Source organism: Scyliorhinus canicula, chromosome 5, assembly GCF_902713615.1.
Source record: "Scyliorhinus canicula chromosome 5, sScyCan1.1, whole genome shotgun sequence".
Lineage (NCBI taxonomy): Eukaryota > Metazoa > Chordata > Chondrichthyes > Carcharhiniformes > Scyliorhinidae > Scyliorhinus > Scyliorhinus canicula.
This window is the reverse complement of record NC_052150.1, coordinates 17,342,915-17,487,093: the sequence shown is the minus strand read 5'-3', so window position 1 is coordinate 17,487,093 and position 144,179 is coordinate 17,342,915. Positions and strand designations below refer to the sequence as shown.

At 47.1% G+C, this 144,179-nt stretch overlaps 2 protein-coding genes across 2 annotated transcripts in view; one reads left to right on the top strand and one right to left on the bottom strand.

The window, feature by feature from the left end:
- Nucleotides 1–17,876, top strand: part of psmg4 (proteasome (prosome, macropain) assembly chaperone 4) — a 19,797-nt gene extending 1,921 nt beyond the window's left edge. The window contains exons 2-3 of the mRNA XM_038796660.1: nt 15,812–15,887; nt 17,682–17,876. Coding sequence (XP_038652588.1) covers nt 15,812–15,887; nt 17,682–17,803 — 198 coding nt within the window. The 3' untranslated portion in view covers nt 17,804–17,876. The remainder of the gene's footprint in view (nt 1–15,811; nt 15,888–17,681) is intronic.
- A 15,078-nt stretch (nt 17,877–32,954) lies between these two features.
- LOC119965805 (solute carrier family 22 member 23-like) lies at nt 32,955–133,330 on the bottom strand. Its single transcript, XM_038796657.1, has 9 exons — nt 132,419–133,330; nt 114,188–114,291; nt 113,517–113,671; nt 79,357–79,525; nt 69,644–69,771; nt 69,368–69,470; nt 59,883–60,109; nt 50,226–50,349; nt 32,955–34,514 (listed from the first exon to the last, which is right to left on the bottom strand). The coding sequence occupies exons 1-9, from the start codon at nt 132,866–132,868 to the stop codon at nt 34,160–34,162; spliced, it is 1,815 nt and encodes a 604-aa protein (XP_038652585.1). The 5' UTR covers nt 132,869–133,330; the 3' UTR covers nt 32,955–34,159.
- Between the last annotated feature and the right edge of the window lie 10,849 nt (nt 133,331–144,179).

Sequence of the window (144,179 nt, the reverse complement as noted above, 5' to 3'; positions counted from 1 at the left end):
CAGATTGATTCCAGGGATGAAGGGGTTGATGTCTGAGGAGAGATGAACCAGTTTGGGCTTATACTCGCTGGAGGTTAGAAGGATGAGAGGAGATCTGATCGAGATATCTAAAGTACTAAAAGGGATTGATAAACTAAACGTAGACCAAATGTTCCCCCTTGTGGGGCAATCTAGACCAAGGCGTCACAGATACAGATTGAGAGATGGTAGATTTAAAACTGAGCTGAGGAGGAATTACTTCTCGCAGAAGGTGGTGAATTTGTGGAACTCGTTGTCCCATAATGTGCTGGAATCTGAGTCATTAAATGGTTTTAAGAAGGAGATAGATATAGTTCTGCTTTTAAAAATACGTGTTAAAGGGATATGGGGAACAGGTAGTGAAGGGGCTTTGAGACCAGGAAGAGATCAGCCATGATCTGATTGAATGGCGGAGCAGGCTCGAAGTGCTGAATTGCCTGCTTCTGCTCCTAATTTCTATGTTCCCATGAATTCCCGATTGGGTTAGAGAATTGGCTTCCATGCTTTTGGAGGCTGGTTGCATCAGATTTGATGGAGCACAACATATCCTGTCTGAGAGGCCAGGGATAGGGCCCACCAGTCACTGGTCCTGTATCATTCTATTCTTGATGCTCGTCATGAGGGGTTTGAGGTGGCCAAGCGGGTTGAGTCATTCCACGTGGCCGAGGCTGTGGACCGCCTCGGTGTCGGAGAGGCGGCAAGGTGGAGCTGATGGTGTCCAGTGCTTCGATTTGATAGAATCCTGGAGAGTGCTGGTTGAGGGGGCAAAACCCATTCGTAAAGGGTAGTATACAGACCACCCAACAGCAGTGGTAATGTTGTGTATAGCTATAGACAGGAAATCAGAGATGCATGTGGATAAAGGAACATAAAGGTGATTATGGGTGACTTTAATCTGTACATAGATTGGGTGAGTCAAATTAGTTCCAGTACAATAGAGGAGGAATTTCTGAAATGTGTACGGGATGGATTTCTGGACCAGTATGTTGAGGAATGAACAAGGGAATGGGCCATCTTGAGTTGAGTGCAATGAAAAAGAATTTGTTGGCAATCTAGGTGTGAGAGAACCCTTGAGGATCAGTGACCATAATATGATAGAATCCTTTATCAAGGTGGATAGTGAGTTAGTTAATTCTGAGATTAGGGTCCTGAACCTCAATAAAGGTAACTGTGATATGAGGCTTGAGCTGGCTATGACGGACTGGGAAACGTTACTGAAAGGAAGGACAGTGGACAGGCAATGGGGAACAAATAGGTGAACTACAATAGTTATTTATTCCTCTTTGGCACAAGAGTAGAAAGGGAACTGTGGCCAATCCATGGCTTGCAAGGGAAATTAGAGAGTATTAGATTCAAAGAAGAGGCATACAAATTAGCAATAAAAAGCAATAGACGCGAGGATTAGTAACAGTTTAAAATTCAGCAAAGGCGGACAAAGGGATTGATTAAGAAGGGGAAAATACAATTTGAAAGTAAGATAGCAGAGAACATAAAAACTGACTGTAAAAGTTTTGAGGTATGTAAAGAGAAAAAGATTGATGAAAACTAATGTAGGCCCCTTACAGTCAGCAATGGGGAACAAAGTAATGGCTGAGAAACTAAATTTATACTTCGCTTCTGTCTTCACAAAGGAAGGCATGAATAATGTACAGGAAGTTCTGAGAAACACAAGTTTAAGTGAGAAGGTGAAGGAAATTAGTATTAGTAAAGAAATGGTTTTGGGGAAATTAATGGGTTTGAAGGCAGACAAATCTCCAGAGCCTGATAATCTTCATCCCAGAGTACTTTAAGACAGTGGCCCTAGAAATAGTAGATCCATTGGTTGTCATTTTCCAAAATTCTTTGGACTCTAGAATGGTTCCTAGAGGTTGAAGGGTAGCTAATATAATCCCGCTATTCAAAAAGGGAGGTAGAGAGAAAACAGGAGCCTATAGACCAGCGAGCCTAACGTTGGTCGTGGGCAAATTGCGAGAGTCCATTATCAAGGATATCTTAGCAGAGCATTTGGAACGCATTGGTGAAATCAGACAAAGTCAGCATGGATTTACGAAAGGCAAATCATGCTTGTCAAATCTACTAGAATTCTTTGAAGATGTAACTAGTAGAGTTGACCAGGGAGAACAAGTGGATGGGGCTTACTTAGACTTTCAGAAGGCTTTCGACAAGGTCTCACATAGCACATTACGATGTAAAGTTAAAGCGCATGGGATTACAGGTCGTGGCTTGAGATGGATAGAAAGCTGGTTAGCAAACAGGAAGTAAAAAGTTGGGATAAATGTATATTTTTATGATTGGCAGGCAGTGACTATTGGTTTACCGCAGGGATTTATGCTCGGACCCCAACTGTTCGCATTATATGTTAATGATTTGGCTGAGGGAACTAAATGTATTATCTCCAAATTTGCAGTTGGTACTAAGTTGGGTGGGAGGGTGAGCTGTGAGGAGGATGCAGAGATGCTTCAGTGGGATTTGGACAGGCTGAGTGAGTGGGCACATGCATGGCAGTGAGATGATTTGCTTTGGTAGCAACAATAGGAAGATAGATTATCAGTGGGTGTAAATTGAGAGAGGTGGATACTCAGTGAGACCTTGGTGTCCTCGTGCATCAGTCGCTGAAAGTAAGCGCACAGGTACAGCAGGCAAAGGGCATGTTGGCCCGAAAGAATTTAAGTATAGGAATAGAGATATTTTACTGCAATTGTACAGGGCATTGGTGAGGCCACGCCTGGAGTATTGTGGGCAGTTTTGATGTCCTTATCTGAGGAAGGCTGTTCTTGCTATGGAGAGAGTGCAGCGAAGGTTTACCAGGCTGATTCCTGGGATGGCGGGACTAAATTGGTTAGGATTATATTCATTGGCGTTTGGAAGAGTGAGAGGGGATCTCATAGAAACTGACAAAATTCTAACAGGATTAGACAGGGTAGATTCAGAAAGAATGTTCCTGATGGTGGGGGGAGTCCAGAATTAGGGGTCATAGTTTGAGGATAAGGGTTAAATCTTTTAGGACTGAGGTATAGAGATTCACCCAGAGAGTGGTGAATCTGTGGAATTCACTACCACAGAGAGTAGTTGAGGCCAAAATGTTGTGTAATTCAAGAAGGCATTAGATATAGCACTTGGGGCTAACGGGATCAAGGAATATGGGGAAAGTGGGATCAGGATATTGAACTTGGGACGAAGGCGGTGCTACATGCAAAACGGATCAGGTTCGGAATGCTGCAGCCAGCGCGCTTGTGGGTCACCTACAAGAACCAACACCACTATTTTGAGTCCCCAGAGGAGGTGTGGGCCTTTGTACAGGAAGAGAAACTGGACTCGAATTAGACCCAGGGGATACTTGGCGGCCGTAGCCGCTCGGGTACTTTCAGCTGAACAAGCGGTTTTTTTTTCGGCTGGGTCGGAACTGGGCAACTCTTATTGGAACGGTTTCCTTTTTTTTCTTCTTTCTTTGTTTGGATCCTGAACTCTTGCTTTGGGTTTTTCTTCTGATGTTTTTTCCCCCCTTTGCCAACTTCCCTTAGTTATTGTTATTGTGGTTATTCATGGTTATTTATATTGTTTGGTAGAGGGCGACTGTTAAGTACATTGTTATTTGTTATCTATCTGTTATTTATAATGTTAAGTTGGGGAGGCGGGACGGGGGGGAGAGCAGATCGGGGATATGGGCTCCTAGGGGGGGTTCTTTACAGGCATAGAACATAGAACATAGAACAGTACAGCACAGAACAGGCCCTTCGGCCCTCAATGTTGTGCCGAGCCATGATCACCCTACTCAAACCCACGTATCCACCTGATACCCATAACCCAACAACCCCCCACCCCCCCCCCCCCCCCCCTTAACCTTACTTTTATTAGGACACTACGGGCAAATTAGCATGGCCAATCCACCTAACCCGCACATCTTTGGACTGTGGAAGGAAACCGGAGCACCCGGAGGAAACCCACGCACACAGGGGGAGGACGTGCAGACTCCACACAGACAGTGACCCAGCCGGGAATCGAACCTGGGACCCTGGAGCTGTGAAGCATTTATGCTAACCACCATGCTACCCTGCTGCCCCTACTACCCTGCTGCATGGACGGGGACGGGGGTGGAACTGAAGATGGCGGGGTGGGGTGTGGCAGGGCGAAAGCGCGGGCTTTCCTCTGTTTTCCCGCGCGTGGGGCAGAGGAGGGGGGAGGGGAGGAGTGCGGGGCGTGGCTAGCAATGGCGACCTTTCCCGCGCTGGAGCGGGGCCAGGGAGGAGTGGCAAGGGGGGGGAGGCCCCCCCCCCCCCCCCCGAGCCGGGAGGAGTCGGAGTGTGGCAGGAGCAGCCGGGTCAGCGTAAACCAGCTGACTTACGGGAGTACGATGGAGGGTACATCGCGGCTAGGAGGGGTCCTAGCCTGGGGGGGGGGGGGGGGGGGGGGGGGTTAGGGAGGGACACCGGGTTGCTGCTGGAAAGACCAGGAACGGGAAGTGGAGGACTGGAGGGGTGGGGGGAGGGGGCCATCGCCATGGGGAGCGGGTCAGAAGGGGAGGGTCGACCCGGGGCGAGCAGGGAACAGGACATGGCTAATCGGCAGGGGAAGGGGGCGGGTCGTCCCGCGACCCGGCTGATCACTTGGAACGTGAGGGGGCTGAATGGGCCGGTCAAGAGATCAAGGGTATTCTCACACCTGAAGGGACTGAAGGCTGATGTAGCAATGTTACAGGAGACCCATTTGAAGGTAGTGGACCAGGTTCGCCTGAGAAGGGGGTGGGTGGGACAGGTGTTCCACTCTGGATTGGACGCAAAGAACCGGGGGGTGGCGATTCTGGTGGGAAAGAGGGTGTCGTTCGTGGCGGAGGAGGTGGTGGCGGATAAGGAGGGTAGGTATGTGATGGTGAAGGGTAAGCTGCAGGGGGAGAAAGTGGTGATGGTCAACGTATATGCCCCGAACTGGGATGACGCGGGTTTTATGAGGCGTCTATTGGGCCTCATTCCGGGACTGGAGGCAGGGGGCTTGATCATGGGGGGGGACTTTAACACAGTGCTGGACCCCGGGCTAGACAGATCGAGCTCAAGGACCAATAGGAGGCCGGCAGCGGCAGAAGTGCTGAGGGGGTACATGGAGCAGATGGGAGGAGTAGACCCATGGAGGTTTGGTAGGCCGAGGGCGAGGGAGTATTCCTTTTTCTCCCACGTCCATAGAGTGTACTCCAGAATCGATTTCTTCGTGTTGAGCAGGGGGCTGATCCCGAGGGTACGGGAAGCTGAGTACTCGGCCATTGCGATCTCTGATCATGCACCACATTGGGTGGATGTGGAAATGGGGGAGGCGCGGGACCAGCGCCCACTGTGGCGGCTGGATGTGGGGCTGTTAGCGGACGACGAGGTGTGTAAAAGGGTCCGGAAGAGCATTGAGAGCTATCTGGACTTGAATGACACGGGTGAGGTGCAGGTGGGGATGGTCTGGGAGGCCCTGAAGGCAGTGATCAGGGGAGAGCTGATCTCCATAAGGGCACACAGAGAAAGAAAGGAGAGGCAGGAGAGGGAGAGGCTGGTGGGGGAGCTATTGGAAGTGGATAGGAGATATGCGGAGGCACCAGAGGAGGGGCTGCTGGGAGAACGGCGCAGCCTGCAGGTCAAGTTCGACCTGCTGACCACCAGGAAGGCAGAGACGCAGTGGAGAAGGGCGCAGGGCGCCGGAAAAGGCGAGCAGGATGCTGGCACACCAGCTTCGCAAACGAGATGCGGCTAGGGAGATTGGGGGAGGGAAGGAGAGGGGCGGGAAGGTAGTGCAGAAGGGGCAAGAAGTGAACGGGGTCTTCAGGGATTTTTACAAGGAGTTGTATCGGTCTGAGCCGCCGACGAGGAGAGGGGGAATGGAGGACTTCCTAAACAAATTGAGGTTCCCAAGGGTCCAGGAGGGGCAGGTAGAAGGGCTGGGGGCGCCAATAGGGCTAGAGGAGCTAGTCAAGGGAATAGGTCAGATGCAAGCGGGGAAGGCGCCGGGGCCAGATGGGTTCCCGGTGGAATTCTATAAGAAAAATGTGGACTTGGTGGGACCGGTACTGGTACGAGCCTTTAATGAGGCGCGAGAGGGGGGGGTTCTGCCCCCGACAATGTCGCAGGCTCTGATCTCCCTGATATTGAAGCGGGATAAAGACCCCGTGCAGTGCGGGTCCTACAGGCCTATCTCGCTTCTGAACGTGGATGCCAAGTTGCTGGCAAAGATCCTGGCAGCTAGAATAGAGGATTGTGTGCCAGGGGTAATCCATGAGGACCAGACGGGGTTCGTGAAGGGGCGGCAGCTCAACACGAACGTGCGGAGATTGCTGAATGTAATTATGATGCCGGCAGTGGAGGGGGAGGCTGAGATAGTGGTAGCGCTGGACGCGGAGAAGGCATTCGATAGGGTGGAGTGGGAGTACCTGTGGGAGACGTTGGAACGGTTTGGGTTTGGGGAAGGGTTTATTAAGTGGGTGAAGTTGCTCTACTCGGCCCCGACGGCGAGTGTAGTGACAAACGGGAGGAGGTCGGAGTATTTCGGGCTCCACCGAGGGACCAGGAAGGGATGTCCCCTATCCCCCTTACTTTTCGCACTGGCGATTGAACCGTTGGCGATGGCACTGAGGGGTTCAGGGGGGTGGAGAGGACTGACTAGGGGAGGGGAGGAACATCGGGTATCGCTGTATGCGGATGATCTACTGCTGTACGTGGCAGACCCAGAAGGGGGAATGCCGGAGATAATGGAACTATTAGCAGAGTTTGGGGACTTTTCGGGGTACAAACTAAATTTGGGCAAAAGTGAGGTTTTTGTGATACACCCGGGGGACCAGGGAGAGGGAATTGGGGGACTCCCCTTCAAGCGAGCAGGAAAGAGCTTTAGGTACTTAGGGGTGCAGGTGGCAAGGAACTGGGGGACCCTCCACAAGTTGAACTTTTCCAGGCTGGTGGAACAGATGGAGGAGGAATTTAAGAGGTGGGACATGGTACCGCTGTCGCTGGCGGGGAGGGTGCAGTCAATCAAAATGACGGTCCTCCCAAGGTTCTTGTTTTTATTTCAGTGCTTGCCCATCTTCCTCCCTAGGGCCTTCTTCAAAAAGGTGACGAGTAGCATCATGAGCTACGTGTGGGCGCGCGGCACCCCAAGGGTGAGGAGGGTCTTTTTGGAGCGGAGTAGGGGCAGTGGAGGGCTGGCACTACCCAATCTTTCGGGGTATTACTGGGCGGCAAATGTGTCGATGGTGCGCAAGTGGATGATGGAAGGGGAGGGGGCAGCTTGGAAACGAATGGAGAGGGCGTCCTGTGGCAACACAAGCCTGGGGGCCCTAGTAACGGCACCATGGCCGCTCCCCCCCACGAGGTACACCACGAGCCCGGTGGTGGCGGCCACCCTCAAGATATGGGGGCAGTGGAGGCGACACAGGGGGGAAAAGGGAGGTCTGTTGGCGGCGCCAATAAGAGGGAACCATAGATTCATCCCGGGGAACATCGACGGGGGATTTCAGAGCTGGTACAGGGTGGGCATACGGCAGCTGAAGGACCTGTTTATAGAGGGGAGGTTTGCGAGCCTGGGAGGGCTGGAGGAGAAGTTTGAGCTCCCCCTGGGAAACATGTTCAGATATTTACAAGTGAAGGCATTTGCTAGGCGGCAGGTGGAGGGGTTCCCCCTGCTCCCCAGTAAGGGGGCGAGTGATAGGGTGCTCTCGGGGGTCTGGGTCGGAGGGGGGAGGATATCGGACATCTACAAGATAATGCAGGAGGCGGAGGAAGCATCGGGGGAGGAGCTGAAAGCCAAGTGGGAAGGGGAGCTGGGAGAGCAGATAGAAGACGGGACGTGGGCGGATGCACTGGAGAAGGTCAATTCTTGGAGAAGGGGGGGGGGGGGGGGCAGCAATGGTCGTGGGGGGACATGCACGACTGTAACGCGGGCAAGTCTGCTCGCTGCTCATGTCTGAAACTGTAGGCTGCCTTGTTTGTTAAGTTGTTGCTTGGGGGGGGGGGGGGGAGGACTGGTGCGCGCGAAAGGGCGGGCGAGGGAGGGATATTTGCCTAGAGGGATTGTGTTGTAAATAATTTAAAAATTAGTAGGGGTAAATGTCTGTATGGAAAAACTCTTTCAATAAAAATTATTTTTTTTAAAAAGGATATTGAACTTGATGACCAGCCATGATCATAATGAATGGCGGAGCAGGCTTGAAGGGCTGAATGGCCTCCCCCTGCTTCTATTTTCTATATATGTTGCTATGTATGATTCTGCCGTATCCTTTGCTTTGCCGTACGTCATGGAAGATCGTCATTATCCTAAAATCCGCCCTGCGGTTCTTCGAGAGTCCTGATTGTAACTCCCTGTTGATCATGTCATTGACTTTTTAAATTGTTGTCTTTCTTCCTGAAAGGGCGTGTGAAATGTGATTGTGATGGCCTGTGCTGTAGATTATCCTTATCCTGTGTTAGTGAGATCATTGGAGTCAATTATGAGAAGTGTGATTTGTGCACAGTGTTACTCCTTCTGGTATGAAGAAGACCAGTGGAGTTGGGGCGGGGGTGGTAGGGTTAGTTCAGTCCTCATAAAGATTGAGAATAGCCCCTCCCCCAGTTAGAGATAATCTGTTTCGGGCTTTCCGTTACGATTTGTAAGTTCTTTGAATTAAGAATTTTTTTCTTCATCCTTCTTTGGCCTGGGCAAAGTTTGTAACCCGGAGAGGACTTGGGTTCCTTCTCTTCTCTTCTGGAGGCTGCGTCTTCCCCCTTCTAGAACATAGAACACAGAACAGTACAGCACAGAACAGGCCCTTCGGCCCTCGATGTTGTGCCGAGCAATGATCACCCTACTCAAACCCACGTATCCACCCTGTACCCGTAACCCAACAACCCCCCCCCCTTAACCTTACTTTTTAGGACACTACGGGCAATTTAGCATGGCCAATCCACCTAACCCGCACATCTTTGGACTGTGGGTGGAAACCGGAGCACCCGGAGGAAACCCACGCACACACGGGGAGGACGTGCAGACTCCGCACAGACAGTGACCCAAGCCAGAATCGAACCTGGGACCCTGGAGCTGTGAAGCATTTATGCTAACCACCATGCTACCGTGCTGCCCCTTCTGTTTGGGTCTCTTTTTGCGTTTCCCGTTTCTGGGCGGCTGTGGTGGTCGGGCGCTGGAGGTGGGAGCTTGCTCTGGGTGCATTTTCTACGATGGAGGTCGCTTTTGGGTTGGGGGTCCCCTCCTTGGGGGTTTCCTTCTCCTCCTCTTGTCATCTCTTCATTCAGGTGAGCAAGGTGTTGATTTTTTAACCTGATCTGGCCCAGTGGTTGGGGGGCTGCGAGGTGTTTGTGCCAGTGTTTGGGGTTCTGTTGCGTTATGCAGTGTGTCTGTAATTCCTCGACAATCTGGGGGTTCTGTTACATTTACTATTCTTTTTGCAAGGGTGGGTATGATGAATCCATTCCTTACTCCTATTCGGGGGTAGGTGCTCTGGAATAGAAGGATGCGATGGATCGTTGAATGATGGTATTAAGCCAATTATAAGTCCGTTCCAAACTGCTCATGTGGGTGAAGTGTCTCCTGTGCCCTTCCTCGCTTTGGGTGCTGTATTATTTTGTAACTTTGTGGCATTATGAATGGCACGGTGGTTAGCACTGCTGCCTCACAGCGCTGAGGACCCGAGTTTTATCCCGGCCCTGGGTTACTGTCAGTGTGGAGTTTGCACATTCTCCCTGTGTCTGCGTGGGTCTCACCCCCACAACCCAAAAAGATGTGCAGGGTAGGTGAATTGGCAACGCTAAACTGCTTCTTAATCAAAAAAAAAGCTTTGTGGCATTATTTTGTTAAAAAATGTAAAATCACAAAATATAACCTTTTAAAAACAACTTGCATTCACATAGCGACTTAAACTAGTAAAACAAGCTAAGGTGCTTCACAGGCAGGGCCACAAAAGACAGTTTGGCACCTTGACTGCCACATAAGGAATCTTAGCGCCCAAAACGCGAGTGGACAACAACATTTTAAGAACTACTTAAAGGAGAAGAGGGAGGTGGATAGGTTACGGGCCAGAATTCCAGGGCTGCTTCCAGAATTCTTCCAGCATTCCAGGGCGGATGGCCTCTTTCTGTGCTGTAACGTTTCTACTTTCGAGCTTAGGGCCCTGGCGGCTGAGGTCAGACGGTCGGTGAAGGCTCGGGCGAGGGAAAATCGGGGAGCGTGCAAGAGGCTGGAAATGGAGGGGCACAGATCACGGAAGGACCGCAGGACTGGGATTGGAGGAAGTTGGAGACCAGGAGACCAGGGAGGAGGAGAGACACTGGACAGGGAATCCTGCAGGGATTTGACAACGAGGATGAACATTAAAAAAATTATCAGAGGAAATACTTGAAATCAAAGTCCTCATTCCCCCCTTGCGTACAATTTGAAAATGATTTATTCATAGGGTGATTGCTAAGCAACGGTTTTATTCAAGGATTTGGATGGCATAATAAACTCCATGTATACCTTGAGGATAAACTCGGAATAGTTATAATGCACTCTGTGCAATGGGTTCTGCTGCTTTTTTTGTGGAGGTGGGTGTCAAACAAGATGTGCTATGATTGCTGAGAGATCAACTATTGTGCTGTAATTTAATATAATTTCATTGGGTTCTATTCAGTTGATGGTTACAAGGAATTGGACTGGGGCGAGAGTGAATTATAAGTGCACAGGTCATTCAGTTGCAAAGATCAGGCGAACACAGCAAAGGTGTGAAACAAAACATTAAATTGTCAAATCTCTTCCTTTTTGTGCAGTTATCAGGCCAAACTGAACCTGGGGTTTCAAACTGAACTATTTTCCATATATTCGGTTGAAAGGTGCAAAGTGAGAGGACAACATCTTTTTGTGACGGAGGGAGAAGGGGGAAAATGAACCCGAGGAATTTTTGTAGTTCAAGTCCTCTGTCTGTAAAAGCATGTTTGTTTTGAAAGAAAAAACATCCCCTCCATTCTACTCATCAGTGTTTGTGATTAAGAATGGAAGGTTCAAGGTCAGCACGGTGGCGCAGTGGTTAACCCTGCTGCCTCACGGCGCCGAGGACCCGGGTTCGATCCTGGTTCTGGGTCACTGTCCGTGTGGAGTTTGCACATTCTCCCCGTGCCTGCGTGGGTTTCACCCCCACAACCCAAAGATGTGCAGGGTAGGTGGATTGGCCACGCTAAATTGCCCCTTAATTGGAAAAAATGAATTGGGCACTCAAAATTTATTTTTTTTAAAGAAAAATAAGAATGGAAGGCTCATTCATCACAGATTTTCAGTTTTGATCAACAGGGTAATTATGTCTTGTTGGGGAGACATTGACTGAGTTTCGTTATTGTCGCATGACACTGATTCTTGCCAAACATCGATCTGTTCAGAACCCTAATGGTGTTCGGGTTTGATCAAAGATATTGTCATAACGTAGTCGGCAGTCTTCCCTAACTGTTCAGTGGGTAAATCGCCTTATGGGATTGATTCTTCGAGCATGTATTCCTCCAGCTTAATCTTTAGCCTGTGTTGTGTTAACTGACTCTAGCTGGGTAATGGTAAGAATGCTATAGTTGGTTCAGAAGTCATTCTATTGAGTGAGAAGGGTAATATGGAAGGTAATGTGTATTTAATCTTGTGGTCTGTGTCGAAGATGTGCAGGAACAATTGAGTCAGCAGACTTCACTGTAGTGGGTGACGGAGCCTCCCTTGGATTAGATTCGTGGAACGAATGCAAAACAATTTGAAGAATGTTATGTCAGCTGCTTTTCATGCCGACTCCAAAGGGATAATTTCCTTGAACATTAACCCGCTAATATTGTTGCAGTGGCTTTGAGCGAGGATCAAGGACGGGAACTGTGTGTTTGCAGCCGGCGGGAATGATAGAACTCTTCTGTTATTTAACCCTTCTCTCGACAGACGAAAGGATTCTGCACACTACCGCGCTGCGTTGCCCCAATATTCTTCGGTATTGTAGTTGGTTCAAATGTATGAAGAGAATGAGCTAGAGATTGTTAGAAATTTCATTGAATATGGAATCGTTTATTAGAACAGTACACCCTGGAGCCAACCAGAGAGCAGGCTATATCAGACCTGACATTGTGCAATGGAATAGGATTCATTAGTGACCCCATAGTGAAGGCAGCAGCTATGATAATATGATTGAATTTTATATTTGGTTTATGGGAAGAAGAGTGGGTTCATGACTAGTATTTTAGAGGGCACGGTGGAACAGTGGTTAACACTACTGCCTCACGGTGCCGAGGACTCAAAGGTAGTACAGTGGTTAGCTCCAGGGTCCCAGGTTCGATTCCCGGCTTGAATCACTGTCTGGGCGGAGTCTGCACGTTCTCCCCGTGTCTGTGTGAGTTTCCTCCAGGTGCTCCGGTTTCCTCCCACAGTCCAAAGACGTGCAGGTTAGGTGGATTGGCCATGATAAATTGCCCTTACTGTCCAAAAAAGGGTTAGGTGGGGTTACTGAATTACAGGGATAGGTTGGAGGTGTGGGTTGCTTAAGTGTGGTGCTCTTTTCAAAGGCTGGTGCAGACTTGATGGGCTGAATGGCCACCTTCTGCACTGTGAATTCTATGACCCTTGTTCGATCCCGGTCCCATGCCACTGTCCATGTGGACATTCGCCCCGTGTCTGTGTGCGTCTCACCCCCACAACCCAAAGGTGTGCAGGTTAGGTGGATTGGCCACGCCAAAATTGCTCCTTTCTTTAAAAAAAGACTAGTATTTTAAACTTAAATGAGGGCCATTATGAGGATGTGAAGGTTCTGTGAATTGACAAATTAGGTTAAGGGATAGATCAATAGAGATGCAGCCACTGACACCTAAAGGGATATTTCAGAATACACAGGACAGATACAGTCCAATGAGAAAGAACATTTCCAAAGTTAACTAAGAATTTTAAGATGAGTGGCAGGTCAGAAGATTGGACAGAGTATTTAAAAAAAACTGCAAAGAATGACTAAAAGATTGATAAGGAGGGAAGAGTTAGAGTATGTGAGAAAGTGAGTCTGGGGAATTGATAATGGGGTAGAAGAGAATGGTAGATGAATTCAACAAGTTTTTTGGAGTTGGTCTTCACCATCAAGGATACAAGTAGCGTTTCCGAGGTAGCTGTGAATCAGGGAATGGAAGGCTGGGAGGAGCTCCAGAAAGTTACAGTCACCAGGGAAGTGGTATGGACCAAATTGTTGGAGCCGCGCGCTGACAGGTCCCCCAGTCCTGATGGACCTCACCTTCTGGTCTTAAAAGAAGTGAGATCGTTGATACAATGGTTTTAATTTTCTAAAATATGAGTGAGTGAATTTAAAGCACTTTTGTTGTTGGTGATTTTAAATGATTTCTGGCTCTGGGAGGTTTAGACCACGGCCTGTATTAGAACGCGGAGTGACGTACCTCACGTTCAAGGTCTCCACACTAATCTGCTCAAGCCTAATGTCCTGTAGCTGCGGTTATTTTCCAAGGTATAACGGCAGTGACACCTCTCCTCCCTTCCCACGCTCCCCCAACTCCTGCAAATCTGGCCCATTATGAAAAAGACACGATGCAGTATAGGAATGGTTATGGTTTGGAACAAGTTGAAGCCCAGTTTCTGTCACGTGTTATTTGTCGCCTGTGTTATTCAGTAGTACATAAACATATGGCTCTTCTCATGTTCTCATGCATACGCACAAACATTGTTCCATATAATGGAATCTGTCCTGTATTAGGCAAATAATTCTGTATAAAATATTCACTGCTAACTTCTGTTGTCATAGAGGGAGTCTTGGCCAATATTTGCTGCATCCAAGATCAAGGACACGACGGCACAGTGGCTGGCACTGCTGCCTCACAGAGGCAGGGCCCTGGGTTCAATTCCGGCCTTGGATGACTGACTTCCTTCCCGCGTCTGCGTGGGTTTCCTCCGGGTGCTCCGGTTTCCTCCCACTGTCCAAAGATGTGCAGGTTAAGGGATTGGCCATGATCAATGCGCGGGGGTTACAGAGATGGGATGGAGGGAGTGGGCCTGGGTAGAATTGCTCTTTCGGAGGGTTGGTGCAACCTCGATGGACTGAATAATAATTTTTCACAGTAACTTCTTTGCTGTGCTAACGTAAGCCTACTTGTGATACTAATAAAGATCATAATAATAAGTGATTATTATTATTTTTATTAGTGTCACAAGTATCCTTAAATGAACACTGCAATGAAGTTACTGTGAAAATTCCCTAGTCGCCACAACGCCTGTTCAGGTACACTGAGAATTCAGAATGACCAATCACCTAATAAGCACATCTTTCGGGACTTGTGGGAGGAAACCGGAGCACCCTCCACCCTATCCTCATAACCCAGTAACCCCACACAACACTAAGGGCAATTTTGATCACTACTGGCAATTTAACATGACCAATCCACCTAACCTGGAGCTGTGAAGCAACTGTGCTAACTACCATGCTACCGTGCTGCCCCGTGTGTCATGCCACTTTAGAGTTGGCCCTTTGTGCTGCCGTCACTTCCAGCTAATCCCGATTGGCTGAATCTGCAATTTGTCTGATTGGCTGTTGGCTTGCAGTATTAAATATTAAATCAAATATTAGTGAAAGCCAGAATAAAGTATTGGAGCATTCGGGGGATTGAGGCTTAGTGGCGATGTTTCTTCATTAGCAATTCGGAGGCCCAGACAAGCGTGGCACAGTGGCTCGCACTGCTACTTCTCAGCACCAGGACCCCAGTTCGATTCCAGCCTTGGGTGACTGTGTGGAGTTTGCACGTGCTCTCAGTGTCTGTGTGGGTTTCCTCCGGGTGCGCCTGTTTCCTTACACAGTCCAAAGATGTGCATGTTCGGTGGATTGGCCGTGATCACTGCGCAGGCTGACGGGAATAGAGCAGGGGAGTGGGCCTAAGTAGGTTGCTCTCTCGGAGGTTCAATGCAAGCTCGAATGGCTTCCTTCCACACTAGGCATTCAATGGAGACGCGAGTTCAAATCCCAAAAGCTAATTGATCTAGAATAAAATGCTCGTCCCATTAATATTGGTAATTAAACTACCGGATTGTTGTAAAAAGCCACCTGGTTCAATAATGTTCTTCGGGGAAGGGAATCTGCCGTCTTTACCTGGTCTGGCCTGAAAGTGATTGCAGACCCACAGCAGTATGGTTGGCTCTTAACTGCCCTCTGAAATGGCCACTGGTTTGTATAAAACACAGTTCAGAGAAAATCAGTGTGGGTATACCTACATCACATGGACTGCAGTGAATCAGTCACCTTCCAGGGCAATTAGGGGTGGGCAATAAATGTTGGCCAAAACAGCGACACCTACATCCCAAGGACAATATTAAGAAGGTGGCTATTAAGTATTTCATAGATTTCATAGAATTTACAGTGCAGAAGGAGGCCATTCGGCCCATCGAGTCTGCACCGGCTCTTGGAAAGAGCACCCTACCCAAGGTCAAAACCTCCACCCTATCCCCATAACCCAGTAACCCCACCCAACACAAGGGCAATTTTGGACACTAACGGGCAATTTATCATGGCCAATCCACCTAACCTGCACATCTTTGGACTGTGGGAGGAAACCGGAGCAGCCGGAGGAAACCCACGCACACACGGGGAGGATGTGCAGACTCCGCACAGTGACCCAAGCCGGAATCGAACTTGGGACCCTGGAGCTGTGAAGCAATTGTGATATCCACAATGCTACCGTGCTGCCCCAAATTTGAAATGTTAAATGCAATATCGAAATATGTGATCAGATTAGATTAATTTGATGTGTTGGAAATTATGATGGAGTCCAGTAATCTTTGGGTTAAATATAACTTGCTACATACTGATTTACAGGACCCAATGCCAGTGTCTACATTAGTCCTTGGAGATGCCTCTGACACCACACCCAACTCTGTCGCCCAAAGACTCGGTAAGACTTCAGTTTTACATAAAAAAACATATTTGCATCGTTTCAATTTAAAAACAAACTTGTTCCCGTTATGTAATCACCATTCCAGTTCTGCCACAACTATCTCAGCGCCCACTCTCCAAAACATAAAGCCCATGGCAGGATGAATGGATGTCAGATTGCAGTCTTCACAACTTTAGGTTTTGTTGTCTAGTTAAAAATAATCCTCTGGATGCATTAAACTCATTACATTAGTGCTATACATTTTAGAGTGTTCCTTTGTAATACTCCTGAACAGGACAGAATTAAAGATTGACATTTAAAAGATTACTTCATGCCTTTAGCTTGCAATCTCAGTCTCTGTTAGTCCTTGCCTGTCCTTCTCTGCTATGGCAATGCTATCAAAGTCGATACTCCTCAGAATATTCCGTTTCCTTCCAAGGTTCAGTTATGCTTTTGTCTGTTGTCTTGGCCTTCCCTATTATCCTCACAATGTTGCAACTAGAGTTTATGGGATTGTCTCCTATTCTAGTTCAAAACTGTGCGACTAATCTCTGCGAAGTTTCCTTCCCCCTTTCAAGTTTGAAGTCGCCCTAAACTTTGGCTCTTCGCCTATATCTCTCCGTAAAAAAGAACACGTTTATTCTCTGGGCTGGATTCTCTGGTCCCCCAGCTGTGTGCTTCTTGGTGGCAGCATTCTCTATTCCCACCGCTTGTCAATGGGATTTCCCATTGAAGCCGCTGGGAAACCTGTGGGCGGGGTGCCCTGCTGGTGGGAACAGAGACTCCTAATGGTCGGGGAATTCCAGCCTCTGTCTTTCTCCCACCCTCCTTGTATCCCAAAACAAAAGGGTTATTCTATGATGACAGAGAGGGAGATAATACCATTCCTTTGGTTGGGAAAATTAGAGGGTAAATTTACCTGCTGCTTTGCTTATTTTTCAGTCCAGGGAATTGTGGAACTAGGGATGCTAGGTGAAGTAGGGCGATAATGATAGCAACCCATCAGTATGGTGGAATTTTAATCCTTTGGTTTCTTTTAAATTTTTGTTTATTTATTAAAAACCTTAGTTATAGCTGTTATCAATCCCTGTATTATTACAGCTAGCTCGATGTGGGTTTCCTTCCACAAATCCCGAAAGACGTGCCGGTAGGTAATTTGGACATTCTGAATTCTCCCCCAGTGTACCTGAACAGATGCCGGTGTGTGGCGACTAGGGGCTTTTCAGAGTAACTTCATTGCCGTGTAAATGTAACCTTACTTGTGACAATAAAGATCATTATTATTATAAGATATTCCCTTCATGAAAAACTGTTGCATTGAGGAGAGACCGATGATGTCGAAATTGAAGAGCAGTATCACAGGATCTGTAGCACAATGAAGATGATTTAGATGCAAATTAAACAATAAATCTGCATACAAAAGGATGAGACTTTTGCACAGAAGTAATATTGTGGAAAAGAGCAGAAAGTTCATCTTGATTAATTCCAAGATCATGGGGAGGTGCTGGCGTAGTGGCATTATTGTTGGAATAGTAACCCAGAGACCCAGGGTAATGATCTGGGAACCTGGGTTCAAATCCTTGCCTGGTCTGGTCGACTGGCAGACCCACAGCTGGGTAAATACACTGTGTATTTCTGAAATACACTCAATAAAGGAGGGACAATAAATGCTGGCCCAGCCAGCAATCCCCCGAACAATGTTTTTCAAAATATCGTCTCTGGAAAAGAAACAAGAATCCCAGCTACATATAAATACCAAATGGAAATATTCCAAAGTATGTTTTAATTTAACTCTCATTTGTTCCTTTAAAGCGAAGAAGACAGGGAAACAAGTTTTCATCAGTTATAACCTGCCCAGCACCAACACCAATCTATCACTGCAGGTGGAAAACCGAATCAAACAAGAAATGGTCACTCATCCAGACAAGTTTTAATTGTAATTTTCTGTTTTAAAATATTTTTTAAAGACGTTATGTTGACTTGTTTAATAAAATGTTCCAAAAGTTGTTGCCTTTTCCTTGTTGTGCATTTTTCAAATTAGGCGGTCAAATACTGAAGTGGGCATTGTTGTGTGGGAGTTTAGTGATTCCAGCGAGCTCGGCAACGGGCTTGGTCTTCATGTTTGCATTTTCTGTGAAGTGCGTGTGAGCTGGTTGTCATTGAGGTAGCGTCCCACTGCCGCGCCCAGCTGAAATGGGCTAACTCAACTTGGGCTGTAGAACAAAGCCGGGGTTTTCCATGTCTACACGGTCCCCAGTACTAATTGTCCTATTAGAAGGCTGAAAGATGGGTTAGCCCTGTAGCTCCAAGCAAAGGTGGGTGCTTGACTTAAACACAAGAACTAGGAGCAGGAATAGGTGATTTAGTCCCTCGAACCTGCTCCGCCATTCAATACGATCATGGCTGATCTCGTCTTGACCTTCCTTCCCGTTCCCCATAACAACCTGCTTCTAATTAAAAGCCTATCGATCTCCTTAAATTTGTTTTAATGTTTTGGCATTCAATGCACTCCGAAGTAGAAAGTTCCACATTCTTGACATTGAGTGAATTAATTCCTCCTCATTTCTGTTTTAAATCTGCCACCCCTGAGCCTAAAACTCTAATTCTAGAATGCCCAACAAGGAGAAATATCCGCTCTATGTCTCCAGCAATCCCCTTTCGCATCTAATCTACCTCAATAACATCTCTCATTCTTCTAAACTCTAGTATAGGTCTAAACTACTCAATCTCACTACACCAGACAAGCCCTCCATCCCTGGAATCAATTGAGTGAACCTTCTCTGAGACGCCTTCAATGCATTTACATCCTAGAGCACGAGGACCAAAACTATGAGCATTACTCCAGGTACAGTCTCACCAATGACATAGTTTCAACAGGACTGCCCTACTTTTATATTCTATTCCATTGCCACTACCTGCTGCACCTGCATACTAACCTGCGATTCATGCACGAGGACACCCAGATCCCTCTGCACTGAAGCATTTTGAAGTTTCTCTCTACTTCGATAATAAGTTGCCGTCTTATTCCTCTGACCAAAATGGATGATCTCACACTTATCCACGTTAAATTCCATCCGCCAGATTTTGGCCAACACGCCTAACCTAACCTACAGCAGCACGGTAGCATTGTGGATAGCACAATCGCTTCACAGCTCCAGGGTCCCAGGTTCAATTCCGGCTTGGGTCACTGTCTGTGCGGAGTCTGCACATCCTCCCCGTGTGTGCGTGGGTTTCCACCGCGTGCTCCGGTTTCCTCCCACAGTCCAAAGATGTGCAGGTTAGGTGGATTGGCCAATGAAAAATTGCCCTTAGTGTCCAAAATTACCCTTAAGTGTTGGGTGGGGTTACTGGGTTATGGGGTTACTGGGTTATGGGGATAGAGTGGAGTTGTTGACCTTGGGTAGGGAGCTCTTTCCAAGAGCCGGAGCAGACTCGATGGGCTGAATGGCCTCCTTCTGCACTGTAAATTCTATGAAATCTATTAAATGTATTTTTTCATCATTGCAACTTACAATCCAATCTATTTTAGTGTCATCTGCAAATTTGGCTCCAGTACATTCTATGCCTGAATCTAAGTCATTAATAAACATTGTAAATAGTTGGGCCCCAATGACTGAATCCTGTGGCAACTCACTAGTTACAGCTTGCCAACCGGAATAAAAAGACCATTTATCCCCACTCTCTGCTTTCTGTTGGTTTGCCAATCCTCTATCCAAGCTAATTAATCATCCCCAACCCCATAGATCTTACCTTGTGTATTAACCTTTTTGTGGGACCTAATCAAATGCCTTCTGCCAAACAACACAAGTTCCTGCATTTTTTTTGAAACAAAATCAAGACCTGGAGACTGTATAAATTGATGTTAGAACATAGAACATACAGTGCAGAAGAAGGCCATTCGGCCCATCGAGTCTGCACCGACCCACTTAAGCCCTCTCTTCCACCCTATTCCCCATAACCCCTTCTAACCTTTTTGGACATTAAGGGCACTTTAGCATAGCCAATCCACCTAACCTGCATGTCTTTGGACTGTGGGAGGAAACTGGAGCACCCGGAGGAAACCCACGCAGACGCGGGGAGAATGTGCAGACTCCGCACAGACAGCGACCCAACGGGGAATTGAACCTGGGACCCTGGTGCTGTGAAGCCACAGTGCTAGCCACTTGTCCTAACCTGCTGCCCATGTTGTACTCCAGCTAAAGTGGATGGGCAGATAATTAATCCCAGAAAGTTTGGTTTTTAAAGCCACTGCTCGTTAGCATCATGGGTTTTGACAACTGCAATTTAATCTGGTTATTTGGATGCTGCTGGTCGATGCAAGCCCTGTCGCCTAAATGTGCGGGTTCTATACAGAGAACCTCATCTCACTCTCTACACCCAATCTTCGTGCCCCCCCCGCCCCCCAAAATCTAATCTAAATGAGGCTTAGGGGTTTTGTTTATTTTTTTGGAAAACTTTTCATTCTGGTTGTCTTGAAGATGATATTGGTTGACCACATGTGTAGCGTTGCACATAGGGAATCAGGACCTAGCATGACAGAGGTCAAGAAGATCAGAAGGCAGGGCATAAACAGAGTGAAGTGAGAGAAGGCAGGGTCGAGAAAAGGGAGGGAGAGAAATGGAGACAAGGGAGAGGGTGCTGAGGGTCGCGGACTAAAATTGCTCGAGTTTATTGGGGTCACAGGTGGTGGTGGGGGACAGTAAAGACTATTTGGCCTGATGATATGGGCCAGCTTCACATTCAGCCCTCAAATCCACACAAAGCTTCCAGAAGCTGGTATATATCTAGTTCCTTTGGTTAGGCAGCAACCTGGAGGATCGTACATTAGGCTACTTGTCCACACCTACAACTGTAAAACTGTAACCATATAAATCCAATTGAACCAAATGTCAACCTTCACTCTGCCTGCTACATAACTCGTGATTAGGAAGGGATGGCAAAAGGATAGACAGCGGAGTTGGGATAAATGGATGGGTGAGAACGCTGGCATCTCAATTTTTCTATTCTATATTGTAAGGGTCCTTCTCGTTTATTCCCTTATTACCCCTTTCTTTTATTTCGCCGTTATTATCTTTGATCCATGGATGATAAATGGACATGTATCTTTAAGTCAAGCAGCAGAATTCAGAAGTTACAGGAGAGAATACTAGTTTCTGCTGGTTTCGTAACAACATGAATGATTTGGCCGTATTTATCTTGTGCTTGACCTCTGAACATACCGAAATGAGGAACATGTCAAGGAAATTGGAGAAACATGGACTGACCACAGATGGTTACTGATGCAGAAAATAATGAAATAGTACATTTTAGGGGAAAAAGAAGAGTTAAAAGAGTGGAGCAACAGATTTGTAAAGATTGGCACCCAGCTAGAAAGGGGAGTATGTTGGTGTTTTATATATGGTGGCGTTGAGTATAAATTTAAGGAACTGATATTGAATTGCGATAAGATATGAGCAAGGCTACAGCTGAAGCACGAGTGCAGTTCAGGAAACTCCACTAGTGGAAAGATACTTTAGCCGTGGATTGGGTCCTCCAAAATGTCACCCAAATGACAGGAAGGAGACATTCAAAGTTGTCAGGCTAGGCTTTAATAATAATAATCATTTTTATTAGTGTCACAAGTAGGCTTACATTAACACTGCAATGAGGTTATTGTGAAAAGCCCCTAGTCGCCATATTCTGGCTCCTGTTCTGGTACGAGGAGGGAGAATTCAGAATGTCCAATTCACCTAAACTGCACATCTTTCGGGACTTGTGGGAGGAAACCGGAGCATCCGAGGAAACCCACGCACACACGGGGAGAACGTGCAGACTCTGCACAGACAGTGACCCAAGCCGGGAATCGAACCTGGGACCCGAGTGCTGTGAAGCAACTGTGCTAACCACTGTGCTACCCATAAAATTTGCACCCTTTTCCCTGACATGGAGGCAATTAAGAGACGGCTATTAGAGGTTTTCAAAATGATAGGTTGTGCGTGTCAGCAGCGAAAGACAAGTTGGCGAGTAATAGCAGGTGGGGAAATGCATTGGAAGAAGTAACCCCAGCTGAGGGGCCAAATTGCCTCCTGAACTATAATTCCTATAATCCGACTGTAAATCCAAGGTGGAGCTTGAAGGGCACGTGCCCTGGCAGAGGCTTGCACATGGCTCATGGACACTTGACCTGTTAACTTTTATTCTCTGACATTAAACAGACAGAAAACCATGAATATTATATTACACCTGGGATTTTCTGATGAACCTCCCACTGTGTGAGAGACCTCACTCGTGGCAAAGGGCCTCAAGTTGTGCCACCCGGGGTGCCTGAGTAGAACCGCATTTACCCAAGTCCTGAATTGTTTTAGAAATGAATATTTGTTGCAAGTCCAGCAGATGGACTGGAGGGAAAGAAAGCACACCTGTTCTTATTCCAAACACACTTAAATATGATTCCTCTTGAGACCCTAGTTTGCAATATTAGCAAACATGTTTCAGCTCCTAAAGGAAGTGTTGACTTGTTTAAAATTAAGAGGTTACGGTTTCTTGTGAAGTAACAGAAAACTGTGAATATATCAGCACACTGATCAGTAATATTAATTATAGCCCAGAGTTAATTCCTGCTGATCGAATTAATTATCATTGTTGAACTTGTAAACCTGACAACTGCCCTGCAGTCTGCGGCATAAAAATATAATTGGAGGGATTAGCCGATACCTGAATTTACGTACTGAACCCTCAAGGTTGTCTGCTCAATGTGGAATTCAACAGGAAATGCATCAATAACAAAAATAGTCACCAGGGGAGTCACGGTGGATAGAGCTGTTTTCGACGTGTGGAAAGTATCGGGTGCAAATATTTTGGGCACCCAAGGGTGGGGAGATAGCTCCCACTGGAGAGTGGGTGACGGACTGTTTATTTCCCGCCCCCCCCCACCCCACAACGAGCAGCCCACCTGCTGCCTGATATTCCCCTTATTCTCACCAGAGACTTCCACCAGGATTGACTTCCACCAGGATTGGGCAGGATGCCAGAGTTAAAGTCTCACGGCCAGGGCTCAGGAACATTTTCTGTCCCTGCTCTTTTTTTATTAGAAAATATTTTATTGAAGCATTTGTAATTTTCACAGTTTTCAGTTTAACACTTTAACACTCCTTAAACAACCACGCGGGCCAACACATGCAAAAAACCTAAAAACAACATCCTCTACTACCCCAGCCCTATTTCCTAATTACCTGTGTACTAAGTTCCCTGTCCTTGTCTTACACTGCCCCCCACCTCCCTTACTGCTGATGTTCAATTTTCTTTGAAGAAGTCGATGAACGGCTGCCACCTCCGGCTGAATCCCTGAATTGATCCTCTCAAGGCGAACTTAACCTTTTCCAGTGTGAGAAACCCTGCCATGTCGCTGACCCACGCTCCTGCCTTCGGAGGCTCAGAGTCTCTCCATCCCAGCAAAATCCGTCTCCGGGCCACCAGGGAGGCAAAGGCCAGAACATCTGCCCCCCCCCCCCCCCCCCCCCCCCCGGGCCCCCGGATCTTCCGATACCCCAAATATTGCCAATTCCACACTCGGAGTCACCCTCCCTTCCAGGACCTCTGACATAGCGTCTGCAAATCCCTGCCTGAATCCCCTCTGCTTCGGACACGCCCAGAACATATGTACATGATTCGCTGGGCTTCCCCCACACCGTCCGCTCCTATCCTCCACTTCCTCAAAAAGCTACTCATCCAGGCTACCGTCATGTGGGCCCTATGGATCACCTTGAACTGGAGCACAAGCCTGGCACACGACGAGGATGAATTAACTCTCTTCACAGCCTTTTCCCATAGTCCGACTTCCAGCTCCCCTCCCAACTCTTCCTCCCACTTCCTCTTCACCTCCCCGATAGGGTCTCCTTCCCATTCCTTATACATCTCCCAGACCCTCCCCTACCCAACCCCCGTTTTTGACATCACCTTGTCCTGTAGTCCCCTCAGGGGGAGGCGAGGAAAACCTGGAACCTGCATCCGGACAAAGTCCCGTACCTATAGGTACCGAAACCCATTCCCACCCAGCAACTCAAAACTCCTCCTCTAATGCCTCCAGGCTCGGGAATCCCCCCTGAATGAAGAGATCCCCAAATCTCTCACTCCCTGCCCGCTGCCACCTCTTAAAGCCCCCACCCCCCCAGGAACAAAACGGTGATTGTCACAGATCGGTGACCACACTGACGCCCCTCCAGTCTCGCGTGCTGCCTCCATTGCCCCCACACCCTCAGCGTTGCCACTACCACTGGGCTTGTGGAGTACGGAGCCGGCGAGAACAGCAGGGGCGCCGTCAGTAAAGCCTCCAGACTTGTACCCTTACAGGATGCCACCTCTACTCCCTCCCAAACCGTCCCCTCCCCCACTATCCACTTCCTGACCATCGATATGTTGGCCGCCCAGTAATAATTAATAAAACTCGGGGAGGGCCTTCTTCACCCTCGGGGGTTTTTTACCAGCCCACACAAAACCCGCGATCGCCTCATTCATTTTCCTTAAAAAAAGGCCTTCGGGACAACAATCAGGAGACAAACCAGCAGTCTCGGGAGGACTGTTATCTTCGCAGTCTACACCCGCCCCGCCAGTGTCAGCGGGAGGCATATCCCACCTGCGGAAATCCCCTTTCATCTGATTGATCGCTTTACCCAGATTTAACTTGTGGAGCTGTCCCCGATCCTTAGCCACCTGGATTTCCAGATACCTCTTCCCCACCACCTTAAAAGGTAACTCCCTTGGTCTCCTTTCCTGCCCCTGTGCCTGAATCGTAAACACCTCGCCCTTTCCCACGTTTAACTTGTAGCCTGGAAACTGCCCAAATTCTTCCAGCGTCTCCATAATTCCAGCCATTCCCCCCAACGGATCTGTGATATAAAGCAGTAAATCATCCACGTAGAGAGAGACCCTGTGCTCCACCCCCCCCCCCCCCCCCCCCCCCCCCCAAATCACTATCCTCTGCTAAACATTCGATGACCTAAGGGCCATTGCCAAGCTCTATGGCCAGGGCAAACACTAGTGGGGAGGTCCCTGCTCTTTTGATTCGCACCCCTATTATCATAGATCACAAAATCCCTAGTGCAGAAGAAGGCCATTCGGCCCATCAAATCTGCACCGGCCCTTGGAAAAGAGCGTCCGACTTAAGCCCACGCCTCCACCTTAACCCTGTACCATCACCCAACCTTTTGGACACTAAGGGGCAATTTTACCATGGCCAATCCACCTAACCTGCACATCTTTGGACTGTGGGAGGAAACCGGAGCATCCAGAGGAAACCCACGCAGACACGAGGAGAACGTGCAAACTTCACAGAGACAGTCACCCAAGGTTGGAATCGAAATCGGGTCCCTGGCGCTGTGAGGGAGCAGTGCTAACCACTGTGCCACTCTGAATTTGGCTTTCAGACTTGTTTTTACCCAGTGTCCTATCTTTCAGGATTCAATGATCATTTTTACCCTAGAGTAGATTGTCACTGTGTACAACCTAGCTAATAAAAACAAAAACACATTGACATGGGAAAAGTAGTGGGGAAAGGAACTTCCGATAATAACTGTCACACAATTGAGTGGTTCTATCCTATTTTGATTATATAGTTGCCCCGTGTGCACTGATCTATACTGGCTTCCTGTCAATAATAATAATCTTTTAGTGTCACAGGTAGGCTTACATTAACACTGCAATGAAGTTACTGTGAAAATCCCCTAGTCGCCACACTCTGGTGCCTGTTCGGGTACACGGAGGGAGAATTCAGAATGTCCAATTCACCTAACAAGCACGTCTTTCGGGACTTTAGGGAGGAAACCGGAGCACCCGGAGGAAACCCACGCAGAGAACGTGCAGACTCCACACAGACAGTGACCCAATTCAAGAATCGAACCCGGGTTCCTGCTGCTGTGAAGCAACAGTGCTAACCACTATGCTACCGTGCCTCCCGACGAAACAATGTCTTTAAAATTCCCATTCCTTGTTTGCAAATGGTTCCATCGTCTCACCCCTTCCCATCTATTTCTCCAGCCCCACATCCCTCCAGGATATCGGCACCCCTTTCATTCTGGCCTCTTTTGGATTCCCAGTTATAATTGCTCCACCATCGGTGGTCCTGCCTTTAGTTGCCTCAGCACCCAAGCTTTGGAACCCCCACCGCAGGCCCCATGTCTCTCCGGCCCTCTATCCCCGCGTCCCTCTCCCCTCTATCCCTGCTCCCCTCTATCTCGCTTCCCTCCTTTAAGACATGCCTTAAAACATACCTCTTTAACCAAGCTGTTGCTCTTCTGGCCCAATATCTCCTTACCTGACCCCGGAGTCATTCTTCTTTTATACTGCTGCCCCCCCGCCCCCATCCACAGCACTGCAGGTCTTTCCTTTTTCACAAATAATATCCAAATCCCTTGTGAAAGCTGGTGTTGAATCTGCTTCCACCATCCTTTCAGACAGACCATCTCAGATCGCCACATCACCTCTCTGGTTCTTTGCTATTTACATCAACTCTGTTCCTTTGATTCCACTCGCTGGTCAGTGGGAATTGTTGCTTCTTACCTACTCCAACAAACCTTTCAGAACATCTCGATTAACTCGCCACTTCACCCGCCCCACACTGGGGAACAATCGCAGCTTCTCCAGTCTCCACACATAAAATTAGATCCTTTTCTCCCTGGTATTATTTTGGTAAATCTCCAAGGCTTTGCCACCCTTCCTAAAGTGTGACGCCTAGAACTGAACACACAACTCCAGCCAGGGACCTAACTAAGCCTTTGGTTGTTTCTCAAAACCCTTTATGAGACAGGCGCATCTCTTTGTCATTGAAGAAAGATTTGTATCTGTGAATCCCCAAATCACACTGTCCTTGTATCCCCTATAAAATTGTACCTTTAAGTTTACTTTGCCCTCTTCAATCATCCCACCAAAATGCCTCCATTCACACTTGGTCACATTACATTTCGATCTCTAAAATGGTAGTATAAATACCCCATGATCAAACTAAATCTTACCTGGTGCCAGCATTGCAGGTAGTCAACATCGGAGACATTCTGCTAACTTTGAAACTCAGTTGATTAAGCTATTTCTCTTTCTGATTTTTTAAAACCATCGCAGCAGGCGCCACCACATTGCAATCTTCTCGCTTTGAACAATTTTTTCTTCAACTCTGCTCACTTTCCTCCAAATAAAGGGTGTTGTTACAGGAACCCATATGGTTCGGAATTTTGCCAGCTTTGGTGTGAATTATGTGGAACATTCCTGGGTCTTCATCCTACTTAGGCCCCCTTCTCTCACCTCTTTCTGTGGCCCACTGATTACTGCATTGATGAGTTCCATGCGGAGTTATAACAATTTCTACCAACTCTAGCGTGAAGCTGCTTCCAAGCACATCTTTCCCTTCCAGCATTCCAAATGTACCAGTGCCCCCGTGACACCATAGCCTACTCCTCAATCGCCCCCCCCCCTCCCTTTTCCACGTCACCATCCAAGCAAACATAGGAGATGCAAGACCTGCCCTTTTATCCCCTCAGCTAATTTAGCAACTGTAACTTTGGCCCCTTAATCCAAGTATTTTTATATAAATTGCAGAAAGTGGAGGCCCCACCGCTGACCCCGGTGGCACACCATTTGTTACATCTTGCCAACCAGAAAATAACCCATTTGTGTCCACTCTGTTTTGTTAGCCAGCCAATCTTTTATCCATGCCAATGTTACCCCACCAGAGCTTTTATTTTCCACAATAGCCTTTGATGTGACACCTTATCAAATGCCTTCTGAAAATCTAAATACAGCACATCCACCGGCTCCCTTTTATCCACAGCATGCTACTTCCTCACAGAACACCAGGAGGTTGGTTAAACATGATTTCCCCTCTCACAAAAACCTCGACTCTGATTACCCTGAATTTATCCAAATCGGCAGCTTTAATGTCTTTAAATAATAGCTTAACATGTGTCATAGGGAAAACTAGCCTGTAATTTCCTGTTTTATGTCTCTCTCTCCATTTCTGAATAAAAGATAATTAAAACCAACGCATCTCATATCTCATAGGAACAGGAGTAGGCCATGATGTGGAGATGCCGGCGTTGGACTGGGGTGAGCACAGTAAGAAGTCTTACAACACCAGGTTAAAGTCCAACAGGTTTGTTTGATATCACTAGCTTTCGGAGCACTGCTCCTTCCTCACTTTTTGGAATGTGTATGCTGAAGTACCCCTTTAAATGTCTGCCATCGCATCTCTATTGACTCAAGCTATTTGCCCATTCACTTATGCCAGCTCTGCGGTCATATCCTCATAATTGCCTTTATTTAAGTTTAAAACACTAGTTTTGGATCCACACTTCTCTCCCTCAAACAGAAATGTAATCAGATTATGATTGCTGCTACGTAGGATTAATTAATGACCTCGCAATGAAGGCGTCCCCGTCTCATTTCACAATACCAGGTCTGGTATTGACCGAACCACAACCGATACTCGATTCAGCATCTTCTCAGACCACCAGCATTTGGGATGAAGCTAATTCTGCTCAGGCAGGAACATTGCTTAAAGGTCAATAGATTTTTGAAAGATGGGGAAAAATAATTACAGGGCGGGCAATGAGAGTTGACACTGGCAATCCGGAGGACAGAAGTGGAAACACAAATGCAGGCCGTCAGTTTCTGGATTTAGAAGGCATATTGACCCAAGTCTACAAAAGGTACCTGTTTTTTTTTCCTCCAAGTAATAAGTTGAAGTTAAGAAATGGAATTTGCTTTGATGACTACCCCACATGTTCACTTTGCCAAGATGTGGCTCTTTGGGTGATTGGGGACACACAAGGCATGTTACTATTGACTTTGGATCACAAGGCAGTCCTTTGATAGGACCCAGGGTTATACTACCGGATAATTAAATATTGGGCAGTAAAGGCACACCTCTAAATTTAAGAGACTTAGATGGTCCCTCCTGCATTACAATACTGGTCATTCACACTCCGTCTAAAACGTGTAACACTGTTCCCTTATCTATGGCCTCAAATTCTACATTTTTAAGAAAAAGTCAAGGATACAAAGCAAAGGTAGCCAACATTTAGCAGATTAGTTAGAAGCACTGCAGGATGATGGGATTTGTTAGCAGCGCTGGGAGTGAGCCCTGGGATTTGGTATTACTCCGAGAAAGGGTTCCTGCAGTTTTGTAGTACTGTGCGATACATTCTCCCTCATTGACCTCTCTGTGGTCGGCCTTTGACAGGGAATACCAATGCCTCATCCGCTGTCCAGTTTAGTAGGACTACTCTTGCCCTCTTCCATTTTTACCTATCCAATCACACGTCATCAAATCTCCAAAAACGGTTTATCTTCCTGCTACTCTTCTCCCCCCCACCCCACCCCACCCCACCCCCACAATGTCCCCAAACCCAGCCGCGCCATTACAACAAACTGCATTTATTTAAACACATTAAACATCCCAGTGAGCTTCACAGAAGCATAATCAGACACACAAAAAGGCAGAAGGTATTAAGGAGGAAGTGAAGAGGTAGATGATGTGAGGAAAGCAGAGGTGGAGAGGGGGAATTGCAGAGTTCACAGCCTGGTGAATTTCATTCTAACATTCACCCTGCCTTTAGTCACACAGGCCTGTCTATTCCAATGTTCTCCCAATCTGAAAATTCCCGACGCTCAGTAAACTTCAACTCTTCCAAACGTCATAGCCTCGTCCACGTCATGCCCCCCCCCCCATAGCCACTACCTGAGCTCAGTGACCAACATCAGCTCCCAGTCCTCCCCCTAGGCCCCATAACAGTTCCAAGTCCCCCTACGCCCAATAACAGCCCCCACCCAGTCCCCTTACACCCCATAATAGCTCCCAGTCCCCCTATGCCCCATAATAGGTCCCAGTCCCCGTACGCCCCATAATAGCTCCCAGTCCACCTATGCCCCATAATAGCTCCCAGTCCGCCTATGCCCCATAATAGCTCCCAGTCCGCCTATGCCCCATAATAGCTCCCAGTCCGCCTATGCCCCATAATAGCTCTCAATCCCACTATGATCAATAGTAGCTCCCAGTCCCCCAATGCCTGAACATTCACATTTTCAGCAATGGTCTCCCCATCTTTGTGACCTTCTCCAACTTGCTCAGGACTTCACATTCGATTCTAAAATAAAAACAGATCCCTGGAGATTTTGGAATTGGAAAAAACAACAGTAAATGCTGGACCATCCGAGCAGGACTGACAGCATCCGTGGAGCAAGAGATTGGAGCCAACGTTTCGAGCCTTTGTCAAAGCTTCATTCTTTTCTACCTTGGCCTCTCATGCATTGCCCCTTCTCGTTGCCCCACTTTGTAGCTGTGCCTTCTGCCAACTATATCCCAGCCTCTGGCGTTCAGTGGTTAGACCCCTTGGTCTCCCGTTCTCCCTTCAAGTACCTCCTTAGTTCCCAACTTTTTCAACAAGATTTTGGTCGCTCCTGCTGATTTGGTTCGGCATCCATTTTTAACCGGTTTAAAACTCTGAAAATCTTTAGGATGGTTTTCTGCAGTAAAGCACTGTGCAGGTTGCTGTTGCAAAATGTCGCTAATTGAAAGTTGCAAGAAAAAGTTATTTTTTTTAACCCTACTTGATGCAATATTGCTAAGAAGGTACATTATAAAACTAGAGCATCAAATGAATTAATCTGTCCTATGATGGATGTTGAAGATTGTGCAATTAGCTATTAATTGCCAACAATGTTACGTTAACCAAGTTTTATGCTCGTCAATTCTGTAACCAGATGCCAACTTCTGTAAGTGGGAAAAGTTGATCGAGTCATCGCTGTGTAGATTCTATAAGCAGATTGCAAAGCAACTTGGGGGATAAAGATTGTAGCCAGTTATATGCTGCAGGAATGGGGTACGGTCAAAATTCAAACAAAACCTGGTCAAGGCCAGACAATTTACAGGCTAATGAAAAAAAGGTGTTTGTATTTATATAACCCAATAAAACACCAGGGCCCAGAGGAACGTTACAAAGCAAAAAGACAACATTCCACACAGCCATAACCATATCCCCGATTTAAGGTTCTTTGACCATTTGGTGTGTTGTTGCGCAGATTAGTGCAAAGAGAACCCTATCCCAACGTAAACTCGTTACTGAAAGAGAAAAATTAATGGTGGAGAAAATAATATACTTTTGGATGGGAGTTTTGAGCAGTGACATGCTTGTGTAGCACTAAATGGAACATGCTCTTGTTACTTTCCCCCCCCCCCCCCGAATTAAGCACTTAGGTTACATAATGCATCTACAATGCTGCAGTACCATTTCCGTACTTAAGAGGGCATCATCTCTCCAAGTGCAGCAAATGGTTTGCAGGTTACAAAGCTCTTCGAACGTGGAAACAGACCATTCAGCAAGAAAAAAAAAGTTCAAAGCCAAGTCGGAAAATGAGGAATACTGAAATTCCTTTTCAAGTTATAAAAGACCAGGACAGCGGTTTTACTGATGCGCTTCATTTCCCAACTTTACTGTTTTTCCCCTTTTGTCAGTTTGTTCCAGTGTAGGTCCACCCACACGGGTTGTAATCAAACACCACAAACCCAACTTATTCCCATACCTCTTTATTCATCGCACTGTCACCACCTTTTTAAACCCATTCTTAAATACGGATGTGGTTTCTGCTTCAGTCACCAACTCCAGCACTGCATTGCACAAGACTCTTCGGGAAATAAAGGATCTTCTCCTCAGTTCTAAATTTCTCAGACCTAATCCCCCCCTTTCATTCACTTTGTTCTACACTGTTCACCCACTGCAAAGGGTCCATTTCTATCCATCCCACCTCTTTGTTTCAAAGATCTCCAACTAAAATCGCCCCACCATCTCCCTCCCATCCAATCTAAGCTGCTACAAATTTTCAAAGCTTTGCTCGGGCAGCACGGTGAAGCAGTGGCTAGCACTGCTACCTCACGGTGCCAAGGACCCGGGTTCGATCCCGGCCCTGGGTCACGGTTCGTGTGGAGTTTGCACATTCTCCCCGTGTCTGCGTGGGTCTCACCCCCCGCAATACAAAGATGTGCAGGTTAGGTGGATTGGCCACGCTAAATTTCCCCTAAATTGGGGAAAAAGCAACTTTGTAAATCCTCGTACCAGGCAACACTGCAGAGGAGACAGAGTCAGAGTAGGAGCCTCAGAATGATATATACAGTGCAATGGTCCCAGAATAGAACCCTATGGGGCAACCACTACCCACTTCCAGCCATGAAGAGACTGCTCTCAACTCCTTCTGGAAATATAGAACCTTCATTCTAACCAGTTTTTAAAAACAAAAGTTCCCCCCACCACCCGCATTCCCACATCTTCTGGAATAACCTCCTGTATGGTTGGAATAACCTGTATGGCTGGGATAACCTCCTGTAAGGATGATTGTCAAAGGCTTTCTGAAAGTCCATGTCCACCCGTCCCGTCCACGTCATGGGTTGGCTCCACAAAGAATCCAACAGGTTAGACAAGTCCCATCTTCCTTACCGCAATCCAGTTTGCCTCTTCGGCTAATTTTCTCGCCATCTCTGTAGTAACTTGCTTTCTTTTTTTTAAAATCAGAGATTGAAAATACTGCAGGTGCTGGCAATGTGGAACAAAAGGCTGGAGGGCAAGAAAAGGAGGGAGGGAGGGCGAGAGGCAGAGAGAGACACACACAGAGGCAAAGAGGGAGAGGCAAAGAGGGAGAGGCAAAGAGGGAGAGGCAAAGAGGGAGAGGCAAAGAGGGAGAGGCAAAGAGGGAGAGGCAAAGAGGGAGAGGCAAAGAGGGAGAGGCAAAGAGGGAGAGGCAAAGAGGGAGAGGCAAAGAGGGAGAGGCAAAGAGGGAGAGGCAAAGAGGGAGAGGCAAAGAGGGAGAGGCAAAGAGGGAGAGGCAAAGAGGGGAGAGAGAGAGCAAGAGCGAGAAAGAGACAGAGCAGGATTGCATAGAGATGTAATAGTTTTCAGGCAAGGAATGGTAAAATAGGACCCTGTAAGAACACGTTCATCAAGGAGAGGTAACGAGGAAGGTAGACAAAGGAGAACCAGTGGATGTTATCTATTTGGATTTCCAGAGTCTCAACAAGTCTGAGATACCCGTACATGCCCTTCCTCTATCGAAGTAGGGATACAAAACATAAAAGTGGACAATGAAAATGACTTTATTTCCATTTTAAAATATTCACCGGGTAGATGTAATATGCAACGCTCCGGCACTTTGGGGGGGAAAGTGTGTAGGGTTCAGACATGACGTTCATTGGCTCATAAAATGCAACAGTAGTCAACGTCACAGCTGGCAGGAAAACCTGGGTGCTTTGGCGTTTAACCGTGATCTAAAAGTGAACAGAATCTAGTGGGAAATATGTGGGGGTCACCCTGGCAATTTATGGTAGTGAAAAATTATATCGATAGGTGTAACTAGTGCCACTTTAAGCCACTAGCAAATAAAATACAGAGTGTGTGTGTGTGTGTGGGGTGGGGGGGGGGGGTCTTTAAAAATTCAATTCATGCTTTCCACACATATATAAATTACACCTGTACATTATTTTTAAAAATATGATTAATAGCATACCACAGCCTAGAAATTACAAAACAGAACACCACTATAATTTACAATTAAAGTCCTGATAAAAGTGGGAGAGAATGGTGAGGGGAAATACTGGCATTAAAATCACAAATATTAGCACAGTTCCTGAATCAGATTAACAGCTGGGCAGAAGCCGTTAACACGGGGTTTGCACATCGCTTGGTTTGATTTTTGAGAAAACATTTGCCTTGGGTTAGTGTGCCACACAGGAAGTGATTTTGAACCCTACATTTAAAATAAAGCACAATGGATGATTCACTCTGTCAATAGGGGAGAGTGGGGTGGGGTGTGGGGAAAGAGGAGGATATTAAAAAAAAAGGGGGGGGGGGAATAGGGGAGGAACCCCAAGCAGTCAGTCGAGCTGCGGTTCATCTTTATGTCCCACTCAGCATGTTGAACACCAACCTCGGCCCTTCCCTCAGTGGCTTAGCAGCTCAGTTCCTTTTGACATTTGAGTTTCCCCTCCAGCGTGGCGAGTGCATTATCTTCCGTCGCCGATGACCCAGTGTGCTCCAGGCGACCGAAAAGTGCTCAAGTGGCTCCCAAGCTTCTCTTCACATTGTTTGACAAATTGTTAAAGGCGCTGTCCCACTGGCGTCGGGGAGAGCGGTAGTCTTATTTTTTAATAAAAAGGTGCCCCGTCCGTAACTAAAAGATCTCTGCAAAAAGCAGCCACTCCATTAATTATCCTTTCACAAAAGAAAACCTGTCGGATGATACTTGTGCAAAAAAAACACTTGACTGTAAACAATAAAATCAAATCATTTCGGCCTAGTGCCATTGGCGGTGGTGCTCGCTGCTGTCAGCTCGGAGTTTGGATTTTCGTTGAGGCCAGAGTAATCCTTGAGCTCAGTGGTGTTTGAGAGCAGCGGCTGCTCGACCTTTTTGGGGGGGATGAACGGCTGCCTGGTGTAGTGATCGCCATCGTCTATGCTTTCAGGCAGGCCTTGTCCTTTGCTTTCAGGCAGGAGCAGAATACAAATGATGCAGATCACCGTGCAGCAGGCAAAGATCACATGATGCAAGAAGTACCCTTGCTGGTTGTGAAGCTCCATGATTGGTGCGGTCAGCTGACCAAATCCGGCACTGGCCAAAACCAAGCCCAATCCCCCGCCCCTGGGAGAAAAAAAGAAAAGAAAAGTTAGATTAACACCAGGGTGCGCTGTAAACTCATTCATCTCCCGCAGCTTTCCTGCTCAATCTGACGATTCCCAAAACAGCTCAAACCAAGTCAGATATTGAATTTAGGACACAGCAACCTAACAAAAAAAAACCCAACTCCGCAAGCTATTAGTTATGTACTCAATAACCACCTTTACACCTCTTAAAACAGAATAAATCACCCAATAAATCACGAATGGGACAATGCTATCTGCACAGTTCTCATTTCGTCGGGATGGTGTTTAGCCAGAAACGATTTCACTGTTCAGGACTAGAACACACTGTAACTAACTGACCTGCCCTGCCCCAGTTTGGTATTGCTAGTATCGAACTGTTCTCGTTGCTGACCTGGCACTCCATTTCAATCCACAGCAGCAATACCCTGTTTGCCAACTGCAGAAGACTGGATACATGGGACACTTCCCTGGCTTCACCTTTTGAACTGATCCACCAATGTTCTTAGGTAATGAAGAAAATAATGGCACTAAAAAGGGTGAAAAGTTCCCAGGACCAAACGCTTTCCACCCCAAGGCTTTAGGAAAAGCCAATGAGAGCCCTGGAAAATTATGGTTCGGGCGTCTGCAAAGCTCTCTCGATGCGGGAAACATTCCTTTAGATTAGAAAATGATGTGCCTCCCTCCGCTATTTAAGGAAGGTGACAGAGGAAACCAAGGAATGAGTTTGCCTCACATTGGTCATCAGGAAACTGCTGGAACCTCAAGAATAGGGTCACTGAATTCTGTAAAATTCCTGAGCTCATCAGCAAACATCCGTATGGATTTGTGAAGGGAGGGTCGTTTTGTTTTTGAAGAGGTGACTAAAGTGATGGACTGAGTGGTATATTCCAGACAGCCAGAAGGTGGGCAGAAGAACTGGAGCCATCAATCTTTTACATACTTTTATGAGCATTTATTTACAGAGATTCACATCACAAACATGCACCTCCTAACCCCCAGTTTGTCTGTTCCTTTTTAAAAGGGGAAAAAGTGATTGCCCAGTTAAAGCCTACGGCCTGCATATATTTGAACACAATTAATATATAATTGGGAATTGGACAGTACGTTCATAACCAACAGAAAGCCATTGATAAAGTCTCTAAGAGACTGTTAGCAAAATTGAAGTTCATGGAATTGAAGGTAAATTATTGACCTCATTAGGAAATTGGCTGTGAAGAGAATAATGGACAGGTGCTCTAATTGGCGGAATGTGACGTGGTGTCCCGCAAAGATCTGTGCTGGGGCCTCAACTATTCCACCGGAATTATTAATGACTTAGCTGTCGGGATAGAAAGCTCAGTAAGAAGTCTTACAACACCAGGTTAAAGTCCAACAGGTTTGTTTCAAACACTAGCTTTCGGAGCACTGCTCCTTCCTCAGGTGAATCAGATGAAGGAGCAGTGCTCCGAAAGCTCGTGTTTGAAACAAACCTGTTGAGACTTTAATCTGGTGTTGTAAGACTTCTTACTGTGCTCACCCCAGTCCAACGCCGGCATCTCCACATCAGGAATAGAAAGCTGTTTGCTGATGGCAGAAACATAGGTGGCACCGTGAGCATTGCAGATCGATGCGCTAAGTGAAGTGGCAAGACCATGTCAAATGGAGGCGAATGGAAGGTCATCCAATTTGGACATCCAAAAAAAAGGATAGAACAGGGTCATTTCTGAATGGTGAAAAGCTAGAAACAATGGAGCTCCAACAAGATTTCAGGGTTCAGGTCCATAGATCATAAAAATGTCATGCATCAATCAAAAAGATTAATAGACGGAGGGTGAAAATAAGGAGACAGAAGTCCTGCCTCAGCTGGGATACTGAGCAATTTTGGGCAGCACATTTCAGTAAGAATATACTGGTCTTGGAAAGGAGTGAAGTGGAAATTTACAAGAATGATACCTGGACATTAAAGAGTTAAATTACAGGGGGTGGGGAGATAATTGCACAAAGCAGGGTTATATTCCCTGAAATTTAAAAAGGTTAAGTTATTTAATCAAAATTTAAGGTATAAAGGGGAACAGGCAGGGCAGTTGGACTGAAATTATTTCTGCTGATTGGAGAGTCTGGAATCAAGCCTCATAGCCCAATAATTAGAGCCAGATCATTCGCGATTGAAATTAGGAAACGCTACATCATACACGAGGGTAGAAGTTTAGAACACTCATCCGCCAGGGATGTCCTCGAATATTGCCACTGAGGACCATGTGGCACAGGTTTTGCCAGCATGGGATCCTCCTGGGTCCATGCCTACTCTCGTTTCCTGGATACAGGCAGGGTATCCAGGTGCTTTAGTGCGATTGTAACTTTTTCCATTACTGACGGAGGGACAGCAGTAGGTAACTCAGGGCATCAGCATTGGCGATGTGCACACCAGGGCAGTACTCAAAGGAGTACTCATAGGCCAACAACAGTGCCCAATGGTGGATCAGAGCCCAGGAACAAACGTCTTGACCAGACAGCCTCCCAAACAAAGCACACGCCGAGCACCATGCAAGCTTCAACGTTCTGTGCAAGCCCAAAACCCGTGCACAAAGCTCCCCAGATTACCTGCATTTAAACAGAGGCAGCAAAATAAACGTGTGGCAGAGCTGGGAGGCCACTGGACTTGCTGACGATGGTTTCACGTGAGGAGAGGAATCACAGGACAGGGGCAGTGAATCATTGTGGCATGCACAGTCAACACAGTTATCAAGGTGTTACAAGCGAAGTGATTGGTCACACTGTTGGAGGCAGTGAAAACAGATTTGTCTCTCTCCCACTAGGCCTGGCTGAGACTAATCCATTCAAATTTACACAGAACAAAGTACATGCTGATGAAATATAACCAATGTACATATTGGGCTCTTTAACATTAATAAACGCGACCTAATAAAACAGCATCAACTAAACTGGATAAGTCACACCAGCACAGATTAGTCGGCTATTAAGTAACGTGCACTATATCAACTCAGCCTTCGGGGGATTTAAACTGAATACTAAAGGCAAATAAGAGTTTACTGGATTAATGCTAATGGGACCCAGTCAGCTGTCCGTTTTCATCTAAACAGGATTGTTTGCCATTGTATGTCAGTGGAAATGCTTCACACAACAACCTAGAAAGTTCAGAGATTCAGAGAGGCTACAGATAGAGCTTTTTTTAAAAAAAAGGCTGACTGCTCACAAAAAAAAACCCATAACTCAGGGTGAAAATAAAAACAGCCCTGTGCACCGTTTTGAAGCAGCTGTACCATTAGAACACTTCATAATTTTAACCAGCGTCGGAATTAGACGAGATGACAGAATTATTGAGGGGAGGGAAGGCCTGGTTTGAGTGGTTTCCACTTTCTGGAAAGGCCAATGTTGAGAGGTGATGGAAATGTTAGTCTTGAGGATGCCTAGAGGACTGGATAACGTGGACCATGACCAGCTATTTTGCCTTGTCCGAAAGGCCAGAAAAAGGGGACACAATTAAACATAATTTGTGAAAGCACGGCCCTCGATTTCAATCCCGCCCCCACTCCTCCCACCCAAGGCAGGGAAGGGTTGGGCATGGGTTAGGATTACAATTCCACAAATCCCGGTGACAACACGCATCAACGGCATAGGCCTTCCAGGAGGTTCCTGCTAAAAGCAGGTGGGATTCCATTTAAGAGTCGACGTCACAGCACGATGATGTAATTGGGCCAATGCAAAGTGTCATAGTCGCCAAGTAGCTCACTGTCTGCTTCCAGGCAGTAACGTGGCAGGAGGAAATGAATGGCCTAACAAGGCCTAGAGAAGTTTTTAAACCTTCCCTGCTCTTAACTCCTTATTAGCCAGAAGGGGGAAGTATATTCCCCGGGCTTCTCTCCCGCAACAAATCAGTGAGCCATCCAACCTCTGAATTTCCTGGATATCCACATGACCCCGAAGAGGGAATAACCCCAGCTCTCCTAGGCTTAGACCTAGTCAAATAATTCGCCAGACGATTCCCATGGGTCTCCGATTGCTGAGGCCGCTGCCGCTCGACGGTCAGATAGTGAACCTGGTCTGCTGAGGAGTAGTTTTATTCAAACAAAGCCCGACCATTATGATTGGTCCACCATATTCTACCTGGCACATCTTCTGACTCCCAGGTAGAAACCGAGGCTATTTCATGGAGTGAGTGATTGGTTTTTGAAATAGGCTTCATCGGGAAACGGTAGGAAAAGATAGTATTGATTCATTCAGATGCAAATTCGACACAGTTTGTGAACAGTCCCAAGTAATTCGATACATGATGCGCGTGGCATTCTTCAAATGAAACCTCAAGGGCTATGGCTTTACCTGCCCCCCCCCCCCCCCCCCCGGGGCTGTGGCACTACCTGCCCCCCAAGGATTCAATGCAAAGTCTGTTAGCACCTCGGAAAGCAGCCTTACGCAAACAAATTTCTCCCACCCAGAACTTACTGATGCCAGGAGTGAGCAGCATCCAAGGTACACAATGTACTTTCGGACATGGGGGCAAAACGACCTATAGAGAGCCCGGCGGCGAGGATATAGAGAGCCCGGCGGCGAAGATATAGAGAATACAGGAACGAGTCAATCAATATAATTGTAGCTGAGAGAGGGAGTACTGCAATTCAGCACAAATGCCCAAAACTGGCAATCTTTACAATATCATTTTAATACATTATTAATGAAAGCACTGAACCAGCAGATGGCAGGGCCACAATGTCATTCTTCTCTTTTGAGGTAACTGAATTCAATGGAGTCCACAACCTAATTATCTGTGGATTTTGGGAGCACATAAAACCAGATTAAAATCTTGACTTTGGCAGATATTCCCCACAGTTTCCAGTCTGTCCCTAAGGCCCGGTTCTTGCCAGATGAAACCAATGCAACCAAGCCTGATACGATAAGAGCCGCTGTTTTCAGTGAAAGTACAAACCTCTTTCAGGCGTACGGGGGTTCCTCGCCGTGCGGGTAGGAACCACAACCACATTCAGGAATCGCGAGTGTATCCCTGACTCAAACCCAATCTTACTTGTCAGTTTCACAAGAGGCAGCATTGTGCTGAGCATCTGTCTACAAGATCCATCCCTCCCCCCTTGGTATGTTTGTGTTCTTCAGACTCTGGTGAAGGACCACATCCAATCTGACGGCAAGGTAAAGATATCAGGGTAATTCTGACGTGCGGCAGTGAAATGGGTGTATAATCGTACCGGCAGCTCATTTTACATCTCCCCTGGATCCATTGTCAGCACTGACTTCGTGGATGATGTACCATCAATTGAGCGCGAGACGAGTTGCTGGACAAAAGTATGGCTTTAATCAGCTAGATGTTAGCCCTGCGGTCGATTACAGTAAATGGACGACCGCCGGGAGTACTGGGTATTTATACCCCGCCCTGGAGGCGGGGTTAACTCAGCCTCTCGACCAATCGGGGAGGCGTCACATGACTGGTCTCAACCAACCGGTCGAGAGGCACATGACTGACCAGGGCCAATGGTAAGCCGGTGTTCTGCACCAATGGCAGGCAGCTATGCTAATCATACCACCGCAGTGGGACAGAGGTTGGTCAGCAGGAACGTCTTCAAAACAAAAAGGCCTAAAGGGGACCCCAGGTTGTGTGCCACTTGGTATGGAGAATGATCAGCCCAACTAAAGATGGCGAATCTTGTACAGACACAAATGTCCAGTAGCAACACCCTTCTGTCTCAAGCTCGAGTATGCAGCTTGAAAGCGATCACTAAGCGAGTCTGTCGCTCAGCTCCAGAGAGAGAAGCGGAGCCATAAACTGGCATAGAATTCACACCATTACTGTCCGCACCAGGTTCACAGCAGCAGTGACCTCTGAACAGGAGACAGATTTGGTAATGGTTGTATGAATGTAGTACTACCAGAAGCTCCATCAAGTGTTCTCTATTTTAAAGTTAAATGCTGGGGCAATCTACCACACGTCACTGCATTTCATAGAGAAAAGCAGCTGCTGGATTGACTCTGACGTAATATCACTTTCCAATCGGGACTTTCCAGCTCCCGACTTTACATTTAGCTCCCACTTTCTCTGTGGGCGAAGATGCTGCTAGGGTGGTCGTCGCTGGTGCTTTTGGGTGGGGTGAGTGGACAAGGGCACGAGACTCCACCAAGCTGCTGAACGTTGCTGGAATGTTCTGCTTTTGGTTTCTACGAGGAAAATGACATGACTGTATCAATGCACCCCGAAGTGTGATTTGGAGGAATGCAGAGATCTCGGAGGATCAGAGGGCTGGAGGAAATTTCAGAGATCGGAAGGGGTGAGGTCAGGAAGAGGTTAAAAAACAAGCACGAGAATTCTTTAAGGCGTTACAAACAGGGGAGACGATGCAGTCCATTGAGCACAGGAGTGTTAACAAGGTTTTAAAAGCTGGTGAGACGTTGGCCTTCATCTCAATGGGTAGGAATGCAAAGAGCTGGAAGTTACACTCCACTTGAAATCTCTGGTTAAAGATAACCTTTATTAGCGTCACAAGTAGGCTTACATTAACACTGCAATGCAGTTACTGTGAAAAGTGCAGCATGGTGGTGCAGTGGTTAGCACTGCTGCCTATGGCACTGAGGACCCGGGTTCGATCCCGGCCCCGGGTTACTGTCTAAGTGGAGTTTGGACATTCTCCCAGTGCCTGCGTGGGTCTCACCCCCATAACTCAAAAGATGTGCAGGTTTATCATAGAATTTACAGTGCTGAAGGAGGCCATTCGGCCCATCGAGTCGGCACCGGCTCTTGGAAAGAGCACCCTACCCAAGGTCAATACCTCCACCCAACACGAAGGGCAATTTTGGACACCAAGGGCAATTTATCATGGCCAATCCACCTAACCTGCGCACCTTTGGACTGTGGGAGGAAACCGGAGCACCCGGAGGAAACCCACGCACACATGGGGAGGATGTGCAGACTCTGCATAGACAGTGACCCAAGCCGGAATCGAACCTGGGACCCTGGAGCTGTGAAGCAATCGTGCTATCCGCAATGCTACCGTGCTGCCCTTAGGGGGATTGGCCACACTAAATTGCCCCTCAATTGGAAAAAAGAATTGGGTACTCTAAATTTAAAAAAGTTAGTGAAAATCCCCTAGTCGCCACACTCCAGCACCTGTTTGGGTACAGTGAGGGAGAATTCAGAATGTCCAATTCACCCAACAAGCACGTCTTTCAGGAATTGCGGGAGGAAACCGGAGCACCCGGGAGGAAGCCCACGCAGACACGGGGAGAACGTGCAGACTCCGTACAGACAGTGACCCAAGCCGGGACTTGAACCTGGGACCCTGGCGCTGTGAAGCAACAGCGCTACTGTGCCACCTTCTTCAGGTTAGAACTGCGTTCAGTTCTGGGCATCACACCTCAATAAGGAGGTACTGGATTTGGAATGGGCGCACTGTCGATTCTGCAGAAATGATACAGGCTGCTCGCATGGTCTCCTCGGTTGCAGAACACTAAAATAGTTACATTAGGAGGATAGGTCTTGCAACCCCTTGAGCATAGAAGATTAAGAGGTAATCTAATGTAGGTATTCAATGATGATTAGAGGACTCGATAGGCTGGATAATCTATTCCCACTGGTGGGGCCACCCAGAACAAAAGAAGCATAACCTTAAAATTAGAGTTGGGTGTTCGAGGGTGATGTCAGGAAACCCTTCTTCACACAAAGGGTAATGGGAGCTTTGAACTCTCAGCAAAAGAACTGTTGAGAATAGCAAATTGAAAACATCAAATCGGAGACTGGAAATGACTTAACCTAAAATAAGATTTAATAGTTAGTGCATGAAGGCAGCTAAATGGTGTTAAGATACAGATCAGCCATAAATCAAACTGAATGGTGGAACGTGCTCAAAAGGCCGAATGGTTTACTGCACCTCTTATGTTCACTCTACGGAAGACAACATTGTACTATTAACGTACAAACATCTTTGGGTCGTTTACAAAGAGATGACGAACCATGGAGGGCCGTATAGGAAGAGACACCAAATACTGGGTTGGAAGGGTTGCTTTTGCAAAGGTGGGTTTTTTTCCCCCTAAGAGGAGGACAGAGAGGGAGAGAAACAGAAAGGTTTAGGAAAGATGTGCTGGACAGTTGGGTTGAGGTGACCTTGCAAGAATGTTACCAACTGACCCATGGCAGAAACATGCACAAACAGTCTCCTGGAGCTGGATGTTCAAGGAGAGCTATATGTCACGGTCAACAACATCAAAACACTGCGGCGAGGTAAAAAAAAAAGGACCAGGAGAAATAATGCGCCATCACAGCGTGTTATTGGTTCAGGCAAGGCTGAGATGCAGTGCTGAAAATGATCATCTTTGGTTAGGTAAAGAAATGCATGTCCCAATATGCTTTACAGCCAAATTGTACTTTTGTGACTGTTGCAATGTAGGGAACCCAGCAGCCATTTTGCACACTGAAAGATCCCAAAGCAAGATCACAGTAATGTGTTAAGGACCAAACAATCCAGTTCTATGGTGATGCTGATTGAGGGATAAGTTTTGGCCAGGATCCCGGGGATATCTCCCCTGATCGCCTTTGAGCCAGTGTCTATATCTGATTCATGCACCTCAGGGAGGCAGATGGAGCCTCAGTTTAACATCACATCCAAAAAAACCAACACGCCTGACAGTGCAGCATTCCCTCAGTACTATTTACCTGCTTGGAATATATTCTGCTTCACATGTGCGGACACGAAGCAGAGGAATATTGCCCTTGTAGATGCAGATATTTAATGCTTTGTAAGCATTGGGACTTTCCACATCAGGTACAGCGCAAGCTCAGTCCAAAACAAAGCTCCCTCAATTCTGTCTGAAAGATTCATGTTGTGTTACATTTCCAGGTTTGGGGCCATGTATATACCACAGACTGATCGCTATTATGAACAGTAATACCCAAACTCATTTTCCACGGGACCATCAGTCTGGACTGGGTTCAATCGAAGATCCTCGGAAATGAAAAGTATAGAATCGCTGCTGTCTCATTAAGGTGACCTGTCATTTGTACTGCCTATGTTTTTTTGACAATTTGAATACATATTCATGAACATATACGTAGGGCTGGCACAGTGGTTAGCACAGCTGCCTCACAAGTGCCAGGGATCCGGATTCAATTCCAGCCTCAGGTGACGTGGAGTTTGTACGTTTGTACATTCTTCCCGTGTCTCCGGGTGCTCCGGTTTCCTCCCACAGTCCAACGATGTGCAGGTTAGTTGGGATAGGGTGGGGGAGTGGTCCAGGTAGGAGCAGACTGGATGGGCTGAATGGCTTCCTTCTGCACTTTCGGTATTCCATGTTCCATATTTTGCACAAGAGTTTGATATTTGAAAAGAAGATTGATTTCATAAAGCTTATGAGATAACCTGCAGAATTTTAAATATATTTACACAAACACACACGTGCACAGGACAAAGGTGGGTGTGGGTTAAGCTGGCAGCTAGGATTCATTATCTGGTAAATGGGACCGAGCTAAATTGTACACGGGTTATTTCAATGTGTTGACAGTTTTATGACCTTGGTGGAGGGATGTGAGCGGCTTCATTTTAACAATTAGCTATTGAGTTACATTTAGTTTCATCTTTGGCAGTAAAGCCAGATTCGAGACGATTGCGAAAAAAATAAATCTACAGAAGGCAACGAATGATGGCACGAGAATCATCCTCGAGCAAACATCAATAGAAAAAAAATAAATGGTTTCAATTGTCACACGTCTGCAACTGGACGTGTAGCTGGAACAGAGTATTTTCTAGCGAGGTTTAAAGTTAAATAATTAAATTTTGTAGTGATTTTGATTGATTTTCTAACATATTTCTTCACAAAGAGTTTACGAGAAAGGCAAGCGCACACTTGCCAGACTTGATGGGTCCAATGTGCTGTACCATTCTATGATTAGTCTCGCTCATCTTTCTTAAAAGCAAAAGATGGGCGGAATTTTCCAAAACAAGTGTCATTTTTGGCGAGAACATGTCGGTGCGATTAGGGTGGCGCGGTGTTTAGCACTGCTACCTCACAGCTCCAAGGACCTGGGTTCGATCCCGGCCCACTGTCTGGGTGGAGTTTGCACGTTCTCCCCGTGTCTGCGTGGGACTTACCCCCACAACCCAAAAAGATGTGCAGGGTAGGGTGGATTGGCCACGCTAAATTGCCCCTTGAATGGAAAAAAAAAAAAAAGAATTGGGCACCAATATCAGCGATATTCCCACCGGCCAACAGCGGCAGCGCAATCCGGACAACAATTTTCAGGCACTTAGAGGAATTCTTTATCCTCTGACGTGAAAAATGCAGTGTCAAAGACGTGAAGCACCTGATTCGCCTGCCCTGGGGGTCATCTGAGAACTTCAAATGAAGGGGGTGCTGCATTTAAACGGCTCCACAGCACTTGCAATCATTCAAACCAGGAGGGTGGCAGAGAGGAAACCAGCTTTTCGATTTACATAGGACCCCGTTAGCAGTTTGCTGGATGCCATGGAGAAGAGAGATGGATTACAATATACCCTCACGCTGGCAGGAGGCCTTCCAGCCAAGGCCATGAATCTCACCTGGGAGACGGTGGCAGCACTGATCAAGAGAACGGGCGTGCAATGCAGAAACAAATATGAAAGACCTCCTCCGATCAGCCAGGATAAGTGCTCCTCGTCTTTCCTCTGCACTCCATCCTTCCATCACCTCCCTGGAAAGTCACCTCGATTCCACATGCCGCCAACTCCTGTGGCCCTAGCGCGTGACCTCCCCCCAGCACTCATCAGAACTCCACCCTACTCAGGTGCAGTGCCCACACATGGCCGGTGCCATTGGCTTCTGACCTACCAAGTGTCCAGCTCACATTACCCCCTTTTCTGTTCCTGCAGGAGAAGAGCGTTCACAACCACCACATGCGAGAGAAGACAGGCGGTGGAGTGCCCGAGCTGAAGCTCTTGACTTTGTACGAGGAGCGTGCTATGGAGCTCACGGAGGAGGAGCAGGAATGGGCCTGCAAGAGAAAAAAAAGTGATGATCGGTGGCACCTTCATCCAGATGACCAGTGATTTTGGGTAGTCCAAACCCATGACCAGGCCATGTACTAAACCCATGGCCGTTGCTCCAGGCCACATACTAAACCCATGACCGTTGCTCCAGGCCACATACTAAAACCATGACCGTTGCTCCAGGCCACATACTAAAACCATGACCGTTGCTCCAGGTCATGTACTAAACCCATGGCCGTTGCTCCAGGCCACATACTAAAACCATGACCGTTGCTCCAGGCCACATACTAAAACCATGACCGTTGCTCCAGGTCATGTACTAAACACATGACCGTTGCTCCAGGCCACATACTAAAACCATGACCGTTGCTCCAGGCCACATACTAAAACCATGACCATTGCTCCAGGCCATGTACTAAAACAATGACCGTTGCTCCAGGTCACATACTAAAACCATGACCGTTGCTCCAGGCCACATACTAAAACCATGACCGTTGCTCCAGGCCACATACTAAAACCATGACCGTTGCTCCAGGTCATGTACCAAACACATGACCGTTGCTCCAGGCCACATACTAAAACCATGACCGTTGCTCCAGGTCATGTACTAAACACATGACCGTTGCTCCAGGCCACATACTAAACCCATGACCATTGCTCCAGTCCATGTACTAAACCCATGACCGTTGCTCCAGGCCATGTACTAAACACATGACCGTTGCTCCTGGCCACATACTAAAACCATGACCGTTGCTCCAGGTCATGTACTAAACACATGACCGTTGCTCCAGGCCACATACTAAAACCATGACCGTTGCTCCAGGTCATGTACTAAACACATGACCGTTGCTCCAGGCCACATACTAAAACCATGACCGTTGCTCCAGGCCATGTACTAAACCCATGACCGTTGCTCCAGGCCACATACTAAAACCATGACCATTGCTCCAGGCCATGTACTAAAACAATGACCGTTGCTCCAGGCCACATACTAAAACCATGACCGTTGCTCCAGGTCATGTACTAAACACATGACCATTGCTCCAGGCCACATACTAAAACCATGACCGTTGCTCCAGGTCATGTACTAAACACATGACCGTTGCTCCAGGCCACATACTAAAACCATGACCGTTGCTCCAGGTCATGTACTAAACACATGACCGTTGCTCCAGGCCACATACTAAACCCATGACCATTGCTCCAGTCCATGTACTAAACCCATGACCGTTGCTCCAGGCCATGTACTAAACACATGACCGTTGCTCCTGGCCACATACTAAAACCATGACCATTGCTCCAGGCCATGGACTAAAACCATGACCGTTGCCTTGCAGCAACATAAGCCGAAGAACCTGGCTGGACTGCCAGCAGTGTCTCACCGCCCACCCTCAACACCATCTTGGAGATGATCTCGGAAGAGAACACTGATGAGGCATCACAGCTATCACCCACACCATCCATCGACCCTCCATCCCATGGAGTAACCCAGCAGCTCATTAGCACCCGAAGGGAGGAGAATCTGATGGAGCACCTCCCCGGGCCTTCCACCCAGAGACCCTGGGAGTGACCAACCAATCTGAATCACTCCTTCCCGAGACCGGCGCAACTCTGGATCCTGAGCACGCTCTTCCTTAATTCCCTCCTGAACCACCACCTTCTCATCCGAGGACACGGGCCACTCTTCCAGGTCTTCCTGTTGAAGGTTGTTGCCTCCAGCAGAGCCCATGTAGGACACAGCAGACCACTACAAGAGATCCCCTGGGGACCTTACTGGAGGGCCCCATCGGACCTGTCCAGGCAGCAGAAATGTATCTTCAGGAGGCTGCTGCACCGCTCCATCACAGATGAAGTTGCACCATGAGCCTCGTGGTGCCGGGCCTCTGCAATGGCGGCTAATGGGCCCGCTAAATCCCGCCCAACATTCCTGCTCACGAACTGGAGGTTTCCTCCACCTTCAGCACAAGCGTTTCCTCTCTTCACGTGTCCTCCACTTGGTTTGTGTCTCAGACATAAATTAGTTTTCCTGAACGCTTGACATTTTCTATAGATCCATCCTTTGTTCCGACTGCTCGGTGTACACTGGTCATACGGTGATTCTGATTGCACAGTTTCTGACTGCATGTCTTGCTCTTCCTGTCAGCCTGTCACACCTGTGGCTCTCACAGGGCGGACCTCAATCTAGATGCCCCTTTCCCTCTTGTGCACAATCTTGTTCAGAGTTTAATTTATCTTTTGCTCCTAAAGTTTACTCTGTACCTTTTTGCAATTTAATATTCTTTACTTTTTAAATCTTGCTTTTGCTTCATGCGTGGCAGGAGTTGAAGACCGGGGAAGTTAGCGTGAAGTTATGTTAAGAGAGGAGCAGAAATACAGCTCAGGAAAGAGCATGTGCAGATGGTCGCGACACGCAAGTGATAAGAAATTATTAAAATTCAAGAATGCCAGAGTGCATCGGGTGGCACGGTGGCGCAGTGGTTAGCACTGCTTGCTGCAACACGGCGCCGAGGACCCGGGTTCGATCCCGACCCCGGGTCAGTGTCCCTGCGGAACTTGCACGTTCTCCCAGTGTCTGCGTGGGTCACACCCCCACAAAACCCTAAAAGATGTGCAGGGTAGGTGGATTGCCCCATGCTAAATTGCCCCTTACTTGGAAAAGAAAATTGGGCCTTTTAAATTTAAAAGAATGTCAGGGTGTGAAAAGCACTTGGTTCAAAAGGTCCCAGCAACAATGAGATAAGCATGGGACGGGACCATTTATGCCCATCTGAACAAGATCAGCTGTTGGTTCAACACCATATCCAATGCAGCATTTGCACAGTGCCAGCCTGGATTCCAGGTGCAGATCCCAATGGGGCTTGAACACACACAAGCGGGTCAAGCTCATGTTAGCAATGAGCCAGTGTGCAAAGTTGGACAATACCAGAGTATTATATTCAGAGACAAACGTTGAACAGCGGAGTGGTAGATCACACCTGACGCACCTTAGTTTTGTTTTATGCTGACCAAGATGCAAGTACATCAGAGATGAAAACCTTTTCTGTTTTTTTATTTAACAATGGAAGTTAGATAAAACTAAGCTAGGTACAAGAAAGCCAGGGATACACAATTGAAATCTCAAGCCTGATTGATTATAGACGAGGTGACCAAGTGTGTAGATGAGGGTAGTGCAGTTAATGTAGTTTACATGGATTTCAGCCCAGCATTTGACAAGGTCCACATGGGAGACTTATAAAGAAGGCAAATGAACATGGGATACAGGGGAACTTGATACGGTAGACTCAAAGCTGGCTGAGCTGTAGGAGACAGGGGGTGATAACAGGCGGCTGCTTTAGTGACTGGAAGCCGGTGTCCAGTGCCATACCACAGGGATCTGTGCTGGGTCCACTATTATTCTTCATTTATACAAATGACTTGGATGACGATGTGGGGAGTAGGATCAGTAAGTTTGCAGATGACAAAGATTGGCCGGGTGGTTAACAGTGAGGCTGAGAGTCTCGGCTTACAGGAAGATTATAGATGGGACAGTAAAATGGGCAGTAAAGTGGCAGATGGAATTTAATGCTGAAAAGTGAGAGGTGTTACACTTTGGAAGAATCATGTTGGAGTTGATGAGAACTTTGGTGAGGCCACAGCTGGAGCAGTGTGTGTAGTTCTGGTCGCCACATTATAGGAAGGATGTGATTGCACTGGAGGGGGTGCAGAGGCGATTCACCAGAATCTTGCCGGGGATGGAACATTTAAGTTATAAAGAGGCGAGGTTGGATAGACATGGGTTGTTTTCGCTGGAGCAGAGAAGACCGAGGGGTGACCTGATTGAGGTGTACAAGATTCTGAGGGGCATGGACAGGGTGAATAGGGAGCAGCTGTTTCCCTTAGTTGAAGGGTCGGTTGCGAGGGGACACAAGTTCAAGGCGAGGTGTGGGAGGTTCAGGGGGATTTGAGGAAAAGGTTTTTTTACCCAGAGGGTGGTGACGGTCTGAAACGCACGGCCTGGGAGGGTGGTAGAGGCGGGGTGACGGTCTGAAACGCACTACCTGGGAGGGTGGTAGAGGCGGGGTGACGGTCTGAAACGCACTGCCTGGGAGAGTGGTAGAGGCGGGTTGCCTCACATCCTTTAAAAAGTACATAGATGAGCACTTGGCACGTCTAAACATTGGCCAAGTGCTGGCAAATGGTGTTAGGATTGGCAGATCGGGTGCCTTTCATGCAGCGGTGCAGATTCGATGGGCCAAAGGGCCTTTTCTGCACTGTTTGTGATTCTGTGATCTGAACTTTAGAACAGTTCACCCCAAGTGTACCAGTTCTTCCTCCTCACATTTTCACCATGATTAGGATTTCATTAACTGGGAGCTTTAGTGCCACATTTTAGGGTGGCAGAGTGGTTAGCACTGCTGCCTCAATGCCAGGGATCCGGGTTTGATTCCAACCTCGGGTGACTGGGTGGAGTTTGCACTTTCTCCCATGGTCTGTGTGGGTTTCCTCCAGGTTCTCTGGATTCCTCCCACAGTTCAAAGGTGTGCAGGCTGGGTGGATTGGCCCCTGCTAAATTGTCCCTCGAGTGTCCAAAGGTTACGCGAGGTAATAGGGATCGGGCGGAGGATCGGGCCGAGGAAGGGTGCTCTTTCGGAGGGCCGGTGCAGAATCGATGGGCAGCATGGCCTCCTCCTGCACTGTAGGGCTTCTAGGATCTCCACACAAATTGGGGTAGTATGCACATTGAAAATGAAACAGAAAGTTTATGCCTGCGGTCTTACCTGATAACGGTAGGTACGAGTTCAGCGCAGAAAAAGATGCTGAGGTTTCCTACGGAATGGGATGCAAACATGCCCACAATGGAGAACACGATAGAAAACGGGGTCTGCAATTTTTTGACCAGATCTATAAGAGAGAATGTTTCATTCAGCAAGATCTCCTGGACATTAAGCATGCCATACATATACAATTTTGAATTACTCTTCCCAAGGTTACTTTCAGGACAGCAATAAAGTCACCAAAAAAAAATCAGACACTTGAAAAGAATCATCCACAATTTTCCAATTTCCTGAAGATGTGAAAATGAGATTGGCTTTAACAAAACTACAGCAAGGCCAATCAGCTGAGGTGATTCGAGGTTCCCTGACCCTAACTCCCACAGAATACTCAGTCCACCCTCAACCTCCTTCGTTCCAGTGAGAACAAACCAAGTTTATTCAACCTCTCCTCATAGCTAATGCCCTTCATACGAGGCAATATCCTGGTAAATCTCTTCTGCACCCTCTCTATAGCCTCCACATCCTTCTGGTAGTGTGGCGACCGGAATTGAACACTATACTCCAAGTGTGGCCTAACTAAGGTTCTATACAGCTGCAACATGACTTGCCAATTTTTATACTCAATGCCCCGGCCAATGAAGGCAAGCATGCCTTATGCCTTCTCGACTACCTTCTCCACCTGTGTTGCCCCTTTCAGTGACCTGTGGACCTGTACACCAAGATCTCTCTGACTGTCAATACTCTTGAGGGTTCTACCATTCACTGTATATTCCCTATCTACATTAGACCTTCCAAAATGCATTACCTCACATTTGTCCGGATTAAACTCCATCTGCCATCTCTCCGCCCAAGTCTCCAAACGATCTAAATCCTGCTGTATCCTCTGACAGTCCTCATCGCTATCTGCAATTCCATCAACCTTTGTGTCGTCCGCAAACTTACTAATCAGACCAGTTACATTTTCCTCCAAATCATTGATACATACTACGAACAGCAAAGGTCCCAGCACTGATCCCTGCGGAACACCACTAGTCACAGCCCTCCAATCAGAAAAGCACCCTTCCATTGCGTCATGAGAGTACCGTTAAGAAATGGATGTTTAAGCAATGTACCTTTAAGAAATGGAGCAGCTCATATTACTGAGTGATGTCAGAGTGTGGGTTGAGCTGGGTTTTTGGCTCAGCAATTTTGCAGTGTTTAGTTTCAGTTTGGAGGAAAAGAGCTTGGGTGCGTCTGTGTTTGCAGTGAGCTGGATCTGCTGTGATCTCTGCCATGAAAGAATATCTCTGAATCATTTGGGTGGTTTAAACTCATAATAGTAATGTCTCTAACCTGATGTGTTTCTGTTTAAAGGTGTTAAGTCTTTTGGAGGTTTGAAGGAACGTTTTGAGGGATTATTTGGTGTTGTATTATTTTCAGGGTTATCTTTGAAGTAAGGAGTTTAAGGGATCCAATGTTTATTTAAGAAGGTTAAATTGACTTCATGGAATAAACATTGTTTTGTGTTTAAAAACCCACGTGTCCATAACTGTAATACCACACCTGGGGAACAAGCCGTGTGCTTCAAAAGCAACAATACATTAAAGGGGGAGGTTGGTTGAACTCCATGATACATTTTGGGGTTCTGAAAACGCCGCTCCCATAATAATTGCTACTCTCTGCCTTCTATGACCTAGCCAGTTCTGTACCCACCTTGCCAGCTCATCCCTGATCCCATGTGACTTCACCTTTTGTACCAGTCTACCATGAGGGACCTTGTCAAAGGCCTTACTGAGGTTCATATAGACAACATCCACTGCCCTACCTGCATCAATCATCTTTGTGACCTCTTCGAAAAACTATATCTTTAGTGAGACACTACCTCCCCTTCACAAAACCGTGCTGCCTCTGGCGAATACGACCCCTTGCTTCCAAATGGGAGTAGGTCCTGTCTTGAAGAATTCTCTCCAGTAATTTCCCTACCACTGACGCAAGGCTCACTGGCCTGTAGTTCCCTGGATTATCCTTGCTACCCTTCTTAAACAAAGGAACCACATTGGCTATTCTCCAGTCCTCCGGGACATCACCTGAAGACAGTGTGGATCCAAAGATTTCTGTCAAGGCCTCAGCAATTTCCTCTCTTACCTCCTTCAGTATTCTGGGGTAGATCCCATCAGGCCCTGGGGACTTATCCACCTTAATATTTTTCCAAGACGCCCAACACCTCGTGTTTTTGGATCTCAATGTGACCCAGGCTATCTACACACCCTTCTCCAGACTCAGCATCCACCAATTCCTTCCCTTTGGATACAGATGCAAACTATTCATTTAGTACCTCGCCATTTCCTCTGGCTCCACACAGATTCTACCCCCTGTCCTTCAGTGGGCCAACGTCTTGCCTTTTATGTACATATAAAAAGCCTTGGGATTTCCCTTAAACCTATTTGCCAGTGACTTTTCGTGAGCACTTTTAGCCCTCCTGATTCCTTTCTTAAGTTCCTTCCTACTTTCCTTATATTCCACACAGGCTTTGTCTGTTCGCAGCCTTCTAGCCCTGACAAATGCTCCTTTTTCTTTTTGACGAGGCCTACAATATCCCTCATTATCCAAGGATCGCGAAATTTGCCATATTTATCCTTCTTCCTCACAGGAACATGCCTGAACATAGAACATAGAACGATACAGCGCAGTACAGGCCCTTCGGCCCTCAATGTTGCACCGACATGGAAAAAAAAACTAAAGGCCATCTAACCTACACTATGTCCTTATCATCCATATGCTTGGATTATTGCCATTACAGAGACCTGGTTGAGGGAAGGACAGGATTGGATAATGGCAACAACATCATAATTTCAAGTACTAATCCAAACTAATCAAACCCACGTATCCACCCTATACCCGTAACCCAACAACCCCCCCCCCCTTAACCTTACTTTTTGGGACACTACGGGCAATTTAGCATGGCCAATCCACCTAACCTGCACATCTTTGGACTATGGGAGGAAACCGGAGGAAACCCACGCACACACGGGGAGGACGTGCAGATTCCGCACAGACAGTGACCCAGCCGGGAATCGAACCTGGGACCCTGGAGCTGTGAAGCATTTATGCTAACCACCATGCTACCGTGCTGCATCTCACCCTGACAACCCAAAGATGTGCAGGGCATGTGGATTCTCGGCCATACTAAATTGTCCCTTATTTGGAAAAATAAATTGGGTGCTCTATATTTATTTATTTTTTTAAAGTACTACAATAAAAAAGTGAGCAATGAAGTAAACCCGTGTCCAGACACGAGATCTGGCATGGTGAGCCACAAGAAAGGTCATAAGCCAAAGACAGCAACCTCCTAGTGAAAAGGAGGAAACGACTTGGGAGCTAGACAGCCACAGACATTTGCAGACCCTGGGCAAGAGGATCATCTGACTTGTGTGGTTGCAAACGCCCGTCACTGCATGGAGAACATGAAGCAGATGTGTCTTGCTTGCCAGACATCGGGAAGATTGACCTGGAGGGCCGTGCACATACATCATCAAGAGGAGGCTGAAGCAATTAGTATAAAAGGAGCAGGGGATTGAAGCCTCGAGCAACAAAAACTCTGGGAACAACCATTACGGAAGACAAACCCAAGTCAGCGGCTCAGAGACCAGAGAAGTACCCCTGACCAGCTGTTCTGCTGGGGGATACTAGAGTTTGATTTGTGAATTGTGTAACGTTTTAGTATGTAGAGTTAAAGATCTGTGAAATAAAGCCAGGGACTTTTTAGTACAACTAAAAGGAGTTCTTAAAGTGAATATTTATTGTGTAGTTTGTGTGACGTGTTGGTTGTGAACCCTGAAGGAGTGAGCAACAATTAGAAGGGAGGAAAAAAGCAGGGGCCCATAGTACAGCACATCATCAGGACTGGGAGAAAATAAACTGTTATCGCCAGGTAGCAATGATTGATCATTCAGTGATTCAAACCAAGAGCTTGGGCTGACTTAATCTCCAATTTTCTGTCCTCCTGCTCAGGGGTGGGGTGGAAATTCCTATTTGTAACCTCTTGTCGGGTGATTCTAGCTTATTGCTGAACTGGTTTGGAAGCTTACCAGAATGACATGTGAATTTACAGCCCGTCATTCCTTAATCAGTTGGCTTGTCCTGTACACGCCACAATATTTCAGAGTTGGTTCAGGGTTGGGCAATCAAAGACTCTCAAACTCGTGAGACGTCAGTGTCAGATGGGTTGCCTGTAAATGTTTATAAATCAGTTAGTGGGCTCTCACACCCCACCCTTTGCTGAAGCATATACCAGTTATTTTTTATAAATAAAAGAGCCTGTCAATTTGGATCGGACTCCCTTATCGTACTGGCAGAGTCACAGACCCAGTTTTTGGTGGATCAGAGAGACTGTCACTTGGTATAGCAGGCGGAGGAGTTAATGGTGCAGAAAGCGGTATGAAATAATTACTGATACTTTAGGAGCTGGGCATTTACCCACTTCAATTTGATCAGTGGATGCACAAGATAGATTAGTAAATCTAGACTGGTGTTCGGGCTGAACAGGGAGCCTGGTTAAGGTGTTAGTTTGCAAGTTAGCTCTCCCCAGTAAAATGGTTTTCCTGATGCACAAACCGGGTGAGGGCAGGGACTCAGCAGCAGACTGGGCAGCGGAGAAATGCAGGGAAGCTTCCGGAATGCCTCAGCTTCTAGAACATCCTTTTGCAGATTTGGGCAGTAGTTAGTGCATGTTAGATAGTGTGGGGGCCTACCGGACTCACACCGTCACATGTGGATTTACGTATCATTTACCCCGCCCACCCAAAAGGAATTTAAGGTCAAAATTTAAAGCTGGTTTGAATTAAATGACCGATTTAAAAATCGATCGTTTCATTGCATTACTGAAAGCATTAGTGGAAAATTGTGATAAATAGGGAGGATATTGGCTCTTTAAGCTGCTAATATAGGATACCATCAACTGTGGAGAGACACCACGATTCAGCTACCTCACTGCACCCAGTCTGACCCGAACGCCACATTCACTCGATGCACGGAGGTCAACGGCTGCGCCTGCAAGACCACAACCAGGCACTGTTTAGGACCGGCTTCCGCAAACGTGAACCAGGCGTGACCTAGTTTCAAATCTGCTGAATCGGGCCCATGGTCTTAATGCTCGAAACAATGTTCAGATTTCAAGAGGGCACTAAGCCATCATAAGTGATGCCGGCGTTGCGACAATACTTCACACTGTTCGCTATCCATTAACACATAAAAGTTTGCCAACTTGTTTAAAATGGAATTGCTGTTCCTTTAAAGCGTGTGCGCATGCACAAAATTATTCATGTATTAAGAGTGTATACGGATGCTTTAGTACGTGTTTACACATAGCTGTGCACTAGTACGTGTGAATGCATGCACACAAAATGATTCATGTATTAGTGCGTGAACACAAGACCATTAACATCTGTGTTACAACACGTCATGTTATACTTGCAGCGTTGCCATGTCTACCAGAACCCAATAAACAAACAAAAATGACACTCTCCCCACTGGCCAAGAGTCAAAAGCATTTCCAAGAACACCTAAAATCCAGTGAAACTAGCTCTATAAATATCTAAGCAAGTCACAGCATGAAGTTGATTCTCAGGCATCTTTCACATACATGCAATGTACAATTTGACCACTCCAGAAATTAATTTCAGCAATATTTATATCTCAGTATTTCTGAAGTTACTGCTCACTATTTTTCAGATTTCTGCCATTTACTGCACATCCTTTGCTTTATTTGTCCTCCCCAAATACAACCGCGTGAACACCACGTGCCACTTCTCTGCCCCCTTGACCAGTCCATTGATGGCTTCCTGCAGACTACATCTTCTTCAGCCAAACTACCAATTTTTGGACCACCTACAAACCTCTTAATCATGCCCCCTCCATTGAAGTCATCTCATTAATTAATAATCTATCATGAAAAGCAAGGCTCCCAGTGCTGAGCCCTGTGCAACCCCAATGGAACCAGTACAAAGTGGTGTAATGGCAACAATCGCTCCCTCGATGTCAGCAAAACTAAAGAGCTGGTCATTAAATTCAGGAAGTATCATACATACCCCTGGCTGCATCAATGGGGCCGAGGTAGAGATGGCTGACAGCTTCAAATTCCTAGGTGTGCACATCACCAATCTGTCCTGGTCCACCCACGTCAATGTTACGACCAAGAAAGCAAGACAGTGCCTGTACTTCCTCAGGAAATTCAGCATGTCCACATTGACTTTTACCAATTTTTACAGATGCACCATAGAAAGCACCCTATCTGGCTGCATCACAGCCTCGGATGGTAATTGCTCGGCCCAAGACCGTAAGAAACTACAGAGAGTCGTGAACACAGCCCAGTCCATCACACAAACCTGCCTATATATAAATTGTGCATTGTGTTTTCCCTATATATTTTCTTTTTCATGTACGGAATGATCTGTCTGAGCTGTACGCAGAACAATACTTTTCACTGTACACATGACAATAAACAAATCCAATCCAATACAAACACCTGCCCCAAGCAGATTCTGAATCCAACCTGCCGCTTGTCCTTCAATCCCCTGTGTTCTTAACCTGCTGACTAATCTGCCATGTGGGACTTGATCAAAATCCCTGCAGACTCCATCAAATGGACACCACGTATTGATCCTCCTCGTAAAATTCAATCTAGTTCGCCAGACATGACCGTTACTTGACAAACCCATGCCGACTGTTCTCGATGAGTCTATCTCTTTCTAGGTGATGATTTATGCTATGCCTCAAGAGTTTTTAAAATAATTTTCTTAGCACCAAGGTCAGGCTGACATGTAATTACTCAGTTTACCCACTTTTTATACATTGGTACAAGTGTAGCAGTCCTCCAACCAGAGAGGACTGGAAATGGTGGTCAGAGCTTCCACTATTCCCTCCCTCGCTTCTCTAAGCAGCCTTTCAATGGAGTATAATATTGGTTCCAAAGAACTATTCATCTGTATAATAGAAATAATGAACCATTTATTGAAATATGTGACACTATTGACCAGTCAAAAGAAAAATATTTTTAATCTGTGGGACAACGGAAACTTATGGACATAATTTCCAAATAAAGCAAGTGGCTTTTGCGACATGGGACCAAATATTATCCCACTCAACATCTGTTCAAATTTAGGAATAAGCATTTACAAAAAGCCTACTGAGGCTACTGGAGCTCGCAAGGGACAGGGAGGTTGAACTAAAATACCCAAAAGTTGTTGGGAGGTTTGCCTTTTGTTAGGTCTGCTAAAAATAAAGGCATCTTGCTTTCTGACTCACCACTGAAATGTATTCAATGGCATGGGGGTTCCTGCATTTATGTTGTATGTACAAATTAAACTCAATCACAAAGTCATTTCAAATCTAACTATTCCTTCAACTTAAAAATTTTTTTTAGAGTACCCATTTCTGTTTTTTATCCCAATTAAGGGGCAATTTAGCGTGACCAATCCACCTAGCCTACACATCTTTGGATTGTGGGGGTGAGACCCACGTAAACACGGGGCGAATGTGCAAACTCCACATGGACAGTGACCCAGGCCAGGATCGAACCCAGGTCCTCAGCGCTATGAGGCAGCAGTGCTAACCACTTTGCCACCCCCAATTATTCCTTTAACAAGTGTTAATTACTCTGTCGACTATTAGAAGTGTGGGGTCTTATTCCTTCAGGTTTGAATTGTTGTTGGATATTTTAAGAAGCTTTTTTTTCTTTTGATGCAATCTGTATTTCCCTCGTTTGTCTTTATGTACCTAATTTGACATACAATTCACCCACTCTAGACTTCCTTCTCGATCGCCCACTCTAGACTTCCTTCTCGATCCTTTTACTGTTAATTTCACATTCCTTCAATCCAATTGGGTATAGGAGATGCATAGTTTGCGACCCTCCACTGAGGTCATAGAGATCCTGTTCCCATTGAACAAGAACAAAGAACAAAGAAAATTACAGAACAGGAACAGGCCCTTCAGCCCTCCCAGCCTGCGCCGATCCAGATCCTTTATCTAAACCTGTCTCCTATTTTCCAAGGTATACTTCCCTCTGTTCCCCGCCCGTTCATATATCTGTCTAGATGCATCATAAATGATGCTATCGTACCAGTCTCTACCACCTCCGCTGGCAAAGCGTTCCATGCACCCACCACCCTCTACGTAAAAACTTTCAACGCACATCTCCCTTAAACTTTCCCCCTCTCACCTTGAAATCGTGACCCCTTGTAATTGACACCCCCAATCTTGGAAAAAGCTTGTTGCTATCCACCCTGTCCATACCTCTCAATTTTGTAGACCTCAATCAGGCCCCCCTCAACCTCCGTTTTTCCAACGAAAACAATCCTAATCTACTCAACCTTTCTTCATAGCTAGCACCCTCCATACCAGGCAACATCCTGGTGAACCTCCTCTGCACCCTCTCTAAAGCATTCACATCCTTCTGGTAATGTGGCGACCAGAACTGCACGCAGTATTCCAAATGTGGCCTAACCAAAGTCCTATACAACTGTAACATGACCTGCCGACTCTTGTACTCAATACCCCGTCCGATGAAGACAAGCATGCTGTATGCCTTCTTGACCACTCTATCAAACTGCGTTGCCACCTTCAGGGTACAATGGATCTGAACTCCCAGATCTCTCTGTACATCAATTTTCCACAGTACTCTTCAATTGACCACATAGTCCACTCTTGAATTTGATCTTTCAAAATGCATCACCTCGCATTTGCCTGGATTGAACTCCATCTGCCATTTCGCTGCCCAACTCCCCAATCAATCTATATTTTGCTGTATTCTCTGACAGTCCTCCTCGCTATCTGCAACTCCACCAATCTTAGTATCATCTGCAAACTTGCTAATCAGACCACCTATACCTTCCTCCAGGTCATTTATGTATAATCACAAACAACAGTGGTCCGAGCATGGATCCCTGTGGAACACCACTAGTCGCCTTTCTCCATTTTGAGACACTCCCTTCCACCGCTACTCTGTCTCCTGTTGCCCAGCCAGTTCTTTATCCATCTAGCTAGTACACCCTGAACCCCATACTACTTCACTTTTTCCATCAACCTGCCATGGGAAACTTTATCAAACGCCTTACTGAAGTCCATGTATATGACATCTACAGCCCTTCCCTCATCAATTAACTTTGTCATTTCCTCAACGAATTATATTAGGTTTGTAAGACATGACCTTCCCTGCACAAAACCATGCTGCCTATCACTGATAAGTCTATTTTCTTCCAGATGTAAATAGATCCTATCCCTCAGTATCCCTCATTGCTATTGCTCCATCAACTCTTACATTCAGCAATTTGCCACACAAATATAGAAACCACCCAAGGGTAATTTCTTAGCTTAGCAATGGCAGGTGGCATTATATGAGCTGCTATCACAAGTTGTGGTCTTTTTGAACTTGGATCTTCTGAAGTAGATTATAGTTCAGAAAGATTGCTTATCTGAGAGTTGCAACTTAATGTTCCACATCATCACCCTGCCCTCGCCATCCATTTAAGATTCTCCAGCGAACTTGTCCACCTTCATGCAGCACTTGAAGGAATGTTGTTCCTGGGTAGAATACAACCTTTAATACCACCCCCTTCTCCTCCTCCAATGCAAAAAAGGAAGTAAGTAGGGTTGTGTAGGAGAACAAGCAAAATCAGAACTTACAGCTCATGAGGCCTAACTGAAGGAGAGACGCCAGTGCGGTAAAGATGGTGAAAAGCAGCAGTGTGCCTCTTCGTCCTATTAGTCCTACAAGAATGCACATAAGTACACAGGAGAGAATGCCGATCACTTCCATGAGATAGTAGCGGACGTAGAAATTCTGTAGGCTGGCCTCTTCGGTCGCCATCAAACTCTTTGCAAAGCAGTTGTGGATGCCAAATCCTGTAAGGCTGCAAAATTAAAAATAGTTGGAGAAAAGGAGAGTGATTATCAACAGACATTTACAAAAAATTGTCAATTTTAAGACTAGTCTGTGCAGCAAACAAACTCTGGTGCCCTTTCAAATGTATATTAGGAGTCCACGTTGGTAGGAGCAATGTAACTGGCTTCCATTTCCCGGCAGCACAGTCTAATAGGTGTAGGCACATTGACACTAATAGAGTACAAGAGCAGACAGGTTATCCTGAATCTTTACAACACACTAGTTAGACATAGCTGGAATATGGTGTACAGGTCTGGGTGTCATACAATAGGAAGGATGTGAACACATTGGAGAGAGGGAGTGCAGGAGGTTTACGAGAGGTTTAAGAGTGGTTCCAGGGAAGGGAAACTTCAGTTTTGAGGATAGAATGGAGAGGTTGGAACGGCTTTCCTTCGGAGTGCAGGCAGCCAAGAGGGGTTTTGATAGAGGTCCTGAGGGGGCTGAACACATCAGCTAGGGCAGCATGGTAGCACAGTGGGCAACACGGGTTGCTTCACAGCGCCAGGGTCCCAAATTTGTTTCCCTGTTTGGGTCACTGTCTGTGCAGAGTCTGCACATTCTCCCCGTGTCTGTGTGGGGTTTCCTCCAGGTGCTCCGGTTTCCTCCCACAAGTCCTGAAAAAGACGTGCTGTTAGGTGAATTGAGCATTCTGAATTCTCCCTCTGTGTACCTGAACAGGTGTTGGAATGTGGTGACGGGGGGCTTTTCACAGTAACTGCATTGCAGTGTTAATGTAAGCCTACTTGTGACAATAAAGATTATTATTATATATTAGGGAGAAACTTCTCCCAATCGGAAAACAATCTAAAACAAGAGGGCACAGATTTAAAGTGATTTGCAAAAGATGCAAACGTGATGCGAGAAAAACAACTTTTCACTCAGCAATGGATCGCTTCTGGAATGTGCTGCCCGGAAGTGTGACGGGGGCAAGTTCAATTGAGGCATTCAAGATGGCATTAGATGATTACTTGAATAGAAACGCAGGGACACGTGGAAAAGGCAGGGGAATGGCACTAACCATGATGTTCATTTGGAGAACAGGCACAGACACAATGGGGCAAGTGGCCTCCTCCTGCACCGTAACAATTCTGTGATTCCGTGAACTAGTTGACAGCTTCAGCAAATGAGAAGACAAGAACTTTCTGGTGAATTAAGCACTAACTGGCATAAACTCCTATAATTCTGGGTGGTCAGAACAAACAAACAGATTTAAAGAAAGAGGTTCAGAGGATATGATTACAAACCCAAACTCTTTCTCCAATCAGTATTGCAGTTCACAGGAAGCTATAGATGAATGTGCTCACAGTGAAATGGAAACAGACAGATGAAAGATTGCTTAACAAGATGGACTTATGGTAAAATTGCTATTGGAGAGCTAGATGGTAGCAACTGCATAGTACCTTTTTAAAAAAAAACAGGCTAAGTGACTTAAAATCAGATGTTTTACAAAATCTATGATTTAGAGAAGTAATAAAATGAAGGTAATAAATTGGGGTCTATGAGGGTTAAGCACATTCATCCCTCAAGAGTAGTTTTTAAAAAAATAAGTTCTAAAGCACCCAATTATTTTTTTCCCCCCCAATGAAGGGACAATTTAGCGTGGCCAATCCACCTACCCTGCACATCTTTTGGGTTGAGGGGGCGAGACCCATGTAGACACGGGGAGAATGTGCGAACTTCACACAGACGGTGACCCGGAGCCGGGAGCGAACCCGGGTCCTCAGCCGTCGTGAGGCAGCAGTGCTAACCACTGCGCCACAGTGCAGCCCCTCGCCCGGAATAGCTTCCCGTCACTCCTTCCGGCAGGTATGAAGCCAGTGCACTCCTTAGAAAGAACAATGCAAACCACAGCATAAATTCCAATCCAGTTTGGAAGAGTTACACGAGCACTGGCTTCTGGAGTTTGTTTGCTCTGCGCAAGACGACCAAATTCACTAAAAGTCTCTTTCAATAAATACACATTGATAATTCCTCTGAACTGGCATTTGCTTTGAAATTCCGTCAGTCAAACAAAAGTCATTAGCCAAACCATGTCATCAATAGGACTTTTAAATTTAAACTCATGAGAAAGAAGCCGCTGAGGATTATTGATGAATATTAAAAATATACATCGGTTTCCATATCCAAGGAATGATATTTGTGCCTGAGAGAAAATACAACAAGGCTTCACTACGAAGGTTCCTGGGATGAGAGGATTGTTCTGGGAGGAGATTGAGTAGGCCTAGATTTAAAAGCACGAGAGTTAATCTTATTGAAACATTTGGAAGTAGGATTTTTCTATGGTGGGGGTCAGGTCTCCCGAAGAGTTGGTGGGAAACACATCCCCCATCGTTACTGGCTGTCCCATGGTCATTGCACGTTTTGCTGGGCATTGATTGGCCACGGGTGAGATTTCCCTCCCATCGGTGGACCCAGCAGTGCCCGGTTCACACAGTGGCCACTGCTGGGAGTTGTCAGTAGGCCTAAGGGACAGGCAGGACCTCTACTACCCTCAGTGAAATGGGAGAGGACTGAGGAGCAGGCAGGCATGCCACACGCACTAGTTTACAAGTCCTCTGGCTTCGAACCACCAGGAGACCCTAAATTTCTACCCTCAAGGGCCTGGACAGGGTGGCCGGAGGTAGAGAGGATGTTTACTGGGCTGGGATGTCAAGGGGTCAGTGTCTCAGGATAGAGGGGTGTCCAGTTAGGCCCGAGATGAGAAAGCTCTTCACTCAAAAGAATTGAGAACCTTCAGAATTCTTTTAAAAACTAGGACGGCACGGTGAGGCCGTGGTTAACGCTGCTGCCTTACGGTGCGGAGTTACTGTCCGTGTGGAGTTTGCACATTCTCCGTGTCTGCATGGGTCTCACCCCCACAATGCAAAGATGTGCAGTGTAGGTGGACTTGCCACATTAAATTATGTCCTAATTTAAAAAAAAATATTTTTTTTACAACAAGGAATTTTGGACACTCAAGGACATTGAGTATGTTCAAGACAGAGGTTGAATAAGGAATTCTGAAGAGTAAGGGGATAGGGTGGGAAGGTGAACTGACGTAGAGATCAGCCACGATTGTATTGAATGGCAGCGAGAGGAGGGGGTCTAAATGGCCTACTCCCTGATCCTATTATATTCCCTTTGACAGCATCGCCCATTCTCCAGCATGGGGTAGACAGAGCTTCCATTTTGAAAGATTTTGTGGGGGGTGCGCGCGCGCTTCTAATCCTACCAGCCCCACCAGGAAAGTTTGCGGTTTGGAGCAACGACCATTTTAAATCCCACCCGATTTCACTCTCCATCGACCCAAATCCACTCCGTACCCAGTAGGTGGACAAGGTTAAAATTGGACACACATTTCTTTTTTTACGCATTCATTTTTGTCACAGATAATAAAACAGGCAGACTTCTCAATCTTGTTTGAACCCGACTCTTTGCTGATTGTCCTCCATTATATTGATGATTTATGTGCTTCCAGTTTGCAAACAGACCTTCAAAAAGGTTCTTTTTACTTCTATCTATTCCTCACTTTTATGTGGCCAATTTCTTTGGCCGCCGCCCCCCCCAATCTACATCTCTAACTAGGAGAGTTCTCAGGAACACACTACTACAATTATTCAAAATTAATATCGTCCCATTATTTATTGTACCATTCCCTCCACTTTTGCCTCTCCCAATAGCAAAATGCACATCTATTTTTGCCACAGTCTTAAACCACAAGTTTAAGGTTCACGTGATACCTCACTGCCCTCAAATCTCCCGAATTAAATTACAGCCTTTTACTCGCTCTTTATGATCTATTATTTTTAAACCAACCAATGGAAGAAAATTAATTCTAAAGGCAACCCGACAATTAATCAAGAGACGTTATTGTGGCAGCTGCAAAGTATTATTACTGCATTACTCATAGCAGTATAAAATTAGAAAGCGATATTTCAGCTGGAAAGGAAAGTTAAAAGGCAATTTGATCCCATTGTGTGCATCAAAGATGATCTTCGATGCTGCTGTGTGAATTATCAGCCTGCCATCTAATTAATGACTTCAAAAGGGCATCCAATATTAAAGAGCGAACCTCAATCCGATTATAATCACCATCTGAATCCCTGAGCTCTTTTGAATGTGGCTGGAATGAGTTTTGATAGAATTGAAATCATCTGCAGGAGATGCAGCCGTTAATCAAAGGCTGCTTCAACTATACTATACCTGTTGATTCAGCTCTGCTAAAGGTGACATGCTTTTGTAGCATTGGCAATCTAATTCATCAAATGCCTCTCGCGCTTGGAAATGATTTGTAATTTGGTGATTGCTCCTTGCAAGGGTTTGGGGGCCTGATATCACGTCTCACTCTCAGACAGCAATAGCGTCAAGCAGTATCCAGATTAGAGGAGCACAAGGGCTCTACACAAGTGATTCCGCTAGTTTATTTTAAAGGCAAAGGGCTGTTTCAGAAAGTGAAACCTGAGATGGTGGCCGTTAGCTTTTCACTTTATGAGCTTCTTGGTGGTGTTTGTGCAAAAGGAATCAAACACAAAGGTGTTAACTAAGGTAACCCAAGTCAGTCTCAGATGCCATGACTTGTATAGGATACATGGAGCACCAACTGGGGGAAGCTTTCCTTTGTTATCCGTCAGTAAATGTTAAACACATTCTGAAGTGTTGGCTAGTGTAGACTTGAGAGATGAACACACACTTCCAACACTGATGAAGGTTCAACTCAAGTTTCATTAACTCCCAACTAACTAACACACGATGACAGTGGGTCTAAATGATGCTAACTTAACTAGAGACCCAAGCCTTGTCCGAACCAGTTGATACTCTCAGCACGTGTTGAGAGTCTGTGCTGGGCTGGATGAGTTCTTGTTACACTCAGAGGCAGCACCCAGAAATGAGCGGGAACTGTGGTGCCCTCTGCCTTTATAGTGTGTGTATTCTAACTGGTGATTGGCTGCGGTGTTTGTACATGTTGATTGGTCCCTGTGTGTGTCCATCAGTGTGTGTCTGCACCATGATATACTGGTGTATATTATGACATTCTTTACACATACGTTCACACTTTTGTTACGGGATCCAGTTCAGCACGGTTGGCTGGGCAGCTAGTTTGTGTTGGAGAGCGAGGCCAGCAGCGCGGGTTCAATTCCCGCACTGGCAGAGGATCTTCATGAAGGCTCCGCCTTCTCAATACTCACCTGAAATATGGTGATCCTTGGGTTAAATCACCGCCAGTCAGCTCTCCCCCTCTGGGACTATGATGACTTTACCTTTTACTGTTCCAGATATACAATCCCATTTCCATCTTGTTAATTACTGTGGCCAATTTAATCTCTTCCCCCCCCACCCAATCTCCATCCGCAAGCTTCCCCGAAATATCGGGTACCAACCCCACACACTCACAACGACTTGGATTAAATATCTTCCCACCATTTGTTGTACTATTTCCTCCATTTTCACCTCTCCCGATAGCAAAATGGTCCCTTGTGGTAAACCACTGTAGTAGATTATATGTGTATGGTGGTAAACTGCTACTGTATTACATGTAATGTGGTAAACCAATGCCCAATAGCTCCGCCTCCCCTCAGGCTCGGTACAAAAGGTGGCTGGTCTCCGCCTCTGCCCCAGTTCAGGATCAGAGGCCAGGAGGCTCTCTGTTCAGCTTATTAAAGCCTCAGTTACGTTCACTACTCGTCTGGTGTTCATTGATGGCGCATCAATTTAATCACATCACCCCTCACCTATCATCTCAGCAGCTTTGGCCAGATCAGCAAGTACCACCTTGACTCGCTTGTGGCTCATCATTAACACCCTCCCCCTCCCCCTCATTCTCAACATTTCCCGCTTGGCCTCCTATAATCTACAACCAAACACACACAAACTTCGATAGACCACCCGGCATCAACCCAGGCACTGGAAACAACAACAGCAAATCCAGCTCCGATGACCCCTCGCTAACGTTTGGGGGGGGCTTGTGCCAAAATTGGGAGAGCGGTCTCACAGCCTAGTCAAGCAACAGCCTGACATAGTCATATCTTACAGATAACGTCCCAGACACCACCATCACCATCCCTGGGTATGTCCTGCCCCACCGGCCGGACAGACCGACAGAGGTGGCGGTGGCAGAGGCACAGTGGTATACAGTCAGGAGGGAGTTGCCCTGGGGAGTCCTCAACATCGACTCTGGGCCCCATTAAGTCTCATGGCTTCAGGTCAAAAATGGGCAAGGAACCCCTGCCGATTATCACATACCGTCCACAGTCCGCTGATGAATCAGTGCTCCTCCATGTTCTGCACCACTGGAGGAAGCACCGAGGATGGCAAGGGCATACAATGTAATCTGGGTGGGGGACTTCAATGTCCATCACCTAGAGTTGGATCGGTAGCACCACTACTGAACGAGCCCTAAAGGACAAGGCTGCTAGACTGGGTCTGTGACAGGTGTCGAGGGAAACAAGAGGGAAAAACAGACTAGACTTCACCCTAACCAACCTACCTTCCCCAGTAGGTGAAGCTACAACACAAGGCCACTTGCAGCCAAACAACATAAGCAGCAAGTGATAGACAACAGCTAGGAGACCCCACAATCAATGGCAGTCTTGCCACATCCAGTCGTGAATGGTGGAGGACAATTAAACAATTCACTGGACGAGGAGGCTCCACAAATATTCCCATCCTCAATGATGGGGGAGCCCAGCACATATATGCAAAAGACAAGGCTGAGGCATTCACAACAATCTTCAGCCAGAAGTGCCAAGTGGATGATCTCGGTCTTCTCCAGAAGTCCCCAGCATCACAGATGTCAGTCTTCAGCCAATTCGATTCACCCCATGTGATAAAGAAATGGCTGAAGGCACTGGATACGGCAAAGACTATGGGCCCTGACAATATTCTAGCAATAATCCTGAAGACTTGTGCTCCACAACTTGCCAACTGCTCCATTACAGCTACAACACTGGCATCGATCCAGCAAAGTGGAAAATTGCCCAGGTACGTCCTGTCCACAAAAAAAACAGGACAAATCCAACCCAGCCAATTACCACCCCATCAGTCTTCTCTCCATCAACAAAGTGATGGAAAGAGTCATCAATAGTGCTATCAAGCGGCTCTTAGTCGGCAATAACCTGCTCACGGACTCTCAGTTTGTGTTCCGCCAGGGTCACTCGCCTCCTGACCTCATTGCAGCCTTGGTTCAAACGTTCTCCCAGTGTCTGCGTGGGTTTCCTCCGGGTGCTCCGGTTTCCTCCCATAGTCCAAAGACGTGCAGTTAGGTGGATTGGCTGTGCTAAATTGCCCTTAGTGTTGGGTGAGATTACTGTGTTATGGGGATAGGGTGGAGGCGTGGACTTGGGTAGGGTGCTTTTTTCAAGAGCTGGTGCAAACGTGATGGGCCAAATGGCCTCCTTCTGCACTCCTTCTATGATATGATTATGGGAAAAAGAGCTGAACTAAAGAGCTGAGGCGAGAGTGACTGCCCTTGACAGTGAGGCAGCATTTGATTGAGTAAGGCATCGAGGAGCTCTAGCAAATGGGAATCAGAGGGAAAAACTCTCCATTGGTTGGAGTCAAACCAGCACAAAGGAAGATGGTTGTGGTTGTTGGGGGTCAATCATCTCAGCTCCAGGTCATCACTGCAAGAGTTCCACAGGGTAGTGTCCTAGGCCCAACTATCTTCATTGCTTCATCAATGACTTTCCTTCCAACATAAGGTCAGATGTGTGGAGGTTCACTGATATGGTCAATGTTCAGCACATTCATGATCCTCTGACACTGAAGCAGTCCACGTGCAAATGCAGCAAGATCTGGGCAATATCCAAGCTTGGGCAGACAAGTGGAAAGTCACATTGGCACCACACAAGTGCCAGAAAATTACCATCACCAATAAGAGAATCAAACCATCGCCCCCTGACATTCAATGGCATTACCATCACTGAATCCCCCAATATCAACATCCTGAGGGTTACCATTGATCAGAAACTGAACTGGACTAACTATATAAATACTGTGGCTACAAGAGGAGGTCACAGGCTAGGAACCCTGCAGTGAATGACTCCTCAAAGTCTGTCCACTTTGTTACAAAGCACAAGTCAGCAGTGTAATGGAATTATCCCCACTGGATGAGTGCAGCTCAAAAACACTCAAGAAGCTCAACACCATCCAGGACAAAGAAGCCTGTTTGATTGACACCTCAACCACAAACATTCACTCCCTCCATCACCAATGCACAGTACCAGCTGTGTGTACCATCTGCAAGATGCACTGCAGGAACTCACCAAGGCTCCTTAGGCAGTATCTTTCAAACCCGGTGACCACTACCATCTTGAAGGGCAAGAGCAGCAGATCTATGGGAACCCCACCACCTGGAGGTTCCCCTCCAAGTCATTCACCATCCTGATTTGGAAATAGGTCACTGTTCCTTCACTGTCACTGGGTCAGAATCCTGGAACTCCCTCTTTGATAGCATAGTAGGTATACCTACACCACATGGACTGCAGCGGTTCAAGAAGGCAGCTTCACCACCACCACCTTCTCAAGGCTAATAAATCCTGGCCTAGCCAGCGAATCCCACATCCCGTAAAAATGAATTTTTAAAAAACAATGCAGATTTGCCAATGGCTTCGCTTACCAAACGAAGGATCTGGGTCACAACGAGCATGAAAACGGGGCAGCAGTGGTTAGCACTGCTGCCTCACAGTCCGTGTGGAGTTTGCACATTCTCCCCGTTTGCGCATGGGTTTCATCCCCACAACCCAAAAGATGTGCAGGCTACGTGGATTGGACACGCTAAATTGCCCCTTAATTGGAAAAAAATGAATTGGGTTGTCTAAATTTATATATTTTTTAAAAAAGCATGAAAATTCTAGGTTTGACCCATGGTCAGCGTGTGTGACAGAATGTCAGGATATCTGCTCATCATTCCCCAATCATTCCTGCAGCAAATCGGTGTCGGCGGAGGGCATGGTCAGACACAGCCACCAGGTTATCATTGGCTGCATGTTTTTCCAAAACTCACCAGCAAGAGTCATGCTTCAACAATGGTCTGTTGCCCAAGATGACAACCGACATCTAGAATTTACAGAGCAATATTCCAGCATAGAGTCAAGCTGCTGGGCAAGATGGCCAGAAAATTAGTGGGGGGGGGGGGGGGGGGGGGGAAACAAATACTCAATTGGTTTTCGAACTATCTCAGAGCTTTCAGAATATAGGACAGTAAAGAGGAACAGGCTTTTCAACATTGCTTTAGATGATTCATACTTACGAGGTGACACAAAGTACTAAGATGTGCTTCCATAGGATCCTTGTGTAAACCAGTTTGACAACGAAAGTTTTTTTGGGCCTTATATTCGGCTCTTTATCAAATTCTAAAAATGGGAGGGAGAAAAAATATAGGTGACCAGTTCAATCTTGCCGCTTTGCCCAAAAAGACCACGTTTAAAATGAAAGTGGAATCTCTCTCTCTTTCCAACAACTTAGCCATCTCATAAACCCACATGTGCATCTCTCATTTTCTCAACAGTACATCATGTCATCTTACCTGGAAGAAATTCTTTGACATTATCTTCCACGTCTATTTTATTTTTGCGCAGAAAATCCAGAAATAACTCTTTGGCAGCTTGGAGCTGATGCGTAGCCAACAGCCAGCGGAGTGATTCTGGGAAAATACTAGAGGGGAGAAAAAAAAGTTAAGACCATTAAAAACTTAAATGCAATGATCCAGACTGTAAAATCCCCACACCCAAGGTTCAAATGTTTCTGCACCATTGGTTAGTTAACCAATCATTACCAGCAACTTCGGAGGGGCGGGGGGGGTTGAATTTTAAGACAATTATGGCTTCGGAGACACCCTACGAAGGCTGAATAATTATGCAAAGATCCTGATCCTTTGATGAAAATAGAACCTCGCCACAATTTCAGTTTGAATTTGCAGGAATCTCAACAGAGCAATCTGTTGTCTAAATGTGATCAGAATCAACAAAGGCCCTGGAATTAAAGTTAATTTCATCGGCTTGCTTATGATCAAGGAAACGTTAAGAGGGCCCTTTCCTGGAGCGGCGTGTGGCGCAGTGGTTAGCACTGGCACAGTGGCGCTGAGGACCCGGGTTCGAATCCCGGCCCTGGGTCACTGTCCGTGTGGAGTTTGCACATTCTCCCCATGTCCGCGTGGGTTTCACCCCCACAACCCAAAGATGTGCAGGGTAGGTGGATTGAACACGCTAAATTGCCCCTTAATTGGAAAAAATGAATTATATATATAAAATATATCTTAATGCACCTGGTTATATTGTTATTTGCCAGCATGAAAATTAATTTAAACACTCAAGGAACAAGTTTTGTTTTTAAAAAATGCCCAAGAATTTAAAACACACAGGCCAGAAAATATGATAAAGATATCCCCTGTTGAGCCGGCTACAGTCAAGATGGCGGCCGGCTCCCCCACGCTTCTAACAACCAAAACTCTCAACAGAATTCTGGTCACTGAGCTCGACAAATCCCAATGAGGTTTGGCTCTGGAGCCGAAAACTTAATTGGAGGAAGGATCGACAGGTCCTATTCATCCTCCCTGGACACCATTTGACTCGCGCCAGAACCCTTACCAATATCGAGACTACCCTTTCGGAACTCAGCACACTGTAGTTCAGGCTGACTGCAGCGATTAAGGACAGCATGTCTTTGCAGGGGAAAGCCAATGACCTGGAAAGCCCGACAAAGCTTACACATTGCTGGTTAAACCAGAAGGGACTGAAGACCGAGCCCCACAGCTTATGTTGGAATTATTCAAAAAAGGTGGTGGGCAGGGCAGCACGGTGGCCTAGTGGTTAGCACAGCTGCCTCACGGCGCTGAGGTCCCAGGTTCGATCCCGGCTCTGGGTCACTGTCCGTGTGGAGTTTGCACATTCTCCCCGTGTCTGCGTGGGTTTCACCCCCAGAACCCAAAAATGTGCAGAGTAGGTAGATTGGCCACACTAAATTGCCCCTTAATTGAAAAAAAAAATTGGGTAATCTAAATTTATTTTTAAAAAAAAAGTGGTGGGCAAAGATACATTCCCCAACGAGTGCAGACCTGGCAAGGAGGCGTGCAGCATTCAACAACATCAAGTCTACATTGTACACGAAAGGAATTAGCTTTGGGCTGATTCACTCTGCCCGTCTCCGCGTCAAATTTAACAGAGACGATCACTTCTTTGAAGCACCAGGCAAGGCAGACTCTTTCTTTCGGAGGCACAGCATTAATCCTCAATGGGCTTACTACGTTTGTGGTTTTGATTCTGGTATCATGTGTTTGAATACCTGTATAGGCCATTTAATATGCTCTAAATTAAAGGCATGTTCAGCTGTTTGTTTATACTGGAGCTTCTACTGCGCGGTTAGAACAAGCGACTTTCCAATGGCACGGTATATAACTTAGCTCATATGTCAGGGTATGCCCATTACCAAGTTTGATTAGTCAACTGTTATCATGTACCTACCGCTCGTCTCATTTATAATCGAGCTTAGGGCTTGATTCATGGTTTTATTTAGTCAAAGGTTTATTTATCGCACTATTTGGATTTTGTTCTCATAGTTTTGGAGTGTGGTGACTGTTCTGGGGATGGAGTGCGGTGGGAGGGGTTTCCTGAATGGACAATAATCAGACATTTTTGCATTTGGCCATTTTCATTATGTAATGGATCCTCTTGCCTTTCATTTTCTTTCCACCCACCGACCCTTCCTATGCATATGACTGGCTCAGGCAGTCAGGGTGGTAAGGGTCTCTCGATCAGTTTGGGATGTTAGGGTGTAAATGGACCAGTAAAACAGTCCGAAGTGTTTTCACAACTCAAAGACTTAACACTCATTTTGCATTCTTTCAAGGAACGCATCTTCTAGTTGGAGATCACACGCAGAACATAGGTTGGCCAAGTATTTCACTCCAGCTTTAATAGCAGTTAGGAGGAGCGGCAATTTCAATCAAGAATACAATTCTCCCCTTAAATATAATCTCAGGCACTGGTGGACGTTATACAATAGTTAGCGGCACACTTTCTTAAACTCCTGCAGTTTTGGTGATTCTATGACTATAGAACATAACAGCGCAGTACGGACCCTTCGGCCCTCGATGTTGCGTCGACCTGTGAAACCATCTGAAGCCTATCTGACCTACACTATTCCATTTTCATCCATATGTCTATCCAGTGACCACTTAAATGCCCTTAAAGTTGGCGAGTCTACTACTGTTGCAGGCAGGGCGTTCCACACCCCTACTACTCTCTGAGTAAAGAAACTGCCTCTGACATCTGTCCTATATCTACCACCCCTCAATTTAAAGCCATGTCCCCTCGTGTTGGTCATCACCATCCGAGGAAAGAGACTCTCACTGTCTAGATTTGGCCCAAAATTTACTCCATGGATTTTCCTTCTTGATCGTTCCCCTGCTGTGAGTGTGCACACTAACTCTCTACACTCAATAGTACTTCCCCTTATCCAGGGGAACACTCAAAGGTGTCCTCGTTCTCCACCGCTCTTTGCCCTGGTGATAGGACACCTGTGAATAGCCTAAAGTCATCCACACGGCTAATGGTCATCTTTTGAGCTAGTGTGAAGCATTGTGTTCAGAGATGCCGATGATCTCCTATTACCTACCACTAACCCTGTTGCCGGTGTTGATGAACATCTTCAGGGCCTTGGATTGATTTTCTGGTTAGAAATTGGATTATAAAAGAGAGTGTTTGCCAATTATCTCCAGTGCCAACCAAATCCCCCTCAAGAAACGTTGCAGTTTCATATATCTGATGTTGGTTTTCACTACTCAAGGTGTCAACATAAGGCACTGTTGCGACTCTTTTGAAGAATATTCTGCCCAGGTTCTTGTTTAATTTCCAATGCTTCCCTATTTTTGGTTTAGCACAGGGCTAAATAGCTGGCTTTTTAGGCAGACCATGCCAGGCCAGCAGCGCGAGTTCAATTCCCGTACCAGCCTCCCCGAACAGGTGCCGGAATGTGGCGACTAGGGGCTTTTCACAGTAACTTCATTTGAAGCCTACTTGTGACAATAAGCAATTTCATTTCATTTCATTTTTCTACCAATAAAATCATTTGGTTAACAAACTGATATCTGGGCAGGCAGGAGTCTCAGAGTCATTCGAGCTTTACTTCAAAGAGGGAGGCAGGTTGGTGGGCTGGCTCTTTCTAATCTACTGTACTGTTATTGGGTGGCCAATATTCAATAATTTTAACATGGCACCATGACCCAGGTTTAAGCTGGTGTTTTATGGAAATGCTCTCTTGCTGCTTACCCTCTCCTCCTGCCTTAATCTGTGCTCCCTTGTAGCCCCATGTCAAAACCCATCGCGATTTCTACTTTTCTAATATTGATATAATTTTGTCAGCATTTTAAACTTGCCACTCCTTCGCTATAGGTCCAATTTGTAATAACCACTTATTCTGGCTTTCCCTGCTTGACTCAGTGTTTGCCTTGTGGAGAAAGAAGTGATTCAATGTTTTACTGATCGGTTTTGGTGCCAACTTTAGCGAGCTTGCAGCCAAATATAATTTACCCAAATCTAGCCTTTACTGCTGTTTTCAAACTCGTGGTTCTATTCACTCGCACAGTCCATCCTTCCTCAACTACCATTAAGTAAGCGCGGCACAGTGGTTAGCACTGCTGCCTTTACGATCCGAGGACAAGGGTTCGATTCCGGCCCTGGGTCACTGTCCATGTGGAGTTTGCACATTCTCCCCATGCCTGCGTGGGTTTCACCCCCACAACCCAAAGATGTGCAGTGTTGGTGGTTTGGCCACGCTAAATTGCCCCTTAATTGGAAAAAATGGGTACTCTAATTTTTTTTTTTTTTTAAAACAATCTTCAAGTATATTGTTGGAAAGGATTCGTCATTGCCTCAAACCAGCACTAGTTCTATTTCAAGGGTGTACGATCTCATGATATTCTCTGGACCCTCCCCTCTCCATAAGGTCAGAAATGATTTCGAAGCGAAGCTTGCGCTCGACCTTATGGACAACTGGTGGTCAACTCCACATCTTAACTGTGCTCGGTTAAGCTTCATTCAGTTTAAAGATCTGCACAGAATTCACTTTATCAAGCTCAGAATTAAGATTTTTTTCCCCCACAAGCAATAAATGTGACAGGGGCTCACCCGCCCCTGCCGACCATACCCACATGTTCTGGTCAAGCCCGAAGCTGGCCGCTTTTTGGTCATCCTTCTTTGACATGTTTTCCCCAAATGTCTAGATATTGACCTACAACCTTTGAGAGCCATATTTCGAGTCTCATCCGCACTGGTCAGTTTCACCAAGATTGAGGCAGACGTCATTGCACTTGCTTCATCAATAGTCCGCAGGGGGATTTGATCAACCTGGACGTCCCGTAAACCACCAATGCGTTATTCTGTTTGGAAGACTTGGAGAAGACGATGTATGCCCCAAGAGGAGCCACTGAACTTTTTCCACAGATGGCAACCATTTTCTCTTTCTTTGAAGAAGTAATTACTGTCGACCGTTAATTTTATTGTTTTCTGTTTTGTTTGTTTGTCTGTTTATTGGGGATGGGGTAGGGAGAAGTTGCATTACCATGCTGCATTGTACTTTGTTCATCTGCTCCTTTCCTCTTTTGGAAGATTAATAAAAATAATTTACTAGAAAAGAAAGAATGCCCTTCCACTCCCCACAATGACTGTAGGTCTCTCCACTACCCTGGTATCGCCCCACCTTCCCAAACCATGATGCCTGCCCTCGCATCCACCTACCAAGCACCTACATTAGTACTGGTGCTGTAGGGAGTGGCATCTCGCTGGAGCAGTAATCCAGAGGTCCAGGGCAAGGCTCTGGAGTCGAATCCCACCATGACAGATGGTGGAATTTTTATTTATTTATTTTTTTAAATATCTAATTACCGATTGTTGTAAAAACCCTTCTGGTTCGCGAATGTCCTTCAGGGAAGGAAGCCTGCCGTCATCACCCAAGTCTGGCCTCCATGTGACTCCAGACACAGAACAAAAAAGGTGGTCGCCTCAAATGCCATCTGATACAGCCTGGCAAACCACTTGGTTCAAGGGCAATTAGGTCAGCAATAAATGCTTGCCCAGTCAGCGACGCTCACATCCCATGAAAATCACCATGGATCATAAAGAGTCAAAACCATTACAGTGCACATTCAACCCATTGGGTTCATGTCAGCTATCTGGTAGTGAAATCCAGTCAGCCAGTCACATTCCCTCACTCTATGCTCCATAACCATTCAAGTTTATTTCCTTCTGGCAGCATGGTGGCGCAGTGGGTTAGCACTGCTGTCTCACAGCACCGAGGTCCCAGGTTCGATCCCGGCTCTGGGTCACTGTCCATGTGGAGTTTGCACATTCTCCCAGTGTTGGGGTGGGTTTCGCCCACACAACCCAAAGAGGTGCAGGCTACGTGGATTGGCCACGCTAAATTGCCTCTTAATTGGCAAAAATTAATTGGGTACCTTTACTTTTTTTTTTAAACGTTTATTTCCTTCAAGCGCCCAATTTTCAAATCATTGTCTCTGCATCCACCACCCTCGTTGAGTAGCGAGTTTAGGGTCATTACCATTCGCTGTGTAACAAAGTCCTTCTCCACATCTCCTGCATCTCTTGCCCGAAACCTTAAATCAGTGTCCCTTCCGTGCTCCTGTCATCAGTTAATCCTCCAACTACGCGTCATCCCACTTCCACGGCCGTGCAGGTAATGATTTCAGTCGAGCTTGTGTGGAAGACCCACCTCCAACATTAGAAACATGGCCCAGGAGTTAAAAAAATCTCTCCGGGCGTTAACTGCTCCCAGTGTTTGAAGTTGACACTCACCCCGGTCGACCTGCGCGAAGAGTTAAAAATCAGGGCCACGCATTTCTCACTCTTGGATCTGTGGAAAGTAAATGCACTGCAGGTGCACTCATCCCACTGCACACCCGTTACCGGGGAGCCAACAGCTTCACTGGCCTTTCTTTTTTTGCACTCAATAGCTGCATTGATATCCGCGAGACTAAAGAATTCTGTGATTTGGCACGGCCTACAGAGTCATGCTGTCATGCCACAACAGCCTCTGTCCCCAGCCAACAAGGGCAGAAAAATGAAACGAAACAGGGTTTTCACTGCTTCCAACACTGTTACTTTTGTTGCGGTCGAAGATCGTGGCTGGGATAATCAGGCTGCAATGTCGTAGCCTCATTTCCAAAGAACATGCTTTCTGTGAGCGAGGTTTCCCAGAAATCGTGCTCATTGTGGACTGGATGTAATCAGCGGCCAACATTAACCATCTCAACTCTCGACAAGAGTCAGTTGCGGGCCACGATAAAATTCTCAACGTGGCTGCCTTCACAGAGAAAAGAAAACGAAAGCCAGAAATAAAGACAGTTAAGCAACACGGTCTCAAACAGCGACACAGCCATAGAAATGCAAGTTCAATTGCTTTGCCACCTACATGCACCTCATGGCAAGTTGATAGCTATGTGGCGGGGGTTTTGTTTGGTCCTGGCAGATGTAGTAATTGTTAGACAAGGATACTGCAGCTCTGGAAACATTAGCACGAAGAATTGCACAGAATGGACTGCAGGAGAATGTTAAATTTTAAAATGGCGAAATACATCGCCACAATTTTCTGAATTTAGTTTGCCCCGATTAAGTTTAATGTGGACAATTAGTTCAGCTGGCCCAGTCCCTGGAAAACAACTTTCTTCCTCATTGGCAAATAGCTGGCGCGATATCTCTCACATCCTGATGCCATTGCAGGCCACAAGCTTTTTGTCAACATCGCTCAAAGGATCCAACATACAGACTTTAAGGCCCATCACCAAGGCCAGATTTAGATTTGTTGAGACCTGTTCAAACACCTGTTCAAACCAAAAGCATCGAAAGAATCCTACATTGGAGTCCCTTTACTGTGTTGACTTCTGAAGGGCTTATTTTTGTGGCGATATACACAATTTTTAAAAGTTTAATAATATCATTACTGCTCTTTAGGCAGTTTTACATGATGAGAAAAGTTGTGGCAGAAGGAACACTTTTACAATCTCAGCAGGGGAAGGAATGTTACTCACAGAAAGGCTGTGCCTGAAATGGGGCCACAACATTGTAGCCTGATTATCCAAGTTACGATCTTTGACCACAACAAAAATAACTTGCATTTATGTGGTGCCTTTAATGTGGTAAAATGCTGCAGATGCATCACAGGAGAGTGACTGCCCTGGACATCAAGGCAGCATTTGACATCGAGGAGCTGGAGCAAAACTGGAGTCAATGGGAATCAGGGGGGAAACTCTCCACTGGCTGGAGTCATACCCGGCACAAAGGAAGATGGTTGTGGTGGTTGGAGTCAATCATCTCGGCTCCAGGACATCATTGCAGGTGTTCCTCAGGCTTGTGCCCTAGGCCCAACCATCTTCAGCTGCTTCATCAATGACCTGCCTTCCTTCATAAAGTCAGAAGTGGGGATGTTGGGTGGCAATGGTGGCGCAGTGGTTAGCACTGCTGCCTCAAGGCGCTGAGGACCCGGGTTCGATCCTGGCCCCAGGTCACTGTGTGGGGACTGTGCACATTCTTCCGGTGTCTGCACGGGTTTCACCCCCACAACCCAAAGATGTGCAAACTAGGTGGATTGGTCACGCTAAATTGCCCCTTAATTGGAAAAGAAAGATTAATTGGGTATTCCAAATTTAAGAAAAAAAAGGTTAGGAATCCTACATGAGTAACGCACATCCCAAAGCCTGTCCAGCAACTACAAGGCACAAGTCAGGAGTGTAATGGAACACTCTCCACTTGCCTGGATGAGTCCAGCTCCAACAACACAAGTTCAACACCATCCAGGACAAAGCGACCTGCTTAATTGCTATCCCTTCCACAAACATTCAAACCCTCCACCACCGATGAACAATGCCAGCCATGTATACCATCTACAAGATGACGAAAGGAACTAGCCAAGGTTCCTTAGGCAGCACCTTCCAAACCTACGGCGACTACCATGTAGAAGGAAAAGAGCAGCAGATACCTGGGAACCCCACCACCTGGAGGTTCCCCCCAACCCCGACTATTGCCTTTCCTTCACGGTCTCTGGGTCAAAATCCTGGAACTGCCTCCCTAACAGCACTCTGGGTCTACCTACACCTCTGACCGCAGCTGTTCAAGAAGACCACCTTCTGAAAGGCAATGAGGGATGGGCAATAAATGTTGGCCAACCAGCGATGCCCACATCCCGTAAAAATGAAATTTTGAAAAGGAACCCTATTAAACAAATTGGATTTGGAACTACATAAAGAGGTAGGTTTTAAGGAGTATTTTAAGAGGACGAGGGAAAGAGAAACTTAGGGAGGGGATTTTAGAATTTGTTCAAAACGTCAATTGGTGCAGCATATTAAAATTGATGATGTTCAAGATAGCCAGAATTGGAGCAGCACGGATTTTACAAAGGCTTGTGGGATTGGAGGAGACTGGAGGGGGCGCAGTGGGGTGAGGCCTTGGGAGGTTTTTGAAAACAAGGATGAGAATTGTAAAATTGAGGCCCTGCTTGACTGGAAGCCAATGAAAGCCAGTGAAAAGAGTGAGTGGCGGATGAACGGGGTGGCGGATGTTAGGATTCCAACAAGAGGTTTGGAGGAATTTACGTTTATGAAGGGTGGTTGGTGGTATTGCATTCCAGAAAACCAGTTGGTGAAGGATAGAACTGGGGCCAATCTCTCAAGAACCATTTATTTACAGAGTTACACATTACAAACTTGCACCTCCTAATCCAACCACTTTTCAGTCCGTCTATTAATAGGGGAACAAGTGAACCCCCAGTTAATGCTGACTGCCTGTGTACGATTGATATATGGGACGGATGGCCAGGAGACATTGGAAGGTGGACGAGAGTTTCAATAGCAGATGAGGCAGGAGTAGAGTTGGGAGATGTTACAAAGTGAAAACATGGAACATACAGTGCAGAAGAATTAGACTGTTTTGCAGATGGAACATACTTTTAGTAGGAGGGTCAGCTCAATGTCAAATAGGACATCAAGTTTACAAACAATCTAGTTTGGACACAGTGCAGGGAGGTCTCCAGTACTGCATAAATAGTTAAAGGAGCAATTCCACCCCTGCCCCACCCAACCCCACGCTCTTTGGGCGAAAACCCTTCAGCAAATTTTAATTGAAGCGGCGATCGTTACAAATGCGGATGTTCCAAAATCAGGCCAATTAAATGCAAATTAGTCAATCAGAAATTTAAAGTGTGCACATTTTTGTCATAAGAAATTAGTATACTTACCACCAGTACGGGATCATAAAAATAAATGGACAAATGATGACAGCCTGCAAAACCTGCCAATCCCGACAAAGGGCAGCCAGGCCCGGCATAAGCAGCTGACTTCCCATCGCGATGAAGTTTGCAACCATGGTTACCATGAATCTGTGCCGAGGCAGAGAAACCTCAATACCTGTGAGAGAGAAGAAAACTGGGATTAGCTGGAACAATTCATGTTTACATTGGGTGCAGTCAGTCCATAAGTGATCACTTACCAAAAATCAAACCGTGCAAATCGTGATTACCAATGATTTAAGATCAATTAGTCGAATTCTAGCTTTTGGTACATGGGATTCTCGCGTTTCTATTGGCGCGTTGAGATGAGAATGTAGCTACTGCACCCATTTGCAAGTAGAATCGCTGGTTTGTAGCAACCCAGTAAATCAACTATTGTTGCTATTACATTAGATTCCGTGTTCAGATTCTGGAAGTCCACCTGTTTGGCAGTGAAAACCGCAAATCCACAGGCTAACCGGATAGCTGGTCAGCATTGGCCCTCACCGACCACATGGTTCCAAGGGAAATGGAAACTTCCACTCACCGACCGCATGGTTCCAAGGGAAATGGAAACTTCCACTCACCGACCGCATGGTTCCAAGGGAAATGGAAACTTCCACTCACCGACCGCATGGTTCCAAGGGAAATGGAAACTTCCACTCACCGACCGCATGGTTCCAAGGGAAATGGAAACTTCCATTTAGAAAACAGTCACAAGCACGTTCTAGGAATATACACGGGGGCCACTTGCAGTTAATGACGCACAGTGTTTTAACAGCAGATTAATGCTTCTTAAACAGATAAAAACTGAAATAAAACACTACAGTGGCCTTTAGGTAACAGTTGGATTTTGTTCAACATGTTGCGCATTGGGAGGGGTGGGGAAAGCAGAATTTGAAACATTCCTGTGCACCTATGCCTGCACATTTGATAGTTGGATGAAGAAATTGCGATAAACGATTAGATTTAGTGACCTGACATTGTAATAAATTTAAGACTCAAAGTTGTACTGGGACCAACTAGATGCCGATTTAACATCACTTGGCATGTGACTGGCACATTTGATTTTAGAAGGCTTTTCATCACTTATGCCTGCAACATATTCAATACTTTTTCAGCCTTTGTTGCTGGAGTTTCTCCTTGGGTTTTTGGAGGTCTCAAGATTCCACGTGTACCGTTGATGCGGATTCAATGTGGGACGCAGCAAGAGCCCCACATTGCCTCTGGCACGGTTGGGGGTGGCCAGTAGCATTGGCCAGCGGTGAGCCGTACCCAGGGACAGAAACCACCCGGATGCCCAACGGGGTTAGCTTCTTGGGCTTCCAGCGGCGACGACTCTGCCTACCGCTGACATTGCCAGCAGAGGCAGGAGGACACTCCAGTAGCTATTAATTGCCCACTTAGGGGTTTCAATTAGTATCTGGGCGAGTAGGCTGCCTACAAGTCTTCCTGCCCCAGGCAGGAGGTGGGATGATGAAGGAGTCTCCATCCCACATACCTTCCACCCAATTAAATGCCCATCGTCACTTCCAGGAGTGTGGGGTGGTGGTGGTTGGGGGGGTTGGGGGGGGGGTGCATTAAATTCCACCCATCGTTAATCAGATTCCAGTGGAGAATTGATCCCTGGACGGATAAAGCCAGCTGTGGAGCGCTTCTCTTTCTTCTCCTCCCTCTTCCAGCAGCTCACCTTGATCTGCGTGTGCTCTGTGCATCCCCAGGTTATGCTGAATTCCAAGGGGAATGCCTCGTAATGCCCCATGTCTGGGCACAACTGGCTTGTGGCAAAAGCCTTGAAATCAGTATTAAGCCCTCCAACCTCTCCCACATCACTCCTTGCAGCCTTTTGCAACTTGAAAGTAAAGCACAAAATACTTGCAGAATTATAGCAACAGGCGCAAGAAATCCACTGCATTCTAATGTGCTTTGTTGGAGCTGCAAGCCTCTGGCCAGTGAAGGTCATGAATTTTGGCGTGCCAACACAGCATGCCATAAAACAGCAGTGCCGTTGTCTTACAAAAAGAGGTGGAAATGATCGTTACCTCAATTCCCCTCAATGAGGTGCATTTTAAAAAGTTGCCTCTGACAACTTTCTTCGAAAACAAAAGTAACGTTTCCTCAGTCACAGCATTATACTCTGTTTTCCTATGTTCTGACATGCAAATTCTGCTGTTGGTGCGAACAGTAAACAATCTGGAAAGTCTAATGTCGTACCCAGCCTTTGTAATTGGTTTGATAAACGTTTATTAAATAATAGAAGCTATTTTCCAACTTCCACCTTCCCCTCGCCTGCCAGAGCAGCATTTCAGACATTCAGGTGGCACACTCTGCATGATAAGGTAATTGCTCGAATTCTGCCCCCCACAGACAAGATGGCCTACAGGGAGGGAAAGTTGTAAAATCCCCTTCCAAATTTAACAGAAGGGTGTCTAGCTGACATGCAGCATGGAAAGCAAATAGGAGATAAAACCCAATCTGACAAAAACAAAAAAGGCAGGTTCAGTGCTCTAGCTCCTATTTTCCACAACAAAGGCCTTCGATCCAAACTCAGCCCCCGATCCAAGCTCAAACAAGAACCACCTCAGCTTTTCTCTACTGCAACCCCACCTACTCAAAGTTAACTGACGCTCCGTGGAATAAGTGTTCAATTTGAAAGTTTGAGCAGAATGAGCCACTGGAGAATTCCCTGGGTAGGGGCATGAAACACAGTCAGCTCTACATCTGGGTCCCAAAGACTGTAGGGGAGTGCGGGGAACCCCTTTACAAGGCAAACTGTGGCAGCACCCACACTCGGGCAAGCAGGGAGGGCCTTCAGGCCTGCTTGGAGTTATGCCACAACCCCCCCCCCCCCCTCCCCCCTCCCCTAACAACACTGCCACTGGCTGCCCCCTCCCAAACAATTAAACTGCAGCTCCCCCCTCTCCCCATTAGTTCTGGAAGCTGGGAGACAAATTAGAAAATTCCAGTCAGTCTCCTTTAATCGCCATTAAACAGGGTCCATTCTTTGAGCCCAATCTGCTACCCTTGATGTGGGAGCAGGTGGCCCTGCCAGCCCCAAAACGTTCCTTCACCAAAATGGCTGGCGTTGGGAAACCAGGTTTAGCCAGCACAACAGGACTCCACAATGTCACACTCATTCCGTGGTATTGACAATCACCTGAAATTCAAACTCACTTGGTAAGGCACACTGGTGCGCACGGGACCATGTCTGCAGTCACAGCACGCAGTACACAAACTGGGAAAGTCAGACAACAGTTACAAGGTAAAGTGCTACCATATACTAGTCAAATCAGCCTGCAGTACTTTTCTCTGCTTTCCACGCTGATCTTCAGCTTGTCCTTCAGTATTGTCTGTTGCTGGTCTGAACCTGCAGCTTGCTTGCAACCAACCTCTATAATATTACTTGTTGCCCATCAATTGTAAACTGGTTCAGCTGATGACTGTGCCTTTCCAGGCAGACAGATTCCTTTATATCCCCAAACTAATTGAGGAATCTTTACTCATAAGTACACTTTAAACAATGTAATTCAAAAGCAAACATCATCCAGGGTCGATTCATGTAGACTTCCCTTGCAGTTAGTACATTGGTGGCCTTGCAGCCGAGCCCAATGTATGCAAACTGCTACAGTTCGAGTGGGGAGCAGGGTTGCCAACACTCCAGGATTGGCTGGAGACTCTCAGGATTTAAAGATCAATTTCCAGCGTTTGCTGTGTGCAACCCTGGGGGGGGGGGGGGAAATCAATCGGGACATTGTCATCTGCGTTATACTTGCTTAAAGAGAAAAGTGTTCAAAAATATTGGAACCAGCGACAGAAAGACCATTTCGCTGACAGTCGAGCACCATCCAATTGGGTGACCAGGTTTTTTGCTTTCCGATTGGCCGAGGAAGGCAGCATGTCACAAGATGGATGGGGTGGCTGATTAATGGCAAGAACTTGGGGGATGAAACCTCCAGGAATACATTTAAATCGCAGTTGGCAGCCCGAGTGAGGAGTGCACAACAGAAAGCAGAAATCCTGACTGCGCTTTTCCTTTCCCACGTCTAGGAAAAGACTCGCTTGTATCTGCCCTACATCCAGGATCTACTAACTCCGTCTGGACCACAGGATCATAGCCAGCAAATTATTGGTCTGAATTTATTCATTTTTTTTTTAAAGTATCTGTTCACAGGATAGGAGGGCCAATGGAAGGGCCGGAATTTATTACCCAGACTCAATTGGTGGTGAGCCACCTTCTTGAAGGCAAGTGGGTGGCTTGCTGGGCCATTTCAGAGGGTAGTTAAGAGTCAACCATATTGCTGTGGATCTGGAGTCACCCAAAGGCAGTCCCTCCCCTAAAGCACATTAATGAATCAGGTGGGTGTTTGCAACAGTCGGACACTTGTGGCTTTTAATTCCAGATTTACTTAATATAAATTCCCCAGTTTGTACATGGTGAGATTTCAACTCGCGTCTCCAGGTCATTTAATCCAGGCCTCAATTAAGAGCCCAACAATGTAACTATTGAGCCACGCTACCACATCATTAAATGGCTTGTCACTTGAGATGGTGCATTTTGCTAGTTTAACCATTAATGGAGGACTTGGGAGTTCTGCAACCCATTCTAACAATAGCCGAGCGACGCACATGTCTTTGCACACATATCTCCAGGCTCAGCAGAAAATACACTGATCAGATTAAGCAGAACTGACTCCTTAGCTTGTTGTTAACTCACTTGTGCGCACATGGCAAATTCACCGGAATTGCTGACGCATTACTCAAAATTAACAGGCAGGTGGGGAACTGTAGACCACATCTAATAATAATAATAATAATAATAATAATAGTACTAATCTGTATTAGTGTCACAAGTAGGCTTACATTAACAGTGCAAAAAAGTTACTGTGAACAGTCCCCAGTTGCCACATTCCGGCGCCTGTTCGGGTACAAAGAGGGAGAATTCAGAACGTCCAATTCCCCTAACAAACACGTCTTTTGGGACTTGTGGGAGGAAACCCGAGCACCCGGAGGAAACCCAGGCCGATTTGGGGAGCACGTTCAGACTCTGCACAGACAGTTGAGTCAAGCCGGTAATTGAACCTGGGACCCTGGCACTGCGAAGCAAGAGTGTTACTCACTGCGCTACCGTGCCGCCCATACTGGACAGTGGGCCGAGGCCTGTGCTAACCCGAGATGAGTGGGCACATTAAGCCATTTATAAACGGATCTTTAATACAATTCGACCAAGTTCTCCACACTTCCCTCGTATGGATCCATCATTAAAACAGATAAACAGTATTTTCCAAACGCGTCTGTTGTGTAATGCTGCTTTGTGTAGCATAAGCTGCTTCCTTGACGTATGCTTTGACAAAGGAAGCTCCAGACTATGAAATTAGTTCAACTTGTTTATTGAACTACTAACACAATTCTTACACGAGTTCGACTCTCTGCTAATCTAGCTGTAGTAACTCGGTCTGGTCTATCTTTACCAGCCTGCTTAAGAGCCACGTGCTGGGTGTGATGCTGCTGATCAACCCTGATGTACTCTCTAGATGTCGGTCTGGGAAAAAGAGGCAGAACATGTGTGCCCTGTCCTTTTATATGGGTTGTGAAATGCCCCCTTGTGGTAAATCACCTCTGGGTGTCCTGTTGTAATGACCCAATGGCTATATGTCTGCATGTCATGACATCTCCAGTGCTCCCTCTAGTGGTTACTTAGTTGTAGTGTATTTACATTAACACCTTGTGTACAGTGATGCATATCACCACATCCCCCCCTTTTTTCGTGTTACATATTTTCTGTGCTTGGTTAAAGAAAATTAAACAAAATAGGTAGATAAGTGATGCCATGTACAAGTCATGATGATAGTGATGGTTATGCAATACCAAATAATATTTAGGAGTCCAAAGTTCCTGAATTTATATGGTCGAGTGGCTTTCTTGTTTTGCTATTGAAGTGTTGATGTCATTTCCTTGTGAACGCCGTCAGTATCTCTGTGCTTAAGGAACCAAGAAGTCATCAGGAGGTGTTCAAGTAGTCAAATCACTTTGTTGTCTGATTTGCACTTGTTTTTCGATGCTTGTGGTAGCGATTCTTGATGTCATCTTTCCTGTCTGACCTGGACTGGTGTCTGTGTTTGCGGTATTGATGCTGTATGTCAGCTGCCTTGAAAGCTGGTCTGCTTGTTTGTAATGTAGCAAACGTGAATTTGTAAGATGCGTTATCATACCATGGTATGTCTGCACACTTGCCACTGTCTTGAGCTGTGCAGTCAGTGTCCTGCATTTGCAGGGTTGTACCATGTCATATCAGTCGTTGTTCCAGTGTTGTTGGTTTTGTTGTGCTTGTTGTTGACATTGGTGCCTTTGGTATGCTTCTGGTTGTTGTCTGTGTTGTTGTTTTTGTAGGTTATGTTGTCATGTTTGTTGCGCTCAATAACCATTCCGAGTGGAGAATTCGAGTCCTTCACAAAGTTACTTGTGTCAGTGTCCTTTGTGGCATCTGCTGTTTCATTGAGCGTTTAATCTTTTGATTCCTCGGTGCTCCCCGTCTGGAGTCATGGCCGGTTCACTTGAATCATCGTTGGTTTGTTGATGCGTCCCATCTGGAATCATTTCAGGTTCTTGGAGGGGCTCGAGTGGATGAGGTTCGAATTGACATGGTCTCACTGGATGCACCAGGAGTCTCACTTTGATTGTAGAGTGCCTCAGCTGAGAGCCGTCAGTCTCGCCGTGATGTTGCACACCTTGTATGGGAATTGCGGTGCCTTCGTCACTTGTCTCACATACAGTGGGTAGACCTTCAGTGTCTTGTTGGTCAAATGAACTGGGTAGACTGTCAGAGTCTTCTTCTGGTGGCTCAAGTAATCTGGGTAGACTGTCATAGTCTGTTATTCACGTGAGCGCGGTAGACTTGCATTGTCTGCTGCTGGTTGCTCAGATAAGGTAGATAGACCTTCATGGCCTTATTCATGCATGGACTGCGCTATAGAGTCTGAGTTGCTCCTATTGTGGAGTCTGTCAACGAGCTCACTGTGGAGGCTTATATTGGTCTCTGTGGAGTCTGGCATTGTTCCCTGTGGGGAGTCGTGTAGTGGTCTCGCTGCGGAGTCTTTCATCGCTCTGCGCGGAGTCTTCGTGGTGCGTGGACCACTTTTCGTGTGGCATCAGGGCGCTCTGTGGGCTTAGTCTTCTTCGTGGTTATTTGAAAGGTTGCTGTAATCCAATGTATCGACGATCTGCCATGGCATCATGGTATTGGATTAATCTACCATGAGTTAGAGTCGTGTTGAGCTTTGCAACCGTGTTGCTGATGCCATGATCAGCATATCCGAATAATTCAGCCATGTCTGAGTAGTATTCTTCGATAAACCAATTACCTTCTTTTGTTTCAGTATTGTCATTGCGCTCTGTGCCCAAGGATGAAATCATCGTCTGAGTTGTAGTCTTCAAGGACCAAATTGTCTCTTTGGGCGGTGCTAACTGCTTGTTGCAGGGTTCTGCGGAGGTTGATTTCAACTACTGGTAGAAGTTCAGGCCTTGTTCTGTCTTTCGAGGTGAAAGAATGGTGTTTTGCGACTTTAAAACCCTTCTTTTTAATTTACGGACATTTCCCCTTTAAATGGGCGTGGTCCAGGGCCTCTGACGCTCGTGATGTGAAGCATAGGAATGGATTGCACATGCGCAGATCGCTTTTCCTTTTACTGGGCGCTCTTTTTGCAACTGTGTATGCGCGGCTTCTCGCGCATGCGCAAAACACTTTTGCCGGTTCGCGTCTTCCCGGGAACTGCGCATGTGCGGACTGGACAGGCTGGATATGTGCAAGATGGCTGCCCAATCAAAATTTCTGTTGCAACCCTACCTCTGCCTCGTGGTGAGTACCGGCGCCAGTTGTACCAATTTCTTGTGTGTTTACCTCGCAGTAGCTTTCAAATTTGTCCAGGACTGTCTGGAATTGCATTCGGTCCTGCCCTTTGGACTATTTAAAGTAGCGGAAGTACTCTGTTGCATGTTCACCCGCAATGGTGAGCAGAAGAGCAATCTTCTCAGCATCGGCCACGCCAGTTAGGCCGGATGCTTCCATGCAAAGCTGAAATCGTTGCTCGAATGCACGCCAGTTGGCACTCAGATTGCTGTGGTACACGAGTGGATTAGGAACCGGAATCTCGATCATCGTGCCTGGGTTTGGTTGCTGGTTGTCACGGATCTTGCCGAGTTGAACTAAATAGATTGAACAGGCACTCCTGGTATCATGTTCTGTTATGCTGCTTCTGTAGCGTAAGCTGCTTCCTTGATGTATGCTTTGACAAAGGAAGCTCCAGACTATGAAAGGAGTTCAACTTGTTTATTGAACTATTAACAAAGTTCTTAAATGAGTTCGACTCTCTGCTAAACTAGCTGTAGTAACTCAGTCCATCTTTACCAGTCTGCTCTAAGCCACGTGCTGGGTGTGATGCTGCTGATCAACCCTGATGTACCCTCTAGATGTCGGTCTGTGGAAAAAGAGGCAGAGCATGTGTGCCCTGTCCTTTTATATGGGTTGTGACGTGCCCCCTTGTGGTAATGCCACCTCTGGGTGTCCTGATTACCCATTGGTTATGTCCTGTTGTAATGACCCATTGGCTGTATGTCTGCATGTCATGACATCTCTGGTGCTCCCGCTGGTGGTTACTTAGTCGTAGTGTATTTACATTAACCCCATGTGTATTTACAGTGATGCATATCACCACAGCGTCCACTGAAGTGATAGCCAGTTTCACAGCCCGTGCCACAGCCAGTGCATGGTAATGAAACGATAAACAAATGAGTTTGTACACGAGAGATTAAGTTTGAAAAACAGGCAGAGCATGAGTCACATGGTATGGTGAAATCGGCTGAGCGCACATTCTATGGGATTTTAATAGACTAGGCGTTCAGGGCTATTTATTCAAAAAAAAGTAGTCAGATAAAAGGAGACAATCCATCGACCACTCAGGGTAGAATATAAACATTTTCCCACTGCCGCTTTTAATAGAGCAAGCCACGTGAATCATCACTTTGTCAGTGCTGCCAGGCACCTCGCACTGTCTCAGGATGAAGATAAATTAGTTTGCTGGTCCCTTGAGGAAACCACCCCCCAGCCCAATGACACATTTGCCTCAGACAGCGACACACCGAACACAGAATTAACAAGCGATTCACTGGATAGGTATTGCCAGGTCTCAGATTTTGCAGCCAAAACAAGCCACACAAAGAGTATTTTACATGTTAACCACTTGCAGTGGCTGGCTGAGCGAGGAGTGTTCCTTATTGTTGCAACACACCGTTCCCTCCTCTCCAACATTTCAGTGAGGTGTAATCAGATGTCGCTTGATAATTCTCTGGATGCCAAATGGTCGATGATGGCAAGATTTCACTAATTAAAGATCATTGCCTTGAGGGAGATTAGAAAACACCCGTGTATGCCAGCACAAAAAACAGACAATGTAATTTATATATGGCTGCATTTAAAAGGCAATGATCAATTTAACATTCCAGTAATCATTCCGTAACGGCAAACTGCGACAATTTCAGGAAGGTGCATGCATTAATCTTTGAACCTTGGTTTGAATCCGTCCCTCGCTCCAATACGTTCATTCCCCGACTCTCAAGCAGAGCTTTATAAAAACACTTAAAATTTAAATAAAGAAAATTTAAATAAAGCAAATTTAAACTAGAGAATCGCTGTGATTAAGCCCTTGGTCAAAAAAAAATAATAATCTGATGGGTTTCATGGCATACGCAACAAATTAGCTTGAAAATGGAATAATACTTGGGGGAGTTGGGCGGGGGAAAGAGAGGGAAGGATATAAAAGCTCTTTCAGTAGAACATGTCTACTCTCTTTAATGACTTCTCAAGTCATTCAAGCTGATTAAGTGATAACAGACTCGTAATTATCTTTGTGCAGCTGTGCGGAGATCCGCCCATTTGGTGATAGACTTGGAATTGAGCCAGTTGAGAAAATCCTTCAGAAAACTGACTATTACATTCTCCAGTGACCAGCAAATGACAGCTCAGGGAGGGGGATGTAATCCTCGTCCATCAAGGCAACACCATGTTCCAGTTCCAACACATTCCCTCACAAGTTAAATATGAAGGAGCAAAAGGCGCACCAGCCCAGTTTAGTTTTTCTCTCCAGATGATTTTGATGGTAATATCACCCCTTCCTAGAAAAAGCCCTACAGTTCTGAGATTTCAAAAAACAATTTAGTGTTTGAATGACGAGAATTTCTGCCTTCCTTCGCTATGAATGAAGGTCCTTTCCAATTTTCACTGGTCGTTTTAACTTTCAAACATTATCCCTTGGTTTGTCACCTACTAGCTTGAACCAGAGCTGCCATGTTCAAGGGTCACGTTTAGTTGGTGGTTAGCTCTCCGCCTCCACAAGCAGTCGGGGATTCCCTTTGTTCGGACATTGCCGATTTATGGAGCAATGCATCAGAAATATTTAAAATGACCAGGATGTGTGTAAACAAGGTCCCCACACAACAGACAAAATTACACGCAAGATATTTAGAACAGGGGAAAGTTTTTTATGATGAGAGTCGAGGTTCTGTGGAATGCACTTCTAGGCTTAGCGGTCGAGTCAGAATGCGCAAAAACTAGATTGGATAGGCAGACAAAGGAAAAGGGAGTGTAGAGATATGCAATACGGGTGAGTAAATGCAATTAGAACTATTTGCTCTTGAGGTGGGTAAATACAAACACACCGAATGGCCTCTTTTTATATTGCAAATTCTATGATACTCTATGGCAAGCATTTTTGAAAGACGCTGGGCGGGATTCTCTGACGCCCCCACCGGGTTTGCGTGAATCCCGTCCTGTCCTCCTAATTCTCCCGCCCCCCCCCCAAAAATTGCCCCGGCGCGAGTCGCGCCGCCCGCCTGGATTCTCCGGCCCACGATGGGCCGAAGTCCCACTCATTCTTTGCCAGTCCCGCCGCCGTAAATTAGAGTAGGTCCCTTACCATCGGGACCTGACGGCGCGGGCGGGCTCCCTGGGAGGGGGGGGGGGGGGGGGGGGGGGAAAGAGATCTGGCCCCGGGACGTGCCCCCACGGTGGCCCTGGCCCGCGGTCGGGGCCCACCGATCTGCGGGCGGGCCTGTGCCGTGGGGGCACTCTATTGTTCCGCGCCAGAGGCAGTGGTCCTCCGCCATTCCCGGTACGGAAGCGAATCCCTCTGCCTATGCGCGGATATGACACCAGCACACGCTGGCGCTCCCGTTCATGCGCCGGCCAGCCGGAGGCCCTTCAGCGCTGGTTGGCGTGGCGCCAACCACTCCCGGACGGGCCTAGCCCCTGAAGGTGCGGAGGATTCGGCACCTTTGAGGCGGCCCGCTGAAGCGGTTCACGCCACTCCATCCTGCCGGTACCCCTCCCCTCCCCGCCGGGTAGGGGAGAAACCCGCCCACTATAACGAATACCTGTTTTTTTTTAAAACCCAATTATCAGTGAAAAATGATTTGACACAGCCCAACGACAGACATTCACCCCAAGCAGCACCAAGGTCAGAGGGTTTTAACTTTCATGTTATCAATTTTGGATAAGCTTTAAAAAGACAGAAAGCATGTTTATTTTAAATTTCAAAACATTTATAACAGCCTGTCCAGTCCTGTTAGAATTTCATAGGTTGAGATTTCTCTCCCCCCCCATTCTTCTGAGCTACAGTGATGAGGAGACCAAAACTGCACACAATACTCCAGGTGTGGCCTGACCAAAACCCAGTATAATATACATTCCTGTACTCTAATCTTCTTGCAATGAAGGCCAGCAAACCACTTTCCATCTTTACCACCTGCTGTACCTGCACGCTTACCTCCAGCGACTGGTGTAAGAGGACACCCAGGTCTCATTGCACATTCCCATCTCCTAATTTATGGCCAGTAGTCTGCCTTCCCGTTATTGCTACCAAAGTTGATAACCTCCGATTTATCCAAATTATCCTGCATCTGCCATTCATTTGCCCACTCACTCAACTTGTCCAAATCTGCATCCTCCTCAAATATCACCAGACTCCTGAATGACCCTCTTATGGACGGATCTGATCTCTTCACACATCTCTCCCGAGTAGTATGCTTCACCCTATAGAACTGCCCTCCTGTCTGCTTCACCCTATAGAACTGCCCTCCTGTCTGCTTCACCCTATAGAACTGCCCTCCTGTCTGCTTCACCCTATAGAACTGCCCTCCTGTCTGCTTCACCCTATAGAACTGCCCTCCTGTCTGCTTCACCCTATAGAACTGCCCTCCTGTCTGCTTCACCCTATAGAACTGCCCTCCTGTCTGCTTCATCCTATAGAACTGCTCTCCTGTATGCTTCATCCTATAGAACTGCCCTCCTGTCTGTTTCATCCTATAGAACTGCCCTCCTGTATGCTTCATCCTATAGAACTGCCCTCCTGTCTGCTTCACCCTATAGAACTGCCCTCCTGTCTGCTTCACCCTATAGAACTGCCCTCCTGTCTGCTTCACCCTATAGAACTGCCCTCCTGTATGCTTCACCCTATAGAACTGCCCTCCTGTATGCTTCACTCTATAGAACTGCCCTCCTGTATGCTTCACCCTATAGAACTGCCCTCCTGTATGCTTCACCCTATAGAACTGCCCTCCTGTATGCTTCACCCGATGCTCGTGTCCACGTACTTACATTGTGCATGTATGTATGTCCTATGTTTTTCTTCATGTATAGAATCATCTGTTTGGATTGTATGCAGAACAATTCTTTTCACTTTACCGCAGTACACGTGACAATAAAACAAATCCAAATCCCTCCAACCTAACTTTGTCATCTGCAAATCTGGAGATATTATATTTAGTCCCTCAGATTATCAGGCCCTGGGGATTTATCAGCCTTCAATCACATCAATATCTGCAACACCATTTCTCTACTAATATTGATCTCCTTCAGTTCTTCCCTCTCACTAAACTCTTGCACTCCCCAACATTTCTGGTATCTTATTTGTGTCCTCATTTATTTGTGAAGACAGAACCAAAGTATAAAGTATATATCTATTTGCTCAGACATTTCTTTGTCACCCATTATAAATTCCCCTGTTTGACTGTAAGGGACCTACATTAGTCTTCACACCAAACTTTCTCGTCACATGCCTATGGAAACTTTTACAAAGTTTTTATGTTCCCTGCAAGCTTTTATTTTCCCAATCTTAATCAATCCCTTGTGCCATTCGGCCCGTCGAGTCTGCGCCTAACCTCCGATAAAGCACTCTGCCCACGTCCACTCACCCATGCGCCCCACCCCATCACCTAACCTGTCCGTCCCTGGACACTAAGGGACGGATGGATTTGTTTATTGTCACGTGTACCGAGGTACAGTGAAAAATATTTTTCTGCGAGCAGCTCAACAGATCATTCAGTACATGGGAAGAGGAGGGAATAAAAGAAAATACATAATAGGGCAACACAAGATATACAATGTAACTATATAAGCACCGGCATCGGATGAAGCATACAGGGGTGTAGTGTTAATGAGGTCAGTCCATAAGAGGGTCATTTAGGAGTCTGGTGACAGTGGGGAAGAAGCTGCTCGAGTCTGCTCGTGCGTTTTCTCAGACTTCTGCATCTCTTGCCCGATGGAAAAAGTTGGAAGAGTGAGTAAGCTGGGTGAGAGGGGTCTTTGGTTATGCTGCCCACTTTCCCCAGGCAGCGGGAGGTGTAGATGGAGTGAATGGATGGGAGGCAGGTTTGTGTGATGGACTGGGCAGTGTTCACAACCCTGAAATTTCTTGCGGTCCTGGGCCGAGCAGTTGCCATACCAGGCTGTGATACAGCCGGATAGGATGCTTTCTATGGTGCATCTGTAAAAGTTGGTAAGGGTTAATGTGGACATGCCGAGTTTCCTTAGTTTCCTCAGGAAGTATAGACGTTGTGCTTTCTTGACGGTAGCATCGACGTGGGTGGACCAGGACAGATTTTTGGAGATGTGCACTCCTAGGCATTTGAAACTGCTAACCATCTCTACCTCGGCCCCATTGGATGCTGACAGGGGTGTGTACAGTACTTTGCTTCCTGAAGTCAATGACCAGCTCTTTAGTTTTGCTGGCATTGAGGGAGAGATTGTTGTTGCTGCACCACTCCACTAGGTTTGCAATCTCCCTGCTGTATTCTGACTCGTCGTTATTTGAGATCCAGCCCACTATGGTTGTATCGTTAGAAAACTTGTAGATGGAGTTGGAACCAAATTTTGCCACGCAGTCGTGTGTGTACAGGGAGTAGAGTAGGGGGCTAAGTACGAAGCCTTGCGGGGCCCCGGTATTGAGGAGGGAGGTGTTGTTGTTCATTCTTACTGATCGTGGTCTGTTGGTCAGAAAATCGAGGAACCTGTTGCAGAGTGGGGAGCCAAGCCCTAAGTTTTGGAGCTTTGACATGAGCTTGGCTGGGATTATGGTGTTGAAGGCGGAGCTGTAGTCAATAAATAAGAGTCTGATGTAGGAGTTCTTGTTGTCGAGATGCCCTAGGGATGAGTGTAGGGCCTGGAAGATTGAGTCTGCTGTGGACCGGTTGTGACGCTATGCGAATTGCAGTGGATCAAGGCGTTCTGGGAGTATGGAGGTGATGCGCTTCATGATCAACCTCTCGAAACACTTAATTATGACTGAAGTCAAGGCCACCGGACTGTAGTCATTGAGGCACGTTGCCTGGTTCTTCTTTGGCACCGGTATGATCTTCCTGATCCACCAGGTGGTCTTCCTAAAGCAGGTGGGGACCTCGGAGTGGAGTAGGGACAGGTTAAAGATGTCCGCAGCAACCTCTGCCAGCTGGTCCGCGCAGCTAGGCCCGAGGGTTCACTTTCAGGAAGGCCAATCTGACTTCGGAAGCTGTGATGGTGGGTATGGGTGAATTATGGGCTGCTGGGGCACTCAACAACGGATTGTTGTACAAGGGTTCTATAAACGATGGCAGCCTTTTCTGGACTTCCTGGCTCAGAGATAGGTAACTGGGTCAATAGCAGCAGCAACCCGGGGGGGGGGTGCATTATTGTAGTGTTTATTCTGTAACTATATAGTGTGTTAATTTGCGTTGTTGTTAAAATGCTGGGTTGTTCATGGGGATGGGGCGAATGTATATGATTGTTAATATTATTGTTATTTTCGGTATTTTACTAAGGTGCGTTATTGTTGTATAAAATCAAAATTTCTCAATAAAAATTATTTAAAAAAAAAAAACAACGGATTGTTGGTTACCTGCTCGAACAGAGCATAGAATGCATCGAGTTCATCGGGGAGGGGTGCGCTGCTGCCGGAGATGCTGCTTGGCTTCGCTTTGTAGCCCGTTATGTTGTTTAGGCCTTGGCACAACCGCTAAGAGTCTGTCTGTGACTCTAGCTTGGTTTGATATTCTCTCTTGGCATCAATTTATATGGGGTAATTTATCATGGCAAATCTGCATAAACTGCACATCTTTGGACTGTGGGAGGAGACCGGAGCACCCGGAGGAAACCCACGCAGACACGGATAGAATGTTTAAACCCTACACAGGCAGTGACCCAAGGCCGGAGTTGAACCCAGGTCCCTGACGCTGTGAGGCAGCAGTGCCAATAACTGTGCCATCCGTACATACCTATCTAGTTATTCCATGCATGCATTTATAATAGTCATCTCCACCACTCCCTTGTGTAGAATGTTCCACATTCCAAACACTCCCTGGCTAGAGAAGTTTCTCCTGAATTCCCCATCAGATTTATTAGCAACCATCTTCTGGTCTTTTATGATCTATTTCTGGTCTTGCCCACAAGCAGTTTTTAAGATTATTTAGTCAAGAAATTTCAGGCTCCATCGAAAAGCATAAAACCGAAACCCAGGTTGTCACTGGCAGCATCCTCCAATAACGCAATACAGCCAGAGCTTCTCCTGGAGGAAAAGACATTGCTTTAAAGAATGTGTTTTTGAGCATGCAAGGGACAGTGAAAGTCTCTCCCAGAAACCCTGCCAGTAACATTGGCAAATCAAGCAAGAAGCTGCAACATCTATTAGACGATGAACACTTACAGTTAATAAATTGCTGCATTAACTCAGTAAAATCTGTCTCACTTGAAAACTCGGAAGTATTTGGACAAGAACATTTTGCTAAATCCATATTAAAGTCTCCATATTAAATATAGCAAGTTGGAATCAGAGTGCTGCAAATCATGGGAGTAAATAACTAATTATTGGTGAGCGTCACGTACAGTAGGCAGGTTGTGAACAATCATGTGTCAGCATGACCTCAATGGGCCAAATGGCCCCTATGTCTCTCTGTGATGACCAGCCCTTGACATCAGCGAGACGCCCAATAAAGTTTCTCATTGACATCAAATCGGTGAGTTGTCACTGTCAAATTACACTGCTTAAAGTGCCATGAGAATTCAATTCTCCATACAGGTTTACCATCGTGCATTCCACGACTGCTCAGGGACCTACACAAAAATGGACCAACAACCTTTGCTTAACTAGCACGGTGGCACACGGGGCAGCACGGTAGCATAGTGGTTCACAGCTCCAGGGTCCCAGGTTCGATTCCCGGCTTGGGTCACTGTCTGTGCGGAGTCTGCACATTCTCCCCGTGCCTGTGTGGGTCTCCTCCCACAGTCCAAAGATGTGCAGGTTAGGTGGATTGCCCATGCTAAATTGCCCTTGGTGTCCAAAAAAAAAGGTTAGATGGGGTTACTGGGTTACAGTGATAGGGTGGAGGTGTGGGCTTGAGTGGGGTGCTCTTTCCACCGGCCTGCGATCGGTGTGGTCTTCTGCCCTGGCCCATCCTGAATTTTACATTTCGCTTTTATATGTCTGAGGGCAGCTCTGTTCTGGGTTTTCCGCCATGGTCTCTTGCCTCTCTCAGCAGCATCCATCTCTCCTAGTGGGGGCAGCTAAACCTTTGGAGATGCCTATCCTCCGGGCCCGCTCGCTATCCTAAGTTGGGTGGCGGACACACAGACTACAAATGAGATTTCCAACAGTCAAGTGGCTGAGCTGGTTCATGGCCCAAAGCCTGTGGTCAAACTTAGCCTGATGGGCTCAACCTGTAACCAGATTCGATGGGCCGAATGGCCTCCTTCGGCACTGTAAATTCTGTGACGACTCTATTGCAGCAGGTTCTGTGCTCAGCATAGTTTCAGGTTACAAATTCCTTAAAAGGGGTGGAGCATTGTGTTCCCTGGTTGAATAAAGGCCTTACTTAGCCACCGCCCATCAGCAAAACCAAATTTTGCTGCAAACATCTAAAGAAAAACAAAAAGACTTTTGCCTTTCCCTGGCTCTCCAGCCAATGCATTCCTTTTTATTGGTATTCACCGCAGTAATGTAGAAAACTGGGGGCCAAATTGCAGACAGCAAGCTCCCACAAAGCTGCAGCGAAGTAACAAGCCAGATAAATGTGTTTTAGTGATGCCGGACAGGGCCGTAGATTAGCCTTGATTGAATGGCGGAGTGGACTTGATGGGCCGAATGGCCTTACTTCCACTCCTATGTCTTATGGTCTTATCCAAAAGACAGCACCTCTGACAGTGCAGCCCTCCCGTGTACTGCAGAGGGGCGAGCGTCGGCCTCCTAAAGTCCCTGCAGCTGATTATACTCAATTTTCCAACACAAGTGCTACCATAGCGTAGACCCGCAAGTAGGTCATTACAATCCTACATAAAATTAAACTTGGGATAGGTTAATTGGAATGCCGTTTCATAAAGGTGGAAAACATAACACATGAGTTATTGGCCAGTTAAGTAAGCCCATTTGCTCCACAAAAACATAGCACGCTTTGCTGCAACATTCCTTACAAATTACTCAGTCCTCTACAGACAGCCAATGTAGATAAATAAAAAAAACTCACCAACTCCTCCTCCCAAGGTTAATTAAACAAAACTGCAGAAGTAGATCAAAAATAATTTAGCTGTGCAATCCACCCCAGATCTGATCAGCAGCATTTTGCTGGTGACTCACTTGACTGTCGGAGCTGTGGAGGAACCCTCTGGTCTCATAGCTGTCATTACGCCTCTGAAATTGACTGCATGTTCCGGAGTCTGCACATTCACAGGTAAACGTGGATTACTAGCAGTGACTCCACACTTCTTCCGAGGATGCTCGGCCAATGTGTCAATGGTGCGTAAATGGGTGATATTGGGGGGGGGGGGGGGCCCTGGTAACGGCGCCGTTGCCGCTCCCTCCCACGAGGTATACCACTAGCCCGGTGGTGGCGGCAACCCTAAAAATATGGGGGCAGTGGAGGCGGCACGGGGGGGGGGGGGGGGAGTGAAGGGCTCGGTGGAGGCTCCATTAAGGGGGAATCATCGGTTCGTCCCGGGGAACATCGACGGGGGATTTAGGGGGTGGTACAGGGTGGGCATTAGGAAGTTGGGGGACCCGTTTATGGGCGGGAGGTTTGCGAGCCTGAGGCAATTGGAAGAGAAATTTGGGCTCCCCCCAGGGAACACATTCAGGTACTTGCAGGTAAAGGCGTTTGCTAGGCGGCAGGTGGAGGGATTTCCTTTGCTGCCCTCGCGGGGGGCAAGGGACAGGGTGCTTTCGGGGGTGTGGGTCGGGGATGGGAAGGTGTCTGACATTTATACGGTAATGCAGGAGGGGGAAGAGGCGTCAGTGGAGGAGCTGAAGGCTAAGTGGGAAGGGGAATTAGGGGAGCAGATGGAGGACGGGACTTGGGCGGATGCCTTGGAGAGGGTTAACTCTTCTTCTTCATGTGCGAGGCTTAGTCTCATTCAATTTAAGGTGCTGCATCGGGCTCACATGTCCGGGACTCGATGAGTAGGTTCTTTGGGGGCAAAGATAGGTGTGTCAGGTGTTTGGGGAGTCCTGCGAACCATGCCCATATGTTCTGGGCATGCCCAGCACTGGAGGAATTTTGGAAGGGGGTAGCGAGGACGGTGTCGAGGGTGGTTGGATCCAGGGTCAAGGTGTCGAGGGTGGTTGGATCCAGGGTCAAACCGGGCTGGGGACTCGCGATCTTTGGGGTTGTGGCGGAGCCGGGTGTGCAGGAGGCGAAAGAGGCCGGTGTCCTGGCCTTTGCGTCCCTAGTAGCCCGGCTGCGGATCTTGCTGCAGTGGAAGGATGCGAGGCCCCCAAGTGTGGAGACCTGGATCAGTGACATGGCGGGGTTTATCAAACTGGAAAGGGTCAAATTCGCCCTGAGTGGATCAGTACAAGGGTCCTATAAATGGTGGCAGATTTCTTGGACTTTCTGGCTCAGAGATAGGGAAATGGATCAATAGCAGCAGCAACCCAGGGGGGAAAGAGAGGGGGGGGTGTTATCTATTTGTTCTACGGTTATTCAATTTAATATGTTTTTAATTTATTTTGTTGTTAATTTATTCCGTTGGTCATTGGGGTTGGGTGTACGAGCTGTAACGGTTCTGGGGCGTTATGATTGATATTGTTAGAGACCGTTGCTATTTTCATTACTGTTTGTTGTTGTATAAATACAACATTTTTCAATAAAAATTATTTTTTAAAAATAGAATTGAGAGATGTTCACTTCCCAAGTCCTGCTCCAGCCACCAAGAAATTAGTTACACTAAAACTTAGCTTCTCTAGCTTACAAAGCCCCAGCTGCTAAGCAACACCCACTTGCTATGCCTTTTATTTATTCTTTATGTCATAGCCCACTCTAAGCACAATGGAAACAGTTGGAATTTAACCAACCCCCACACGTACAAACATCTTTGTCCAGCAGGAATCTAACTATAGGTTTTACCCTTCCAGACAGAGAAACATTAAACTAAGCCCACTTAAAATGTTTACCAATATAAATGCTTTAAAAAGACCTTAATTTTCCTAATGGCATGAATAAACCTTGCACAGTGCCTCAAATTAAAAATACCCCTGCTTCAAATTAAAATACCCCTATTAACACATTGTTATCTTATCTTTTATGTCACAATCGGCACCTTATTTAGTCTAACTCTACCATAACCACTTATTTTGTCTGGTGTTCCATGATATGTTAGTCAAATCTCTCCCGAACTCCCATCTATCCCCAACTTTTTATTTTGCTCCACTTGTATAAAATCCATCATAGTTCTGCCTCCTGAAACGTTTAACTCTATTGCTCTCTCTGCACAAATGCTTCTGGATCTGTTGCATTTTCCCCACATTTTCTGTTTTATTAAAAATACCAGAGCTATTTCTGTGAATTATTAATAAAGAATGCACTTGTGGGTACAATGCTTCACTCTGCTGCGTGAAACAATATATTTATTTAGCTTTCCTCAAATAGTTTCTGCTGAAAATTATATTGCCACATATATTATCGTATTCAAAAACACTGTTTTAGGCCAAGAAAGTCACTGGATGGATTTTTTATTTTAGAGTACCCAATTATTTTTTCCCCCAATTAAGGGGCAATTTAGTGTGGCCAATCCAGCTAACCTGCACATCTTTGGGTTGTGGGGGCGAAAGCCACGCAGGCATGGGGAGTGTGCGCAAACTCCACACAGGTAGTGACCCAGGGCCGGGATTCGAACCCGGGTCCTCAGCGCCGCAGTCCCAGTGCTATCCACTGCACCACATGCCGCCGTCGGACTGGATTTTTACCCAGGTGATGTTGGGGGGAGGTTGACATGAGTGGTTGATTTTGGCCCAAGAGATATCGCAATGGAACAGAGGAAAAACCAACAACACAATCATATGCATTATCCATAATCTGATCACTTTAATAAATAAAAACAAAAAATGTAAAAACATTTTAAGCATTTATTTACTAGTACTCATTTTCATTGGTATCCACACATTTAATTTTTTTAAATATAAATTTAGAGTACCCAATTAATTTTTCCAATTAAGGGGCAATTTAGCGTGGCCAATCCACCTACCCTGCACATCTTTTGGGTTGCGGGGGTGAAACCCACTCAGACACGGGGAGAATGTGCAAACTCTACACGGACAGTGACCCAGAGCTGGGATCAAACCTGGGACCTTGGCGCTGTGAGGCATTAGCACTAACCACTGCGCTGCCCAAGTATTCACGCATTTACAATGAAATCAAGTCCATAACATTTCCAGGATTATAATTGGATTCCAAAATCTTGGGACTTTTGATCCCTGAAGGCAAATGGAAAGTTACACTTTTTTAGTCTAATATTTATGGTAATCAACTTTGGCATATGTTCTGCATATGGATTGAAGGCAAATATTTACAACACCACACTCCTCCCACCAATCTTATGATTTAAGTACTCACATGCCCCTTTCACGTGAAACTATCTAGAAATAGAGGGGATGCATTCAGACTCTGTTTGGAAGGTCCAACATGACTCCAAACACAAGGGGTAGGGGGGAGAATTCATTCTGCCAGGAAGACTCACTTCACTTCACTCCATTTCAGCTTGGGCCTCGACACCAAATCTCAAGCTGCATTTACAATAAAACTGGGCACTGGTTCAAAGCCAGCACCACAGTGCAAAAGCAAAGTTGCTGTTGCATGTGAAAGCGGAGACATCATGACACAAGGCAAACTAAAAGCAGCAGCGGTAAACGTGTAACTGTTTCACTGGAACCTGAATCAATTCAGAAATCAAGAACGCTCACTCTCGATCATGCTTTAAAAGCCCTTGGAAATAGTAACACATCTGTTATAGGAGATGCAACTGCGTTTTTGACAATGTGCTAATTTCATAATTACTCCTAATAGAGCCTCACCATCTCTGAAAGAGTAAGTGTGTGTTTGTGGAATGCCACATTTCTTCATTATTAGAAGAAATTCCCCCTTTTTTTAAAAAAAGTTTGATATAAAGTTTAAACATCATCACATGTTAGCAACCTTCCATTTATTTTCCCCTCTCCAAAATTTAAAATTAAAATTGAAGGGTTCGAGTGATTTTTATTTCCTGTTTGTTTGCCTTCTGAGAGAGTACTTCAATATCGGCTTGATGACGTTATTGTTGCTAGATGCATGGAGTTTCCTAGACTTGGCACCAGGATTTATTCAGATATCGGGAAAGGGGAAGTTCTTGCCATGCAATTTACCAGCTAAGCACAGGAGTAGGCCACAAGGCCTTTCGAGCCTGCTCCACCGTTCCATAAGATCATGGCTGGTCTGATTGCAGCACTAACTCCACTTTCTTGCCTACCCCCAATAATCTATAACCCCCTCACTTACCAAGAATCTACTACTTCTGCCATAATAATATTCAAGGTCTCTGCTCCCCTTTTGAGGAAGAGTGCCAAAGACCCTCAGAAAAGTTTCTCATCTATCTTAAATGGACGCTCCCTTATTTTTAAACAGTGACCCCCCTAGTTCTAGATTCTCCAACAAGAGGAAACATGCTCTCCACATCCACACTCACCCCGTCAGGACCCCTCAGGATCTTTTGTTTAATTCAAGTCGCCTCTTTCTCTTCTAAACTCTTAACGGAGAGAAGTCTAACCTGTCCAACCTTTCTTCATTAGGCAACCTGCCCATTCCCAGTATTAGTCTGGTAAACCTTCTCTGAACGCATTTACATCCTTCCTTAAACAATGAGATGAATATGGTAGAGTACTCCAGACGTGGTCGCACCAATGCTCTATATAGCTGTGTAACTGCACATTGGAGCTCTCCCGGGGGCTTGACCCTGCCCTGGCATGTCGTGTTGCGCCCCCCCCCCCCCCAAACCATGTGCTCCTTGCAGGGTCCCTCCAACTACTTCACGCTTGAGAAAGGAGTTGTAAACTTCACCGGCGAATTCCAACGGTGGAGTAGACGACATGGCAGGAAGCCTGCTAGATTATATTAAAATGTATGGAGATGGTTATAAAATAATATGTAACCTTTATTATTGTCACAAGCAGGCTTACAGTAACACTGGAATGAAGTTACTGTGAAAAGCCCCAAGTCGCCACACTGCAGCACCTGTTTGGATACACAGAGGGAGAATTCAGAATGTTCAATTCACCTCATAGCACATCTTTCGGGACTTGTGGGAGGAAACCGGAGGACCCAGAGGAAACTCTCAGACACACGGAGAACATGCAGACTCTGCATAGATAGCGACCCAAGCGGGAATCGAACCAAGGACCTTGGCGCTGTGAAGCAACTGAGCTAACCACTGTGCTACCATGCCTTGTGGGGGAAAAAAAGATAATAAACCGCAATTTTAATCGCGGAGATTCCTGAGCGGCTTCGCCATTTGGAACACCAGCGAAAATCCCAGTCATGGACACAGAGGGAGACATTTTAATGTTGCTCACAGGGCGGTGCAGTGGCGCAGTGCTCAGCACTGCTGCCGCCACGGCACCAAGGACCCAGGTTTAATCCGGCCCTGGGGCACATTCTCGTATTTACACGGCTCTCACCCCCACAACCCAGAGATGTGTAAGGGTAGGTGAATTGGCCACGCTAAATTGGAAAAAAAAAACATAATTGGGTACTCGAAACTTGAAAAGCAAAAACAATGTAATCGTGCACCCAATCAGCCATCCATTTTACACCTCTCGCGATTATCTCACTAATGCGCAACTGAAGAATAATCACACATTTTAAACAATTGGCAAATTAGCTTCAAAGACACAATCGCAGTGGGTCAAGAAAGAGCCCAGCCCCACAGTAACAGAGATTGGACTCACGTTGACCTCAACTCCTCATTGTTCTCAAACCTTGCTGACGTGGGCCAGGTTAGAATTCAACAGGTGCCAGCATTTCCCCAGCGCCTCACCAAAATCACCATCATGGTGTGATGTGGAGTGGTGGCCGGCTGTTTTACCATGGACACAATGATTCAGTCCTCAACAGATGTCCATATACATACCCTCCAACAGAGATCAGTGAGCAGCAATCATACACCGACTTTGTTCCTTGAAAGCTTGGGACTTTTGGTTTTTTTTATGAAAGCATTAAACTGCAATTCCAAAGTCGTGGCTTTTTCTAGGATTCTGACAAAAATTATGACATTCTCTTCACACCAACTTGAAATCTTGAAAGTGTATTTGGCTAAGTAATAATTGTTATGCGGACACGCACACACCACTGGGGGCTTGGCAGAATTCCACCCCAAGAGATTGATAGTATTTTTAAAATTCACTTTCTATATTCATTTTTTTTTTTTTTTAAAACAAGATGTAGGCTTCGCTGGCTCGGAAAGTGTTTGTTGTCCACCCCCAATTGCGCTCGAGAAGATGGTGTTGAGCTGCCTTCTTGAACTGCTGCAGTTCATATGGTGTAGGTATACCTGTGCTATCCTGGAGGGGAAACTCCAGGCAGCAGCGTACCCATGTGTCTGCTGCCATTGTCCTTCTAAATGGACATGGTTATGGGTTTGGAAGGTGCTGCTCAAGGAGCCTTGGCGAGTTCCTGCAGTGCATCTTGCAGATGGTGCATACGGCTGCTACTGTGAGTCAGTGCTGGAGGGAGTGAACGTTTGCGGAAGGGGTGCCAATCAAGCGGGCTGCTTTGTCCTGGATAACGTCGAGCTTCTGGAGTGTTTTCAGAGCTGCACTCATCCAGGCAGGTGGGGAGTATTTCATCACACTCCTGACTTGTGCCTTATAGGTGGCGGACAGGCTTTGGGGAGTCGGGTGGTAAGTTACCCGTTACAGGACTGCTAGCCTGCGACCTGCTCCATTTCGTTTTCCACTAAAATAAAAATCCAGGCCGTTACTGCGAAATTAATATCTGGGTAATAAAGGCTGCACACAGGGGATGGAATACAAAAACTAATCAGTAGCAAACCTACTGCAGGTAAGTGAGCAGTACTGGCAGATCCGGTCAGCTGTTCCACTCATGCATACCTATGCAAATATCTCTAATGCCTTAAAGCATGTAGCAACCCATAAACAACCAGTTTAAAAACTTGGATACTTGCATTAATCTACACAGTCTTTCATGACATCAGGAAGCCTCAAAGTGCTCTTCAACCAATGAAGGTGTTTCAAAGCATAGTCACTGTTGTATGTAGAAAACACGGCAGCAAGTTTACACACAGCAAGCGCCCACAATGGCCAGATAATTATTCTAGCAATGCTAATTGAGAAATAAGTATTGGCGGAGAGCCACTGAGGGCATCTGCCCATCTTCAAAATAGTAGAATCTCAAGTCCACTCGATGGGACCTCAGTTTAATAAATCATCCAAAAGACAGCACCGTTGACAAAACTGCACTCTCTCAATATTGCACTGGAATGTCAGCCTAGGTGTGCGCGCTCTGGGGTAATGTTCCCTGCACGGTGTTCAGAGGCAGCAATCCAGAACACACCTTACAAGGAACGAACAGGCAGTTAACAACCAACTATCCCTTTCAACAAATCCACATGCAACACTCCTAAAATGGACTGCGCAGCACACCGAAACAGAAAAAGGAAATGAGGAGGAACATTCCTCTGGCCTGCGACTTGAATTGATAACCCTCTGACTCAGAGACACAGGTGCCACCCTGGAGTAACTTCATTGCAGTGTTAATGCAAGTCTACTTGTGACAGTCAAGATTATTATAAACCACAGGTGACAGGGCAAAGCTTCTCAAAATAATAACCAGCCCAACAGGTCCCTCTACATACCAAACCGATTATAAAACGTCCCATGGTTTATTGACACCCATGAAAGGCAGGTAACTTTCTAAGTCACAACACTTCAAGCTTTCTACAGACCAATACATTAAAATGAATCTTTTTGAAAGCAGGTCTACACTTGATGCAGAACCCGCTCAGCGACGCTTTGAAAGGGTCTGGGGAACAGCAGTAGACATCTTTATCTTCAAAGCAGGAGCAAAAGGTGGAAGAGCAATTAAAAATGTAAAGGGAACGTTGAGACCATAGTCTGAGCAGTAGGGGCAGTGGAATACTAGTTATGTTAAAGCTTTAAATGAATTGGCCAGACCGGCTTGGGAGTAGTGGGCGCAATTCTGGTCACCGTATTTCAAAAGAGAGACTTGCATAATGGAATGGATGTAATGAACACATCAGAAATGAAGATTGGCCCAAGAAGAGGGGATGACGAGACAAGCTGGTCCAAGCCAGCAATGCCCATGGCCCGTAGCGGAGTATTAAACAAAGCATCAAGAGTACAGCGACATCATCAGGGTGCTTAATGTTTTAAACAATTTCGATAAGGTTGACCTAAAACATTGCAAGTCGGATTGATGGCACTACAGGATGTAAAACCGACAAAAAAAATCAATTTTAACACATAGCTAAACATCGGGAAAAATATACAGGCCAGGAGGCAAAGCACTGCAGTTAAAGATAATGATAGCGGAGTGGTTACCACTGCTGCCTCACGGCACTGAAGACCCGGGTTCAATTCCAGCCCCAGGTCACTGTCCACGTGGAGTTTGCGCATTAGCCCAGTGTTTGCCTGGGTCTCACCCCCACAACGCAAAGATGTGCAGGCTAGGTGGATTGGCCATTCTGAATTGCTCCTTCATTGGAAAAAAAATAATTGGATGCTCCAAAATATTTTTTAAAAAGACAAATCGAGAAATTGGAACATACATAGTGCCAACCTTGGAAAGCAGACTTTTCCTTATGTTCTATAAATGCAGCACTGCATTGTTTTTCAATTATCCTCCTTCCCTCCAGAGCTTCAGGGGGAGGATGGTGATGCAGTGGCAATGTCATTGGACTAGCAATCCAGAGGCTCTGGGCCATGGGTCCAAATCCCTCACTGGCAGCTGGTGGAATTTTTGAAAGCTGGCGATCAGTCACGATTCGTTTTTTGTGAAAACCCATCTGGTTCACCCGGTCTGGCCTATACGTGACCCCAGACGCACAGCAGCGCGGTTGACTGCCCTCTGAAACGGCTCAACAAGCCACCGAGTCCGAGGGCAGTTAGGGATGGGCAATAACCCACGGCCCAGGAAATAATTTAAGAATCTATTTCCCAGTCCGCTGGGTAAAATCTACAAGAGAAATCACATTCATTATGTTGCAGTAGCTCCTCTAGCAAACAGGCTACAGAGAACGGCACAAGGCGGCTCAAATATGGTCTCATCCTTTTATCCTCTCATTATTTCAAAATGTTCCAGCACACAACTGTTTTTTCTTGGAAAAGGTGTTTTACAACGAGTGAAAAGCTTCTATTTAAATTTTTAATAGGGCAGCACGGTGGACTAGTGGTTAGCACTGTTGCCTCACAGCACCGAGGTCCCAGGTTCGATCCAGGCTCTGGGTCACTGTCCGTGTAGAGTTTGCACAATTCTCCCCGTGTTTGCGTGGGTTTTGCCCCCGTCAACCCAAAGATGTGCAGGGTAGGTGGATTGGCCACACTAAATTGCCCCTTACTTGGGTACTCTAAATTTATAAAATTTTAATTTTAAAAATTGAATGCTGTGTAAATAAACAACAATCTATGTCAACCTGGCAAATATCTCCTCTCTGGGCAGCACGGTGGCCTAGTGGTTAGCACAACCGCCTCACGGTGCTGAGGTCCCAGGTTCGATCCTGGCTCTGGGTCACTGTCCGTGTGGAGTTTGCACATTCTCCCCGTGTCTGCGTGGGTTTCACCCCCACAACCCAAAAATGTGCAGGGTAGGTGGATTGGCCACGCTAAATTGCCCCTTAATTGGAAAAGATAATTGGGTAATCTAAATTTATTAATAAAAAAAAATATCTCTTCTCTCTCCTTTCAAAATAGATATATAGAGGATTAGAGGTACATTTGGTACACATGCTGCTCTGGATTGACTACCAGACAAATCAAACTCACTCTCTCCCACCCTGCATATTCCCCATCGGCAAACCACAATTCCTGGTATGCAACAAGTCGTGTTTAATATTCAAGCAAAACGGAATGTGCTGTACCTTCGGATCACGTGCACAGCTCAGATAGGTTCACATCATTTCCAATCCCGTTTCGAGATTGCATCATCAACCTGCCACGGGGGTAAGCATAAACAGCTGGAACATCAGCCACCCATCTTCACTAAAGCCATGCCGCCTGCTTTGCCAGGAGCGTAACTCTCGTTTCGCTTGTGAAACCTATTTCTGCTTCCTCCCCTCACTGCAGAAGCCATTACGACCATTGTTAAAAGCAATGGAGAATGAATGGAAACGAGGTGCGCTATTTTGTAATGATCAGGAGTTACCTTCAGCAGCTGGAGGGGTGGGCAGGATCCAAAAGGAATGGCAACAATCAGATGGCGGGGCTATATATGGGCAAGCACCTGGTCACTCCACAGGCGCACAAGCGGAATGGCTCGAGACCTCCAGGGCATCCTATAGCAAGCAGTGCCGATAACTTACACGGAAACACATGAAGTTTCCCAAAGGCTCAGGTGTACGCTGCTGGGGCACTGATCAGATCCGTCCCAAATTCAATCTCAAGCAATGGGTTATGGCATTCACATCAAGTCCCAAGGGTGCTGCAATTGGCATCAGTACCCAGCAAGGTAGCACGGTGAAATAAATCACCCAGAATTTCCAAGTCCAGACTGCTACCCAATTAGTCATGTGCAGACACCAGGGAAAGACAAGATTAGGCTGGACAACGATGCACCACACAGCTGAACAGTCTCCTGTACCCACCATGTCGACACAAATGAAAAATTACCATTTGATTAAGGTGCCCGTGGTTCTCCAAGAAATTGCGCCTCAGCAAAAGCCACCATATTTAGCTCAGGGGTAGAGAATGCAAAACAGCGGTAGACGCCCAGGCAAAAGGCCAGTAAAATCAGTAGAGCAGATGGTTCGTTCCACCTACAGTTGGAAAGTCATCAAGCTGCCTCCAGATTATAGACACGTGCTTCAGTGTCTGGAACGTTGCAACAGTCTGCGAGGAGCAGGACTACAGTCAGTTAACTGAAAACTCTTGCAAGATGCATTCTGATGGAGATGCGGAACTAATCAATTCTTCACAAGATTTGTTATGGTACAGGAGGCCATTCAGCCCAATGTGTCTGTACCGGGTTTCTGAATGAGCATCGAGTGCTATTCTCCTGCCTTTTCTCCAAACCCCTGCATATTGTTTCTATGCAAATAATCATCTAGTGCCCTCTTAGATGCCTCGACTGAACCTACCCCCCACCACACTTGCAGGAAAAAAGTTTTTTTCTTGCGTTGCATTTGCTCCTGTTGATTCTTTTACGAGCGGGAACAGTTTCTCCCTGTCCACTCTGCCCAGCCCCAGAATACAGCAGAGTTCAATGGGCTCCTCAGAAAACCATAAGAGGAAATATAGGCTAAATGAAACAGCACAATAGAACTAATTCTTTCATTACAAGTAGCAAAGCAACCAACTATTTTTTATAACAGCTTTAACAAATAAAATCTCAAGGTGCTACACGGCAACATTTGACAGTAGACAGAAGTGTGGTTTTTTAAAAATTTAGAGTACCCAATTCATTTTTTCCAATTAACGATCAATTTAGCGTGGCCAATCCACCTACCCTGCACATCCTTGGGTTGTGGGAGTGACACCCGCACAGACACGGGCAGAATGTGCAAACTCTACACGGACAGTGACCCAGAGCCGGGATTGAACCTAGGTCCTCAGCGTCGTGCGGCAACAGTGCTAACCACTGCGCCGCCGTGCTGCCCACATCAAAAGTGTGTTTTAAGGAGCATCTTAAAAAGGATGGGAGTTTAGGGAGGGAATGCCAGAGAGTAGGGCCGAAGCAGCTGAAGGCACAGACACCAATGGAGGAATGATTAAAGCTGGGGATGCGCAAGAGGCCACAACTATATTGGAGAGTTACAGGGCTGGAGGAGATTGCAGGCTGAGGGAGGGGCAAGGCCAGAGAGAGATTTAAAAACAAAATGAAAATGTCAAAACTGGGTTGTTGCTCAATTGGAAGTTAATGTAGGTCGGCAAGAGGGTTGGTAGGGGAGCAGGACTCGGAGAGAATGAGGACACAAACTGCAGTGTTTTTAAGATGACCTCAAACAGCCTGGAGTGCATTGGATTAGTCATGTCGAGAGGCAACAAGTGCATGAACGAGGGTTTCAGCAAAAGATTAGCTGGGACAGCAGTCAGGCAGTTTTAGAGGTGGAAATAAATGACTTTTGTGATGATCGCGGGGAACGAAGAAATATTTAATCACTGATAAGAACAATAGAGCTTCACATGGGAGTCCACCAGTCTATGCAATGAGAGATGACCCTAACCATGCAAGACTGTGGTGCTTTGCGAGTGGGGTGTTTGTTCTTGCAAAGGACAAGAGTACAAGTGGAAGTCTGACCGACCAACCCACATCTGCCTTCATCAGTAGCACAACTGAGGTTCCAGCAACTCAACAGCATTACAGACCCACAAAACCATAGCCTCAATCCAAGAGTAAAATTAGGAGGAAAGCAAATTTGTGAATTCTAGGCTGAATACTTGGATTAGTAACACTGCAAATGCAAGTTGCTCCCAACAGAATAAAAGTGCTGGAGCGCGTAGTAAAGATATTGAAAATCTCCACCCACACTGGTACCCGAAACCATTTGTTTTGGAAATATATTTTAAAGATTATCTGTTGAGACAACAGGAGCTGTACAGTGCCCTGACCTTAATGCTGCTGGAAGTGTAGAGATAGGTCATCGATACAGTACGATCGCCAGACCTCATCCATGTTAATCCAAGAAAATCCAAAGTTGTATAGTAAAATAAAAACGAACATTTGTTCCGGTTTATGTTCTAGGCAACGTTCTGATGATATCTGAAAATCTGTCATGTCCAGTAACATTACAGCAGTAAAGTACCAGTCACATGTTTCACAAGAGGGTACGGTGACATGTTTTGCTGGAAAGGTATTTGAGAATTCACGATACAGTAAATATGAACAATCATATCTTTGCTCTCTAAACAAATCACAATTTAACCTAATTTTAGCATATGCTTGACCGATTTATATTGCTGCATATTTTTCATTCCAACACATGGTGGTAGCCAATTATGCGCCAGTTAAAGTGTCCTCGGGTTTTGGTGGAACTATTAATCTTCCGCTAAAGCTTTGGTGGGAAACCAGAGAGATTGCCAATCGTTGAGGTTTCTGCTGGTCAAGGCAGCAGGCTGGTGGTAATCGTGTGGAATGTTAGGCCCAAAGTGATTTCCACAGGTAAGGTAGGAACCTTGCTTCCTTCAATATTTCCAGCTCCCGGGCAGCACGGTGGCGCAGTGGGTTAGCCCTGCTTCCTCATGGTGCCGAGGTCCCAGGTTCGATCCCAGCTCTGGGTCACTGTCCGTGTGGAGTTTGCACATTCTCCCCGTGTCTGCGTGGGTTTCGCCCCCACAATCCAAGGATGTACAAGGTAGGTGGATTGTCCACACTAAATTGCCCCTTAATTGGAAAAAGTAATTGGGTACTATAATTTTTTTTATTTTTTTTTAAAACTGGCTTAGATTTTGTACTAAAGTTTAAAATATATTTATAGGGCTGGATTTTGCACAATGTCGTGGTCCCTGGCTGCCCCAACCCAGTTTAATAGGTCACGGGGGTGCCTATCCACAATACCATCGGCTGCTCTAAAGCTGCTTGGTGCTGTGAGCAACTTAGTTGGCTGAAGACAAGACTTCTCCCCCATCTCGGGAGGAAGTTCTACCCCAAGAGATGCCCAACGTCTCCACTGTCCCTGGTGAAACCAGAGACCGGTCAGGAGCAGGCCGGATTTTGAGTGCAACACCCAGTCCACTGTGTGGATATTCTATATTAGAGAACTTTATTCCGCAAACAAAACATCTCTCAGCGCATCCCTGGGTGCGACACAGTCAAAGAATTAATTTTTGATGTACACAGTCATTGTTGTGCTGGCAGACTAGGCAGTCAGTGAATTTGCACAAGATCCCACACACAGGCACAAGTTGAAAGACAAATACTTTTGGTTATGTTGGTTGAGAGAGCAAGCAAAACAAAATTGTGGAAATGTTAAATAAATATTTTACATAGATTTTTTGCAAATAATAGTGAACGCAAAAACCCAAGATCAAAATTAACCAATAGGACCCCCACCCGCAGCCAATTGGGATTCTAGATGTGGTAAATATTTTTTTTTTTTATAAAGTGTAATACATATGGGGCTGGATTCTCCAATTCTAGGGCTATGCCCCACGCCGGCGTGGGAACAGTTGCATCTTACGCCAGAAGGAATGCCGTACAATGGTCGATTCCCCGTTTTGCTGGGGGCTAGCATGTCAGCAACGTAGAGCACCAGCCTCTAGCTGCCGATACGGCCCGGAGAATGGCCGGGTCCGTGGCCACGCACGTGGACACCAGCGGACTGCAGCGGCCATGCGGTGCTACATGGCGCAGCCGCTCATGGACTCTGCCCGCGAAATGGTCCCCCCCCCCCCCCGGCTTCGGCTGGCTCACGCGACCTGGGCCTCCCCAACCCAGTGCCCCCAGCCCCTGATAAAGTGTCCCCCTGCCCGCAGATCGGCCGTCCCCCGACTGTGGCGGCGCTGGACTGAGCCCACAGCCGCCACGCCAAGTTCCTAACAGATGAGACCACACGTGTCCCGCGCCGTCGGGAACTCGGCCGGTTGGGGGTGGAGCATCTTGGGGGGGGGACGGGGGTGGGGTGGGGTGGAGGCTCAGGCAATGTCCTGAAGCTGGCGATATGTGGTGGGGGTGGAGCACCGCAAAAGCGGCACCGCCCCCGATTTGGACGGGAACTTTGATTCTCTGGCCAAATCGCTGAACGCGATTTCAGCGTCGGCGACTGGAGAATCCAGCCCCTTGGCATTTTGCAGGTTATCTCAATACGCAGTCACAAGGCATACCTTCTGTGGGTTTGTAGATACAATTGGTAAAATGTAAAGCAGGGTGCGCAATTGGTCCTTTACTCAATGTTAGGGAGAGTGGAAAGGAACACATTTGTTAAGCATATTTGCACAAAAAAGCATGTTTACATGTGCGAGTGCATGCAAGGTATTTTCCAATGAAGTTAGAGCATGTGGCTGAAACAAAGTTGCTCAAGGGAGCGATATCTAATGAGCAGCTTAATTGGCTTCAGGCATGACTTCCGCCCCTATCTTGAGAGGAAGCCCTGATGTGTTGGGTAAGCTGGGTCTATGTGGACTGTGTTTGATGCAGTGTAGAGAGAGGCAGGCTTCCAACACTTGAAGAGATGCAACACAATTTAATTTAACATCTAACTGTATTACATGCTTAACTGTGGGTTGACACTATGCTGACTTGACTGGAGACCTGAGGCTAGCCTGACCAGATTAACTGACTACCACATGGTGCTTGTTCTAGCTGTTGCTCACGGGCTCTGACTGTCTCAGAGGCTGGATCCCGAGAGAGCGGGGAAAACTGGTGCCCTCTGGCTTTATAGTGGTCGTGTCCTGTCTGGTGATTGGCTGCTGTGCTCTGTGCGCTCACTGGTCATCCTGTGTGTCAATCAATGTCTGTCTGCACTCCATCATATACATGGATGTATATTATGACAAGCCCCACCTGCACTCAATGAGGACATGAGAAATTGTTCAGGCTGAGAATTAGTCACCGGAGTATGGGATAAGAGTTCCTTAACTGTGCTGTGGGACAGCAGCAGCAAGTGCGGCACAAGTGTTCGAGGGAGAGAATGACAACTCGGTAACCATAGACCTGTTGGCCAAACGCCATTTGTATGAAAACTTTAAGCATTTAGAAATGAGTGGATTAAATCAAAGGGCAAGTCATCTTTAACAAATTTAACAATGCTTTCCGGTGGTGAAGAGTCCAATCAGACAGATTGAAGAGTTGAAGACCGAACGCCGATATGATCCATGTGGATTTTCAGAAGGTGCAAGAAAAATTCAGGCATATGATAAAAGAGAGGGAACATAACAACAGAAGGTTAGTTGACCTTCAAGAAAATTTTCACAAAGGAGAGCCACATGCATGTCCAGAAACACAGGCATGGAGGCTCCACTGATTTTAACAGCCCGGCCTCATTAACGTGCCATTTGCCGACTTCTCAAACTAAATCCCAGCTGTTAAAATTAGGTGGCAGGAGGCTGCCGCCAAGACTGGCATAAAGGGGAGTCTCTGAGGAGCGACATCTGGTTAGAGCCATCTCCTTCTGGGCCACCAGGAAACTAAACAAAACATAAACTGAAAACATGGCGCTCTCTTTGGCCTTGGCATCCCGTTCCCGACAGGTTTGACCCGAGGCAGATGTTATCACTTCTCCACCACTCAAATACAACGGTTAAAATAACGAAGTGATCTAATATTGCAGCCATCGGAGAGGGCGGATTAATTGAATTAAGCTGCCAGGAATTCTAGCCATCTAACATAGATACTTCATCAAGAATGCTACTCACGTGTTACATAGAGAGTGAGGAATATTCCAGCCAGGCAAAATCCCTCAAAAAACCTTAACGTGCTGAACATAGTCACATTGACGGAAAGAGCCACTATCAATCCAAAGACCAACATGAACATGACTGAGAGCAAGAGCACCAGCTGCCGGCCAATCCTAAAGAATTAAATGGAAATGAGATTAGAAGGCAGGCTCTAACGGCAATATTAAGATGCGCTTATATTTCAAAAATGGCGCAGGACCCGGGTCACTGTCCGTGTGGAGTTTGCACATTTTCCCAGCGCCTGCGTGGGTCTCACCCCCACAACCCAAAAGATGCGCAGGGTAGATGGATTGGCCACGCTAAATTGCCCCTTAATTGGAAAATAGAATTGGGTACTAAAAAAAAAAATTTAAGACAGATTCACCAAAGACAAAAACCGTATCAATCTCCAGTTGGTCCCACCCCCACCAAATATGCCTTTGGTCGCTTGAATGTAGACGCCTCAGGTTTTTCATCAATCAATCAAAAAGTGAACAGAACAATTGACAAGAGAGAAACATAAATCTTACTCAGGTACAAGACCCCATTTAATCCGACTCCAAAACGCGAAATTGCCCAAATATAATCGATATTCAACTACAGGTATTTACAAGACAGGAAAAAAACCCAGAAAAAGCTGTTGAACTTACCAATCTGCTAAGCTTCCAGTTACCAAATAGCCAATTATCAATCCAACCAGCAACGAGAACTTGGCAATGTGGACCTTCCATGCAGAATTGCAAACTAAGTGCCACTGGGGGAGGAAATAGTAACAGACTTAGAACATTTGTGAATAGTAAGCACGGTTTCAGTGCCAAAATAATCATGCTGGCTGGTAACACATTGTTCCTGCAGTTTGTTTGGGCTAATTCAGTCCTTTTGATGGATGATGCACGGTATTGTGAGTGCAGCTCTCCCTCCACCCTCCCTGCCATTTGTCCATACTGGCGGCGTACATAAAACAGCTAGTTTTCAGCCCCAGGTGCAAGGTCACTTTCTGCCGTGACTCTACCTTTTCCCAACACCTCCCCAAAAACAAATAATCTTTATCACCTTGATTACAAAGCATGACTATTTCCACCCTGATTGACGCAGTCTCAATTTTTTAATATTGTGAAATTCCCGTTAACCTCCCCGCTCTGTTAAAAATATTACTGACAACAATCAGCATGACGAGGGGAAAGAAAGAAACATGAAGTCTGACTCTGGAATCAGCAACACAGCACATCTTTAAAAGGGTGAAAATTAGATGCAGAGATGTTCACTGACACAATGAAAGGCTTCATCTTTTGTACTTGTTTTAAATGCAACTCACTTGACATGCTCATTCATGATTTACCACGTGTTGGAGAACAAGCAGAGCTCATTGTACTGCTATGAGCACCAAGTACATATTGATAACAGATGGGGCAGCACGGGGGCATCATGGTGACGCAGTGGTTAGCACTGCTGCCTCACGGGCTGAGGACTGGGTTCGATCCTGGCCCTGGGCCGCTGTGTGTGTGGAGTTTGCACATTCTATCCGTACCTGCGTGCGTCTTATCCCCACAACACACAGATGTGCAGGTTAGGTGGACTGGCCGCACTAAATTTCCCCCAATTGGAAAAAAAAAAGAATTGGGTACTCAATTTTTTATTTTTATTTTTTTTAATATTGATAACAAGATTACCATCGAAGTGAAGCAGCATCATTGTTCAGCTAGGGCTGCCCAATCACAGAAATGCATCAAACAGTAGATATTTGTTTTAGCTTTTGCAAGTGCTAATTAAATGTTTCATTTATTCTTGCTCGAAGCGACATAACTTCTACGCAGGGATGCATACACAGGGATGCATTCTCAAATGGAATATGTTCAAGCCTTTTTTTCTTTAAATTACCTAGGGGCTTCGGGAGCCCATTTGCTTTCTCCATAGCCATATCTCAGCCAATCAGCTGACTTAACAACCAATCAGCATCCTTTTCTCTTATAGTGTAAACTGTTGTGATAGTTTGAAATTTGGCACTCTTGCATTTGTCCTGAGGAGTTCATGACAAAAGATTGACAACTTTGAACACTACTATAAGCTTCACTGAGATCTCACGATGATACAGAACAAGGTTTTACTGTAGACACAAAAATTAAAAGGGCGTTTTAGGCAGGAGGAACTTGGAACAATCTTTTTCAAAACGTCTTTTTATTCAATTACTTGGGTCTTGGGAGAGGACAGAGGAGAACAAAACACTGTTCTCCCACATTTACCCAATACAGTGCCAACCTTCTTCAAACAGACCAAGCTGCGTGGTGCGTGCAGGTTCTGTGCATTTAGGAGGATGTGCATGTGCTGATTACGGATAGAGATATAAAATCGCAGCATCAATGCAAAATAAAGGAATGGATTGCACAGCATAATGATATGCATTTGCCAGCTTGTTACTACTGCTGCTGTTGGGAGCAACACATTCGCTACTCCCAGAGGTCAGCACCAGATAGAAAGACAGCAAAAGAAAGATTAACGGGTCTCTCTGACCTCCGATTTTTAAAAATCCTGTCGGTTGTAGCTCTTAACTGGTATTGCGATCTGTACATGTGGGATTAAGCAGCACAAGACCAACATCAAAACAATTATGATGCTACAGCACATAACCGTTAAAATAAACCTTACAAAAACTGAATTTAATGCAATTGCAAACGCTTCCAGTGGTGCAATGACATTTACGATTACCCAGCTCAATGTGTACCGCATACAAGATGCACAGTGAGAATGTGCTGTGTAACCACAATCCAGATTCATGACTGTATCCTCTGAAAAGCTGCATAAAAGTGAAGGTCGGATTCAATTTACACAGAAGACTTTTTTTACAACTAGACTACGCTGAGGAAATATTTTACAGCATCAAAAGCTTTCTCATAAATTGGTTAAATGCAAATTCACTTAGAGAAACAATGAAGTCCAAGTAAAGTTGTCATGTAATCAGAAGGATTAAGGACGTTAATCTAAATCACTTTTTTAAAAAACTACAGTGGTTGGCATTGCTGCCTCACAGCGTCAGGGATCGGATTTCAATTCCGGCCTTGGGTGACTTGTGTGGAGTTTGCACGTTTTCCCAAGTGTCTGTGGATGTTCTGGTTTCCCCCCATAGTCCAAAGATATGCAGGTTAGATGGATAGGCAATGCTAAAATTGCCCCATAGTGTTAAAAGATATGCAGGTTAGGTGGTGTTATGGGAATAGGGCAGAGGAGTGGGCCTAGGTAAGGTGCTCTATTGAAGGGTCAGTGTAGACTCGATGGGCTGAATGGCCTCGTTGTGCACTGTAGGGATTCTATGAAAATCAGCATGCGGTCAGACAGAATTGTAACAAGTACAGAAAACCCCCAAAAATGTATGGCCGCTTTCTGGAACTTGGAAACCAACAAATGCCAGATTTTCCCCACAAAGTTAAAGCTGTTGTAACATGAAGCCTCCAGGCTGCTAGTTCTTCAATGTGGTATAAAACGCCGAGACAACTGCAACATCTCTTGCCTTTCAGCTGCAGGATCGCCGGTCCGGTTAGGCTGGCTTTCAGTTCCTCCAGAGGTGCTGGGATTCTAAAGTACATTACAATTTACTGAATGCCCAATTTACAGAATGCCCAGAGATTTGGGACCTCTGCCACACATACCTCTATGCCTGATGTTTAACCCAGATCCTCAGGTGGGCTCAGTTTCTGTCAGAACGTGAGCCATTTGAGTGAAACCAAATTTATTTTATTTTATTTTTTTTAAATAAACTTGCCCAATTGATTTCTTTTCCAATTAAGGGGCAATTTAGCGTAGCCAATCCAACTAACCGGCACATCTTTTGGCTGTGGGGGCGAAACCCACGCAAACACGGGGAGAATGTGCAAAGTCCACACAGGTAGGGACCCAAAGCCGGAAATCGAACCTGGGATCTCAGCGCCGCGAGGCAGCAGTGCTAACCACTGCGCCACCGTGCTGCCCCTTCGTGACACCAAATGTATGTCCATCTCCCTGAAGCACTTATCTCTTTGCAGGTCCTCCTCACAATGGTGGAGCCTTTATCAGAACTGGCTGTTCAGGGATCACAGGGAGAACAGAGTTACAGTGAACTTGCCCATTGAAGAGAAGCTTAATGCAGCATCAAGCTGGCTCACAGATGGTGAAAAACCAACTATTGTTACAGCGCCATTTGAAGATGGACAGTTTCTCAGATATAACTTGGCATTCTGTGTCCAATTCTGGTCACCAGACTACCAGAAGGACAGGGAGGCTTTGGAAAGAGTACAGAAAAGGTTTACCAGGGTGTTGTCTGATATGGAGGGTATTAGCTACGAGGAGAGATTGAATAAACTGTGATTGTTCTCCCTGGAGAGACGGAAGTTGAGGGGCGACCTGATAAAAGTTTATAAAATTATTAGGGGTATAGATAGTGGGGTGATTCTCCGATATGGCGGCCAAGTGTTCGCGCCGTCGTGAACGGCGTCGCGTTTCACAACGGCGCACACAGGGCACGGGCACAACCTACTCTGGTCCCCCACAGGGGGCCAGCACGGACCTGGAGCGGTTCACACCGCTCCAGCCTCCGTATGCACCGCCAAATGAGCGCCGTGCCAACCCACGCATGCACAGTTGGGCCAGCTCAATCCTGCACATACGCAGTTGGTCTGCGCCATCTTGCGCATGCGCGGGGAAAATCTTACGCGCGCCGGCTCCGACCCAACATGGGGTCAGTGTTCAAGTAGGCCCGGGGGGGGGGGGGGGGGGAAAGAGGCCAGCCGACCGATCGGTGGGCCCCGATTGCGGGCCAAACACCATCGGAGGCCCCCCCCCCGGCGAGGGAGTCCCCCTCACCCCTTACAGGCTACCCCCCCCCCCCGCAGAGTTCCCGCCGGCAGCGACCAGGATGAACGGCAGCAGCTGGACTCTGCCGTGTCAGAGGGGCCGCTCGGTCCATCCAGGCCGGAGAAATCGGCAGCCCCGCCGATGCCAGCAGCCCGCGGCCGGCGGTGCGCCAAACGCGCCGGTGCAAATTCTCCGCACCTCGGAGAACCAGGTGCCGGCATCGGGACGTGGTTGGTCCGATTCTCCGGCCCGTCGCGGGGCTCGGAGAATCGCCCCCAGGGTGAACAGTTGGAGGCTTTTTCCCAGAGCGGAATTGAAAATTACAAGAGGGCACATTCAAGGTGAAGGGGGATAGGTTCAGCGGAGATGTGCGAGGGAAGTTTTTTTTAATACTCAGATACACAGAGGCCTGGAATGCACTGCCAAGTGAGGTGGTTGCGGCAGATACATTAATGACCTTTAAGACTTATCATCTGGATAGACACATGAACAGATGGGGTAGAGAAGGATACAGGCGTTTGGTCTGGACAGGACACGTGCTTGACGCAGGCTTGGAGGGCCGAAGGGCCTGTTCCTGTGCTATATTGTCCTTGGTATTTCTTTATTTTTTTAAAAGTCAATCACATTTTATGAGCAAACTGCAAAAGTGTTTTTCAGCTGTACGTAGCAAGTACTGTCAGTGCATTGAAAAATAATCTTCTGAATGACGTAAGGTTGCCTGTTTCATGGACATCTTCTGCCTCATTTACCAAGTTCCCAGGCATTTCCTCAAATCACAGGTAACGACTATCCTCTTGCAGGCTTGGAGATTCAGACAGCAAAATAGCTCCTCCACCAACATCACCCAGGGAGCCAATACAGTCCTTGCCTTTCATGGCTTGTGGCAAGGTAGCACACTGGTTAGCACTGTGGCTTCACAGAGCCAGTGTCCCAGGTTCGATTCCCAGCTTGGGTCACTGTCTGTGTGGAGTCTGTACGTTCTCCCCGTGTCTGTGTGGGTTTCCTCCGGGTGCTCCGGTTTCCACCCACAAGTCAGAAAGACGTGTTTGTTAGGTGAATTGGACATTCTGAATTCTCCCTCTTTTGACCCGAACAGGCGCCGGAATGTGGCGACTGGAGACTTTCCACAGTAACTTCATTGCAGTGTTAATAGAAGCCTACTTGTGACAATAATAAAGATTATTATTATGCACAAAGCATGGGGCAGAACATCAAGAGACAAATTAGAAGCTGGTCCACACGGATTACCTTCCTCCCATTTCACTTCATGGTCTCAACATTTAAACATGCCCTATTCGCTCTTTTTCTCTTCAAGACATTGGCTCCCAAGAAGCAAATCACATCGAGGCGGTAGCTCCGAGGGGTCAGGGATTGGACAATCCCAGTGACAAACGTCAGCCGTGGCTCTGTGGTAGCATTTGCCTCCGAATCAGATGGTCACCAGTTCAAATCCCACTCCAGGTCCGGAGCAGTCAAACATTTCAGTGCGGCACCGAGGGAGCACTGCACAGTTCAGCAGGACTGTTAAACTGAGCGCCCCCTTTGCCTGATCCCGTGGACACTGAAAGATTCAAAAACAATTTTTAGAGCAGGGTCTTTTCTAGCCCAACATTGATCCTTCTTCCAGACCCCATTGAAACAGGTTATCCAGAAGTGAACCTTCATTGGCCCTTTAAGCAGATCCATCGGCAACCCAAGCTTCTGACTGTTGGATACATTAACAGCATTCAAAAGGCATCTGAACAAGTACATGGATAGGATGGGTATAGAGCGCTCCGGCACTAGGAAGTGCTGAGGGTTTTGGCCAAGTGTGGTATCATGACTGGTACAGGCTAGGAGGGCCGTAGGGCCTGTTCCTATGCTGTATTATTCTTGGATTTACCAAGCCCAGAGTCATTACGGCAAGAAAAAAAAACATTCATCCCATCAGGTTCATGCCAGCTCTCTGTAGAGCAATACAGTCGGTCCCCATTCCCCTGCACTACTAGTCAAGAGCAAGATTATTTCTTTCAAACATCTACCAATTTCCTTTTGAAATCATTGACCATTTCTGCTTCCACCATCCTCAGGCAACAAGCTCCATGTCACTCCCATTCACTGCGTAAAAAGGTTCTTCCTCATGTGCACCCTGTATATGCTAGCCGTGATTTTGGTGTCTTCGCATTCAGCTTATTCCCTCAGTTACCATAAACAGACATTCGTTTAAATTACATTTTAACCCATGTCCTCTGACGCAGGATTGACCCATGTCTCTTGGTCACTTGCTATCTGTGGGACATCGCTGTGTACAAATGAGTTACAGTACATTTGCCAGTTTGACAACAGGGACTACATTTCAAAAGTGATCCATTGATCATAAAGTACTTGGGGATGTTAAAAGTCCTTTATAAATAGAAGTTTTCATTCTTCATTACAGTATTGTAACCAATCACCAAACCATGATCCCGGCTAGTGCGGACTGCAGGTTGGGGAGCAAGGGTCTCGCAATCACCTTCTCAAGGGCAATTAGGAATGGGCAATAAATCCTGACATAGCCTATGACACTCTCACCCGGTGTAGAATTTTTAATTTTAAAAATTTTTTAATAAGCCTGTTTAGCTTGGGTACGGTTCCGTTGGCTCAGGTCACCCTCTGGTATCTCTGCCAAGTGTCTATTCCGCACAGGGCAGTTTCTGCTGTCAGACATGCCCAGCGTCGAATAGCATTGGTGCAGCGCTAGCCTCCAAATTTCAGGCACTTCCTTTTTGAATCAAAAAAGGGTAGGAAACCATGCAGCGTAGGCCGAATCCACAAGCAGCATTCAACACGGGGTAACAAAATCAATCAAGGTTCTAGAGCCACAGAGAACAGTTAAGGTACCAGATAGAGAAACCTCACTGGAGGTACAGAAACTAGCTTTGATGATGTCCTGAATGTTAATCCTACAACCTTGCCTACTTTTAATTAGAGATTGGAGGTGTAAACACAGAAGAGATCACCGAATTAACTTTTTCAACCCAAAAGGTTCATAGATGTCGACGACAATCTTAGCTGGGGTGACAACGCTGGGAAAGTGAGGGATGCAAAGGTATTTTTGAAATTCATGTCAGCACTTCTTTATCATTTTCTTGTTCCAACCAACTCCTGGCAATGGGCAGCAAAACCCAGCATCAGAAAGCAACTGCCCAGGAGTCGGTCACCAGCAACCAAAAAAAGGGTTTGTGGGTGCGGAGAGGAGGAGAGAAACCGCCCACAGCCGAGTAGCAGCAAGGTTCAGGGGGACGTGGAGAACCACCAAGCAATGTGGAATTTTAAATTGAGCTCCCAATTGCTCTGTGAGGACCTGATGGAAGCATTCTGTTCTCCATTGTTGAATACAGAGATGCTTGGATATTCAACGCTATTTACCCCCACCCCCCCCCCCCCCCCCCTCTCCCAAAATCAAGCCTCTCCTGCCCATCCTGGGAAGGGTGCACAGAGGCTGAATGCCTGCTAGCCCATTCTTTATTCTAGGTTCTAAAGCATGTGCTTCAGCAGCTAGCATTTGGAGGCGATTTGACCATTTAAAAAACATCAGAGCTGAGCCTCAACTGGTCTTTGCCCAACATCCCCGTGTGCATACCTATCCAGTGGGAAGCCACTGCGTAGAAACCCGGACTGAATTTTCTCATGGACACCCAGGGAGGGAGGATGACGCAGCGTGCCAATTAAGATCAACACACAAAAGAACCAAATGGGAATTGAACCTGGAAACTGCTGCTCAGTGTTATGTCAGCTCCCTTATCGTCTAGAGAGCAGAGCAAAATGACATTCATTTTCCCGATCAATTTCAGCACTGACACATGACAAGGTACAATTGACAAGTTCACCATTGAGGAGGGGGAAATGGCCCAATCGGAGTGCAGATAGCCGCAGGTTGGGGAAATGGCCCAATCGGAGTGCAGATAGCCGCAGGTTGGGGAAATGGCCCAATCGGAGTGCAGATAGCCGCAGGTTGGGGAAATGGCCCAATCGGAGTGCAGATAGCCGCAGGTTGGGGAAATGGCCCAATCGGAGTGCAGATAGCCGCAGGTTACAATTTTCCAATTTGCCTGTATGATAGGTGACGGTTGGATAACTCACCATGGAGGAGAATTTGAAACATTGACCCCACTGATCCCAAAATTTTGAAAGTGGTTTCATTTTGTTAAGAAAAGTTTCCGAATCACTTTTCCTCACCATGAAGTCATGGGAACAATTTAACGGGAAAGAGCACTTAGCAGTAGGCGTATTTCAGAGCCTGAAGTGGCATGACCCTGCTATCAAACGGGGCTGCTGTCTTACGGCCTAGGCGAGGCTGCCGCCTGATCTCTCTCTTCCTCCCCCCCCCCCCCCCCCCCCCCCAATCGCAGCCTCCGGAGCCCCTCCCAAACCTAACTGCTCAGGGTCCTCGAGCTCCCCTCACCCCACCTCTAGGGAAGGGCACCCCTGGCAGTGCCAATCTGGCACCTTGGCAGAGCCAGACAGCCGCTCACCGGTGCCAGATCTCACGAGGTGTCCCAAGCTTCGCAACTCGAAAGCGAGAGCCTCATTGCAATCAGAGTCAGGCACAACAAGGCCGTTTGTTGGCGCCCAGATCTTTTTTGATAACTACGAGACTGTAGAGGTGCACACCGTAGGGTCTAATTTATCAAGATGGATTAAATAGGTTAGTTTCTTGCTCCCACACACTATCACAATATCTCAGGATAAGGGTTTTTATCCTTTACCGGGTGTGTCAAAAGGCAGGAACAGTAAACAAAGATCTCAAGTTTTCAGCAGCTTAGAGGCCGATTTACACTTCTGTGGGGCCCCGTGTTTACCTTCATTTCTCTCTCCCCATCCCATGACTGCTGCTAATCCTAACCGGTCGGCTCACCCAGTGGCTTTCGCCCCTGCCTCACATCTCGCCGTTGCTGGATGGCCTGGTCGATTCACCCCTCGTCTCTTCCCCTTGCTGCTTGGCAGCGGCTGACTGCTTTTTCCCCCAGAGTGTCACCTTGCTGCTGCTGCTGCAGGCTGGCCTGCCCTCAGCCCAGGGTTGAGAAGCCTGCTGGCCGTGCCCTACTTTGCAAATCACAAGATCTTGGCCTCCGCCTCTCTCCCTCAACGTTCGGACCATTTGGACTTCCCGCTGTAAGGGGATTTTGACCAGAGTCTGATTTCATAGTAACTTCATTGCAGTGTCAATGTTAAGCTGACTGGTAACACTAATAAAGATTATTATTATGCCGTTCTGCAATGCCTGCTGAAAATGCAGAGTTATCAGGCTCCAATTGGCGCCCACAGGTACCGGCCCGGGAGGAGTCCCCCCCACCCCTCCCAATTAATCGGGACTTTGCGCTCAGGCACGGCATGTTTAATTGTAAATCCGCCTCTGCAGTAGCTACTCCTTTGCAGTGAACAAATCCAGTGTCAACAGGAGCCACATCTGCATCATGGTGCAGCCTCACTGGAACACACCAAGCTGCTAACAAAGCCAGCCAAACCCTCAATGAGCTGCAAATGTTGGTAACGGTCTGTTAGCCCATCACCGCACCTCGGGATTAGCACGACACAACTTCCATCCCCCAGCTCGCCATTCACCACACAATCACCTCTCTTTTGGCTAAAGTCTAAACGTGTACAGGCCCAAACGGTTCAACCTTTCTTGGCAAGATAAAAACTTCATCCCAGGTTATCAGTTGAGTGAGAACGGTTTCTAAAGCAATTACATCCTTTTTCAAGTAAGGAGATCAAAACTGTACACAGTTCTCCAGATGTGGCCTCCCCCAGGCTCAGTAGAACTGCAGTAAAACATCCCTACTTTTATAATCCACTCCTCTTACAATTCTCCTTTCAAATCTTGCTGCGTCTGCAAACTAAATCATTGTGTACCACCCACTTTCTGCAATCTCTCTCCATTTAAATAGTACATTGCTTTTCAATTTTTCCTGCCAAAGTGGACAAGTTCACATTGTCCCATATTTATTTATTTTGTTTTTAAAATATTTTTGTTCTCCTTTTTCACATGTTCTCCCAAATTTACACCCACCAACAATAAGCAGTAATGAATGCAATGTCAATCCCCATATCAATAACAACAATCCCATCCTCCCACCAAACCCCCAAACGTTAGCCCTCATGTTAACATAAACAAATGACAAAAAGGAATCAGGAATCACCCATAGTCACCATTAACACACACAGCCCCCCTCCCCCCAACCCCCCTCCCCCTAATGTTCGATGTTATCCAATTCTCGAAAGTGCAAAATGAATAATGCCCATGAATTGTAGAACCCCTCCATCCTGCCCCTCCGTTCAAACTTAAACCTTTTCAAGCATTAGGAATTCCAGCAGGTCCCCCCACCACGCCAGGGTGGAGAGGCTGCTCTCCATCCCAGCAGGATCCACCTTCGGGCGATCAACGAGGCGAAGGCTGCATCATCTGCCTCCCCACCAGTTTCCAACCCCGGCTGGTCCGACACACCGAATATGGCCTCCCTAGGTCCCGGGTCCAGTTTCACGTGCACCACTTTAAGAGATTACCCTAAACACCTCCTTCCAGTAATCCTCCAGCTTTGGATAGGACCAAAATATACAAACATGATTTGCCACCCCCCCCCCCCCCCCCCTCCCACTGCAGCATTCACACACATCTTCGACCGCCTCACCCTCGCCCTTGTGAGGTGTGCTCTATACACCACCTTCAGCTGCATCTGCCCTCAGTCCCACATTTGTTATTATTGCTCTCCTTCAGCCAAATGTTTGTGCACTCACGACGACCCCCCCCCCCCCCCCCCCCCCCCCCCCGCCCCCCGCTTTGCCTCCATCTCTTCGAGACAACTTACTTTCCTGCCTATCTTGGTGTCGTTGGAAAATTAATATTTAGCTGCCATACATTCATGCCCTTTATCCAAATCGCTGTAAATACTAGAGGTCCTATTACGGATCCCTACGGCACTCCACAATATAGCGAACCTATAAAAGACCCATTTATTCCTGTTTCCAGTTACTCTCACCAATCCTTTATCCATGCTAATATGTTCCCCGCCCTCCACTATGTTTGATTTGATTCATTAGTACACGTACCGAAGTACAGTGAAGAGTATTTTTCTGCGGCCGAGGGATCCTACACAGTACGTACATAGTAGACATGTACATATGTGATATTATCCTGTGAAGCAAGCTTTGAGTCACCTTATTAAATGCCCTACATGTATACCACATCTACAGGTTCCCCTTTATCTACCTTGCTCGTTACTTCCTCAAAAGAACTCGGATAGATTTCCCTTTCACAAAACAATGCTGACTCTACCCGATCCAATTATGGTTTTGTAAGCATCCTGCTTTAACTTCCTGAATAATGGGACCTGGTACAGGTATCGGAACGTCTATCCAACATTGCAAATTCCGGAAGGACCCGAAAACCGGCTACATTCAAAGCTGCCGCCCTGGGGAGCAATTTGAATAAAACCCTTTCATTCTTTATTTTTCATAGTGCACGTTAGGCATAGAACCCCCATGAACTGCCTAGATACGGGGGTTCGGTACCTGCGATGTCCCCCTTACCTTGCTGCAAGTGGCCAGCTCTATTACCCGAGAGTATGACATTTATCTTGACTTCAGAGACTTTTTTTTGAGAATAGCTGGAGTGAAAATAGAAGCTGCCCTCCCACTCCAGGAATTAGAATAGAAGATTGCAGGCATAAATAAATCCAAGGGAAAATCTTTGTACAGAAACCAATTAAGTCAGAGTCATTTTAGTGACCAGAAAATCTTAATTGAAATGCAATATGTGGGTTGAGAAACAGTGCACAGATTATTCTATTCCATCTGAATATTGAACCATAAACAGAATCTATCAAGGGAACAAACCATAACCTTGGCATCTTTCTTTCTCAACGGGTTTCCTCTCAACATGAAGGGTACCCCATGACATATTTCACTTCTGGTTCTGACAAAAGGTTTCTACCCAGAACATAAACTCATTGTTTTTCTTTACAAATGCTGACAGGCCTGCTTTGTAGTTTCAGCACATTCTGTTTTTAATCCACTACATACAGTAGCCCTGGCTAAGCTTTCGTTCTGACAGTAGCATCCAGGAACCATGCATGACTGCATCTTGCATTGTCTTAGAATCACAGAGCCACAGGGTAGCCATTTGACCCATGTGCCTTTGTCAGCTCTTTCAAAGTGATATCCAAATGGTCCCGCTCTTCATTTTTCACCTCACTGGCTGTTAAACGTTTCCCTTTTCCGATATAGATTGAATTCTCGTCAAATGGGCAGCTGGGTGACACAGTGGGTAGCGCCGCTTCTTCACAGCGCCAGGGATCCAGGTTCAATTCCGGCCTTGGGTGACTGCACGGAGTTTGTACCTTCTCCCAGTGCCCGAGAGGGTTTCCTTTGGGCGCTTCAGTTTCCTCGTAAAGTGCAAAGATGTGCAGGTTAGGTGGATTGGCCATAATCAACGCATGAGGTGACAGGCCTAGGTAGCTCATTCTTTAAGGGTGGGTGCAGACTCGATGGGCCAACTGACGACTCTACAGATCGCAGCTCCAAGTTCCAGAGAATTCAATGGGACTGCTTGCCCTCAGCCCACATATCCTAGTAAGCAGGTTCTGTGCTGGGAGCAGACATTGTTAAAACGTAGGGGAGCATTCTCCCATCCCGCGGCGGACTGCCCACGCCGTCGTAAACGCAGTCAGGTTTTACGACGGCATAAATGGGCCGCTCCCAGGACTAATTCTGGCCCCTACAGGCGGCCAGCACGGTGCTGGAACGGTTCATGCCGCTCCAGCTGCTGATTCCGGCGCGAACTGGGGGGGCCAGCCCCGACGCAACATGGTGCAGGACTACAGGGGCCGACGCGCAAGAAATGAGTCCCCCAGCCAGAGAGGCCGGCCCGCCATTCGGTGGGCCCCGATCGCAGGCCAGGCCGCATCAGAGCCCCACCCCCCCCTCGGTTGGAGCTCGCCCCCCACAGGCACCACCCGACCCTTCCTCGCTGATTTCCCGCCAACTGAGAGCAGGTATGGACGGCGCCGGGGGGTCTCAGCGTTTCCATGATGGCCGCTCGGCCCATCCCGGCCCGAGAATTGGCAGGCCGGCAGCAAAAAGCGGCCCCCGACCGGCGCCGTGCCAACCACGCCGGCGCCAATGGCACCAATTCTCCACTCTGCAGAGAATCACATGGCAGTGTGGCACGGTCACGGGGATTCTCCGGCCCGTAGCCTTCTATTTTAACAAATTTGAGATGGAAAAGGTAACTATTTTGGTTTGGGCATTAAGCAAGCTGAATGCTGTTTAATTATCTGCACAAACAATACAAAAATTATTCCACTCAGTCAACAGAATCGTTGCATTAGACAGCACGGTAGCACAGTGGTTAGCACTGTTGATTCACAGCGCCAAGGACTCTGAATCGATTCCCGGCTTGGGTCCCTGTCTGTGCGGAGTCTGCACGTTCTCCCAATGTCTGTATGGGTTTCCTCCGGGTGCTCTGGTTTCCTCCCAAGTCCCCAAAGACATTGCTTGCCAGGTGAATTGGACATTTTGAATTCTCCCTCAGTGTACCTGAGCAGGCGTCGGAGTGTGGCAACAAGCGGATTTTCACAGTAACTTCATTGCAGTGTTAATGTCAGTCTACTTTTTTTTTCCAAATATAGGCTTTATTGTCACAAGTAGGCTTACATTAACACTGCAATGAAGTTACTGTGAAAAGTGCCTAGTCGCCACATTCCAGCGCCTGTTCGGGTACACTGAGGGAGAATTCAGAATGTCCAATTCACCTAACAGCACGTCTATTGTGACTTGTGGGAGGAAACCGGAGCACCCGGAGGAAACCCACGCAGACAGGGAGAACGTGCAGACTCCGTACAGACAAGCCAGGAATCAAACCTGGAACCCTGGAGTTGTGACGCAATAGTGCTAACTACTGTGCTACCGTGCCGCCCATTGTGACACTAGTAACAATTTTTATTTCCAAAAACGCTTATTTCTCGAATTTGTGAGTTGGATTCGTTTACCATTACGTACCGAGGTACAGTGAAAAGTATTGTTCTGCGTACAGTTCAGACAGATCATTCCATAGAGCAAACATAAATACACAACGTAAACACAGGAGTGCAGAAGGCTTATATCGATCAAGGTTCAAGAAGGCAGCTCATCAACCACCTCCTTCAAAGGCAATTCGGGATAGGCAATAAACGCTGGCCTTGCTAGTGACATCCACATCCCATGAATGAATAATTTTTAAAAAGTAGATGCAAAATAGTGTTGGGAACAGGTTAAAATGGCAGCAATTCATTAAGCAACTTTAAAAAGGAGACAACAGAGATAGAGTTGACGTCTCTGTACGAAAGTGTAATGTTTTTAAATTAGGAATTAGATTAAAGCTTCTACTAGGACTGTCTGTTTAATATGCAGGAACGGGGCGGCCGAATACACTGATGTCTCCACAATTGGAGCAGCGCACTCAGTTTCTTTTCTTAAATCAACTGCTGCAATTGGTCTTTAATGTTGTATTTTATTTTGAAGGAAAATATTAGTCTGCACATCAGGAAGTGACATCGCTTTGAGCATTTCTACTGTCAAGGGGGGGAAAAAAGTCTACGGGGCAAATAAAAACAAGAGAGCCCAGTCTGCTGCAGCTCGTTCTCATTCTGAACATATCAGAAGAAAGAAACTCCACAACAAAAGCTTATGTTACATTATTCTAACAAGGGAGGCGGGGGTCACAGAATTGCACAGTTTATTGGGCTGTCTGCTTCAACTGGAGGAAGACCAAACTTTAAAAAGGGTAAACTAACCATTTGGACACTTTTTACATCTTTGGTGAACATGCATTGTATTGGAAAGTATTATTTAAGAGGATTAATAAATAATACAGTAGCTTTCACTCCATAGCATTCTGATCCAAGAAGTGCTGCATTGCTTTAATTTTTTGAGGGGAAGCAACATTACGTTAAACTCTTGGTTTTAGAGATGCTGCTCAACAGGGCAGCTGGCAGCCCTGGGCTCAACCCAAGACGCTGCGTACCCAATCTCAAGTGGAACTTCTCCTTTGTGGGTAGTCTGATACCAAACATTGAACAGCTTAAAATGCCCAGCTTGCAAACGTCCAGCTAAAACAAGAACCATCCCTCAGTTCTTGCTGGTGTACCAAGTTTAACCTGACTTCACTGACTTGGAGCAAAGATCCATGATGGGAATAGAGAAAAAGCCTATTCAAAACAACGGTCTTTCCTTCCCAAAATCTTAGCTTTTAGTTGTGGTTATAGCAGCCTTTGGTTTTTAAAATTTAGAATACCCAATTCATTTTTTCCAATGAAGGGGCAATTTAGCGTGGCCAATCCACCTACCCTGCACATCTTTGGGTTGTGGGGGCAAAACTCACGCAAACACGGAGAGAAGGTGCAAACTTCACATGGACAGTGATCCAGAAACGGGATCGAACCTGGGGCCTCGGTGCCGTGAGGCAGCAGTGCTAACCACTGTGCCACCGTGCTGCCCGTTATACCTACCCATTATACCAGCCTTTTGGTGGGGTTTCCGATCTCCATGTTATTCTGGATAGCCAGGGAAGGGTGGGGGGGCCTGGACACCATATGTTGCTCCCTTCTCTTTGCCCTCCATGACAGAACACTTAGATTTTCTTCTTCCTTAATCGGTTAGGTTATTGGTGCAGGTGGATCGGAGGAGACCTGATGGGCCAAATGGCCACCTCCTACACTATGATTCTATGAAGGTCACTACCACCATGTTGCCTTATTTTCGGTATATTTCCCCTCCCGAAATGAGTGTATTGAGCATCGAGTGTGTATGGGAAATGTGCTTGCCCAATAGGATAGCCAGACTGTGGATTACATCTGGGCAGCTAGGCCTTTTCCAAGCTGTTAAACAGTAGGTATCATTCCAGAACTGCAATAGCTTTCAGAGCAAGGTTAAGTTATACTGCCGACTCTGTGCTAATCTCAAAATGGAGGGAGAAGGATAAATCATAATTTTCTATGCTAACATTTGCAGAAATTAGGCCATTTCCCCAGTGAATAGTTAATCCAGGCAGGTAAAATTCCATGTTCAAACAATTATGTTGAATTAGTATGGCTATTCTATTGGCCTCCGTGCCCTGGTTGAGGGGAAGCAAATCAGCATGTCGGTTGCTGATCGGTATCAGTTTACACCTGCTGGAAGCGGACGTGGATGAGGTCAACATCGGGTTTAGCTGTAAAGAGCCCTGTGCCAAAGAAATTGTAGACAAGGCCTACTGTCCCAGACAAGTTCTAGTGCCCATGTATGTATAATGCACCTGGTACCCCCCCCCCCCCTGTGGAAATTCTATCAGAACTGGTCTATCTTGATTGGACTAATGAGGCCGACACTGGACCCCCGAGTAACCAGGACAGACACCAGCACAATAAGGAGGCTCAGCTAAAGTAAAGTACGCTCAGCATAAAGCATAAATCTGTGCTTAATAACGCGGCTTATATCTCGCAGCGCCCATTGGGTGTTGGAATTGGTATGGGTGACGAGTAGGAATTGGTATGGGCGACGAGTAAATTGGCTAGGAACGAAAATGTGCAAAGTCCCACTAATGACGAAAAACATCATTCCAACAAGATACTAAAGCAGCCAGCTCTTTAGCAAAGTTTTAAAAAAGGGTCCCAGTGAAAACGACTGGATTGTGTTTTGAAACCTATTTTGTAGTTGTTGGGAGCTGCACGGTGACACAGTGGTTAGCACTGCTGCCTCACGGCGCTGAGGACCCAGGTTCAATCCCGGCCCCGGGTCAGTGTCCGTGTGGAGTTTGCACATTCTCCCCATGTCTGCGTGGGTCTCACCCCCACAACCCAAAAATATCCAGGGTAGGTGGATTGGCCACGCTAAACTGCCCCTTAATTGGAAATATTTATTTATTTATTTTTAAATTGTAATTATACTCAGAGCAGTAAAGCCCAGAAAAGCCCCCCACCCCCCCTAAGGTGGTCCCAAACCAAAATCTGCACCAGCAAACAACAAGAACATCGGTGAGTGAGAGAGAGGGACAGAAAGTCTTTTTTTTTTAAAACATCAGATGCCATCTTAAAACTAGGGTATAGCAAAAAAGCTTTCACCTGCATCGATTAGATCAGAATGCAGAGTGGCTGTCCCAGGCTAAACTCCTTTAAAACTATCCCAGAGGGATTGGAAGTGCATATGGTATGTCCTCTTGTTGAAGAATGTTGCTTGAGATGGATTAATTTTTAATCCCACAGCGAAGTGAGGAAAAAGGAAAGGGTAAAGTCGAACGAACATGGTGCAAAATTGGATACAGACGGCAGAATATCCCTCCCCAGACGGCAGAATATCCCTCCCCAGACGGCAGACTAGCCCTCCCCAGACGGCAGACTAGCCCTCCCCAGACTGCTGTTGCCAGACAACTTAAATATCTTTGCACCATTTGTAATGACCATTTTGAAGTGCCAGTAGAGTTTCCTGGATTGTATGGAAGCACTTCAGAGAGGGCAACATATTGTGTGTAGAAGGTGAATATCATTGCACTTGTGTGATGGCCACTTCTGAATATTTTTTCAGATATTTGACGAATAAAAGTAAATTTTTTACTACAACAACAAACGGCACACATCTGGCAGGTGGACGAGGGAGGGGAGGAGAGGGGAATGTTCTTACCTCGGCGAAGGTGGATGAGAGGACTTCGCAGAATTTACAGTGCAGGAGGAGGTCATTCCGCCCATCAAGTCTGCACCGGCTCTTGGAAAGAGCACCCTACCCAAAGTCAACACCTCCACCCTATCCCCATAACCCAGTAACCCCACCCAAGACCAAGGGCAATTTTAGAAACTAGGGGCAATTTATCATGGCCAATCCACCTAACCTGCACCTAATCTTTGGATTGTGGGAGGAAACCGGAGCACCCGGAGGAAACCCGAGCACCCGGAGGATCCCCACGCAGACACGGGGAGAACATGCAGACTCCGGAGGCAGTGACCCAAGCCGGGAATCGAACCTGGGACCCTGGAGCTGTGAAGCAATTGTGCGAACCACTGTGCTACCCTGGGTGGGGAGGGGAACGTCCTTACCTTGGTGACTACGTTCTGGGTGAGGGTGGCGTGGATGATGTAGACCCGCTCCTTGCAGGGCGGACAGTTCTGCTTCTTGCTGTTGGAGTCGGCCGACTGGTCGGTGTGGAGCCCGGATCCCGGCGGGTGGCCGCCGCCGCTCTGATTCGCGGTCACCTGGGTGTGAGGGGCAAGGACATGGGGCGAGGCGCTGCGGTCGCCGCCGCTGTTGTTGTTCCCGCCGCCGTCGCTCGGGCACAGCCATGAGGGCTCGGCGGTGAAGAAGCAGTCGGAGCTGCGGCTCAGGCCGATCAGGACGGCGGGGATCCAGGTCAGGAGGATGATCTTCTTCTGGTAGCTGCTCAATCCGCCCAGCAGCGGCAACACCGTCCCGTCAAAATCCCGCCAGCGGCACTCCGCCGGCTTGCCCTCGGCGGGGACTGCCTGCTGCCCGTCCCTTTCCACAGCCATCCACTTAATACTTAAAAAAAGAGACGAGATTTTTAAAAAAAAATAATCCCACCTTCGCCTCAAATTCCTTCAGATTTTCCAATTGATTCAAATCAGAGTGGAGGGGGGAACAAAACCATTGGTAGATCCAGACAGGGTTAAAATAAAGAGTGGCGTGTTTCCCACTTTAGTTCCAGTTCTGTTCATAGTATTTGGGGTTTTTTTTTTAAAAGGAAAAGAGAGAAATTTCCCAGTGAGGTGTTTGGGGAGTGGGAATCCTGGCACAGAGGGGGTGGGAGAGAGATTGTGTGAGTGAGCTACAGTCACCAACACACTGGCCAGGTCTGACTGAGCTGAACTAAACTAGACCCACACACACGCCAAAATGACAGGAGAGGAATGAAGGTTCTCCCGGAACACTTTCCAGCTCCTCCTTCATGACTTCACCCAGCAGGTAACCACACCTGTCCCCCCTCCCCCTCTCAGCACACCATTCATCCCATCCCCCCCTCTCCACAGGAAAAAAACACTTCTAGAATGAATCCCCTCACATTTGTGCGTGTGTGTGCGTTTAACTGGTTGACCCCGCCCCGGTGATTCCCCAAATCATGGTGTTCTCAATCAGAGAAGGGGAAAGGCACAGTGTGTGTGTGTCTCTCTCTCTGCCTGTTCTCCTGATTCACACCGAAACCAGCCTTAAAGCTGCAGTGTCACTCAAGCCTTCAAAGCACTTTCCAATAAAGCCCTCCCACCCTTTCTTTTTTTGTTGTTTAACTAGTACTTGGCAGCTCCCTGGACGAACAACCCGCCTTGTGCAATCGAAAACAAAGCCCGACCTGTCACTTTAAGCACACCCCCACCCCCACCCCCACCCCCAGCCCCAGCAACCGGGATTAGGTTTAAGACTAATTAGGTTAAATGGTCTCACGGAATAAACCCATAAGTAGGATAATTATACCTCGTTTGAAAGTATTTTTAAAACACCGATGGCATGTAAGAGGAGGGTGTTTTGGGGAGATTAAGGGTAAAAATTATATAGATTTGGGGGAAAGTGCATCTGGGAAGAGGTTTCTGCTGCCCAATTTCGGGGTCTCAAAGTTGATTGACAGCCACTGAACGCGGATAGGCAACCCTGGGAATGTTGGATCATTTATATCCAGTACTTTACTCTTCTCTAAAAGCAAATGACTCATCTAAAGACCAGTGCTTATTATCTGCACCTTTAATAGGATTGGCAACTATTTTTGGACCTATTTGTAGAGATCTATCCTCCACTCTGGGAGAGTCCAGCTCACTCAAGGGAGTTGCCACCCCTGGTGAGAAGTTTTGAACTTTTGCAGTTCTTGTTGTAACGTTCTCTGTAACGTGTCTCGCCCTAAAAGCCGACCCAGGAGGGCCACATGTAAGTAAGTCGCCATAGACCCAGGTGACCATGGGCTGCTTTCACTTTTGAGAGGGAGAGCTGACTGGTGGTGGTGATTTAGCCTAAGGTTTCTCACACGTGAGGTTACTGGGTTACGGGAATAGGGTGGAGGTGTGGGCTTGGGTAGGGTGCTCTTTCCAAGGGCCGGTGCAGACTCAATGGGCCGAATGGCCTCCTTCTGCACTGTAAATTCTACGTCAGGCGAGGGGCAAGGGTGAGCAGGTGGGGCCTTCACAAATAACTTTAGCCGGTACGGGAATTGAACCCACGCTGTTGGTCTCGCTCAACATCACGAACCAGCTGTCCAGCCAGCGAAACTAGCCCCTGGGCTATATGTACACTGTAAGCAAATAAACATTATTTTCTGCCCACCAATTGTGTTGTACATCAAATCAATATATAGCCCCAAAATATATTTTGTAGATGCATAAATAGCCTGCTTCAAAACTCTGTAAAACAGGAACAATGCAGAATTTGTTGAGTTATACATTATATAAATAGTGTTGGTTGCATAACTATGTCCAAACTGAATGGTTTCAGCTTTCTCTAGGTTCCGTTAACATTAGCCCCAGTTCTGGAGTCAGTGGTGAAGGATCAGGACTTGCTGCCCACCTTCTTAACAAGGTGCCCACAAAACGTAGACCAGCTTTAGAGTGGGGACTTCATTTCACCCCAGAGTAGTGCCCTCCAGAGGGGATCTGGGGACGAGGCAAGAATCAGCAAGGATCTTCAACTCCTCAGATTGAAGAATCCTCACTGAGTCATGCATATGTACATACATTGGAACAAAGGGCAGGAGTAGGCCATTCAGCCCCTCGAGCCTGCTCCACCATTTAATAAGATCGTGGCTGACCTGATGGTAACCTCAAATCTGTCTCCCACCTACCCCCGATATCCTATCACCCTCTTATTTACAAAGAATCTATCCGCCTCAGCCTTAGATTTATTCAAAGACTCTGCTTCCACCACCTTTTACAGGAAGAGAGTTCCAAAGATTCACCATCCTCTGAACAAAAACATTTTGCCCCATCGCAGTCTTAAAACGGGTGACCCCTTATTTTTAAACAGTGACCTTTAGTTCTAGATTCTTCCACAAGAGGAGACACTCTCTCCACATTCACCCTGTCAGGACCCCTCAGGACCTTGTATGTTTCAATCAACTCGCCTCTTACTCGTCGAAACTCCAGCAAATACAAGCGTGGCCTGTCCGACCTTCCTTCATCAGACAACCCAGCCAGGTGACCAATACTATGCACATTACTCCAGATGTGGTCTGGCTAGTGCCCTGTACTGAAGCATAACTTTACTACTTTTGTATTCAACTCGCCTAGCAATAAATGATAACATTCAATTAGCTTTCCTAATTACTTGCTCGAGCTACATGCTAGCTTTTTATGATTTAAGTACTAGGGCACTGTTATGGGCCAGGGTTTAGAGAACCCCAAAGTGTATCATGGAGTTCATCTGACCCACAACTTTTAATAGATTGTGGTATGGGGAGCACACGGCCCACTCTACAGGTGTGGTACAGCAGAAATGGAAAAGTATTTTTTAAAGCAAAACAATGTTTATTCTATGAACTCAAGTTAACCTTTTTAAAACATACAGTGAACATCTTAGCAACCATTAATTCAAATACAACCCCCAAAGAATACAACTCTAAGTAATCCTTTTAACATCCAGAAGACTTAAAACACCTTTTACCAGAAGCAGATCTGGTTAAAGTCAATACTATTATTAGTTTTAAATCACCAGGATTGATTTACAGTCTTTAGATTACAGAGAGAGATTCATACACCTTCTGGCTGTGACTACAGCTATCCAGCTCTGAAAACGAAACCAAAACACACCCTGCAGCAAACAGCCTAAAACAAAACTAAAAAGCTGACAGTCAGCCAAGCTCCACCCACTCTCTGACATCACTGCAGGAATAAACACTCATTTCTTAAAGGTACTCTCGCTACAGATATTTATATACAAACCCATTTATAAACACCCATTTCTTAAAGATACTCTCACATGACAACACCCAGATCCTTCTGCATCTCAGAGCCATGAATTCCTATTTAGATAATATGCTGCTTTTTTTATTATTCATGCTAACATGGACAATTTCACATTTTCCCACATCATACTCTATTTGCCAGATCTTTGTCACTTAACCTATCTGTGGGCATGAATCTGCGGCCACGTTGGCTCTCGCTTGAGCGCAACGCGGCTGGAGAATGCCGGGAAAAAATGGGCAGGAAACGAACAACGCTCGCAGATGTAGGTCAGAAACCTATTTGCAACCTATCAGCGTGGGATCATGAGCACCGGTGTGGTTGGCATGGCATCGTTGGGGGCCGCTCGGCGCGACCTCCCCGCCGATTCTTGGCCCGGGATGGACCGAGTGGCCGTTGTAAAAAAAACCCGAGTCCCGCCGGCGCCGTTCACACCTGCTCCCAACTGGCGGGGCCTCAGCATTGAAGGGTCTTGGGGCGGCCTGTGGGGTTGGGGGGGATCCGACCACGGGGGTGGGGGGGTCCAACCCCAGGGGGGGCCTCTGATGTGGCCTGGCCTGTGATCGGGGCCTAGCGATCGGCGGGCTGGCCTCTCTGGCTGGGGGCCTCCTTTCTTCAGCGCCGGCCCCTGTAGCCCTGCGCCATGTTGCATCGGGTGAGGCGCATTGAAGGGAGCCACTGCGCATGCGCACATTGACACCGCTGCCACTGCGCATGCGCGGACCCCCGCGGCGCCCAGCTCACGCCAGGAACAGCAGCTGGAGCAGCATGGTCCGCTCCAGTGCCATGCTGGCCCCCTATAGAGGCCAGAATTGCTGATCCTGAGGCCGTGTTGACGCCATTGAGAAATGCCTTGTGTCTGCATAGCTTTCCTCCGGGTACTCTGGTTTCCTCCCACAGTCTACAGATGTGTAGCTTACATGGATTGGCCATGTTAAATTGCCCCTTAGAAGGGCGGCATGTGGCACAGTGGTTAGCACTGCTGCCTGCGGCGCTGAGAACCCAGGTTCGAATCCCGGCCCCGGGTCACTGTCCGTGTGGAGTTTGCACATTCTCCTCGTGTCTGCGTGGGTTTCACCCCCGCAACCCAAAGATGTACAAGTTAGGTGGATTGGCCACACTAAATTGCCCCTTAATTGGAATAAAATAATTGGGCCCTCTAAAGTTGAAAAAAAATTGCCCCTTAGTGTTCAAAGAATTGCAGGTTAGGTGGACTTAAGGGGATAGGGCGGGGAGGAGGAGGGGGGGGGGGCAAGGTAAGGTGCTCTTTCAGAGGCTCGGTGCAGACTCAATAGCTGAAGGGCCTCCTGCTCTGTAGGAATTCCATGTTGTCGGTAGCAAAGGCATGGATGAGGGTTTCAGCTGATGAGCTCCACCTTGGGCATAATCAACATTATGGAGGTAATTGCCGTTTTTTACGATAACCTGTTCAGAGGTTAATCTCAGGGTCAAATATGACACATAATTTATGACTAGTCTGATGAAGCCTCAGAGGTGATGGGAAGGGGACAGAATTTGTAACAGATTCCAACTGTTGCCAGTAAAATATAAAGAAAATACCATTTTATCCCATGACTTCATGAGTCACAAAGAACTGATGATTGAGTTATTACTATCACTGTATGAGTGGGCTGTTAATGGTATTGCAGGAAATCACCAAGTATTCAGGGCGGGATTCCCCGATCCCCTGCCGGGCCAGAGAATCGCCGGGGGACGGCGTGAATCCAGCCCCGCCGCCCCGATCTGGCAGCCGGTTTTTCGGTGGGGGCGGGAATCGCGTCGTGCCGGTCGGAGCCGTTGACAGTAGCCTCCCTGCCGATTCTCGGCTCCACGATGGGCCAAGTGGCTGCCCATTTTCGGCCAGTCACGCTGACGTAAATCAAACAAGGTCCTTACCGGCGGGACCTGGCTCTGCGTGCGGCCTGCGTAGCCCTGAGGTTGGGGGGGGCGGGGGGATCTGGCCCCGGAGGGAGCCCCACGGTGGCCTGGCCCGCGATCGGGGCCCACCGATCTGCGGGCCGGCCTGTGCCGTGGGGGCACTCTTTCCCTCTGCGCCAGGCGCTGTAACGATCCGTCATGGCCGGTGCGGAGAAGAACTCCCCCCTTGCGCACGTGCTGGGATCATGCCAGAACACGCTGGCGCTCCCGCGCATGCGCCAACTCGCGCCGGCTGGCAGAATCCCTTCGGTGCCGGTTGGCGCGGCGCAAACCCCGGATTCCGCACCTTCCGGGTGGACTGACACGGAGTGGTTCATGCCACTCCTCGGCGCTGGTACGGCGCTGGTACGGCCCACCCCGCCGGATAGCGGAGAATCCCGGCCTCAGTCTCAATCATAACTATGAATATGAAATACCCAATGGTAGGAATAAAAATAGCATTTTCCTAAGTAATTGTCACTGAATTTGAGTAGGGTCCTGGAGAAGAAATGAATTAACTTGAACACACTCTTCGATACGTTAATACATTCAGGGGAAATGTTTTCTTCTGATTTTTGTCTTTTTCCCATTGTCTCCTCAAAATGTTGATTTGTGCTGCACTGTGTATTATGGTTGTTCCAGCCAATTCCTTGAGGAAGCGACCGTTGTTTACATGCATTCTACCCTTAAAGCCCTCGGGGTGCTCTCGTTCTCATATTCTGACAAGTTTTCTAATCTACTCCAAAGTTAATGATGAATATGATTCAGACCTCAGGGTATCTGGTCGCCACATAAATATTAAACGTAGGTGATTCATCTGAGCAACCCAGTGAAATATCCCGCTTTGTGCTCTGGCTCATCATCTCCCCCATGTCAGTCTATCGATTTCAGAATATGAAACTGAAGCAATACTCGGTTGGCAGTAATCCAGGAGGCCTTGCATTATATTTACTCTTCTGCATTTGACCAATTAGGCCTCTTGTTATATGGTCCAGATGTTTGATTGCTAAGTGAGTTTTTAATTGCCAGTTTTGTTCAGCTTGGAGCTCATGTGTAAACTACACTCCCTCCCCCAGGCAACTTTGAAAGGTACATTGCTGAACAGATGCAATCCTTTGGATGAGGTGTTAAACTAAGGCCCAGCCTAGCTAGTCCAATGGTTTGGGTCGGTCCTGTGGTGCCATTTCTCGAAGTACGGATAATTCTCGCAATGTTCTGACCAATCTCACAAAAAACATCTGGGCCGGGATTCTCCAATAATGGGACTATGTCCCCACACCTGGGCAGAAAACAGGCGCAAATCACTCCGGGCTTTTATCTAAAAAGTCCGTAATGATTCTCTGACCTTAAGGGGGCTAGCAGGGCCCCGGCCTGCGCCACGCAGCTCTTGGTACCGATACGAGGCCCTGCACTTCCGGCCGCGGGTCCGTGTCTGCGCACGGCGGCCGCCTGCGGTGCCAGCCCCGCACAACATGGCGGACTCACCCAGCTGGCTGGCCCCTCAGATCACGCGCGCCCACCAATCGATGGCCTCCCTTCGTGGGCCTGGCCTCGTGGAGGCACCCCCCCCAGAGACTGATCCCCCCCCCCCCCCACCTGGACGGCCACCTTAGCCGCGACGTTGAGCTCCCACCGGGTGGAACCATACGAGAACCACGCCGGCGGGAACTCGGCCGGTCGAGCGCGGAGAGTCGCCTCTTTCTTTATTAAAATTATTTTATTAAAGTTTTTTCCAACCAGGATTTTTACATAACAAAAAGAAAAACAATAAACGCAAAATGTTTAACAAAACGAGGTGGCTGCTATCATTATACAAAACGAGAATGCACGTTATATCCCCAAGTACCCCCCTTCGCTCCCCCCCCCCCCCCCCCCCCTCCCCAGTTGCTGCTGCTGCTGACACGTTACTGCTCCCCTAGAAAGTCAATGAAAGGTTGCCACCGCCGGGAGAATCCCAGCAAGGACCCTCTCAAGGCGAACTTTATTCACTCCAGGCTGAGGAACCAGCCATGTCGCTAATCCAGGTCTCCACATTCGGGGGTTTCGAGTCCCTCCACATTAACAGGATCCGTCTCCGGGCTACCAGGGAGGCAAAGGCCAACACCTCGGCCTCTTTCGCTTCCTGCACTCCCGGATCCTCCGACATTCCAAAGATCGCTATTGTTGGAGTCGGCTTCACCCGAGTGTCCAAAATCCTGGACATAGCCCTCGCAAAGCCCTGCCAGAATTCTTTAAGTGCCGGGCATGCCCAGAACATATGGACATGGTCCGTCGGACTCCCTGAACACCTCGCGCACCTGTCCTCCACCCCAAAAAACTTGCTCATTCTCGCCGTCGTCATGTGAGCCCGATGTACCACCTTAAATTGAATCAAACTGAGCCTGGTACATGATGCGGAGGAATTCACCCTGCGCAGGGCATCAGCCCACAGGCCCTCATCCAGCTCCTCGCCCAGCACCTCCTCCCACTTGCCCTTCAACTGCTCCACTGAGGCTTCCTCCGCCTCCTGCAGCTCCTGATATACGTCCGACACTTTCCCCTCTCCTACCCAGATGCCAGACACCACCCTGTCCTGTATCCTTCGCAGGGGTAACAGCGGAAATGTCCCCACCTGTTTCTTGAGAAAGTCCCGAACCTGGAGATATCTGAACGCATTCCCCGGAAGCAGGCCGAACTTCTCCTCCAGCGCCTGCACGTTGGGGAAAGTACCGTCTATAAACAGGTCCCCCATCCTTCTAATGCCTGCCCTATACCAGCCTTGGAACCCCCCATCTATCCTACCCGGAGCAAATCTATGGTTGTTCCATAAAGGGGTCCAAACTGAGGCCCCTTCCTCCTTCCTATGCCTCCTCCACTGACCCCAGACCCTCCGTGCCGCCGACACCACTGGGCTTGTGGTGTACCGTGCCGGCGAGAACGGCAGCGTTGCCGTTACTAGTGCCCCTATGCTGGTGCCTTTGCAATGACGCCACATCCAGCCGCCCCCATGCCAACCCCTCCTCCATTATCCACTTCCTAATCATGGCCACATTCGCCGGCCAATAATAGCTGCAGAGGTTCGGCAGTGCCAAACCCCCCCTCCCCCTTGCCCCCCGGCTACGCTCCAAGAATACCTTCTTGACTCGGGGGGGGTTTATTTGCCCAGACAAATCCCGCGACAATCCTGTTTACCCGCTTGAAAAAGGATTTGGGGATGAAAATGGGGAGGCACTGAATAACGAACAAGGATCTGGGAAGAACTATCATCTTCACAGTCTGCACTCTTCCCACTAGGGAAAGCGGGAGCATGTCCCACCTTTTGAAGTCTCCCTCCATCTGCTCTACCAGCCAAGATAAGTTGAGCCTGTGCAGGGCATCCCAGTTCCTAGTCACCTGTACACCTAAATATCGAAAGCTCTTCTCCGCTATCTTGAGCAGGAGCTCCCCCAGTCTCTCCTCCTGGCCCCTGGCGTGGATTAGAAACAGCTCACTTTTCCCCCACGTTCAGCTTGTACCCCAAGAAGCTCCCAAAGTCCCCCAGGATCCGCATGACCTCCCTCATCCCCTCTAGCGGGTCTGAAATATACAGCAGCAGGTCCTCCGCGTAGAGGGAAACCCAGATTCCCTCCCCTAGACCAGCCCCCTTCAGTTCTTTGAAGTCCTAAGTGCTATGGCCAACAGCTCAATTGCCAGGGCAAATAGTAACGGGGACAGGGGGCACCCCTGCCTCGTCCCTCGGTGCAACCTGAAATACTCTGACCTCAGCCGGTCCGTGGACATACTCACTACGGGGGCCTGATACAGTAGCTTGACCCACCCTATGAATCCCTCCCCAAATCCAAACCTACCTAACACCTCCCACAGGTACTCCCACTCCACCCTGTCAAAGGCCTTCTCCGCATCCATTGCAGCCACTACTTCTAACGTCCCCTCCCTCCGAGGGCATCATAATAATGTTCAGGAGCCTCCTCACATTCGTGTTCAGCTGCCTGCCCTTAACAAAACCCGTCTGATCCTCCTCAATCACTCCCGGGACACAGTCCTCTATTCTGGTGGCCAGAATTTATGCCAGCAATTTGGCATCTACATTCAGGAGCGATATAGGCCTGTAGGATCCACATTGGAGCGGATCCTTCTCCTTCTTCAAAATGAGCGCAATCAGTGCCTGCGACATCGTCGGGGGGGGGGGGGGGGGGAGGGTCCCTCTCTCCTTCGCCTCATTAAAGGCTCTTAGCAGGAGTGGGCTCAGCAGCTCCAAGAACATCTTATAAAATTCTACAGGAAAGCCGTCTGGGCCCGGGGCCTTGCCCAACTGCATGCTTGCCAGCCCCTTAACTACCTCCTCCAACTCAATCGGGGCCCCCAGTCCCTCCACCCTCTCCTCATCCACCCTTGGGAACCTCAGCCCATCCATAAATTGCTTCATCCCTTCCCCTCCCCTTGGGGGTTCTGACTCATATAGGTAGAACTCCTTGAAGACTTCATTGTTCCTCTCTGGGCTCAACACCGTATTTCCCTCCTTATCCCTCACTCCCCCTCACTCCCTCGCCGCCTCCCTCCTGCGCAGTTGGTGCGCCAGCATCCTACTCGCCTTCTCCCCATACTCGTAGACTGACCCTTTCACTTAACTCAACTGCGCCTCCGCCTTCCACGTAGTCAGCAAATCGAACCCCACCTGTAATTTCCGGCGCTCCTTTAGCAGCCCCCCGCGTACCTCCTGTCCACCCTAAGTATCTCTCCCACCAGCCTCTCCCTCTCCGCCCTCTCCCTCTTCTCTCTGTGGGACCTAATAGAGATTAACTCCCCTCTGATGACCTGCATGGCCTCCAAAACCGTTGCTGCTGTTAACTTTCCTGTGTCATTCGTTATCACATAGTTCTGAATGCTGCTCCTTATCCGCCCACACACCTCTTCATCCGCTAGCAGCCCCACATCCAGTCTCCAGAGAGGGCGCTGCCCCGCTCCGCCCCCAGTCGCAGGTCCACCCAATGCGGGGCATGGTCCGAGACCACAATGGCCGAGTATTCAACCCCCCACCCTCGGGAATAGCTCCCTGCTCAACACAAAGAAGTCAATCCGCGAATAGACTTTATGGACGTGGGAGAAAAAGAATCAAGTTACTTGACTCCAGGTCTGGGATCTTACCCAGCATGCGCCTCATGAACTCTGCATCATCCCAGTTCAGGGCATATACGTTCACCAACACCACCAGGGCCCCCTGTAACCTGCCACTCACCATTATGTACCTACCCCCCTTGTCCGCCACGATGCTCCCTGATTTAAACGCCACCTGTTTACTCACCAAAGTTGCCACCCCCTCTGGTCCTTGAGTCTAGCCCCGAGTGGAACACCTGGCCCACCCATCCTCTCCTTAACCTCATCTGGTCAACGAGTCTTAAGTGTGTCTCCTGCAACATAGCCACGTCCGCCTTCAATCCCTTCAGGTGCGAGAACACGCGGGACCTCTTGACTGGCCCATTCAGGCCCCTCATATTCCACGTGATCAGCCTGGACGGGGGGGGGGGGGGGGGATGGTTGATGCTCTCCCTGCCAACTAGCCATCTCCCTTTTTTTCGGCCAGCCACATGCCCGCGCCTTCCGCTCACTCCAGCCCCCCCCCCCCCCCCCCCCCCCCCCCCCCCCCGCTGGAGGCCCCCCACCCCGACTCTCCATCCATCCCCAATAACTGGCTCCCCTTCAGTCAGCAAAGCAGCACCCCTCCACCCTCCCCAGCAACCTCCCCCCCACCCCCCCGCAGCAAACCCCCCGCCCCAACGAGCACCCATATCCCCCCCCACCATTGCGCTTCCATAAGTCAGCTGACGCATGCTGACCCCGGCCGTTCCCGCCTCTATCCGCCGACCTTACTATTGTCTCCTCTTCCAGGCTCCCCCCTCCCCCGCACGGTAAGAGAGCAAGTGCCATCCGATCCTTCCCGAATGCCGGACAACACCACCCGGGCGTCACCCCGTCCCCTGAAACAAAAAACAATAACGGAGAAGCAAACAAA

What these genes read in the sequence shown, in the direction of transcription:
- LOC119965805 (XM_038796657.1), bottom strand. Translation starts at nt 132,868, where the DNA reads ATGGCTGTGGAAAGGGACGGGCAGCAGGCAGTCCCCGCCGAGGGCAAG. An exon ending in TTTATGATCCCGTACTGGTG is followed by an intron (nt 69,772 to 79,356) that starts GTAAGTATACTA and finishes TCTCCCCTCTAG; the next exon opens with TATTTTCCCAGAATCACTCC. An exon ending in TCAGTTAGGCCTCATGAGCT is followed by an intron (nt 50,350 to 59,882) that starts GTAAGTTCTGAT and finishes TCTCTCTTATAG; the next exon opens with ATCTGGTCAAAAAATTGCAG.